This window comes from Diadema antillarum, unplaced genomic scaffold (assembly GCF_040938485.1).
Source record: "Diadema antillarum isolate AM-2024a unplaced genomic scaffold, OU_Dant_1.0 seq00000329_RagTag, whole genome shotgun sequence".
Classification (NCBI taxonomy): Eukaryota; Metazoa; Echinodermata; class Echinoidea; order Diadematoida; family Diadematidae; genus Diadema; species Diadema antillarum.
The window spans coordinates 1479848-1606723 of record NW_027271346.1 but is presented as its reverse complement, the minus strand read 5'-3'; the positions used below and the strand labels follow the sequence as shown (position 1 = coordinate 1606723).

At 38.2% G+C, this 126876-nt stretch overlaps 4 protein-coding genes and 2 pseudogenes across 4 annotated transcripts; 3 read left to right on the top strand and 3 right to left on the bottom strand.

Moving 5' to 3' along the window:
• Positions 1-77: 77 nt before the first annotated feature.
• On the top strand, positions 78-7854 carry LOC139730706 (uncharacterized). Its single transcript, XM_071641571.1, has 8 exons — positions 78-134; positions 1542-1807; positions 2585-2761; positions 3681-3863; positions 4193-4369; positions 5466-5564; positions 6519-6623; positions 7123-7854. Exons 2-8 carry the CDS (start codon positions 1556-1558, stop codon positions 7363-7365), a joined length of 1236 nt encoding a protein of 411 aa, XP_071497672.1. The 5' UTR covers positions 78-134; positions 1542-1555; the 3' UTR covers positions 7366-7854.
• A 7000-nt stretch (positions 7855-14854) lies between these two features.
• Positions 14855-17790, bottom strand: LOC139730698 (uncharacterized; annotated as a pseudogene).
• A 218-nt stretch (positions 17791-18008) lies between these two features.
• Positions 18009-19080, bottom strand: LOC139730697 (uncharacterized; annotated as a pseudogene).
• A 6054-nt stretch (positions 19081-25134) lies between these two features.
• Positions 25135-29459, top strand: LOC139730720 (partner of Y14 and mago-like). The gene is made up of 3 exons (XM_071641587.1): positions 25135-25168; positions 27473-27566; positions 28847-29459. The coding sequence occupies exons 1-3, from the start codon at positions 25135-25137 to the stop codon at positions 29298-29300; spliced, it is 582 nt and encodes a 193-aa protein (XP_071497688.1). The 3' UTR covers positions 29301-29459.
• A 7218-nt stretch (positions 29460-36677) lies between these two features.
• LOC139730712 (biogenesis of lysosome-related organelles complex 1 subunit 1-like) lies at positions 36678-47552 on the bottom strand. Its single transcript, XM_071641579.1, has 5 exons — positions 47343-47552; positions 45637-45709; positions 42237-42369; positions 41368-41452; positions 36678-36734 (listed from the first exon to the last, which is right to left on the bottom strand). The coding sequence occupies exons 1-5, from the start codon at positions 47401-47403 to the stop codon at positions 36724-36726; spliced, it is 363 nt and encodes a 120-aa protein (XP_071497680.1). The 5' UTR covers positions 47404-47552; the 3' UTR covers positions 36678-36723.
• Positions 47553-57839: 10287 nt separating this feature from the next.
• Positions 57840-126314, top strand: LOC139730719 (integrin alpha-7-like). The gene is given in 28 exon segments (XM_071641586.1): positions 57840-58200; positions 85174-85307; positions 85792-85871; positions 88825-89031; positions 89811-89896; positions 90987-91063; positions 92184-92394; positions 93222-93324; positions 94739-94841; positions 96935-97190; positions 98171-98272; positions 102839-102900; positions 103851-103969; positions 103972-104019; positions 104546-104638; positions 104640-104706; positions 105465-105546; positions 106526-106673; positions 107671-107766; positions 110066-110145; positions 110824-110910; positions 111732-111831; positions 112741-112914; positions 114278-114409; positions 114915-115037; positions 116085-116189; positions 117274-117402; positions 125163-126314. Coding segments are annotated over 28 exon segments (3312 nt in total). The 5' UTR covers positions 57840-58006; the 3' UTR covers positions 125277-126314.
• Positions 126315-126876: the final 562 nt, after the last annotated feature.

Genomic DNA, 126876 nt, shown 5'->3' with positions numbered 1-126876 from the left:
GACGGGATGGCAGGAGATGTACACGCTCAATCACTTTTCATGATGACATGAGCAAGTTTTGTTCTGGGACTCCGTGCCGTGTGGCTACTGCTGCAGTGCTGGTTATATGGAGTAGTCTAAGTGTTTCACAAGAAGTAAGTAAGGCTTCTCAACAGAATAACCTTATTAGTTCACTTCCAAATATTACACCATCTTTTCTGTTGTCAAATCATTATAGAATTCACTGTGATACAGCTAGATTGTGGAAATGCAAAGAAATTTTGCTGGGTATACCTAGATTCTGTGTGATTAGTCCCGCTCGCTAAAAACGGTGTGTGTAATTTACAGATGAGGATGAACCGCACCTCATGATCTAAGCAGACACGTTTACTATCACTCTTCTATACCAGTCTCACCTCCCTGTCTATACTAATCACTCAGATAGATCATGGATCATCCGACGAACATTGATTTGATAATGAAAGTACATGATAACGTCTTTATACGGGGAGGCCGGAGGGTGGGGGTACAGTACTTGCCCCCCCCCCCCCCCGGCCTTTTTTTTTTTTGGGCAAAATACGTAGACATATATCTAGGGAAATCTACCATTATGAATTCTAGGATTAGGAATACATCATACTGTGTAGCGTGTAACCACTTTGGATGGCCCCACACATTTTTAAGCTGAAAGTGGCACCAGGAAAAAAAATGGTTTTGCCAATTGCAAGTTGTACCAGAGGGATTTTTTTTTTTTTTTTTTTGGCCTTTTCTTTTCCAGCTGATGAAAGTGGGAGCACAGGTAGGCCTTTTTTTTCTTTTCATTTCTTTTCTTCTTCTTTTTTGCATGTCAGCTGTGAAGAAACCCAGAAGTGGAATCAGAAATATAAACTGTCTCCCTCCCACTTTTAAAAATGTGGTGCCAGCCATGGAAATGGTTGATTGATACGGTACTCTTTTTTTTTTTTTATAAGTGAGATTCAAGCATTTGGACAACACAAACTTTACTCAAAGTCAAATCTCTTCATCAACTCGACAGCATAATTCAGCTTAATAATATTCAATTGGCAACCTGTTCCTTGATACATGCATCAGATGTCAGAGTCTCATTAAAATATGAGAAATACCTTGCGAGTGTTTAATTTAGGTTTATTTAACACTGTTTTCTTTTTCCTGCACATCTTGTGAACTTGATTTATTCAAGGGCTTTAGGGAATAAATACATTCCAATCACTCCTTGCCTATCAGCTGTTATGTGACATCCACAAATGTTTTATATTTTCATATTCTTGATACCCTGCCTTACCACAATTTGTAGTCACATTTTGACCGAACTTTTACACCTTACAAGTACATGTGCATTACCTCAACACAGTGGTACCTTTTAAATCTCATTTGTAGTAAACATTTATCATATATAGATATTCATATTCAATTTTATACTTTTCATTAATGACGGCAAATTTCTGCAAGGGCAAAAGATCTAATGAATAAACATAGTTTAGCAAGGTTGAAGAGTTATCTGTGCAATGAGCATGTGTGTATTTGCCATTGATATACTGCAGCTTCATGGCAATAAATGATGGCTCACATCGATAGAAGATGGAGAACAGCCATTGCCAAGGAGACAGCATCAGTCCCTGTGGATTTGACTGTGGCATCATACAACATTCTGGCCTCCATCCACATCAAGCCCAGGGGTTATCCCTTCTGTCCAACAGGATACCGAGAGATGATGGAGCGACATCCGCAGTTGATGGTGGAACTTCATCACCATGGTGATGCAGATATTTTCTGTCTTCAGGAGGTGAGATTAGAATATTTTTATGCAGTTACAAAGTCTCCACTGACTTCCTGTTTCCATATGGGTGTAAAACACACTCTATAGATTCCTTTTACATGTTCATTCATAACTTGGCAGGTCCATATATTTTCTGATCTATTTACTTTGCACACTCTTGTGTCACATCATTTACTTCCTCCCTCAATCATCCATGGGTTGACCAGTCATAGATCCAACTTTTCAGTGATGATAAGTGATTTGGCATCGTTGCTGCGGATGTCTGGAACTCTATCTCTGTAGAATTATGACAAGTAGCTTCATTAGTCACATTCAAGAAGTTTCTTAGACCTTACTCATGTTTGTACCCATAATGATGGATATCAGTTAATACTTTGGTGAAGGCATACACGAATACTTTGTGGTATCATGTGTTAATATTTATCAATCTTGACAAGACTAATGTGTCTCATGATTTTAAACCTGCTCTCTTGTTTTTGGTTTAAAATGGCTTACCTATTCTAGAGTAAAAGTGCATCATCCCATGTAGTGTAGACATCATTTAGTTACCATTTGTGTGAAATGATTTTTAGGAATACCAAAATAATCTGGTTGAATGAAAGGATGAAGCCATCATGCAGAGACAAAAGTTATTCCAAGAAATACAAGTCATAAAACTTAATTTAGATTTTAAAAGACTTAAAATCACAATAGATAGAAAAGGTGCTAGTCATGTCATAACAAGGGAGCCTTCTAACAATAACTAAACTCTATAGCTGCTGAAGTGAACTTATTTGCATAGCAGGTGCCTCCCTCTTTTTCTGACAGGTTGAGACCAGCTATTACCAAGCAGCTTTACAACCAGCAATGGAACGTCTGGGCTACAGTGGCAACCACTTTGAAAAGGCTCTTGGGATCCGGGAGGGACTAGCTACCTTCTACAAGAGGGAGAGGTTTTCTCTGGTCAAACAGGAGGTGGCTCACTTCAAGGACCTGATTGCCCAGGTACTAGTGATATTGAAGTTCAAGCATTTCTCCATCGTCATGACAATGATGATGATAATAATAATGATAATTTTAATAATATTAATAGTAGTAATAATAATAATGATGATGATGATGATGATGATAATAATAATGATAATAATAATAATAATAATAATAATAATAATAATAATAATAATAATAATAATAATAATAATAATTATATAGTAATAATGTCTTCTTTATCCAGGGTAGCCTCTTCCCTGTTGCTACTGATCTACCAGAGGGCCCTGCCATTTAAATTACCCTAGTGTTGCCAGGTACCCATTTATACACCTGGGTCGAGAGGGACATGGTGGGTGAAAACATCTCAACCAAGCAAATATGCACTGGGTGGGAATGGAGCTCGCGTCCTATGATTGGGAATCAGGAGTCTTATCCACTTGCCAAAGCGCCACCATTGAAGTGAAGTGTACAGCTGAAATGCAGAGCTTAACCATGTTCCTGTTGTTCAAATGCATTGCCCCATTCTGGCTGTAATACAGCAACAGTACGCCAGCACCAGTACTATAACTCAACTGAATTGAATGAACCAGAACAAGGTGAACAAATATCAGTAATACTACTGGTATATGAGTATACACAATGTTCCTTTACACCAAATATGGGTTGGTGATGTTGACAAGTTCTATACCTTACTCTTGGTTGTCCAGTGTCTGAACCAATCAATGACACAAAACATTATATAGAACTTGATCACTTATTTCAGTTTTAATACAGCATTAATTGCCTAATATTCAGCACTACTGACAATATTATTGATGGTTAAGGAGCATGAAATTGCTGAGTTAGTGTGATTGAGCACTGCGCAGAATTTCAAGAGGGTTTACTACACCAAATTATACTTATTTAATCTAATAATCACTTATTTTTTGTACAGAAATTGCAGGAAGAGACAAATCTCGATGACCGCCTGAAGGATGCAATTATTAAGCGAGCAGAATATGAAACACCTGTCATGCTGACAACCTTTCACTGCCGGCAGACAGGGCGCCATCTTGTGATGGCAAATGTTCACCTTGTATGGCAGACTCACCTCGTCCCAGACCTCAACACTGTGCAGGCAAGGACTACCGGTACACCATGCATTGTGTGCTGCTGACTTGTATTGTATTTTATACCTACAGCTAATGAATGCTGTGTTGTTTCTTAAGCAGAAATCAAGTGATTGTAGCAAGGAATAATGTCCCACAAGTGAAATATGTGACATGAAAACTTCAAAGTCTTGTGGCTTTAAATGTACACTTTGTACAAACATCAAACCAAGATCAGCCAAGATTTTATACATAATTATACATTGTTTTCTTCAGTCATGATGGACATCATCCTATGCAAAGACAAACCTTTGTCTATACTTGGCAAGCAATGCTTTTCATTTTCACCAATCTGTAGGCAGCTATTGCAGTTCAGAAGTTGAAAGAGCTCTCGCCACCTAGTGCCTGTCAAATTATCTGTGGGGATTTCAATCACAGGCCAAGCATGCCTGGATACCAGCTTCTTCAAGATGGTTGTCTTGACAACAAAAGCCACCAGCATCTCCAGAAGTTTCCGCTCGAGGTGGAAGGGTTGGTAAGTGTCAGGTAACAAGAAAAATTGAATGTCGTGGATGATCTCAGTTTTTGTGCAGTCTCTTAAAATCCTCCTTAAGATGTATTTAAAACATCACTTTTTACTTAACAATGTTATTGCTATATCATGCATTGCCACTCATGTTCTTGTGGATTGGATTTTAATTTATTATGTAACATCATAGAATTTATGAGTGCATCACTCCGACCATCAGCTTGATTGCTACTACATTGTATCATCAAGACTACTTACATTATGGACATAGCCATTATCATTATCATCACCGTCACCAGTGCTGTTCTGTCACTGTCCTGTTTTTGTTATGTACTGGTAACCTGGAATGTTGTCATTTTACATGAGGTTGATCCTCCAACACTAGATGAAGCCTCGTACACAGGAATGATCAGTTTCTGTCACAGTAGTGTGTAACCTCCATAGCAGGAACTGATATGATGTAAAGACAGCATTTTTCTTCATCAGCATTAGAAGCGCAATTTTACTTTTTATTTTGTTATCTGTGAATTTTATGTAAAAAGTCAGTCAAATTAATGATACCCATTATATTCATGAATAGGATGAGTAGTTGGTGGTGACAGGATTCGGATGCTGTTTAAGACAATGCATTCAGCTGTAATGAGACTAGAGACCCCAGTAAACAGCACAATAGTAGCAACTTGTTCTCCTCATACAACTGAGTGATGGGTCTCTGACATCTATGGGTTGTGTAATTTCCTGAAGGGGAATTTCAAAGCCAACCACAAGCAGATGACTGCCAAAGAGGGGTGACCTATAGACACAGGAGGCTACTTATACTAGTTTGACTGCCTTTCTTTCCGGGAGACACTCGAACCATGCAGGCATTTTAAGAGAACTTAACTTTGTAATTGCTTGTAGGTGCCGCTTGTAGGTGCCGCTGAAATATTCTATTTGATGATAAAATTCAATTTATTTTCATAGCAATTTTGAGATTAGTTGCGTTCAAATGCCCCCCCACTTCTTCTGTTGCATTCATACTGGATTTATTTTCTTAATGGACATTAATTGTGTCTTGTCAAAAATGCACACTGACAATAATGTTTGTGTTTTGTTTCATTAGGATGAGTCCAGCTCCAAGACTCATTTCATGATAGATGCTGTACCTCACTGGTTTCACCATGATCTTGGTTCCATGAAGAGCTCCTATGCAGCTGTAAGAGTAAGTGAGCCAAGTCTAGCAAGGGAGAAGCCAAGGAAAATTGCTGCTGAGTGTTATTGCACTTCAGCAATCCATATTGCATGTTAGATTACTTAATTGTTGTGTCTGAGGTAAAATTTCTCTAACATGGCCAGATATGTGTTGATTGTTTTTAGTCTGTGCCTTGTATACCAGGTGACAGCCTAGGTATTACATGTTACATTGTTCATATATTAACAAAAGAAAGAATGTTAAACAACACACATGCACAAAAACAAACAAACATACATGCAGGTGTTGTTAGCTGGTGTATTTACTCAGAAGACAATGTAAGAAATAAGCTAATTCCATCATGTAAAGCTCCATTAAATTGCATCAAGTACTTGAAACTTTGTATTAAAAAAAAAACATTTTTTTTCTAGGTTCATGTTAGCTTGCTCTTTCAGATAATATTCTCTCTCATGATAATGAAAACTTAAAACTATCTACAATGAATTATGTAAATTCAGAAATTACATCATGTGATGCTTATGTACCTTCCAAGTGGTATTTATTCTCTGGGAATGGCCATGATAAATATGCTAAGAGAACCAGTGTATTGCTAGTGGGCATCACCAGCCAGACAAGAAATGTCAGCATGGATTGCCCTGTGATGAAGTGAGGAATGTTTTGTGATTTTAGTTTAAATCAGATGTGCCTTACCGTTTGTTTGTTTGTTTGATTTTTGAAAATGATGAGACTTCACTTCTGCTCCCTGATTATGTGAACAAGCTGTACCTGAACACCAGTGGTACAAAGAGTTTTCACTCTCACAAATACATTTTGTACATACTAGTTTGGCCTAAACTTCCCCAAATAGAGCACAGTTGTATAGAAACTATATAACAAACAACAAAACAACAAATAATCCAGAGTATTTGCTCTCATCTGTACTCATACTCTGTCTCAATGCTGTTACCTCTTTCTGTTTATCAGGGAGAGGAACCAGAGTTCACCAGCTACACATGTGACTATGGTCCAGTATGGCTAGAGGCTTACATGAAACACAGCAAAGTGGAAAAGGAGGAGTCAACACAACAGGTACAGGGAAGCCAAAGTGTAATTCTGCATTGGTTTTTACAGTGGCCTTCATAAGTTGAGTAGGATCAATAAACCAAATTGTTGGATTTTAATGAATATAGTGCAAAAGTAGTTGTATAACTTCAAAAATTCACATTATTTGTGAAGTGGTGTTACTGATAATAACCACATATGCAAATCAAAGTGTCCCATTTACCAGGTGCACAAATATCTCCACTGAATTTACTTTTATTGACATTAAATCAAAAAAGGATTTTTTTTTTTTTGGGGGGGGGGTTGTTGCTCTGCTGCAATTTATTGTTGTGTTGAAATAACCTAATAATGACTTGCGGTGAAGGGGTTATAGCTGCTGACCAGAAATACAATTTTTGAAGTATTATTATGTGACAACCGATGGGAGAGTTGTGAGGAGCACCTTTGTGGAATTTTCATGTTTTATATGCAATGATAACTGACACTGAAATTTTAGCAATTCTTCTTTGCATCTGATCACAATCAGTCCTCCAACGTGACACCACGACATTTTCCTGCCGAAATCATGGACACCGCCCTCAATGCCTCTCTGGATCAGCCGTCGTCAGTCCGGACACTGGATTACATCTGGTATTCCTCAGATACGCTCTGCTGCCTCGGTGTCCAGGAGGTTGTGGACCAAGAACTGATCAAGCCATTCTGGGCTTGTCCCAATCAAGTCTTTCCTTCCGACCACTTGCTGATGAAGGCATCCTTTTCCTTCAAGTGATAATAGAAATAGTTATCTTATGGGAGGAACTGCCTCGACAGCTGGATGGGACAAAGTTGGAACTTCATCACAACTTTGTGGACGTAGTGCATAATAAGTGGAGTACATGTATGGTATATGATCCATACACCCTCTTACAGGCAACTCGGGCCCCAATGAAAGGAATTCCAGGGTATAGTATCATTTCAAATTGCCAGATTGGATTCAGGTTTTAAAGTCATAGTGAGTGTGTAATTTTTTTTCTGCATATAGTTACAAAATTTGTGAAAATTTGAGAAGATTAATAAGAAAAGGCTAATTCCTGTTTTGATTGTGTCAATGAAAGAGCATGGTATATATTTAGTGAAAATGTAAATGCTGTCACAGTTACATGCCAATGATGGTTATGGTCACTTTGGGGGATATTTTGTTAACTTTCAGGTCAGTATCATTTAAAGACATAATTTGACTTGGGAAAGGAGAAGAGGGGTACGGTAACTTTTGATGCCAATGCTGCAGTAAAAAAAGAATAAATGATATATATATATATATACATATATATATATGTTTACATAACACCTAAGTGGATCCTTGTCATTTGGTTTATTGTTTGACATTGATAATTTGGCCCATTTCACTATGACGTCATCCGTGCAATTGTGGCTCCATTTACCGTGCAATTTTGGATCTATACGATTTGTTCCATTCCACGCTTGCTTAGAGCCAGGCACACTATGCGTGTTAAACGCTTGTGTTTATGTTTGCAGTGTGTGTATGCACAGCACGGTAGTGTAAAGCGCTCAGTGAGCACTCTCGTGATCTCAGATTCTCTCTTGTTTCTAAATTTATAAAACATCAAAGGACAAGGATCTATTTTAGGCATTGTATAAAACAAATAATAGATGTTTTTCATTTCGTGCAATGGACAGAATATTTCATTCGGTGAAGATGAAATGTTTGATTCATTCAACTCGGCTGTGCCTCATTGAATGGATCATTTCATCTTTCACCTCATGAAATATTCTGTCCATTGCACTCATAACATTCATTATTTGTATAATATATAACTGAGAACATGCCTATAACAACCAAACAATGTATAGTTATTTTGATTAGATAAGCTATTAGTGGCAGCTGATGTGAAGGACAAGGTATATCATCTAAGAAGCTGAAATCATGCACTTCCATGTAATGATGACTTGAGAGCAACACAGTGAATCACTTGAGTCACTTATTCTCAGAAGTTTCCTGTCTGAGAGAAAAAAAGTGTAATTCTATTAAAATAATATTTTTTACTTGTGCAATTCTAAGTCACCGAGGACTCTTTTAGCTAATCATACATTTGTCATGTATATAATCAGTGCAATCAAGGTTATGTAGTATTGTAACGTAACCGTAATCCTCCAGTTACTCTCTCTGGATTTGTTTATTGGCTTAGCTTATGTATTTTTTGTACGGTCAAGGCCATTTCAGTCAGAATCACATCGTATCACACCAACACATCACGCCACATTCTCGCACAATCGACCACACTAAATCACGCGCATCATAATTCAGCGAGTTCGTGAAGAAGAACTTTATTACCGTACAACGATCCATATCCTTGGAAACAAGTGGGTGTGCCGTATCGAAGGAGCGAAACACAACGTAACCTCCTAATAATACGAGACGCCTAGCACCTACAGCTACACACACTATCAGGTCACTAGGTGACAGAGAGAACGAAGACAACACGTCCATCCGCGGTGAGAGCCCAGTCACCAACCAACCAAAATATATATGTGAACGCGCTTGCAGATATACCGTACTGTTACCATAACCTAGGAGCGCTGAGCATGTCCGCCCTTTATACACATAACTTGCTAGTTGCCGAGCGCTGAGCGCGCCCGCCCTTCCTATACATGCAAGATACAGCATACTTAGAGACCAAGCACTGTCATTTCATTACTTTGCCCCTCCCTAAGAATAGTCAATCACTGGACTATCTATCATATGGCTTGCTTGAATAATAAAATGACCAACCCCGAACAGCAATTTTTTTATGCCTCCGCCACGAAGTGGTGCCGGAGGCATTATGTTTTCGGGTTGTCGATCCATCCGTACGTCCGTCCGCATTCGTTTACGCGATAACTTGAGTAATATTGACTGAAATTTTACCAAACATGGTCCAAGTATAAAGTATGATAGGGCAATTACTTGGTTAGATTTTGGGTGCAATCAGCCAAAGGTCAAAGGTCAAGGTCAAATCATGAAATTGTGTCTGTTTGCGCGATAACTCTAGACTGGATCAAGGAAATTTCACCAAACTTTGTCCAAGGATGATGTATGGTGGGACAATTATGTGATTAATTTTTGAGTTAAATCGGACAGAGGTCAAAGGTCAAAGATCAAGGTCAAATCCTAAAATTTATCTTTTTACATGATAACTCAAAACTGGATGAAGCAGCTTTCACCAAACTTAGTCCAAGGATGATGTATGATACGGCAATTAGTTGAGTAGATTTTAGTGACATTGGTAAGAGGTTAAAGGTCAAAAGGTCAAGGTCAAATGCTAAAAATGTTGCTATTTCCCCATATCCATGCAATGCCCAAAGGTATTTTGTTGAAACTTAGTGTAGACATGTACTACTGCATAAAGATTCTCCAGAGAGAGTTTCATGTCATAAAGTCAAAGGTCAAAAGGTCAAAGATGAAGTGAAAATGTTACAATTTCACTTTTCTCACAAATGGTTCAATGTATCTTCATGGAACTTGGTACATACACATGTACTGTCTAGCAGGGATTATCTAGGGAATTTAGGGGTCATGGGTCAATAGTCAGGGGTCAAAGGTCAAGGTCAACTCGTCAAAATTTTACTATTTCCCCCATATACTAGTATATACAATGCTTGCATTATTATTTTTAAAACTGGATATACGTGTATTACCTAATAGAGATTCTCTTGGAAATTTCCTGCCAGAAGGTCAAAGGTCAAAGGTTAAGGGTCAAGGCCAGGTTTAAATGCAAAAAAAAAAACCTATTTTATACTGTAATTACACTCTTTCTTTATAACTTGAAAATTACTCAAGGCATAAACTTATGAAAGGGTCAGTCAGAAGTCAAGTAAAAATCCTCAATTCCCCAAATACATGTACCTGCACTCTTTAATAGACAATTATAGCAAACGTAGTTCAAGGAAAGTGAACATTCAAGATATTTCTGACAAACCTGTCATTTCAATATTTTGCCAGTTATGTGAAACTGTTATCTCACATTGTGAAGACATTATACTGTACACCTATTGGGAGAATTATGCATTATGGCGGAGGCATCAGTCACCATAGCGACATTTGTAGTTTTGTCATGTTTTCTCCCACACAATTAGCTAGCAGCCTCATCATTTATTCTTGTAGTCATGCCAGACAACTATGTACACATATATATTACATGAAAACAAATTCTCTCCTTAAGAGGCATTACACATATTTACACAAGTGTTTCAACTTTTCCAAAACGTTACAGAACTCCTCTGCTAGCGAGGCATTCAGCACGTATCGGGTTTCAGCCCCTCAAGAAGCAAAATTGATGAGGTATTAAAGTGTTACACTGTTCCCTACAAGTCCTCTGAATATGCATTATTTTTAGAATGCTATATTGCAACAGTTCAACAATCTTTTTCACCTTGAAAACTAGTGTCATGCAGTGGGTCGACTTCAAGGGGTATATGGACGGTTAAGGTTCATGGGGTTCACACCAGTAAAGATGTCGGGAGACTTCAGTGTCAGGGACTTGGGCCTTTATTGTTTCTGAATTACTAAAGCAAAGCAAAAAAAAAACAAAAAAAACAAAAACGAATCCAACACAGGAATCTCTGTTGTGTAACGAGTTCCCACTTTTCAGAATACGTCATACAACCCGGATTTTCCCCAAAATCGGGATGATTGTCCAAAACTTTGACTTTTCTTTCGACGCATAACGTGTCCTCTTCCCCTGGCCGTTCTTAAAGTGAATGAAACTCACGTGGCCTCTCCAAGCTGACCAGAGGAAGATTTCTGACCCGATTACTCTTTTCTTTCAAATTATTATTCTTACTCTAAAATAGCCTTAGTTTTCCACAAAGTGAAATAAACACAAATATACCTTTCGGGAATCACAATACCAGGAACTACTTATATCGGAAAATATTGTAGCTGATGCTTTTATTCTATAATTTTCTCCAGGAGAGTTGCTTGCTTGCCTGCCGATGACCACATGATGTAATCGCAAGTCAAGCAATTTTCTATGAAATACACCCTCATTAAAGCTATTCTCCTGCCTTTCTGAGGCAAAAACAGCAATACAATTGAATTAAACTGTGTGCAAACCCTTTTTAATCCTGTTCATGCGCTGTAGGGAAGTGTTCTATTCCAAGCATGTTAATCAGCCATGATAATTACAATGTTAGTGAAATTCCTTTCATCAACTATAAAATTAATCTTGTCAATTTTCCATTTCCCGACACCTTCCCCGCTTATGGTTGTTTACGCCACGAAAACAACTCATGATAACCAATTCTTTGTTAACGCCCGCGTATTAACTGGGGAGGCCTGTGATCACGTTACTCCATTCCTCGCACCCACCTCTCGTCCCACGCCAAGACACCCACCTACTTCGCGTATTGGCGCTTTGGTGTCTTCTGTTGTCATATCCTGGGTTACGAGTTGCGGTTCAACTTTGACTCTGCTGTCCTCCGGTCGCCTACTCGGAGCATCTGCACATGCAATAGGGTGCATCTTCCCATCATCATCAGCCTGGAGAAGGCATGCCTCTAGACCGCCATAGGACGCATCCCCCTTTATAACAAAGGGGCGATCAAATTGCGGATAGGCCAGAACAGTGCCTCAAAAGCCTCCTGTTGCTGCGTACCCCACTGAAACTTCTTCCCCGCTGCACCTGTCTTACCTCCAGCAACCTTATGCTTTCGAAGTAGTGCTCCTGCAGCCTCCCTCTCTGCCATATCGAGTCCCTCTAGAATCATCCCAGTCGGAAGTGAATCTCCATCTCTTTCTCCTTCCTGAGTGATATCCTTCGAGGATACCTTGGTCTTCTCCTCCTGATACACGGGAGAGTCTCCCGTGTCTGTTATAACCTCCTAAACGGACACTGCAATACCTTGGCTTTCCTTCAGGGACAGCATCACTTCCTCCCTAGGGTGGACTGGAATGGCCTTTGCTACTAGAGTTTTAGGGCAGATCACCTGTGACATCTCTGTTCGGTACGCCCCATACAGGTTCAGCTTTCCTTCCCCTGTATGGTGACATCCATCGTATGCTGCCACTGCCTGCTCTCCTCCTGTATGGATAGGAAATGCTGTGACCAATAAGGTCTTCCCAATAGGTGTTGTATGGCAGGTGATGTGACGTACCGTAAATGGTGGGATCACTTCCTCCTGCTCCGGCGTGACTGAAATTGGCCGCCTAGCTTACTATTCACCTCACTATCACCTCTCTGTAGAGTGCTTAACACCAGGTCAAGCTCTCCTCCTGCTTCGCCAAGTGGGAGAAGTTACTCAAGAAGTGGGTGCAGGATGTTGCATCCCAGAAGTATCGGAAACTCCCCCTGCCGGGTACTCTTCCATGCCGGCTTGTCATCCATCAATAGGAAGGCTGCTTGGATAGTGGCTGACCCTAAGCTAAGTGGGGCTTCTACGCAACCCTTGATAGGTAGCTCCAACCCGCTTGTTCCAACTACACTGAGGAATGTTCCAACCTCGCCCACTTCTCCAATGTTAGTGCGGAGCTTACCTTCATACACGGAGGCTGGGATGAGGGAGGTTTCCGCACCAGTGTCCAAGACACAACCTATCTCCACTCCTGCCAACTTGACGATCGCCATCGAACTCTTTGATAGCAACCTGTTCCTCCAGCTCCCAAGGGCATCCCCATGCACTGCACCACTGGCGCTCTGTACCTTTGCACCAGGTCCTCCTTGCATCCCTGTTGGTGCCCTGGTGCTCTCCAGTTGAGGAGTGGATTGTGAAGAGGTTGCCTGTCGTTCAAGGTTTTGGGGACAGTCCCGTGTGAGATGACCTTCTTCCTTGCACATAATGCAACGACGTTCCCTTTGGCACGATGGGGCCAGGTGACCCTTCTCTCTGCAGTTGTAGCAAGACATTTCCTTGGGCCCACGCCTTCCATCTTTGGTCGACTGCTGACCAGTCAGTCCCTGCAGACAGCTGCGCAGTGCTGCAAATTCTTTACGCAGCTCGCTCACCTCAGACCGCAGCCCTTGAACCTCTTTATCTCCAGCCTGTAGAGCCTGGCCTGAGCCGTGCATCTCGCTCACCTCATTCACTCCTGCTCTGCTGCGGTGTGAGGCATACTCCTGGTCCTTGAAGAACTGGAGGACTTCTTCCCTTATGTCCAAAAAGCTTTTGGACTTGTTTGCCATCTCGATCCTCCGAAGTCCTCTTTGCACCCATTTCTCTGTGCCATGAAGTGGTCTTTCAGGGTCTCCTTAAGCTCCCCAAACGCCTTATCATCGCCATTGTAGCTCGTCGTGGATTTTTGCTCACTTACATTGAGCAGTTGGCCGGGAGTCATCTTGTAGGCGCTCAGCTCCTTTAGTGGACAGCCACCTTGAATCTCTATCAATATTGACGCATTTCCATTCCCATTGCTCTCAGCCCCTTCCTCTCCCTCTGACGAATCTGTGGATACTGCCCCAGCCTGAATGAGGGCCGTCATTCCCCTTGGCTGTCCACTTGAGGGGGGACGAACAACTGCGGATGATGGACAAGCTGGCTCTGCCTGGACCTGATGCAGCTTGATCAGCCTCTTTACCGACAGGCTCGGCTTCATCTAGGTGAACTGCATGTTCCTCAGGAATCTTTGGGCCGTTTGCTGCCTCCTTTGATGGCAGTGCTCCTGACGGCTCCTCGTCCACAGCCTTCCTAGTCGCTGGCGACACAAGAACTTCAATTTCCGACTCTTCCTTCTTGTTCGCCACAGGCTCAGCCCGTCCCTGCCTGGCTGATGGGCGCTCTGGAGACATGCCTCACTCACTCCTGCTCCCCTCACCATAATGATCTCTTCCCTGGTGACAGTGCCTTATGTGGGCCTGAAGCTTATCCCTTTGATTGAAAGCGTACTCCCATTCTTTGCATTGGTAGGACCTTGGTCTTCGATGCTCCATGTCTATGTGCCGCATTAAACTCTGTCGATGACGAAAGAATCGAGGTGGACCTTCATCCTGTACTCGACCGGCTTCTTTGTCTCATTGCCATCTTCAGACCGGAAGAAGCGAAGAAGATCTCTGTCTTCTTCTCTGACAACGAATTGGTGAAACATACTCTTTATGTCTGTCGTGAATGCGACTTCTTCTTTGCGGAACCGGCACAGAACTCCTAGCAGTCCATTCATCAGATCAGGTCCTTGAAGCAGGTGACCGTTCAAAGACACACCTTGGTATGTTGCGGAACAGTCAAATATGACTCTGATCTTATCTGGTTGTCTGGGGTGGTAGACACCCGTGTGGGGATACTTCACTCTTCTATCCTGGATGCTCCAGTATCCTTAGGACTTTGTCTGGCGAGAAAACCTCTTTTGCTCTAGTGTCGTATGTGAAGTTTGGATAACTCTCACTCACTTGCAGCTTGTAGCATGTGGCACCATGTTCTTCCTGGATGAGTGTTTGGCATACTCTGCCGACTACTCCCCATCCAAGAACGGTCCTCAGTGCATAGGGGTCATCATCTCCGCCGGCTAAGACTTCTCTTGGTCTGATGGCTCTCGTGCAGTTATTTCAGACAAGCAGTGACACCTCGATGGACTTGTTGTCAATGAGGCCACTTCCGCAGAACCTCTGCCTTTGGTATTTGATGTCTACTTGCAGGCACTTCTTTCCTAGAGAAACACGCAGGTAAATCGATTATTTGCTCCCTGTTGAAGTCCATCACCTGTAGACCCGTCACCTTCTTGCTCTTCACACGTGCACTCTGGTGTATGGTAGTTAACTGAAGCTCCATCTCCTGGCCTTGTAGCTGCAACTTAGCACACAAACCTTCCGATATGCGAATCCCACATTTGATTGGTCATCGAGAATGGTGTACTGTAGATACTCTTGGGAAGGGTTATCACTGACCCATTCAATTCGTTTATTTCCATTTTAAATCACAAAGGACAACATTAAGCATTCATTGTTACAGATTAAACATATAAACAATCACACATTAAAACAATTAAGAACAATGACATTAGAATTACAGTCATAAATTATTCCAGATTACAACAGGCAAAAAGTAAAATGTAAAATGATGTACACATAAAAAGCCAATAAGGCCTGTAGGCGCGCATACACCATTGTTAAAAATTATGTAGAATTGGAATCTAAGTTATTTCCAAAAATCATAAATCAGTTTTATACAGAAGATACACAAAATAAAATAAAACAAAAACATAAAAAGATGGGTAGATACATCTATGTAATTTTATAAAAAGACTGAAGATGTCTTTTATACTGCTTCTTAAAATGAATTATTATTTTGCTTGTTATAATTATCTGGGTTTATTGCATTCCAAAAAACTGGTCCTGTATGACGAAGAGTTTGTTTTAATTTCGTACTAGGGCATTTCCATTGATGAACTTTATTGCAGCTCCGTGTATTATGAGTGTGTATATTTGAGTGTAATGTGAACATATTCATGATGTAAGGAGAGAGTGTATCTGTGTGGAAACGTTGCATCAAGGAAGTTATTTTAAGTTTATTTATATCATACAACTTAAGTGTTTTCAATCGTTTAAATAACTGAGAGGTGTGAGCTAAATGTGGAGATTTTGTAACATGACGAATTGCTTTCTTTTGTAATTTAAATAACTTAACAAGTCTGGAATTAAAAGTGTTTCCCCATATAACATTACAGTACAACAAAATGAGGTAAAATAAAAGAATTGTAAAGAGAAAATAAAACAAAGGATGGTAATTCAAACTTCAAATGATTTAAAACACCTACAAACTGTGCAACTTTTCTACATACATTTTCTATGTGTTCATGCCAGTCAATATTTTCACCCAATATAATTCCTAAAAACTGAACTGATTTACATTGAGTTATGGGCTTTCCATATATTTTTATGTCATTTAGGAATTGCACATTTCCCTTCTTCTTTTGAAATGACATATAATTATACCCCCGCCAAACGTAGTTTGAAGGGGGTATATAGGAATCAGCGGACGGTCGGTCGGGCGGTCGGTCGGGCGGTCGGGCGGTCGGTCCGTTGCAAATCTTACGTCGCGAACTACTTCCTCAGTTTTCAACCGATTCCCATAAAACTTGGCACAGATGTGTGCCTTGGGTTGTAGATGTGCAAGACATATTTTTTGACAGTACCCAAAAGTACGTTGCCATGGTAACGGCATATTATGGGCAAAAATGGGTACAAATCTTGCGTCGCAAACTCCTCCCACAGTTTTTGATCAATTTTTATGAAATTAGGTACAGATGTTAATCTGAATATGTTAATGTGCAAGACATATTTCCGCAGTGGCAAAAAGTGCATTGCCATGGTAACGGCATGTTATTGGTAAAATATAGGGCAAAATGCTTCATGGCAAAACTGCTTCATCAGTGTTCTTCCAATTCTCATGGAATTCATATTGAATGTTTGTCTTAGGATATAGGTCAGCATGACACATTTCTTGACAGTGACAAAAAGTATGTTGCCATGGTAACAGCTCACATATTATGAGCCAAAATGATGGAAAATTTTGTGTTGCAAACTACTTCCTCAGTTTTTGCCCAATTTCCATGAAATTTGGTACAGATGTGTGCCTTTGGTTGTAGATGTGCAAGACGCATTTTTCGACAGTACCCGAAAGTACGTTGCCATGGTAACGGCATATTAATGGCAGAAGATCAAGGAAAGATCTTGCGGATTTAACTACTTCCTCAGTTTTTTTACCAAAGCTTATGAAATGTTGTTTGGCGGGGGTATAACCAGTCGCTGTAGCGACATTTCTAGTTAGTTTTATCTACATTTAAGGACAGTTTATTGCACTGAAACCAATTCACAATTTTAAACACATTTTTATTTGCAATATCATATAAAGTATCTATATTACTATGTGAAGCAAGAATGGTAGTGTCATCAGCATACAAAATGAAATCAAAATCAGGGCAAGAATTAACAACATCATTGATAAAAAGCAAAAAAAGCAAAGGACCTAACCCAAACCGGTACTATCATGCAGTGCTCGCGGCCGTCCTGGTCTGGTAGTGAGCAGACATTAAGGTGCACTTTGAAGAAACTTCTTCAGATGGCAGAGGATTGGATGTCTGAGGGCTCTCAGTTTTTGTAGACAGATGAAGACATGTCAGATGACTGCCCTTGCACTCTTTGCTGTTCTGCCTCTGTGTGCACTCTTTCACCACGTGGTTACATGCATCCCATGCACATTCTTTTCTGAAAGAAGAAGGATTTCTTTGCATGATGGGATCTCTTCTTGAATTCACTACAGTCGTCTAAGTGACGAGGACCATGATAGCATGGCCACAATGAATACACTCCGTGTGACTTAGGAGATGCATTTGTTGTGAGAGATCTTCCTCCTTGCAAATGCTGATTGGTTCCCTTGCCATGGTATCGTGACAGCTGTGTCTTGGGCTCACCTCTTTGAATACCTGTTAATTCCGGTAGGTTTGCCTTGTCAGACGCTCATTTTACAAAATCTGCAAACGTTGCAAAGGGAGGGGGGGTAATCACCATACCCGCAGGTCTGCCATCTGTCAACTTCATCCCGCCATTGCCCTCCTATGTGGAAGGGCAGCTTCTCCAACATTTTTATGTTCTCTTGGGGGTAGTCCAAAATCCCCAAGGAGCCCATGGTTGCCTTTGCTGCTACCACTTGCTGTAAGAAGTCAACAAATGTGCGAAGTCCTGCAGGATCCCTGTCAGAAATATGGGGCCAAGCTTTCAGCTTCCTTAAAAATGCCGAACTTACAACACTTCCACTGCCGTATCTCCTTGCCAGCAACTCTCTAGCACGATGATAGGCCTCATCTGTGGCTAAAAGGAGATAATGCTCAGCTATCTTCCTAGATTCTCCTGTGACGTAGCTGTTCAGGTGGTTGAGTTTCATAGCAGCGTCTAGTGGCTTTGAGTCAACCAAACTTGAAAAAGCATTGTTCCATAGCGGATAACGCAAGGGGTCATATTGGTACTTCCAACTTAGGAAGCTGACTTGAAACAACGATACTCTGCGAAGTCATGTTTTGTTGCATAATTACGTTTGCCATCTGTGCCATGGAATCTGCCATCTTCTCAATTCCCGTCAGGTTGCTTTCTTCACAAAGATCAGCAGGCTGTCGAATAGGAGTCTTTACTCCTTCCTTGGAGTCAAAGAATTTCTTGACGGAATCTTGCTTGCTTTCTTCAGGCAGCTTGATATCAACACCTCTTTCTGAATCAAGACCATCACTCTCCTCATCTTCCACTTCTGAAACCTGTACTGCAAGCTTCTTCAACTTTAACTGCTCCAATTTGAGCTGGGCCTCCTGCATTTTCATGGCATGTTCATGCTCGGCCTGCATCCTTGTCAGCCAATCCTCCTGATCCATGACTTCGAGTTCTGCTTGAAAAGCCTCTACAAATTTCTGACTTTTCTTAGATCTCCTTGAGCTGATATCACTGTCAGCTGTAACTTTTGTCTTGTCTGGTATTTTTACTGCTTCCTCCTTGTTATCACCGGGTGCACTTGCAGCCTTGACTTCAGAAGCCATTTTCTGTGATCCTTTATTCCTTAGTGCTGGCAAAGACATGACTTCAAGTCTTCAGATATCTAGGTCTCGTATGAGTTGATGGCGTAACAGTTCTGCGTATAATTCGAACACCACTCGGCCTCGATGGTTATCGGGGCTACAGTCCTTTGATTGTTATTATGGCTGCCTCTGTACTACATGTACACTGAGGAGTTTCGGATGAGACTACTGTCCAAACTGTTGTTATTCACAAGAATTTCAAGAAACAAAGATGAACACGACGTATGAAGCGCTTGCTAAACGGTACCTTGAACTACATTGAGGTACCATGAGCTATCCTGAGTTATCTTGAGCTGTCTTGAGATAACAATCAAATTGGGCCTTTGTAGTTGATCCACAACTGAAACTTTCTGCTACAACTTTGTAACTATGACCTTTCTGCATCACTTCTGCACACAAAATCACTATGGCATGTTTTCTACAAAGAAAGTGTGCTCGCTAGAACAAAGAAACTCCTGTCCGTAGGCTTATCAAAACATAACCGGTAACCTTGCAGTGAAAATCTCTTCTGCAAGGGGATGACAAGCTAGTCTTTTATATCAGACCCACAGCACGGATGCTAAATGAAAATAATGCATCACTACACACAGCTGTAGTTACACTAGGAGTGCTGAGCGCGTCCGCCTTTTATACACATAACTTACTAGTTGCCGAGCGCTGAGCGCGCCCACCCTTCCTATACACGTAAGCTACAGCGTACTTATATAGAGACCAAGCATCGTCATTTCATTACAGTATACTGTACAATGTATTTATGTGTATATAATGCATATTCATTATATATGTTTTATATTCAACAACTTATTTTAGATGTGAATTTATGAAAGTCCCACTAAAATGTTCACCTGGTTGTACTCTATTAATATAAATGTCAACTTGTACACAATGTAAGTCGAGAGGACCTTTATTACCTTTGTTAAATGTTTTATGTTGCAAACGCACCATCCATGTGTATGGCTCCTGCGTATGACTTGTGTGGATCACTGAATACAGAAACACAGAGAAGAAACAATATCGTAATAATCTGTTGAAGATCGCCGAGTCTGGAGTATACTTGGGTAGATATGGGAAATGCGTTTTGTAGCAAACCTCAATGAGTTAATTACACATATTGTATCAAACACATACAAAAGTCAATCAGACTGATATACAGTATATGTAACATAATTATACTACTGCTTAAGTAATAAATTCCAAGCCTGTCAATTGCTTAATGTGGCTTGGATATACAACATCTATATATTTCACTTCAGTGAACTCAAACTGCTTTAAATGTTTGTATAAATTATTTGTGGCAATAATAGCAGCTTCAATATCACTTTAACCACAATGTGAGACCAGAGAAGATGCATTGTTATGTTAATGAGAGTTAACTTACCAAACTTGGTTAAGACACTTTACATTGCGATGCAACCATTTTCTTCCATGTATGTTACCTCCCAATCAAGGCAATCCATATCACTGCATTGGAAGTTTTGTTCAATATATTTATGTTTGCATGGGCTGAATATGTTAAATGAACAAAGAGATTTACTCTTTGTCAATATTAATTCTTGCAACTGATTTCCTTTACCCTAAAGTAATGTTAATTAATCTACACACTAGCCAGAGAAAGATAGAAATTATGAATTTGACTCAACCAACTGTGTATGATGTGTCGATATATAACTCAACATGGCTCTTGGAAGACACTGCTTGTCTCTCTCACGTGTCAAGTCACTCTGCTCACAAATGTATGCACTCCCCTGTAATGAGGGTGCTCTATGTAAATTAGGCTACTGTATGGACAAAAGTAGCATTGTTTGGAGACTCTGGGTTGGTCCAAATATTTGGGGGTACATACATATACATGCTGCTGTATCTATCCTGTTGATGGGTACAGTGTTGTCAGTTATTCGTCTTGTGCTCCTACACACTGTGTGAAATAAAATCTAATTTTCCATGCTATGTATGTTGTGTATTGTGTCAATTGAAAGTACACTGTATGTATAGAATGGTAGGTTCTGTATGATATATCAAGGAACGTGATAAAAATTTGCCTGAAATTCAATATAAGGCCTATCATCAAAAATATGTCTTTATAAAATATTCATTAATTTTCATTCAAATTATTTCACACGAGTGGATCATTTTAAACATCACTCGGAAATCTTTCATTGTGGGTTCCTATTTCTTCCTTTTCCTCTGATTGTATTCTTTAATCCATTGTATGAGGACGAGTCCCGAGTATACTCGGGCAAGCGTCTGTGGGAAATGTGTGTTGTAGCAAAATCAAAACATTCTCAAAAGGTTTAACATGACTCTGGACAATCATTTACCAATGTGTAACCTCATGGGTACACACCTGTGACTGAAAGTTGACCAACCTGAGTCCCATCACTTTTTATTATCAGTGATACAGCCTGTACTAAAATAAATCAAAAATAGAAAAAAGCAAAACAAATGGAAAACCTTACAAGCCACTTATTCAAAAGAAAGATTAGGTGTGGTTGAAGAGGGGAATACCTTTAGGGTGCCTATTGTATAGAACAGAAGCACAACACATTTCTAATTAAGGTTTTGGTGTTGATTCAGGAAATATGACTTTTTTTATATTAAAGGGATGGTACAGTATTAGCGGAGATGAAGATTGGGCTTTCAAGTTTTTGCGAAATACCAAGAAACCACTTATGAAATAGTATAGAGCATACCATTCTAAGAGGAACTCAAAGTTTATTCAATGAAAATTGGAGTTGGAATACAGTGGAAACTCGATATAACGAGATGGTCGGGACCGAGTCATTTTCCTCGTTATAGCCGATATCTCGTTATATCAGTAGGCATAAAAGAAGGCATAACATAAAGACATTAATTTGCACATGTGGGATTACCCATCATATTTCAATCAATACTAATAACTTGATATTGTGTGTGAGGGAATTACTCACCTTTATGGGTAAGAAGATGTTTTTCGCCAAGGAAATCCAATATCAAGAATGTGTTTGTTATTAATTGTAGATGTTTGAATTTGTAAATTTATATAGCTTGCGATTGTATCAAGATCGTCTGTGGATTGGTATGTGGTTATCGTATGGGTGTGTGTTGTGTGGAAAGCTTGAATATGGTCTGCGCAATGCTGTATGTGTATGTGACACATTCTGTATGTACATTATGACTGCATGTGTGTGAAGACGGGGAATTCCCAAAGTAGAAAGCCAATCACAGCATCCGATTGCCTCACACCTGCTGAACGTCATGATGATGTCATGTATACCGTCCCACCACATTTTCTGCATGTATCAGTGTGCGTGCACACACATACTTCACACGTACAAAATGCAGTGCTAGCTGGAGTGCACTGAAGAAAATGATTATGTGTGTATAAGACAGTTTTTGGCGCATCAAGCTTTACAATCTCGGAAGATGATAGCACAGGCGAATAAAGCTTTACCGAAGGCATTTTGCTTTACCTCGCTATAGCAGATTTGATTTACTATGTTTTTCTTTGTTTGGAAGTCACAAAATTTATCTCGTTATAGCAGTTATTTCGTTATAGCCGATCTCGCTCTAAGAGTAGCATTTTACATAGACTTGTGTAGAAGGAAATTTGGGACCGAGAAAATTTCCTCGTTATAACCGATATCTCGTTATAGCAGTGTTCGTTATACCGAGTTTCCCCTGTAGCTGCGACATTCAAAAACAAAGTAAAACAAAGCGATCCTAATAAAAGGTGGGTCCCACCTTTCATTATAATTGCTCTATGGCTGTTTTGGATATCTCAGCCATTTCAAAACCAATTTTCATCAAATAAACGTTGAGTCTCTCTTGGAATTACATGTTCTTTCATATTTCATAAGAAGTTTGTCATTATCTCACCTAAAAATATAGAAACCTGAAGTTAGCTCTCAACCAAAACTATACGATCCCTTTAAGCATGTAAAGTGTATGATTACGTAAAACTGTATTTTTTTTTCCTCTGGACCTTTGAGAGGAGTTTGAGCAGAAAAAAAAAAATCCGTGCAAATTTCAGAACATGGGTCCACAAAGAGGACACAAAGATCGAGCACTGAATTTTTATGTATTTTAATTTTTTTCTGAAGCTGAAGCAATGCGTGGTTGCTTTCGTGACAACAGCTGGCGCTATAGCTTTCCCAAGCTAGAGAAATGGCGTCCGCTGCGCGAAATGGAGTGGTGAAGAATGATGGTGGAGGTATGGTAGAATATAATTTGCTGTTAACTTTTGTGTACGTTAGTTTTAAAGTTTGAAAGCTTATTTGTCGTAAAGTCATGATTGAAATTATGGATCTGGCCGAGCATGTGAGGAAGTATCTTAATCATAGAGTACCCATGAACGACAGTAGACGTGTTAAAATGGTCCGCGCAGACATCAACAAGTCCGACATATTGAAAATTACGTGTGTTGGCTGGTTATGTACGCGTGCTGTCGCTCGTTGTGACATACGGACACTGTCAAAATGACAGTGTCGGTGATCATGGTGATGAGCCTACCATTCACCTGTTCACCTGTATTCACCTGTCTTGTCGGGCTTCTGGAAAGACAGTAGTCTTGTAATGCCCTCCCACTTTCAGCAAGTTTCCACTGTATGTCAAACTTAAATGCCTCGTCTTTTTATTGCAGTAATGACTGCTACTACTGACAGTGTTAGTGTTACTAGATCTAGTCTAGTCTAGCATCTAGATCCTATTTAACTTAAGATGATTACTCTGCGGAGTAAATTATGTGAACTTGTTGTATTTCTTTGACAGGAAAGTGTCTACTTCTGACTTGAATCTGTTGACTGTAGTTGCTTCCACAGCTGACATTGATTGGTAGCATGTTCCAGTGAGATACTACCCTGCTGGCCCTGTGAGTGAAGTTGCTTTTCCTGATGTTCAGACGTGCATGTTGTTTCTGGATCTTGAAGTTGTGGCCCCGAAGATAAACTTTCTCATCTTTTGCTTTGAAAAGCTTGGAACAGTTGGTGTCAGTGAAGCCATTCATGATTTTTAAGACTTGGATCATGTCACCTCTGAGTCTTCTGTAGGCAAGAGTAGGCAGTTTCAATTTCTCTAATCTTTCAGCATATGGCAGATTATGTAGATGAGGCATTATTTTTGTTGCTCTTCTTTGAACTTTTTCTATGGTGTTTATGTCACGCTTGAGTTTTGGGCTCCAAACACAATTGCCATATTCAAGGTGTGGTCTCACTAATGCTTTGAAGAGGAGGGAGAACATATCTTCATCAATGTGGTCGCAAGTCCTTCTGATAAGGCCCACAATCCTATTAGCATTGTTTGCCACTCTTCCTACATGTCTACTGAACTTAAGTGTAGGATCAAATTTTACTCCAAGATCCTTCTCTTCCTCTCTTGTCTCGATTTTGGTTTGTTTTACTCCATCTTTCATATCGTATGTGTTAGGGGAGTGTTGTTTCCCATAATGCATGATACCGCATTTCCCAACATTGAATTTCAATTCTAATTGCCATTTCTCTGCCCAGTCACTCAAGCTATTCGCATCCTCTTGTAATGTATCGGTATCCTGAGTGTCCTTGATGTGAGCAAATATTTTAGTGTCGTCTGCAAACATCTCTGCATCACCCTTCAGATTGTCAGGAAGGTCATTTATGTACATCACAAACAAACATGGCCCTAATATGCTTCCTTGTGGGATTCCGCTTGTGACTCTTGCCCACGACGACTCTTTCCCACTCACCACCACACGTTGTGTACGATCAGGCAGGAAATTTCTGATCCAGCTCAGTATATTCCCACGGATACCCATGGCTCCCACTTTCTTTAGTAGCCGCAGATGTGGGACTGAGTCGAAGGCCTTGCTAAAGTCTAGGTAGGCCACGTCTACTCCTCCGCCTTCATCAAGCATCCTAGTCCATGTATCCAGTACCTCAATAAGCTGTGTCACACATGATCTCCCTGGACGAAAACCGTGCTGGTGCTCACTTAAGAGCTTATTATCTTCCAAGAATCTCATTTCATGATCCCTTATGATAGATTCCATTATTTTACTAACCACCGATGTCAAACCTACTGGTCGGTAATTTCCAGGATCGTAAGATTTGCCCTTCTTGAAAATGGCAGTAACATGTGCTTCTTTCCATCCATCTGGGACTATAGTATAATACTATACTATACTATAATATGTAGTGACTTCTGAATCCTGGTCTTGATCGACGATGTCGGTCACTACTTTCTCAATTCTAGCATCAATCGTATCACCAGTGACTGTCTCTCCTTTCCTGTTGTGTGTCATAACCTCTGAATCTTGTTCCTGGTCAATGGTATCAACTCTTACATTGTCCTTCCGAGTGTCGTAAGATTTCCCATTTACAGATTCTCTTTTCTTGTGACATGTTGTAACGACTGAATCCTGGTCCTGGTCGATGATGTCCACTCTTACATCGTCAGTATGAGCATTATCCGCACCAGAGTGACAGTCACTCTATTCTTTATGACATGTAACTTCTGAATCCTGCTTATTACATGTATGTTGTGACCTCTGAGGCCTGATCAACGATGTCGACTGCTACATTCTCATCTCGATCATCATCCATATCACCAGTATTCATCTCTCCTTTCCTGTCACATATCGTAACCTCTGAATAATGTTCCATGGTCGGTAATAGTGACTAATACGGTCAGCCGCCGAATAAGTTGCAGATTTATCCCTCTAAGCCTCCCCATACCATATATAGGCTACTATGTCCTATAATATGCATGGATCCCATGCATGCATTTCATGCTCTACTGACCACTGTGACTTTATTTTAAATAGAGTCACACTGCCACTCACACTTAATAGTACAGGGGAAACTCGGTATAACGAACACTGCTATAACGAGATATCGGTTATAACGAGGAAATTCTCTCGGTCCCAAATTTCCTTCCACACAAGTCTATGTAAAATGCTACTCTTATAGCGAGATCGGCTATAACGAAATAACTGCTATAACGAGATAAATTTTGTGACTTTCAAACAAAGAAAAACATAGTAAATCAAACCTGCTATAGCGAGGTAAAGCAAAATGCCTTCGGTAAAGCTTTACTTCGCCTGTGCTATCATCTTCCGAGATTGTAAAGCTTGATGCGCCAAAAACTGTCTTGTACACACATAATCATTTTCTTCAGTGCACTCCAGCTAGCACTGCATGTTGTGCGTGTGAAGTGTGTGTGTGCACGCACACTGATACATGCAGAAAATGTGGTGGGACGGCCACATGTATACATGACATCATCATGACGTTTAGCAGGTGTGAGGCAATCTGATGCTGTGATTGGCCTTCTACTTAGGGAATTCCCCGTCTTCATACACACACACACACGCAGTCATAATGTACATACAGAATGTGTCACATACACACACAGCATTGTGCAGACCGTATTCAAGCTTTCCACACAACACACACCCATACGATAACCACATACCAATCCACAGACGATCTTGATACAATCGCAAGCTATATAAATTTACAAATTCAAACATCTACAATTAATAAGAAACACATTCTTGATATTGGATTTCCTTGGCGAAAAACATCTTCTTACCCATAAAGGTGAGTAATTCCCTCACACACAATATCAAGTTATCAGTATATATTGATTGAAATATGATGGGTAGTCCCACATGTGCAAATTAATGTCTTTATTTTATGCCTTCTTTTATGCCTACTGATATAACGAGATATCGGCTATAACGAGGAAAATGATTCGGTCCCGACCATCTCGTTATATCGAGTTTCCACTGTATTATGCTATAGTGTGAGTGGCAGTGCTGTCGTGCAGTGACCCACCACAGCATGCGCAGCACAAGCAGCTCACACTCACAGTTTCTTTATGTGATTGGGGAATGCCTGTATGAGTGATTTCATATATATTTTTTTTTTCAGAATATTGTCAGATCCAGGTAACGGCATACAATATTTACAAATCTCAGCTTTACTCCACAGTTATTATCAAAGGCAATTACTTGTAAAATAAAAAATAGTGTCTGCATTTTTTAATTTTTTAAATTCTTTTTAACCTGTGAAAAGGCATAGTGATTAACCCCGGCGCAGGGCACTGTAACTTTACTGGTTGGGGTTGTTGGTGCGGTTACGTAGTGATATTCTCTTCCCTTTCCTCCCATGTCATTCTCCTCCCCACTTCTGTTTCAATTTGTGCAAGGCTTGCCTACCCTCTGATACTACTGTATACACATTCTTTATCCTGCCTCTTTATGTATGTTTGTATGTGAGTGTGTGTGTGTGGGGGGGGGGGGGGGGAGGGGTGTCTTCCTTTCCCGCCCTCTGTTTAAGTGTCATAGAGACTGTAGCAAGGTAATCTAACTCAAATGACAGTACAATATTTCTGTTTTCAGACTCCTACATCCCAGCAACACAGAGGCCAGATGGAAGCTGGAGGAAACCGAGGCGTGTGAAACCAGGATATATTCCCCAAGAGGAGGTCCCATTGTAAGATGACACAAACTTATTAAAACTGTTAACAGTAAAACTTCCAGTATTTTCTCTCATCATTACACTTCATTTAGTGGTCAACTTGACTTAAATTGAAGTTGCTTTTAACTCATTTTTTTTTTCAAGTCAAAATAGAACCAGGCACCAAAATGAAAAATGCGTGTGGTAAATACATCATGTAAGTTGTCACAGCAAATCTCTCTAATTCATAAGAAATGACATTTGCTCCTGAACCTTAGCATTCGATGGCTCTGCAAATGGGGTTGTTTCTTTTTGGTGTTACTTTCAGGATGTAAGGTCTATAAAAAAATGTTTTACTCGTATCCCTCGAAGTGGCCCTGTTCTGTATACCAACAACCAACCACTTAACTACTAGAATACATTAGCTCCTCTCATCATAGTGTTTTGTCATTGCTAAGAACCTCTTGTCGTTATAGCTTTGGGTCACTGAGTAATTTAGATTTCCAATTGTGCTTGCCATCATTCAACAGCTGCCAGGTCCATAGTGACTTGTAACAATACCTTATCAACTTATTGACCTGTAGTGAAAATGTGTGTTTGTACATTATACCGTATTCCATGTCATGGTTCTGCTGGGTTGATTGTGTTCCAGTGTTGTAGTCAAATGATAAGTCATACAGCCTTTCCCACAAGAATTAATATTCCAGGACATGGTAGTGACAGATCTTAAATTTGATCATGCAGTGTTCTGCTGGTGATCTGAAAATCCCCAGAAAATGAATAGTAGTTTGGTATCTCAACTTATCTTTTATTTACTTTTAGCTTTTCACAAGAGCATGATCTTTATTGACTGTTTATAGATCATGATGAAGTGAAATCTTGAGATATTTTGAAGAAATCATTGCACAGAAATCCCTTCTATCCTTGTTCCATGTAGTGATGCAAGACTCCCATGTGGGGATGTCAAATAAGAAAGTGTCTCTTTTGAAGGCAAGTTTCTGTATTTGTTTCTTTAACATGTGACCTCTACATATAGTCACTCACAGCATACTGTAGAAAATGTTTGGTTAGTTTGCATTATCCCTTAGCAGTGTTTTACGTGATAAAAAGTGTAATAACGCACACTTTCATGGAGAATGACTTGCCAATGCTTGTGCTGAATGCATTTATTCTTTCTTATTTTACATGTCTTGCATGGTATTCTGTAAACTATAACCATATCTTGTGTTTTCATATCACATGATAGGGATGAATCAAGAAAGTTAGGAGTTTGAAATCAATCAATGAACTAATATTGTATCCATTATGTGATGCAGGTACGAGAGCAAAGGCAAACAATGGGTGAACAGCAAACCCAGGCTTCCCCCTGGTGTCCACGAAGACCCTGCCCCAGTGCAGCAATCGCAACAGGCACAGCCACAGGCACCTCTCTCCAAGTCCGCCAAGAAGAACGAGAAGCGCAAGCAGAAGCGGAAGGAAAAGGCCCAGGCCCAGGAAGAGACTGGTATAGATGATGGAAAGGTTGATGCTCTTGCCAGTGACATCGGTGATGTCAGTCTGAGTGACAGTGCTCAGTTGCCCATGGCAACGGGCCCGTCAGATCCACAGAAGCGCATGAAGAATGTGAAAAAGAAGTTACGACAAATCGAGGACCTTCAGGTGAAAATTTCAAGTGGTGAGATTACGACACCGTCCAAGGAGCAGCTGGACAAGATTGCTAGGAAAGGGGAGCTAGAGGAGGAGTTACGGACTCTGGAGGAGGGCTTGTAGTGTGCTTCAGAGACACCATTGGAGGAGAATTTCTAATTTACATTTGAACCATAACATAAAGCATGTCATGTACAGAAAGATTCTCTTGAAGAGCGAGTGATGTGATTTGAAAATGCCTCTGGAGGAAACCGGTATGTGATAAGATTCATTACACCATGAGAAGGCTGATGATATGACACTGACATCTTGGGAAAGTCTTTGATGACTTTAAGGTTACCTGGTTCCTATGAATGACTCGTGATATGCTTGGATAATTTCTTGGTGGACAAATAGCCAGGAAGGTTAAGTGTTCGCTTCTCATGTAGTACCATGTATACATGTTTGTTTGTTTTTCTACAGGTAATAAGTACACATATTATTTAGCATTATAAGTGTAATATTCTTTACCAATTTCTTTTGACAAAACAGTGGATACAAGATGAACACACGTTGTGAAACTCATCTTTCATGCCTACAACTGTACCTTGTCTCTGTTCATGTAGGCATATCAGTGATGGGCAACGACGTCATGGACAGTGTGCCAGACAAGTGAAGCAAATGTAGTTGATATTCGCCAAATCTTGACGTATTGTCCAGCATCACATGACTTTACCAGCCCATGACCTCATGACATAAGAGATTACTCATCACTATATGTTACAATTAAACAATTCTGGCCCAATGATTCCTGTCATAAGCGGTTTCTAGCTGTATATGACCTCGGGTTGCGAGAAATTTTCTGGATATTTTTTAATCCCAAAGTTACCCATGTATTTATATATTTATTTATTCTGTATTCTTTTTAGCAGGGTAGCCCTTTCAGCTCACTCGGAACTGCACTGCCAAGGGACCCTGCAACACACACAAAATATAATTTGAGTTTTAAAAAAACCCCAAAAAAACCCACACAAACTTACAGACATGGTAACAAAAGGGAAACACAAACACAAAATTATACAATGCTTTTTATACAAAAACCGTACTTGAGAATTAAACAATTGTTAGGACTGTAATTTTTTTTTTTTTCAAGCACACAATAGTATGCCTAATGGAGAAAGGAAATTTCAATATCTCATAAGCACATGAAGGTTGATGTAGAAGTGGCAATCTTTTTGATGTTTCCTTTCCCTCTTTTAATACCACAGAATCCTTGATATTAGCATAATGGGATCTAGCCTGCTCTCCTTTTCTCTCAAGAGAGATGGTAAATCCTCCATGTTGTTCACTGCTAACTTACTGTTCAAGGCCCTGTTTCATAAGACTTGTTATCAGAGGCAAGTTGTCATAGTTGTTATAAGCTACTGAAATCCTTGCATCTGATTGGCCATGAGCAAATTTGTCACAGAAATGTGGCAGTTGTCAGTGATAACAAGTTTTATGAAACCGGACCCAGGTCAGCATGATTCAGTTACTAAAGCACAGAAGAGAGAGTTGATGAAAACTGAGGAATATATCCTCACCTTCCAACACTAACAAATTGAGAAATGACAAACTTAAAAGAAAGCAGGGCATTTGTGCTTACCTGTTACTCATTAAAATCTGTATGTCATTCAGGCGAGTCACAGGCATTAGCTGTGCCGTGTGACCATTCCAATTGTTCGCATTACGATTGTATAACAAAATCTTGTTATCTTATAGGCAGACATTTTTGTCATGTTTAAGTTTAGTGTTGTTGTGTTGTTGTTTTTTGCCCAAAATTTGTCTCCTACAGAAACTTCTTAATATTTTAGTGATAGTAGTACATTGTATAGTCTGCTGGTACAGACATCATGATTGACAAATGAAAAATCAGATTTCTATGTGTATGCTTTCAGGAGAGTAAACACTAAAGTCTGATTGTTTTATTTTTTATTTTTTTAATGCCAGGCTTTTACATTCAGAGAACATGGTCATTTCTCCTCCCCCAAAAAGTTGCACATAAATCATATTTTTTAATAAAAGGAAAAGAAAAATCCTGAGGACATTGTGTGGATTAAGGCAGTTTAGGGCAGAAGACCCTGTACATGTAGAAGGAACTGTACAATCATTTGATTTTTGGTATACATTGTATTGTATTTCATTGTATACAACATGTATGCACCTTTTACCAAGGAACATTGATATCCAGGATTATTCCAGATCCAATTGCTGCATCAGTTGTCTATGAGCCCCTCCCAATTTCATCATGAGCATGCAAGATACATGTTTGGATGATGATAATTGTGTTTCACATATGCTTTGGTTTGTATGTAATGTTTAAAGATGATATAAAGTTTTGGTACCTGAAAAGTTTCCCTGAGTTTCCTTGTCTTAATTTGTGTTTCATGTTAAAGTACCTTTCATATAACTAACACTGTGAGACTTACTCGCCCCAAAGTGCTCTCATGTCTTAGTAATCATGCAATAATGGTTTTGTACCAGAGCAGAGCGGGCTCTGAAAAATTCGAACGAGCCGTTAGTTTGACTCGACGCGGTACCGCGACAATCAATATACACATATTGTACCAAAACTTTATATTATCTTTAATTGTCGTTAACTATTACATCAAAATGAAGAGAGATGACAAATCAGACCAGGAAGTACAATCCATCTTATCTGTGCCTTGTGGCAGGAAGTCTCTGTAATAATAATAATTTGCAATAACATGAGCCAGAATAAGCGTGAACCATAGAAAGCCAACAGATGACACAGCAGTCCCCATAGAAATTGTGTTCAGTTAAATGGGGCTTGTTTGTCTCAAGATATTGTAAAGATTGAATAGGAGTCATGAGACACAAAGAATGTGCAGGCAAGTGAAGTAAGTTTTAGTTTTGCAATGAGGTATAGTACTGTATTAATTGTAGAAAGTTTGTCCAAGTGTCAAATACAATGTATCTGGTACTTTATTTTGTCTTTGTTGAATATTATTTTTTTGTTGTTGAGTATCAATGTTGAACACCAATATACCATGTTCAGAAGCATGTATTACAATCAGTGGGATTGCCTTTGCTGTCAAAATTTGGTACATGTAGTGACATGTGTATCTGATACATGTAATCACTAAAGATGGATTTGACTGCCAATTAGTCTCAACAGAGTCACATCTGGCCAAATACAGTGGAACCTTGTTATAACGAAGTTGGATCTAAAGAGATACCAGAAATAATGTGGATATCTCAGTAGTCCCAAGCAGCTTGTTATACAGTGTAATGAGGTCCCTATATACAGTTTATTTGATTACGTGTACCTCCATCCTTTTTCATCCCAATTACTCTTTGTTTTGCAACTTGATATCAGGAGTACATGTATCTTGAAGTCATTTGCAAGTTTGATGAAGGTCAAATGACAACTGTGTACTGAGGTACAGCTGAGTGGACTCCCATTTTAACAGTCTTTGGGACTTGCAGTTTTCTTTCGTTATATCGAAATTTTGTTATAACTGAACAAATAAATGATAGAAAATATAGAGCGGATAATGTGGCCTGAATTTTTATTTCGTTGTAACCGGTATTTCGTTATAACCTTGTTCATTATAACAGGAGTGCACTGTATTGAAAACTTTCAGCAAGCTCAATTCACTGCATAGGTTGTGCAAGAGAAGGGAATGATGGTACAAATGTATACACTGTATGAATTTGTTGTTCCATAATTGTTGATGGACACACAAGTGTCTGTGTATTAAAGGACAAGTTCACCTTCATAAACATAAGGATTGAGAAAATGCAACAATATTAGTAGAACACATCAGTGAAAGTTTGAGGAAAATTGGACAATCGATGCAAAAGTTATGAATTTTTTAAATTTTTGTGTTGGAACCGCTGGATGAGGAGACTACTACAGCTTGTGAGTCATATGCGTACAACAGTATAAAGAAAATATAAAAGAAAATTCAACATATTTTCATTTTTTTCGCATAATAAAAGAGCAATTGACTTGCCTCTTTCTAAGGGCAGGGGGAATAATATTACCCATAACATGTATCGGTAACGAGTCAGGGGAATGTGTACTTTTTTCAAAAGATGGAATTTTGTGAAATTCTCTTTATATTTTCCTTATATTGTTGTACGCATGTGACATCTAAGTTATTCATACGCTGCAGTAGTCTTCTCATCCAGCGGGTACTGCACAAAAACTTCAAAAAATCATAACTTTTGAACGGATTGTCTGATTTTCCTCAAACTTTCAATGATGTGTTCTACTAATATTGCTACATTCTCTCAATCCTTATGTTTATGAAGGTGAACTTGTCCTTTAAGTTAACAGAATAATTGAATGTACATGTAATATACAGTAATATCAAATTTTGAAACATTTTTGTAATGATTGTGAGTATGTATGTACTGTAATGCATGAATGGATGCCACATAAATGCTTCCAAACAGGAACAGTGTCTCATTATTTGCCTCTGCTTTCATTGCAGGATTTTGATAAGTGGAGTAAAATGTATGTGTGTGTGTGTGTGTGTGCATGCATGTGTGTGTGTGTGTGTGTGATACAGAGAGTATTCTTTTGTCAGTACAGGAACATTGTACAATGTATCCAATTAGAATTAGCACCAGCCTGGGCTTACCCCTCACCAAATCACTAAACCACCGACAGCTGCCTTTGTACATATGTGTGCATTACTGGTGCAGGTGTGTATCTTTCTTTGCCCAGATAATTTTCCACATTGTCCCACTCTGCAGATCAATTTCCACAAATGGACACTTAAATTTGTCAAAAATCATGCAAAAATTACCATTTACATGTATTTCAGGGAGTAGAAATCGGCATTGCAAGAAACCTCTAGGTGCTAAAGGATTACAAGCAAAATTTGTAGACCAACATTACTGTACTAATTAGGTTATCCATAATAACTAATGGCTATATATGCTAATTAGGTTACATAAAAAAATATAGTGTATGCATACAGGTGTATACGGTAAATTGAATTGACAACTTGAAGTCCTATTCAGAGATGTTGGAAGGCTGACTGCCTTAGCCAGACTGCTGTGAAATTAGTGTTGAATAAGGCCATCATTTTGACCAATTAACTAGACTTAGAAAAAATTACAATTATTGCTTAAGAGTACTAGGCAATTTTCATGGGCATATGTGGTAACTGCATATGGAAACAAAGAAGACTTCTTCATACACAACTCGTGTGGTTTATGTGGTTCATCTACTACAGGTCATGAAATAAAAGAAAACATGTCAGTTGTTCACTTTAATAGATTGCTGTGTGGGATTGTGTACTGTATACGCCATATATTTCGCGAGTCTAAATTTTCGCGAATCGGGAATTCCCAACAATTTCGCAAGTGGTTAAATTAGCGATCGTGGAGTCCTGTACTGAACAAAGAAATATATACATGTATGCATACTTCACATCCACATCGGGATCAGAGTCAATATTTTTGCGTGTCTTTAATTTCGCGAATAGCACATGACTCTCGAAATTCGCGAAAATAAAAACCTCACGAAATATTTGGCATATACAGTATTATACATTCTAAAATGATTACCCCAAAAGAAAGAAAGATTAGATTTGTAACAGCAGAAAGGAAAGGAAACAAACAAATACTTGGTCATCCAACTTGAGACTGTAAAGTACACAAACAACATAACGGGATGATCTGCAATACTGTATTTCTGTTTAATATACATGCATACGTAATATTACTGCCAATGTGCAGTGTAGACATAAACATTTACCTTCAAATTCATCTGCAACAGGCACACATGAATTACACAAATCAAAACATTTGTGGAGTACACAATTGCACAATACTTTTCACCCCCCCCCCAAAAAAAAACAACAAACAAACAAACAAACAAACAAACAAACTTTTGACCTTTTTAAGGACACAAAAGATTTTGAATAAGCCTAAAGAGTAAACATTCTTTAACTTTGCATTCACTATCATTAGTTTTCTACATCAAATTGCCACAAAATTACGCTGGTTTGTCATCACTTTCTTTGAACAGCACAGACAATGTAGTTTCTATGTAGATCTTTCTGTTCTTTCTCATTTTCTTGATCTCCAGCTTATGTCTGTGAAAAGAAAAAAGTAGATAAGGGATGGAAATAGAGAAACATATCTAACATATTTTCCATAACTGAGAAAAAAAAAAAGAAAGAAGAAAAGTATATAAATGTGAATTTCACCAAGAACCTCCAAATTTGCATTCCTGAATTCCACAAAATACTTGAAGCAATTTTCACAGACTTTTCTATACATTCCCAGAATTATCAAGACACAAATAAAAGTCAAGGACTTACGAGTACAAAGAAAAATTCAAGCATTTCAAAGGGCTGCACATATCACTAACAATGAGGGCAATACTGCTGAAGGCATAGTTTAAATCTAATCAGTCAAGACGTGATGGAGCTGGAGGGGAAAATGGACATACTTTAAACATGGTAAACTTTATACAAGGCATTGCATGTAATGTCCCAGTCCACGTGCATACACCTCTAAAGTCTTCTAATGTATGCACACTACTTCATGATTTCACACATTTGATGAGTTACAGTGATTTCCATATACAATGTGTATATCTCCCATCCTGCTTCATAAGGAGTTGCAATTGCTTGAAAGTTGTGTCACGTAAATCTTGAACATGGATTATTAAACTATCTAAGTCCATTTCCTCATTTATATGAGTGAATGCAAAAATCAATTCTCTGTCAATAGTGTTCCCAAATCCATTACATTGACATTTCATTTATCTGTGAAAAAAAAAAAACCAAAACAAACTGGCAAACATACATGGACCATGTTCATTAATCATTATTGAAATACATGAAAACATTATACACTTTTTAAGAGAAGTTATAAGAACAATGTACAGAGACATACTAAAGAATATGCTATTGTTCTATGCCTGAGACTGCATTCACAGGTACAGGTTTTGTTTTGCTTTCTCACTCTGATGCATGCCATTAAATTCTTTGGAAGGTTATACTGCACAAAGTTTTGGGATTCTTTATTCTTTAACATGAAGTAGGTCCTCAAACATGCTGTATGTAATTCACAATCCCTTTTAGGATTAAGATCTTTATTTACAAGTGAATCCAAGGATATGACCGTAAAGTAACAAAGTTTGATGTCATAGCCATTTACCAGCATGGTAAGTGGTTCTAAATAACCTCTCCTGGCCAGAGCGTTTATGCTCACACCTGGTTCCAACCCAAGCTACAACAGACTGTAACATCAACACTTTGGTACTCTATTCATGAAATGTATAGGTATATGATGTGTATATATGTGGTTGTTCCACTTCATTACAATTAAATCTTTGCCTTTCATGACCTTCAGCTCCTTTTTGCACAGGTGGTAAATAGGGACAATCCCTCTTAATATTTGCTCTCTATTCCTGGTGTTTACATCCTAAACATGGAGATCCATTCACAGCAGAATCAGTTTGAAGGACATCACAGCTTTCAAACCAGACACCTCGAGTCAGGACCAACGCTATCCAACAAATGTCCTTGGGCTGCTGCTAGCTGGAATCTGCAGAATAAGATATAGCATGAGAATGACACAAAAAAATGAAAGGATAAGCCACTTCAATAAGAATTCACTCAGAAATTCAACTTTCACATATCGAAACTACAGTAATCATACAAATCTGAAGGCAAATAAGTAATCTTATGCAGTGTGCTACATACTAAAAACATTTTCGTTATAGCAATGCACAAAATCATCTAAAAGACACAATATTCTCCCACATTCACTTCAGCAAAAGTAACCTGATACCTTCAAAATATAAATGGAAAGTCTTTCTATGTGGACAGCATTATGTGTACACATGTATTTATATACATGGGAGCAAAAAACAAACTAAAAAATAAAACACATTGCAAATCATAACACAAGCCCATGCTATAAGACTGCTGCAAAAATTAGTTTTACCCATCTTTCACAATCAGGGACATCTGATATTTGCATTCAAAGTTTACAAGCAAGGTTGGCAGACACAGCAATGTCACACAAATACACAAGCACAACCACAAACAAGCTGATAGATGTTTGGAGAGGCATTCAAACATTTACCTGTTCAATGTCATCAAAGGAACATTGACCTAAAGGCCAGACAATCAACAACAAAAAAAAAAAAAAAAAAAAAAAACAGGAACGCCATGCACTTGGACCAATAGTGACCCTGCATCACTAAACCACCAAAAAGTCACCAGACATTTTTTGTTACTGTATAAACTGTTATTTTGGAGAGGGTTTAATTTTCACGAATTTTGTGAATCACACTTGGAATGCGAATCTAAAAACACGCGTGAAAATGTTGCTATGCACAAGGGTAACAGGGCATTTACGACAGCCTCAATGTCAAATCACGAAAACGACATCTCGCGAAAATGTCTGTGCCCTAATTCGCGAAAATAACAGCTTATAATACAGTAATAACAGATGCTGGAAGAGCAGACGCTAAGTTGTAAAATGATACAAAACTCAATACAAACAGACTTTCCTAACCAGTCTACATAATGGAAAGCAAGGACACACTCTGGAAAGCGTTTGCTGAGAAAACGGGCTTTGAAGTTTAAGGTCTATGCAAATACTTAATCTCATCCAGCTGTGCTATGTGCTATAAATGGGAGAAAACAGGATGTAAAACTCTAAAGCAACCACAATGAGGGATAACAAGATTAAGCTGAAAATTTGCACACTCCATTAGCTAGCACATTCTCTTCATGACTACTACTAACTTTCAGAGCAGCAGCATCACCTTTTCAAAGGTTATTAGAGTTGAAAGTGATGAACATGTAAAGGGTTTTAAAAAAATGAAAAGGGGCCTCTATAACATACCTAATCATACTATTCTACAAAAAAAAGTGTTCTAGAAAAGCTACAAAAGAACACAATTTCCCATTCATTTCATGATCTGAAGGGCAATGCCGTGGTTAGTAATGTTACATTCAAACAAATTTAGATATTGAAATATCTATTTCTACTTCTAAATCACCATTTATTCATTTCAAGTCAAAATCATGTCAATAACATGTTCATACTTCCCAGGTTTATGATATAGAAAAGAATGAACACAATTCAATAAATATTAGAATTGCTATGGCAACTAAAAGGGCTGGTTAGTAACGTTATGAAAAAAGGACATGACAAAAGAATCAATGTCTTGTAACAAAAATTGTGCAAAAATTCAAGTTACTTCAAACAAAGTGTTGCATTAATTTCAATTATAAAATGGGTTCAAGAATGTAGCCAATAGGAAGCGCTGAAATGAGACACACCTCCTCCTTTACTTCAGTACAACTGCACTGCCTGTAATCCTATGGTAGATTGCCGATCGTCTGTGCGCGCGGCGGCTCCTTTGATGAATTGCATGCATACGCGTACGCGCTGTCAATCCTGTAAACAACTTCTAGTTCGGGCTGCCGGCCGGCCGGCCTGTCTTCCCTTGTGCATAACATATGTGGCGTACGTACGTATACTGTACTATACGTACACTTTGTACAGTACAGTAGACCAAGCGTTATGGGACCGGACGCGTACATGGAGTCACTTTGAAGAGCAAATCCAACGATTTAGCAGGTTAATTCTCACGCCGTTTTCAGAGTATGTTGTCTAGTAGGCCTATATGAGGAGTCTATATCAAGTCTTTAAGGTAAAGGGTGCATATTCTATGTAAAATAAGTAAGTATTCATGCGGGTGTCCGGAAACCCAACCCCCCATATACTGTATGTGCGGGACTTCCGCGAGTGCGACGTGTGTAAAAGTTTGGGACGAACATCTTCGGACGTCTTGACCCACAAAGGTACGTGAAAAACGCTGAAAAATGATGTTAGTTTTTGAATTTTCGACCCATTCTATAAAACAAATGATGCACAGGATTATTTTGTGGCATATACACTAACGCACTCTATCCTGTGCATCATTTGTATATTATTGCATCATGACAAATGTTCACACAAATATTTTTAGCACTTCGACTGATACTTTATTAGCTAGACCCCCAAAAGAATGGTTAGTAATGTTACAGTTAGTAACGTTACATTTGTCCGGAGTAATGCCGCAGGTCATTTCACCCTTTTGTAATTGACAAAATGTCACATGACTTCTGGAGTATTGAAATGTATTCATCTTTTACCCTTTAGGGCAATTCCACGGTAACAGAAGGACATTCAGACAGAATTTTCACAGTTTAAAAAAGTACTCTAAGAAAAGTTTGATGGATACAGCATTTCAAATTATAGAGATGTATTACTAGAGCCAAAGACTATAATTTTCACCAACATTTTTGTCATACCTGCTAAAGAGTAATGAAATATGCATATTAATGAGGTCGGTAACGGAAGGACATCAAAACGGACATGGGTTTTCAGGTAAATTAGTTTTTATCAAAACTCTGTGAAGTTTATGGAGCTATTTTAATTTGTTGGTATACAGTTTAATTGCCATAGTTTTAGCTATCATGGAATATATTTGACTTTCAAATATGTTTACTTATTTTTTAATTAGACCACATAATGTCCATGTGTGTTTGGTAACGGAAGGACGGTAACGGAAGGACATGCAGATTGTCTGTGTAAAGTGTATGGGGATGATGGGTTATGGTTAGTTTTTATTAAACCTCTCTAAGGTTAATAATTTTTTTCATATGTGGCAGGTATACAGTTTGATCCAAATAGTTTTAGCTTTACTTTTATGTATTCAACTTTGAAACATGTCACCTGGTTTTTTAATTACAGCACATTGTTTTCATTAATGTGTGGTAACGGAAGGACAAAGAGCTGTGTGTGCATACAGTGAAGGATGTTATTTCCAACTTTAATGTTAATCCTTGTAGTCCAATGTGATATTTTTTCTTTCTTTTGCTTAATCCCCCAAATAGCCAAATCTTATGGACCCATTTCACAGTGTGTGAGTGTGTGTGTGTGTGTGTGTGTGTGTGGGTGTCTTGGGGGCATATCCCCAGCCCCCCCCCCCCCCCCCCCCAGGGCAATGCCGTGGTTAGTAATGTTACATTTAAACAAATTCAGATATCTATTTCTACTTCTAAATCACCATTTATTCATTTCAAGTCAAAATCATGTCAATAACATGTTCATACTTCCCAGGTTTATGATATAGAAAAGAATGAACACAATTCAATAAATATTAGAATTGCTATGGCAACTAAAAGGGCTGGTTAGTAATGTTATGAAAAAAGGACATGACAAAAGAATCAATGTCTTGTAACAAAAATTGTGCAAAAATTCAAGTTACTTCAAACAAAGTGTTGCATTAATTTCAATTATTGCATCATGACAAATGTTCACACAAATATTTTTAGCACTTCGACTGATACTTTATTAGCTAGACCCCCAAAAGAATGGTTAGTAATGTTACAGTTAGTAACGTTACATTTGTCCGGAGTAATGCCGCAGGTCATTTCACCCTTTTGTAATTGACAAAATGTCACATGACTTCTGGAGTATTGAAATGTATTCATCTTTTACCCTTTATAGCAAAACTTTGGGGAAAAATTTTCAAAGGAACTAAATTATGGCAAACCCACTGTAATTTGCATTTAAGTGAATTTCAGCATCCCCAGTCCCACATGCACATTTTAAATGATGTTTTCAGATCTTGCAAAACCAATAAATACAAAAAATAATATCTACTGAATTTGAAAAACCTTAATGATTGGGGAACATCCATGGCATTAGTTGATACCTAAATTAAAGAGTAAGATAAAGAGGCACATTTCTTTTATCCATGTCATGTCCACCTAACTGCGGAATTGCCCTTAAACATTTGAATTACATAGAAGAATTACTCTTTCAAAAAATATTGACCCATTTCACCTATTTGGGGTTTTCACATGAAATTGGGTGGTGAGACTGTTGGTTTTGTAATGCACTGTCACAAACAGTGTATGTTTTCACAATCACCCTAATATTCCTACCAAATAATTCAAATTCACCTAATGTCAAGTTCATTGGACAGGAATTTGAAGCCATTGACATCCAATGTATGGTGATTCAGCCAGCAATGACAATTGTTGGAAGGAATGCTTTGTGTGACCATGGTCAGTTAGAATTGTTTTGTTCTTATATCTAAAGTCATTCATGAAAGGCCCACAGAAAGAAATACGAGAACAATACAGACACACAAGATCATAGTCAGTACCTTTATATGCATATTCCAAAGCACTTGCTATTGTCTGCATGTCGGTCTCTATGCTGCGCGCCCAGTTTTCCACATGTCCAAGTTCCTGTGAGTGAAAGTTATCAATTAATCAATGTTATCAATTAATTCTGTGACTCATAGTTCCCCATCTTTTTGCCTTAACTATGTATCCATGAAGGATGATTACAATTACCTGGTACTTAATCCGATGAAGGACATAATGGTAGGGACACGCAGAATTGTGATGTATATCATTCTTCTCATTCATTACTTTCATGACAGAATTGATAAAACAAGCAGTAAGCAAAAATTTTGAGAATTCTTGATATCACCATCAACCTTGATTTATGCAGCAGCATTTCTATCTTTATTTTTTTTTTCCATTACATGTTTGCCATGTAACACAGACAGGGGAACTTTTGTACTTGTATTTTTTTTTTCAACTGATTCCTAACACAAGCATTCAAAGGAATACCTGTCAATGTTCTTTTACATCATTAGTGACTTATGATGTTTGACATAAGCAAGTTTTATGTGGACTATTGCTGCCTAGAAGAGGCAGCATTTTCACCAGTTATCTTACATTACAGCTCTTTCTTTTGAATCTAATGACTACTATTGACATATCACTTCAGTTGAACCCAAGACAATTTTTGGTCAACAAGGACAATCTTGAGAGGGAGTCACCTCACCAAAATACAGAGAGGGGGAAAGAGAATATGTATTAACCCGTTGAGGACGGACTGATTTTGCTACAACACGCATTTCCCATAGACCTCTGCCCGAGTATACTTGGGACTCGTCCTCAACAGGTTAAGGGGGAGGGGGAAAGGGGAATATATATGAATGAAGTCCTAAAGGAAACATACCTTCAGGGCTTGATTAAAGTTCTCTACAAGGGAAAGCCACTGTTGACTCTGTTTGGCAAACTGGGCTGCATTCGCCTGAAGCTGCTTTGTCTCGGCATCTAGCTTCTTCTCATTCTTATATGCCACTGCAACTCTGAAAGAGGCACAACGATTTCATGAATTGTAAGCAAACACAGACAAGAAATCCATTGATTTGCATTACTTAAAGTAATTTCATTACCAGATACATATTTGTAATTATACATGCACTGAGAAAGATTAGTAACAGTGAAAACTACACTTTCACCACTTTCACAGGTATGACCTCTTATCACAATTACCAAGGAGATGGCACCTGTAAGAGTCATGCAAAGCGATCACATTATTAAATTGCACATCCAAATACATGTATTTCATGAATATATGGGGTATATTATTTCCTCCTACTTCCTTTTTTTGTGAATCTTTTGATTATTTAAAAGGAAATTAACTTTGGTAAAAAACAAGGCATTAGCAACATTGTGTCTCGCCCACTTGCGAAAATAACCAGAAATATATCTTTTATATGATATATGACCTAAAATGACCTTTGACCTTACCATGTCACCCCTGATGGCAATAAAATATGCAGGTCCCCCAAGTGCATCTACAACCCAAGTTTGGTTGAAAAGGGAGTGATGGTTGCAAAGCTATCTATCATAGGGGAGTCTTGCAGGTAAACTTTAACGTATGACCTCAAATGACCTTTGACCTTATCATGTGACCTCCTACGGCACCATAATATGAAGGTACCCCCAGTGCATCCATCACCCAAGTTTGATTGCCATTGTAGCAACATGTGTTGAGTTACGTGTGATAAGAGAGTCTTGCACTTTAACGTACGACCTCAAATGACCTTTGACCTTATCATGTGACCTCCAACAGCACCATGACATGAAGGTACCCCCAGTGCATCTGTGACCCAAGTTAGGTTGTAATCCAAGCAACTTATGTGAAGTTATTTGTCAAAAGAGAGTCTTGCAGGTAAACTTTAGCATAGAAAAGAGAGTCTTGCACATACATTGTACTCTTTAATATAAGACCACAAATGACCTTTGACATCATCACATGACCTCCGACAACACCATAACATGAAGATACCCCTAGTGCTTCTGTCACCCAAGTGTGGCTGCCATTGCTGTAACAGTTGCCAAGTTATGCATCATAAGAGAGTCTTGCAGGTAAACTTTAACATTTGTGACGGACGACGGACAGACGGCGGACGGACGACAGACGGATGACAGACGGACGACGGACGGACGACGGACGGACGCCATTTGGATCCCTTATGGGGTGTTGCAAGAAAGTTGCAATCAATTGCAACTTGCAACTGATTGTCACTGGCCAATCAAAATCATTGTTGCATGCATGTCTTCTCAATAGGGCAGACCCTAAGCCAATCAGAATGATTGTTTCAAAATTAGCAATTATTTGCAATTGATCGCAACTTTCTTGCAAAACCCCATAAGTCTCGCCTTCACCTTCGGTGGGCGAGACAAAAACAACAACAGACAACAAACTGCATGAAACTGTGTTTGGTGAAAGCAACATTTTGTGCTTGATATATGTACAAAGGCAAGCATGTTTACCCTGGCCATTGAGATCATTCTAAACAAAGCAATCCATTCCTTACCCTGTCTATTCTACAGATAATTCTAAAAATGCAATCAATACACTATGGGAATGCATTGCATTGTTAGAATGATCTCTATGGACAGAATACATGTGCTGACCATTTTTTTTTTTTTTTTGGTAAACTCTGAACAAAAATATATGATAACAAATGAATTAAAATGTTCAAAAAAGAAATAGACATGATTTTTCATTGACATGCCCTCAATACCATATGTTTGCAAATACATGGACAAATACAGTTTAGATTATTTACCATTTGCAAAGGAAACAAAAACCCAGCTTTAGTGTTTAAAAATAGTTCTTAAATGTGAGTTGGGATAGAAACCACCGATGTAAAAATGTTATTCAGTATAATCAATGTTAAGGATAACACAAAATGTGAACAATAATTGTTTCTGGACTAATCCGTTTAGTTATGGTTCATTGAGAAATATAGTGACATCTCCTTTGTTTTAGGCTTTACAGTGAAATTTTTCTATGGTAGGATGTTTTGTGATATCTAACCTACACATATGCATCAAATGTGATGTTGTGAACATTTATAAATCACTGCTCCCAATGGTAAACAGTACCTTAAAATAAACTTGACAATGACAAAAGGTATCTCATTATGATTGTATCTCACTGATTTTCCCACTGAACAAAATGATTACAGCTACATTAATTATATACATTTACTGGCTATCAACACAGCAACACCATCAAAACATAAACATTTGTAGCTGTTATGCAATTTGACAAAATTACCAAGGTGAGCTCACCACCTGCAGGGTTTGAGTTCTGAGGTACACATTGACACCCTAATGTTTTTCTATCAATAGAAACTTGAAATATCTCACAATTTGCCCAAAATTTTACTCGCATGTCAAGAAAATACTCTGAATTCACAAGCACCCATTAAAAATGCGATTTGCGGTACATGCTCTGAGATAACTGCTTTGAACACGTGGGGTGTTATTTTGATGCACTCAGTTGCACCATAATTTTGAAACCAACACCCCCATCCTCCATTGACAATATGTGTGAAATGCACATAAGGCTGCGTTCACATAGAAGTATTCGGTATTCGGTATTCGGGCACCGAATACACCATCAACCGCACCGTCAACTCACCATCCCATGCAGTGAGGATTTCTTCCTCCTACATCCCAGCAAATCTTATTAACAATTTCTAAACTGCATCAGAATGTCAGTCTACATGCTTATTTTTGCTAAAGGGCAAATCCAGACCAAAAGTGTCATTATTTCATAAACGAGAGACAGTATACGCTGCAAGAAAATCGAACAAGCTCGATTCCCACTTTGCTATACTTTTCGCAGCTATTCGGTACTTTCGAATAGTGCCCTCTTATGTGAACCAGTGTGAGGAAATCCTATCGTTCGATTCAAGCTATTCGCGTGCCCTCGAAAAACAAGCCCGAATACCCAAATAGTATACTTCTATGTGAACGCAGCATTATGCTATTCCAATATGCATTTATAATCTATGGTATCATTGTTTTGCTGTTGATCTTGTTTATTATCGGGTTTTTCAGTAATATTTGGGCATCTTCACATCCCCAAGAAGAATGCAAAACCACTGCGCGTAGTCTCATGCGTGGAATGTTCGTCCTGTACGTGCAATGCAGCAAATAGAGCCTAACGTTAGAGCCTGAGGGGGTGTCGGTTTCAATGTACAGTGTTGATGTGTTGGACACCTACATTATACAGCTGTACTATACTGGTTTCATTGTGGTTTTACACTCACCTACTGTTCAGATTTTCAACCAGCGAGCGAGTCACTGCTGTTGCAGCTGCTGCAGCTTCCTTCTTGCGTTTTTCTGGAGAGATGAGAAAGGGGACAGACTAACGTTTGGTTTGTTTCGTATCAACATGCATGATATGAGCTGCATTAACAACTTTTATTGCTTTCTAGATCTAGATCTACTATATAGGTCATGCATTGCTAAATACTTCATAAATTATACCACTTTTGACTCAATGACTGTCAGGTGGATATGCTGGCAAGCACCACTTTAATAGGATTCAAGTAAACTTGAATGTTGTTGATCGTACTTTCATAGATCTAACTATTAACGTTTCATGTCATCATTCCATTTCCACATGCACATGAATGCTTATCTCAGACTAACATCAGACTAACACACTAACACAGACATCTTATCCAGTCAATGGATTTGAAATTTGTGCGCATGTGATGTGTGCGCATGCGCTGGCCGTCAATTCAGTGTAGCTGTCCCAGGTTCCTCTCGACTGAGTCACATTAAGTCATCAATTCGAACAGAAAGGGACTAGATCTATTGGCAGAACGAAACGTTGCATGTTACCTGTTGTCAACACTTCAACTTCACCTGTAAGTCTTCAAATTGAAGAAATTTTTCAATTTTAAGTTGATATTTATCCGCGATATTACCCCTGTCATGATCCTGAATGACAGTCCGCAGCCCCATTACGCTACGCGTTTGGGGCTGCTGATTGCAGTTAATCTCAGACATCATCAGTGAATTTTAAACTAACATTAACAAAGCTATGAATATGATTGTACAAATGACCTTTCGATTCGCTTTCCGCTCACGTTCATGCGTGAATAAAAAGTGGAACTAAACACTGGTGTCGGCCTCGCTTATCGTTCTCAGCTTACATCAAAATTTGCAAAGTCTCAATTGAATTTAACCAGCTTTATTATAACTAACTGTTAGAAGGGTCACGGTATACACTGTATACCACCCGAAAATACACAGCCCTGTCGCTATTGTATAGTATGGTAGCCCTACTACATATCGACCACCTTCTTTTAAACCGACCGCATATAGTTCGCGCACTGAACACTTAGTACAACTTGTACGCACTTCTCTGCGCGCAAAGCACATAAAAATGGATTGGCTTTGAATGTTGTAGATGAGGATGGTGTGGGAAAACGTGATAATTCACTGTTCATTAAAGGTTTTAATCAAGGACAAAATTTCGAATTAATATTTTCACCGAATCGTAATGACAGCACAATGTAATGTCTATGGAAGTTTCTAAAAGGCTTCTAAAAAGCTTCGTACAACACGGTGTTCAATACAACTCGGTTTGCGTGCATTGTCAATGCAAAAAACAGCGGTCGATTCTAATAACGTGATTTACCGCGGGGAGCTGAAACGAGGCCACGCAAGTTCGTCGGCGATATTTTTGCACTGAAACTTCGAATCGAAAAGGGAACAACGGCATTTGATAGAGCTGGATTTTCTCAATCACGTAGGTCATGTTTTTTACGTGAATTTCAGTGTTAAATATTCTTATCAAGCAAATAAACATTAGGCGGTCGATGAGTAGACCTAGTAGGTCCAACCGCAACCCTACAGGCACGGCCGGCCCGGTGCGGGTTGGAGGCGGAGGGCTACTACCGTGTTAGAGTCTACACAGTTCAGTGTCTCACTACCAGTGGCAGTGATGTTTGTGATATCGCACCTTGAATCTCTCGTCTTGCCAGATGCTTGGCCTGATGTTCCTTGAGCATTGATGACAACATAACTGCAGATAGTGTAGATGAAGCAGACAAACCCTTCACGTACTCGGTAAACAGACTTCACCTCAGAGAAGGTCCAAGTCCCAAGACCAAATTCTGACCATCATTTGTACGCTTTCGACAACAGCAATTCGGCATTGATGCACGGTCCGGATCCGCGCCGCATAAAAAGCAGAAGCCGGTTTAGTTGCGGTCCGATCCGACATGCATGCATGGGATCCGGATTCGAGCGGGGACCGAGTGTACAAAGATACACGGTACTTTTTTTTCTTCTTCTTCTCCTTCTCCTCCTTCTTCTTCTTCTTCTTCTTCTTCTTCTTCTTCTTCTTCTTTTCTTCTTCTTCTTCTTCTTCTTCTTCTTCTTCTTCTTCTTCTTCTTCTTCTTCTTCTTCTTCTTCTTCTTCTTCTTCTTTTTTGATAATTCTTTATTCGAATTTCGTTCAATTTCATATCACAGAAACAGAAACGTTCACAAAAACAAAACAAAACATCATACAAAGAAAAAAAACTGCATTATGCACAAACATTGTACAAAATAATAATAATAGTGAGACTCTTATAAAGCGCACATTTCTACCTAAAAGAGATAAGATACCCTCCCTGACGGTGCCTCTCCATAACGTCATACTTACATTGTAACTCTTTTACCAAGGAAACAAAATCCGCTTTTTTTTTTAAACACATATTCTCGCAAAAAGCCCGCAAAACGGGAACATAATAGATAAATTGCTTAAAACACAAAACGGGGCATATTTCACTGCTTTTCGAAAGAAAAAAAAAGAGAGAGAGAGAAAAAAAACACGAGGCCAATTGCGAGAAAACATATACACACATGCAAACACACATACCCACACAAAACGCCAACATGCACCCCCCCCCCCCCCCCCACCCATCCCCCGTGCCTTCAGCCCTTAGGTTTCAGGTTTTATTCACATTTGAATGTCATGCCGTGTACAAAATTGCCATTTTGTTTCTCATACAATAAAATACTTCCAATCATATTGTGGAAATGTGGAAATGGTAGAAGCAATAGAGAGGGAAAAAAAGCGACAACGATGTGACATTAACTCGCAGATACGGCAAAATCAAGACAGAAAAAGAAAATCACATATCACCCTCGTTATGCATATTTCCACTTTAACAAATGCATTCCAACTGTTCCTCTTTTAATCGCTATCTTATTTTCTTCTTCTTTACACATCTTAAAATACTTCATAACATCATTAAAACTTTGATACATCCCCTTCTGATTTCGCTAAATATAAAATATATTTAATCATCAATATAATTGTATGCCATCCTTTGACTTTTAACGAGTTTCCGGATATACCTCTATAAACAACTTCCCAATTCATATTTCCTAGTTCTTCTAAATTAAATTTCTGAATAATAATTTGCCACAATCCTGCACTTTAGTACACTCCCAAAATAAATGTGAATATATCTCAGTGCTCTTTTTGCATAAAGAACAGAGATCATCCGAAACAAACCAAAATCTCAACAGATTAACTTTTGTATAAAGTGCACCATGAAGTTTAAACTGAAATTCCTATATAAGCTTTGGGATAAGAGTTGTAACTCTGGGTCGGAGAAAAATATCTTAGAATACTTCTGGGGAGAAGACAAAATTACTCTGTTGATCTCGTACAAATGTATATAACTGCTGTATAAATCAGTTTAAAAGATGCGTGTAAATCTTTCTCGAAGGTATGTCACCAATCCTAATTTCTTTTCCATGTATAAATTCTAAAAAACATACACTTGAAAAGGTTTGTACGAACGATAAACTACAAACCGTCCACTTTTCAAAATTGCATCACAAATCCTCCAAACATATTCAATTTCCTCACTACATAACCCTGCTTTTTGAAAATAAATGTTTGGCCGTATACCTTTTCCATCAAAATAATGACATAATCTGTAAACATTTTTCCTAAAAAGATTTTCATTATATATCATTTTACTTTAAAAAAAAATATATATATATATAATTATATATATATATATATATAATCAAGTACTACTAGTATTTGATTCATATGCCCCTCTTCTAAATTTCTCAAACTTCCCAAATCTTGCCACGCTTGTAAAATCTCTTTGTAAAATTTCGGAACTTCAAAGAAAGTTTATTTGTTTCAGAATTACACTGAAAAATTAAAATGCCACCAACTGACCTAAAAGCATATTGAAAATACTTTTTCCAGCTCATATTCTTTTGTCCACAAAAAGTCTTTTCACCCACATAGTTTATACTCTTTGAGCTTTAACAAACAACTCAAAATAATCATTTTAAGTCCCCCTTCTCCATAATCTTGATACAAAATAACCCTTTTAATGCGGTCTTTTCCTTATCATAAAAATCCAAAACAGATCTTTTTAACCAGAGCTGCAAAATATACCTGGTTATACGAAGGAACAATTGACGATGATATATAATTCAATCTAGATAATGCGTATGTTTTAAGTAAATGAATCTTACCCATCAAAGATAAATCTCTTTGTTTCCAAATAACTTAATAATCTTTTTATTTTACTAAGTATCTCTTTATAATTAATTTCTTCTCTCAATTTAAGATCTGTCGACCAAGGTTTCACGATCTGTACACCAAGGTTTCACGGACACAGCGCGCACTCTTATGAATCGTGTGTGTGTGTGTGTGTGTGTGTGTGTGTGTGTGTAGTCAGGTAGTGTACGACCGGTAGTGTGCTGTCTAATAGCATGTATACGCATAAACCAAAGAAATTACCTAAAATCTCTAAAAAGTTATATACATTTGTATATCAAAAAAATCACAATCAGGGATTAAAATGAAACAAGTTCAAATGCAAACAAGTCAACACACAATCCTATTCCCGTCGTCATCGTTGTTGTTTATGTAACCCTATAAAACGCAAGCTATTTTGATCCTTCCCAAGCACAAGGGGGGCATATTGTGTCTCTAAATAACTTCTTTATTATTTGATGAATCACCATATTTGGCACATGCGTAGAGCAACTCAAATTCTACATGACCCTACATTTGAACTTTTTCAAGAACCCCCATTGAGGGCGCTGTTTACCAAAATATTAAGAAATACATATGAAATAATTATGCTGAAAACATGGTTTTTCTTTATGATTTTTTTTTTTTTATCCCGAGTCCATATGTCTTTATGTTGGACCAATCATTTTCATAATATTTGCCACAAACCTAAAGCAAGTCAAACTTCATTGTTTGTCATGGTTAAAATTCTCATGGGCCCCGAATGGGGGTGCTATTCATTACAGTATAATAGTGAAGAAATATGTGGCCTATGATGCATTGTGTGGGAGAGGTATAGCAGTTATCACATTTCATACTTCTATAATGTTAACATTTTTAGTTTGCAGATTGATGATATGATAAACAAATGATACTAAACAATAAGAAAAAAAAATCAAAATGACACAAAATACAAGCATTTTTTTTCTTTTGCCTCGTCCGAGGATTTATTCAGGATTCCATTCAAAGTACACAATCAACATAATGATAACGATGTTACATGAAAGCGATACAAACACAATTAGAGGTTCAACATTTCGTTTGGTAATAATTGTTCATTTTCCCCTAGTGTTCCTCTATGTTTCATACAACATTGTATTTCTATTCTCATTCTAATTTCTCTCACAAACACATGTTTTAAAGAACAGCTTCTTTTATCATTACTGGTTTCATTCCGTTTCAAAATAAGCTTATGAATACTCCAAAATGCTATTGTCAAAAACAAACTATACTGACTCCTGCACTTTTATATGTTCAACAAATGTGAAACGTTAATATTTGTTACTGGTGCATGGTATACATCTTGTAACAAACTCTTTACTTATTAAAAAAAAAATCCGTTCACTTTGCATACAATGAAGGCATGAATGATGTCCTCTCTTACGTTGCAATTCGGGCACAAATCATCATAATATATGTTAAACCCCATTGAATAGATTGCTTCTCATTGGCAATAAATCATACAACAATTTCAAATAAATTCTCGTAATTTGTTTTATTTCATGTATTCAATACCGCTTGAATTTTTGAAGATATTGGAAAATATGATGTTCAAGTTCATTTGGAAAGAAAAAAAAATAAAGCGAAGCATTATTACAGAGGATTTCGGTAAAGGTGGAATAAAAATGATGGATATACAAAAACAAATGTTAAGTTTTCGGTTGAAATGGCTGGGTCTTTTTCTCAATGACTCTGGAGATATACGGAAAATAATGTGTTCTTATTGCTTTGATTTACTGGGGGTATTATTTTGCTGCTGAATTGTAACTACTGCATAACATGAGTATTACTAATGATATTGATAAAAACGTTTCATAAGTTTTATAAGACATTTTACAGGCATGAGAACAAATACGATATTGTACCACAGTGAAAGATATCAACACTGGAAACAGTGGGTCAACTGATGTTTTTAAACCAGATTGTTTGGCATATCAAACTCATATTGTATGATAAGCATTCGCTGTTTTATAAAGATTGGTATGAAAATGGCATACTCTACTTTGGAGATTTAGAAACAATAAATGGTTTCCGGTCTTTGGAATACATTATGTCAGAAATTAATTTCAAGAGAAGAAAATGTACGGCAATTTTTTATTATGCAATTTTAGAAGAAAAAAAATACCATTAGTGTGGATCAACATGATAAATAAGGAAATATTAGATAATCATAATCAAAAGAAAATGTATTGTGTATTCCAAATTCACGTGTTCCAAAAAAAAGCAGCAAGGCATTGTATAATTTGATTCCTTCCAAAAATTTGTTAACTGATATATGTTCTTTATATTGGGAGAACAAGTTTCATGTCCAAGCTGACTGGGCCTGTGTATTCAGATATAAGTTAAAATACAAGCATGTTACTTCCAACAGAGATGTTGCGTCTTTACAGAAAGATCTTGCTCATTTCCTGGCCAAATAAGTGGCTTCTCAGGTTCCATCCGGAAAAGTGCTGTGTCCTTACAATAATCAAGACAATCTATATGACTATACTATTAAAATTGGAAATGTTGTATGTAACATTTCACATGTAGACTTATGTATGGACTTCGGAGTGGTGGTTGATTCTAAATTTAACTTCAATCAACATTTCCAGGCACAAATTAAAGCCAATAGATTTTGTGGTGAGTTTGACATTTGTAGGCCCTATATTTGATAAGATACAATGGCTATTATATTTTGGATCCAAAATTAATCCTCTTTATATTTTGGATCAAAATTTTGTCTTCCATTGATTGGTTAAAAGAGCTTCATGTGATTATAGGTATTTTGAACTATTTTAGAGTGTTGGTGTGTTTGACACTCCATGAAGTACTATTTGCAAAATGACGTCACTTTTGGTGACGACATTTTGCAAATAGTATATACTATTTGCAAAATGATGTCACAATCACCCTTCTTTACAATCAAGTGTACGTGGTCCGTCCACGTCCGGTCCCGAATTCTAGTGTTCAGATTTGCAGCGGCCATACGAGCGCTTGGATACATGCGACGGGCAACTCTGGCGGTGCCACGGCTGCTACGTTTTTCAATTTCCGGTCTCTCGCACTGTTGCGTATTGCAGGCGCTGCGCTGCCGCCGCAGTGCGGCTAAGCCTAACTGCGACCAGCCCCAACACGCAGTGTTGCAGTGTAACTGTGTACACGGAGCGTCCCGGGGTTAGGCTAAGCCTATAATGATTTTCACTTTTTATTCAAATTTTTGATCCAAAATATAAAACAAATATACTTTGCCTAGTTTCGAGTTTCTTGTTAAAACTATGGGCAGAGGTGACTCCAAACTAGTACTATTCACTGAGGGGCGCAGCCCCGAAGTGAATAGTACTAGTTTGGAGTCACCTCTGCCCATAGTTTTAACAAGAAACTCTCAAGGCCAAGTATATTTGTATACTATATAGTGATTGGTTGAAAAAGCTTCACGTGATTATAGGTATTTTCAGCTAATACTATTTGCAAAATGACGTCACAAAGCAATTCTGAAATTGTGCGCAGCTTTGTACCTGTCGCTCTGTGTAATGTAACATTTTTAACAAACAATTGTGACATCACAAAGTAGTTCTGACATCGTGCATTGCGCCGTACTGTCACTCTGTAAAATGTATTATAAAATGGGTTCAAGAATGTAGCCAATTGGAAGCGCTGAAATGAGTCACGTGTGCGTGCATTATTTTCTTCAGGTAAGCACTAAGAAGAGTCTCTCTTCCACCTCCCTGGCCTGACGTACGTCACAATGTTTTACACTAGCAGTGCGCACTCAATCAGTTGTTACAAGTGCGTCACGCGCTACTATACGCGCTGTCAATCCTGTAAACAACTTCTAGTTCGGGCCGCGGGCTGCCACAACAGCCGGCGGCCTTTCTTGTGCATAACAGTACGTGGCGTACGTATACTCTTATGCGTACGTACAGTACTTATCAGTGTGCGGGATTTCCGAGTGCGACGCGACGTGCGTAAATGTTTGGGACGAACATCTTCGGACATCTTGACTTTTGAGCGAGTGCTACATGTAGCTGACTGGTATTGACCCACAAAGGTACGTGAATAATGCTGTTAGTTTTCGACCCATTTTATAAAACTAATGATGCACAGGATTATTTCGTGGCGTTAGTGAAGGTGCGGCTCACTCTCGAGTATTGACAACGGTTGCAAACATGCACTCGGCTGCGCCTCGTGCATGTCGCACCATTGTCAATACTCTCGAGCGCGCCGCACCTTCACTAACACACTCTATCCTGTGCATCATTAGTATAACAATTTCTAAAAAAATAATTGTGACGCCACAAAGCAATTTTGACATTGCGCACTGCTCATACCGTCACTCTGTGAAATGTATCAATTTCTAACAAAACAATTGTGACGTCATGAAACAATTCTATTGCGCACTGCTTTGCACGTACAGTACTGTGCGTCGCGCTTGTCAAATGTACTAGCTAGTACACTGTAGTAACATTTCTAAAACAAAACATCACAAGTTATCCACAACGCAGTTCTGACATCGTGCGCTGCTACCCAATACATGCTTCTTATGGTCAATGTAGGATCCCTTCACAACATCGCATCCACCATACGACTTCTTGCTTTCCATTTCCCCCATTTCCACTTCTTTTGTTTAAATTGTTGATACAAGATATGAAACAAAAATACATTTCCTAATTTTGAGTTTCTTGTTCAAACTATAGGCCTCGGTGCTTCCAAAAGAACTATTCACTCAGGGAATAGTTCTTTTGGAGTCACCGCTGCCCATAGTTACCTCCGCCAACGGAGGAGGTTTTATGTTTTCTTTGGCGTTGGTTTGTTTGTTTTTTTGTCCGTGTGCAAAATAACTCAAAAAGTTGTGCACGGATTTGGATCTTGCAGGAAAGATTGAAAATGACACAAGGAACAAATGGTTAAATTTTGGTAGTGATCCGGAAATTTTTATGGACTTTATGAAGGATTTTCGATGTTTCGGCAGGTAGGATCAATGAATTTGAAAGTTCAAGCTGCGCATTATTTAGGTTTTCATACGCGCACTAAAGTGCGTGCTCTAGTTTCTGCTATGTACTTTATCAAGGCGAGGCGCGCCACGCAGCTGAGGGTTTGTGACGTAACAAAGGCTCCTATACTGGGAAATCGGGCGATTTTTTTCAACATGCATACGTATGGGTGAAAATCACTGATCTCTGTGAAAGAGCAATAATAATAATAATAATAATAATAATACATGTAGTGGCGATTTGTCATAGCGCACAGGTCCACTTTCAAGTGCTCATGGCGCTTCAAAAATGAAAAGATATATATACATGCGTATATACATGTTCAAACATGTCAACAAAGAAGAAAATGCAAAAAAAAAAAAACAAATATAGAAACCAAATAAAGAATACAACATATACCAATTAAAAATACAATATTGTTAATGACATACAGCAATTACAGTCCTCAGTATGAGAGGAACAGATAAGTTTTAAGTTTGGATTTGAATGACTCTGTAGATGACAGTTCCCTTAACTGAATAGGTAACTGATTCCACAATTTTGGTCCCATAATGGAGAAAGCACGATCACCCCATCCATGTTTTACTCTTGGAGTTTGGAGTAACAATGTATCTGATGATGAACGTAGCCTTCGAAAAGCAGCGCTCTACTTGGCGGAGGTCTGCGCACTCAAAGTGCTTTTATAGTTTTAGTTAACAAGAAACTCTCAAGGCAAAGTAAATTTGTATGCTAGGAACAGGGCCGGCGGAACCCCCCTCCAAACTTTTTAAGCATCATACAAAGGAATACATAAGGTGTAACCACTTTGGCCCCCCCCCCCCCCCACTTTTTTTTTTTTTTTTTTTTTTTTTTTTTTTTTTTTTTTTTTTTTACCTGAGTGCGTAAGTGGCACTAGGAAGAAATAGATAGAAACCTTGAAGTCAGCGTGGTAAGGCATTTGTTTTTGCTCTGGAGATCATTTTTACCTTCCCCAAGGGAGGACGTTATGTTTTCATTACCATTTGTTTGTTTGTTCTTCTTCTTCTTCTGATTAAGTCTGCCTCCTTCAATAGACTGAAGATTCTTGCAGACTGGTGCTATTTACATTATAATACAATTTATTTACAGATATTTACAAGCACATAGAAAATTTGACGAAAATACTAGCCACTGTGATCAACCGTTAGACGGTTTCGAAATGATCCCACAGATGGCGCTGAAACAATTTCTGACGACAGGGAATTCCAGTTCCTTACAGTTCTTGGGAAGAACGAATGGCGATGCGATTCAGTTCTCGAATATGGTACCTGATAGGAGTGTGGTTGCGAGGCTCTCGTTAACTGAGTAGCCTGTTTGGTGATATAGTCCTGTGCTGAAAGAGGAGTGAGATTATTGTGTATTTTGTACATCATAATTAGCCTGTCATTTTCTCTGCGCTGTTCCAGAGTGGTCCAATTAAGTTCTTGTAGCATTTTGGTGACACTCGAGATGTTATGGTAGCGATTTAAACTGAATCGCGCAGCTCTTCTCTGGACCATTTCCACTTGGTGGATTAGGTTCTTGGTAGATGGGTCCCAAACTGTGGAAGCATACTCAACAATTGGTCGAACCAACGTTTTGTAAGCTGTGGCTTTAACATCAGAAGATTTTATGCGAAGATTGCGTTTTAGAAATGCAAGCACGTTATTGGCTTTATTGACAGTGTTTGTCCGTGTGAAAAATAACTCAGAAAGTTGTGCACAGATTTTGATGAAACTTTGCAGGAAAGGTTAAGAATGACACAAGAAATAGATGATTAAAATTTGGTAGTCATCCGGAAATTTTTATGGATTTTATGAAGGATTTTCGATATTTTGACAGGTAGGGTCAATGAACTTGGGAGTTCAAGCTGCGCATTTTTGAGATTTTCATACGCGCACTAAAGTGCGTACTCTAGTCGCCGCGCAGCTGAGGGTTTATGACGTAACAAAAGCTTCTATAATATAGAAGCTTTTGTTACGTCATAAACCCTCAGAATCGCCCGATTTCCCAATAACATTTGGAAATCCGGCAATTTCTCAGCATGCACACGTATGGGTGGAAATCACTGATCTCTACTGAAGAGCAAGATCATCGGTGGAAGTGTAGCTGCTTGGCGGAGGTCTGCGCTCTCAGAGTGCTTTTCTAGTTTGTTTTGTTTTGTTTTGTTTTGTTTTGTTTTGTTTTTTTTGCTTATCAACTGAAGAAACCCGGGGGCATATCATGGAACAATTTGGTCGGATATTTTTCTGACAAACTGTTACAAGCTACTGAAATCCTTGCATCTGATTGGCTGAGAGCAAATTTTGTCCGACAACTTTGTTGGACAAAATGCTTCATGAAATGCCCCCCCTTCCCCCCCCCTCCCCCCCCCCCCCCCCCGGAGTGGCACCCTACAGAACTTGCGCTGTTTTTGTTTTGTTTTGTTTTGTTTTTTGTTTGTTGGTTTGTGTTTTGTTTTGTTTTGTGTTGTTTCTTGCTTGTCAGTTGAAGAAACCCGGAAATGGCACCCTACAGAACTACAAAAGTTGCCTGAAGACTTTTTTTTTCTTTTTTGCTCGTTAGCTGATGAAACCCGGAAGTGGTACCAGAAGTCTGAAGTGGCCCCCTTCCCCCTACTTTTGAAAACGTGGCGCCGGCCATGAGGAAATGAGTAATGTGAAAGCTATCCAGTGTCGGTCTCGCTTGTGCCAAAGAGATTTTTCTCCTCACTCATGAGTCATAATACTGTAATCTCTTTGGCTAGCGCTGATCGCATCAATCGAGGCTCACGGAGTTCTGTGGGTACAGTATTCTTTTCAAGTCCCTCGCCTCGCAAACAGTACCAGCGCCCCCTCGAGCCTGCGCCTTCCTGCTTTGCATAGGTACGTATGGGTGTGTGATACTACCGCAAAACAACAGCGAGACTGGGACGAAATCACAGCTCCGTATCGCATCGGATCTCGCATCGAATATCGCCGACCGAACTGTACCCGTTCAGTTCTTACAGTGTACTTGTGATCTGCATGCCAGTAGCTCATCCCACAACATCTATTCAGCCCGTCACCACCCGGTTTAGTGAGCGGTCTAGTCTGCATCTGTTGTGCGTAGCGGTGCTGACAGATAGATGAAAAAATGGCGAGGGTTTTGGTCGTCTTCGCAACGTTCCTGTGCATATTCCAAGCAGTTGTAGAAAGGACATTTTCTTTTAACTATGAACCACAATTGCCTGTCATCAAAGAAGGGCCGCGGGACAGTTATTTCGGATTTTCTGTGGCCGAACATAGAATTACAGATGCCGAACCAGTCGCACCTTATGACGAGAGTGTGTAAGTATTATCATGGCACCTTCGGCTAGACAAAAAAAAAAAAAAGAAAAAGAAAAAGAAAAAGAAAAAAAAAAACCGTCTGGAGGAGTTTTATATAATTTTGTGGACTTTTCATAGGAGGGGATTCCGTGCAGCCAGAAGTAGCCTCCGCGGAAAATATAATATCATAATGTCCCTGACAAGATCAAGATACAGACTGATCTTTACGTTCAGTCAACTTGTCGTCATCAGTCAAATTGTTCCAAAGACCTGGCTCACATGTGGCTGTTGATGTTGCATTGGCCTTGGCAGTGTTGCTATCTGGCGGCTCCTGGAACCATGGCATAATGTCTAATGATAGTCAGCAACATCACCTATCCAGTGAACAATTTTGACACAGATTCAACAGATTAATTCATATATTCTAGAAAGAATTGTCTATAATTTCTGAAGCCAGTAGGCCTGGATCCTATTGCCGTTAGTAAACATGCAGTCTATGAGTATTAAATCTGGAGTGATATTGATCAATTCAAAAGTCAATGGTCATCATGGTCTGCATGATTCATTTTATTGATTTGTTTCATCTATCTCATCATGGTAACCCCGGCCACATACATTCCTCAGTTATATCATTACATGAATTGGATAATTAACGTCAATTACCATATCTAGTAGTCGCCACTTGCGTGTATTTCCTATGCACTCCCGGGTTGGCGAACTAATGATAGGCACTGAATTAGTTCGCCGCCCATAGCGCGCCACGTATTATTTAATAGCGCGTGTGTTTATATACACACACTTCAATGTAGGATGGAATTGTGCATCATCGCATTTGAAAAACTTTGTTAATCTGCCACCTGAAATCCATTCGAAACATTCTTGCATTAAAAATGGTTTTGTCACCTGTTTACATACATTTGGATTACAATTCTGATTTTATGGAGGAAAAAGGTTAATTAGGAATGTCTTTTGAGGGCAATGAAAATCCGTCGCCCCGGCTGATCTTTGATCGCGGCGCGCGTTACAGTGTACATGCCATGTGAATGTCTGGCGACTTTAGGTGGTGGCGACTTAATGGTAATCGACGTTAGAAGTCGATCATTATGAACTCTTTTTTTTGGCCTTTGCTTTACTTTGGGATTACTTGAGATGTCATGTATAATCTTTCTTGTTTCTAAACCACTTTACCATCTCCTCGGTCAAATGCTGTAAAATCTATTGTTGCTCAAGTGTTGAGTCAGTGATGTGAACACCAACCAAGCAAGGTCTGCAAAGAGTGTGCAGGGTGGTCCACAACTTGAAATTTTAGCATGTTGCAAGCTCAGAATCTGAGAATATTGCAGAAATTGAATATGCGCGGAGCGCACACGATAGTACGCAATATTTTGCTACTTATCTCTCTTTGTGCTGCTTACATTCAATGTTCTCTCTCATGTTTTGCACACAAATATCTAAAGTACCTGGTAGTTTGATGTTTCTTATGTTATGCACATGTTTTGCACATTTTTGAATACTTTTACTTTGAGCTTGTTGCAAATTCTTGAGGATGTTGCATAGCATGTTGCTGGCTATTTAGGATGTTGCACAAGAATTTTAGCATGTAGCAGCGACATGCTAAAACCCCTCATGGACCACCCTGAGTGTGTACTTCTAACATTTTGTATTTTATCAACTATTTTGTAGTAATCACCATAAAGAAATCAAAGATTTAATCAGTACATATTACAATATATTGCCCTGCAAGAAAGTAAAAAAATCAGTAGCCAGTCTAATTCTCTAAAATGTGGTATTATACTGCCCATATTGGTACAGTTGACAAGTATATAAAAAGCATCATCTAATTTATTCCTACATGTACATGTATTTTTATTATGACAGTAAGTTAAGCACGTGTTTGGAATGTAAAATGAATGAGTTTTGAAGCTTTTTACAAGGGCATCATGCTGGCTTCAATGACATTGAAAATACCATCATTGATCTCACAAAACAATATTTAAATTAGTATTAAGTGCACTTATATCATTAATGTAGGCCTACATTGTCCTTTCCTAATAAATTCCCAATCAATATGTTGACTCAGGGGAACACAGTGTACAATTCATGGACAAAATGCATGATGAGTTAATAGCAATTATACAACAGGAACATGCCTAAACAACTTTTGATGCAAACATGTTAATACAGGCTGAATAAGTCTATCAAATATTGTCAAGAAGAGACAGTAAAAATTGAATTTCATTTGACTTACAGTAAAACAGTTTTTCCAGCTCTGAGCGAGGACTCTCACTCGTGCAATGATTCTCATTTTACTTTTTCTACAAGGGTTATCCATGGGAACCTCCTGTACTGAACTTCAAGCTTACTACATTGATCATTTACTTGTAGTGCCATACATATCCAGTATGGTATTTAGTTTTACTGGTCCTAACTGATCTGCAAGGAGACAGCATGGTTTAGAATTCAAGCATACAGTTGTAGCTGTCAATAGGAGTGATGATTTAGATTTTGTAATAAAATCATACATGTAGTTACAACAACCATCATACCCTCCTCAACATGCGTAGAATGTAACACTGAAGCCATGCATTGGAAGGCAATGTTGCGTATGAACCACTGATCCATTTCCAATTTTGTGAGGTTTCCTAACACATGTAAGGTGGCTTATCACCACTTCTTTCCTTCTATAGTTGAGTAAGTGCTTTGTCTTTTGGAGACCACAGTTATTGTTTTCCTAGCTGTTGTTGTCACAAGCTCATATGCAGTAGACAAGATTTATTCCACTAGCAAGTGTCAGGGAGATCTGCATATATGTGGAACTTACACTAAACTGCATTTCATTGAGTTGATTTACTGGAGAAAAGAGCAATTTCCTTCTGCTTCACCTGAAACCACATCCTGTCAGCAAGGCATTTATACCAAAGATTTTTCCCACTAATCCACATCATGGGCATTTGGGTGAGGGCCCAAATAGCGCATTATCCTTGCAGGTTCTCATTCATTGTTTGTTTGCCCATCAGCAAAGTTTTAGTTGAGGGGGGGGGGGGGATGAGTTTTGCAGCTCCCTGTTAATGTTTTTTCTAAAACAACCAAATATTACACATGCCACAGAAGTACACCGATTTGTATCGTCTGAGGGCAGTAGTTGTAGTAATGTGTTAGGATATTCAAACCTCTAGTCTTGTACACTCTGTTCAAAATCAATAGACAGTATACCTCTACATCTCATTAAAAACATAACGACAGATACGTACAGCATTGGATTATTGTTTCAACTTACGTGTACAGTATACGCATCAACATAATATTGCACTTTACAACACTGTCAGTACTTTTGTATATGGTAATATAACATACCTTGCATATAGAAGCAGTACCTCTCGCGATTTGTCAGTGTGCATTCTTTGTATTGTCATTGAGGGATTTACATGAATGATTATGACTCAGCTGCCACACAGTCTGTGAATTTCTTATGTGCAAGATTGAGTATCATGTTAAAGCACATGTCCAGGAACTGAACATTTACAAACTGTATGGATAACAAAGTGAGTTCCTGTGCAGTACCGTACTGAGAAATTTATGAGCCAGTGCTTGTCACTTACATTGTAGTGTTGCTTTGGGGGCAAAATTCGTGCCTAATTGTTTTAGCTTATGGACAGTAATAATTTGTATTTATCATGAATGTTTCAATTAATACCCACAGAAACATGGAAGTTGAGATATCAACAATTTCAGAGATTGAGTGACAGAAAAAGATAGTTTGAACCAAACAAGTAACAAGTGATATCACATGTCTTCACTTGCCAACCTTACTGTCATTAGTGGACATGACTTACAATGTAGAACATCATAGTTTCAATGTGCTGGGTAGTTCTCTTTAATCTTTGATATTATTTAGTGCAGGAGGCTGGGCATAAAGTTGTGTATGTACATGTATCTCATGCTTAACAGCATGAGAGGCAGATTGATAGCAACGTATGTAAGCATCACATCCTGGAAAGAAATGACCATTAGAGCCTTGTTTACAAGTATTTAACTGATCAGCAATGTTTACTCTGATTGATGACGCGTGGGTGTCAAGACAGCAAGCTCAAGGTTTGTACATCTGCACAGTCTGTGGGTCTGAAAAGCAAAATATTTCTAACACACCTGCTAAATCAGGTGTGAAAAAGAAAGTTGTACAAAGCCATACAATCGGAGCTACAGTGTAGTGTGCTACGATGGTTAAATGGTGCATTACACTGTGCATAGATATACAGCTTCCTTCATGCTCTGGCACTCACCATCCTTCCTAGAACCTCAAGAACTACATAGTCCAGTACATGCACACATTTACTTCACTACACGCTAAAAGGCTGCCATCATGCCAATTGGCTGAAAATAACCTTTACTGTGGAAAAGTCTAGCCTTTTGAAGGAGGTGCAATCATGTAACATGTACCTTATGCTGTACGGTATGTGTACACATGTAATATTGTGGGATGCATCACCTTTCCCCCATGCTAGCCTATTACAAGTACATTGTATCATAAGATGGTGTTGATCCAGTTGTAGTTCCAGTGTGTGATGTTCCATTTGTCCATCTGCCAAAATAGTGAGTTTTGCTAATAATGCATTGTATATATTTGCTACACATTTTGTAGGTAAAAGGTTTTGTACAATAGCAACATAAAGGATGCATTCTGTAAATGAAAATGGACAGATATGCACAAAACAAAGCCAAGCAAAATTTATCTGATGAGGAAGAATGAATTATAAAATAGAATGTTGATCAATGTCCAATTGCCTTGACTTTAATCTTGTACAAATAGTTTTGTCAACTGATTCACAAGCAGTACCAGAACTGCATTGTTTGTTTGTTTGTTTGGTCTTTTTGTGATAAAAGTGAGAAAAAAAAAGTGACAAAGCTCTGTCTTTGGACAAATTAACATAGTCAAGCTGTAATTGTTTGTATGATACTTTTTTTTTTTTTTTACTGTACACTATGTGCTACATACATGTATATGTGCATGTATCATGATAAACTCCCTGTAATACTACATACATTGTATTGTACATCCCATGATTATGTGGCTTTGCATGCAGGTTTTCTGAGAAGTAAATAATTCGTTGAGGAAATGTCTTTTACCCATGGGTTAGCTCTGTTGCACAATCATCCATAATTCTATTCAGGATCAGCTCTGTAATTGATGAATGTAAGGAATTAAACAACGACAAGATGTTGCTGCGTAGGCCCTTGCTCTAGTTCTGTATGCCTGAGTCCTGTGACTAACCAACTGCCTCATCTAGGAACTATTCTAATGTCACCAGTCGTATCCCGCAGAGCTGTGACCCAAGGAATACCTCTTACAGTGCGTGGCGTTTGTCAGTATGAGAGTATCTGTTTGAAGCCTTTGTTCCAGATTCCATATTCACTTCCAGTCTTTCTCTTCAAACAGTTTCTCTGATGAAATGCAAGCACTATTAAAATTCTGCAACATGCAGTATGTGTGTGTCTGAAGGCAACATATGGTTTGAGAGCATTGTGGCCCAAAAGGAACTTCTTTAAAATAAGGAGTGAGATTGTTACTAAAGTCATGCATCATATGCAGAACTTTGTCCCAAGATATGTCTGTAGATATTTTGTAGATTAATTTAGAATATGTAATGTAGTGACCCCTTACAGAAGGCCTGCCAATTTGAGGTATCCAAATCTTCAAATACTTAACAATTACTTTTACTTTCTATCGCAAGACCAGGAAAGACTTAAAGGACAAGTTCACCTTCATAAACATAAGGATTGAGAGAATGTAGCAATATTAGTAGAACACATCATTGAAAGTTTGAGGAGAATCAGACAATTCGTTCAAATGTTATGAATTTTTGACGTTTTTGTGCAGTACCCGCTGGATGAGAAGACTACTGCAGTGTATGAATAACTTAGATGTCACATGCGTACAACAATATAAGGAAAATATAAAGAGAATTTCACAAAATTCCATCTTTTGAAAAAAGTACACGTTCCCCTGACTCGTTACCGATAAATGTTATGGGTAATATTATTCCCCCTGCCTTTAGAAAGAGGCAAGTCAATTGCTCTTTTATTATGCGAAAAAAATGAAAATATGTTAAATTTTCTTTTATATTTTCTTTATACTGTTGTACGCATATGACTCACAAGCTGTAGTAGTCTCCTCATCCAGCGGTTCCAACACAAAAATTTAAAAAATGCATAACTTTTGCATCGATTGTCCAATTTTCCTCAAACTTTCACTGATGTGTTCTACTAATATTGTTGCATTTTCTCAATCCTTATGTTTATGAAGGTGAACTTGTCCTTTAACTGAGGCACTTCATTTTTACAGGTGAAACCACAAGAAAATTTGTCATAGAGAACCCACTGCACCCCAATGTCTCTACCATGGATGTTATTTTTAAAAGTCTACAGTTTTGCTTTCACCAGTACATACTAATACTCTGGCATTGTGTTTGACAGATTGCTGGGTATCCTCATGCCATGGGAGCCTGATAAAATGTACTGTTTTGATGGGATTCTAGTAAAGGGGGTCACACACAGGTACAAACAAACACACACACAGAGGCACACATTCACATCTGTCTTAGTTTGTCTTAGAAGTAAACTACAAGGACATTTAAAGTCATCCAAATATTGGACATGAGCTTACAGTGTCCTTATTGATGTGGCACCTGTCAGTCCTGTCAAAAATATTGGAAACATCTGTTTACAAAGGAGACAGGACAAGGTGTCTTTCTACCTGTAGGTCCATCAGATTATGATGTCAAGAGTGATCATGTTTGTCACTGGTCTTCTTTAGCACTTTATGTAATTTTCACTTTATGATAAACATAAGATCATTAAACTTTGAGTTTTTCCCCCATCTCTTCAAGGGGAGGATTAAGTTTGTCAGAATAAAATACACTAATTGTGTGCAGTTCATTCTGGCAGGAAGATGTGCATTTCCATGAAGAGCAAATCTATACTTCATGGAATATTTTGGGGTGTGATAACATAGCTATCTGCTCTGTGATACCAGCATGAATAGATTACACCAAGATAACGTTCACTGATCATCGCAGGCAAATTGTTGACAGCAAAACCAGAAAGATGCATTTATTTCTGTTAGACTACGTTGAATGTGCAAAGATTTACGATAATCATTCAAAAAGATATACTTCTTCAGTACATACAATGATGTACATCAAGTACAAGTATTCCTCTCTACATCTGTTCTAAATGTGTGGCCAAAGACTCCAATGTATACTCCTTCACAATTACAACACAGCTGACTTTACTCAAGTTCAAAGCCTGCTGAAGTTTATCAAGGGATTACATTTTTTCTCTCTTTCAATGTGGAGAATACTGGAAATTCAATATACTCTCATGTGGCAATGTCAGTGCACCCATCAGATTGACGTTTTTCTTCAAATTCAGTAATGCCTTGTAAAAAGTGTGAGAAAATTTTTAGGATCAGTGTCGGCATAACATTGCCACAGAAGCCTGGGGTCCATTTCATGAAACTCTTATGAGAGACTTTTTGCTAATATGACACGTATGAGAGACTTTATGAAATGGATACGATATGAAACGAGCTACATATGTACAAGCGACTTTGGCCATCCTGAGATTTATGTAAAGACTTTAACTACTGTATATGCCATATATTTCGCGAGTCTAAATTTTCGCGAATCAGGAATCCCCGACGATTTCGCGAGTGGTTAAATTCGCAGCCATGGAGCCTTGTACTGAATGGAGAAGTGCACACGCATATCACATTCACATCGGGATAGGAGTCAATATTTTCGCATGTCTTTAATTTCGTGAATAGCACCGGACTCGCGAAATTCGTGAAAATAAAAACCTCGCGAAATATTCGGCATATACAGTACTGTATGTGAATGATGACTTTATATGTAAGCCTTCATGAAACAGACTTCTGGAGTATTGGTAAATGTTGTTTCTGATTTGACCAAAAACAGTACTTTGTCTGCTTGTTGTGGTTGTATTTTATGTTAAGTTGCAGTAACACTTTGTAAATTTCATTTGTAGATGGTAGACTCGTGTGTGTGTGTGTGTTTGTGTGTATGTGCAGTGTACATATGCTGTGTATGTGTGTTTGTGGGGGGGGGGGGATAGATTAAAATGTACCTGAGTGAGGAAGGTGTAGGGTTAGCCTTGATTCCATTGAATTTTCTGGTATGCATCAAGATGACTTTAGTTCGTCAAAAGATTTGGTTGTTTACTTTTTTCTGAGTCAAGATCGAGCAAATATTCTGCACATCAGAAGGGTATTGGACACCACAATGTAAATAGCTTCTTTCTTTTCTTTCTCTCCCTCTCATCCCCCCCCCCCCCCTCTTCCTTCCATGGGAAGAGGGAGAACGAGTACTACTGCAGTACCTTATCTGCCAAGCATTATTCTCCCGAGATGATGATTTAAATGTCAAAAATTTCTCTCTGATTAACTGTCTGGAGTCAAGGCAAGCATGACACTTGGCTGTCTCGAGCTTGGGCAACTGCACAGTAATAGTGAGAGGCAGATTACCCTAGATAACGATGAGACCAGATGAGAGGAATGTTGGCCAAATGACAGCATCTCATTCCGCATATACTTCCCCTGAGTGTGTAAATCTTTTCCCCACATCACTGGCCGTTCTCTCAATCTCCTATTAGTATCTATATTCACCAACTCTTTCTGCGATGCTGGCATGTCTTAAAAGTGAAAGAACCATGTCTCACTCAGTTTCGCAATCTCTTCTTGGAAAGGATGCCCCGAGATGCTAGTTTCCTGCTCTTCATGATAATGAATCAGTCTTTGGCTGTATCATTTCAGTGTATGTGAAATATGGGGATTATTTTATCTTATTTTATTTCTTTTTTATGGGGGGGGGGGGATATGTATGGTCATGGTTACCCAATGTTGAGCTGATTTGACACCTTGCAAATGACCTATACATGTCGCATATCATTTCCCTGTTTTCTGTCATCATGTTCCTTCTTCTTTGTTCAGTAATGCAAGATATCTATATATTTTGAGCCAAATCCAGTGCTTCAGATTCTGCTAAAATCATACCACCTTTTGGAGTACTTGTACATTGTACATGGTCTTTGCAGGACTCCCTAAAGATTATGAAACTACATGTATGCCGCTGTTGCATGTACTGTAAAATGAGTGGCATTGATTTAGTGAAGTTAATATAAAGAGTTTTACTACAGCAGTAGCTTCAAATCAAAATGCATCAATTACTCTTCTAGGAGATATGAATTGTTGTTTTTCTTCTTTTTTTTAAACCCTTTTTCTGCAACCAGAATCAAGCAACACTCAATTTGAAAACACCTTTTGGCCATAGTGGGCCAAACATGACTTGAGGAATGTCATTTAGGACTTGCAATTTCAGATAAAATTGCATTCATTTACAAGCAAGTTCTTCATAGGTGTGAAATCTTTCATAGACTACATCATACATATGTAATTCTGATGTAAGATTTTTTTTTTTTTTTTTTTTTAATCAACACGTACTGGGTATACAAAGTGAAACCCAGTCATATCCCATAGTTGTGGTCGCAGTGGTTTGTTTGTGAACATACAGGCGTACTCAGATGAACTTTGACATTTGTACTCTATTATTCTGTGTGCTGTAAGATACATCAGTGAGCATTGACAAATCTAATGAATGAATAGTACAACGTATATCTGCATGTGGGCTTGGCCCATATGAATATCCTTCAATGAGCAGTTTTATGTCAGCATTTCATTGTTCAACTTTTACTTTAAGGTGGGATATGAGATAATTGGTGGTGGTGAATGGAATTACATTGTACAAGACCTACAGATAGTTGATGTACTACATAATATGTAGTTCACTGTGAAAAATTATGTATTTTGATGGGAATGAAGTTTATAGTATTAGGATAAGGGGACTATTCAGCATCTTTTTCAAACAAGCATTATAAAGCTAGAGGCAAAGGCAACATGGGATTTTCTTGATAGCAATGTTGGCATTTAGTATTACAAAGGTAGCAAGCTGGGGCTGATGACATAAATCATATAGATATCAGGATTTTTTTTTTTTTAATATGGGGCTGATGACAGCACAACTTATTCATCTCATACACACTGTGACTACTCAAGGCCTCTACATGAACCATACATATGAGTATGATGGGTAAAGATATACAGGATAATTTTTTTTTATTATTCAGAGGCACAGTCTATTATTTCATTACTGTAATTCGTATTTAGTAATCCATATGATTTTCTAGCAGAAAGGAAATTTGGCAATTTTATTTCTTTTAAAATCTATTTTATTGTCCCTCCAAACTGAGCCTTGGCTTTAATGTTATTGACGAAGGGGATAAACATGTACATCACCTGCCCATCCCTGCATCCCAGGCTGTATCTGATGTCACTGCATGGTGCACTGCTTAGGGAGCAGCAGGCACTGTCAATGACATGCCATTGTCCATATTAGGTGACCTCGGTCGACCTCTCATCAACTGCCCATAGTCTAGGTGCATGCAGACCCCAGATTTCCTTGGTTTGACTTCATTAGCTGCAACTCATCAGTACGCTGGATGATTTTATATTGTTCTCCGTTACCGCTATGAATAATTGATGACTTTTATTAATAAGTTGTCTATGGCAACCCTAAAAGCAATTTCCAGGTCTCTCTTTAATAAATCTAATCCTACCTTGCAACAAGTCAGTATTCACCATAGATCAAATGAGAAGTAGGTATGTGTTTTTAAATACATTGTAGGTAATGGGTCAGGTGAATGTTGCTGTAATGGGTTCACATTCACTAGACACCTCTTAACCCATTGGCCGGAATTCACGAAGGTGGTACAAATTAAACCATGGTTTAAACCATGGACAAAAACCATGGAGCGCCAAGTGTCGCATGGAGTATGTCTTTACGAAATCAGTCATTTCGTCGATGAAATTATTATTTTGTAACGAAATGACAACATTTTGTAACTAAATGAACATTTTGTCCATGAAATGATGATTTTGTTAATGAAATGGTCATTTTGTCAACGAAATGACCAATTTTGTAACGAAATATTCCTTGCAACACTTGGCGCTCCATGGTTTCATATGTACCACCTTCGTGAATTCGGGCCATTGAGGACGAGTCCTGAGTATACTCAGGCAGGTGTCTATGGAAAATGCATGTTGTAGCAAAATCAGCCTGTCCTCAGTGGGTTAATAGATGATTGTGCACAGATTATTACATGTATGCTAAAAAGGAATGGGTGTTGAGTGTTGTTTCCTGTCTTTCATTACTTCTCCTGGAGTGTCCACTGTACTTAACCTCATTTATCAACCACATTGGAGGGTAGTTTTTAAGTGATGATGGCCATTTCATCTGGATAGGAAAATTCAACTCAACATTTGCTGTGATGAAGTGGAGTTCTCAAGAGAAACAGTTGAATCCATGCGCACTATTAAAGTCTAATAGCCAAAACTGTTAGTGTGAAAGTAGACAGTAGTTATGTTGTTTTAATCTGTAAAATGTTGGTGCTGAAATAGAACTGATAAAGATGTTTGGAATATACATTGTATATACACTAGGCCTATATGAAAACATCCTATGAGAAACTTTATGAAGTGCACTCTCAAATGGTCAGAATTTTCCCTAAATTGAGTACATTCTAAAAAATCAGAACTACCGCGAAAAATAATTGCTTTTTGGTGTAAAAATTATTGACTGTCCTTTATAACATGAAATGAAATCATTTATCATTTGCAACAGATGATAATGTTTCATTTGTCAGTCATGGCTATTAAACATTATTGTGCACTGATTGAAAGTGTCATATAGTTGTCATATTGATATGGCTATTAAACATAATCCTGTTTTATTTATAGATGTCTTGGATTGCAGTGATGAACATGTGTTGTGTGTGTGTGTGTGTGTGTGTGTGTGTGTGTGTATGCAGGTACTTGTGTGCAAACTATATGTGCTTTTCTGCTGGTAGTGGTAGACTGTCAAGCTTTTTCAGGCAATGTGATGAATGATGTCCATACAGTACACTGCAGAATGTCAATCTAGAAGTGTTGATTTACCAGCCCCTCCTAGTCCCCCCTCCCCCCACCCCATCTGATACCTTCAATGAACAGATTTATGATGATCAATATAGAGATTTGCTGTGTTTAGTAGGGGAGAAAAATTGTTCTCTTTTAATTAATATTTTTTAAAATGTATTGTAGAGCATTGTCAGTCAAAAAGCAAAAGGACATTGGCTGCACAAACTACAAACCTGTCAAAGTATTAAATGTACAAGATATAGCCTACACCTTACAGTGTAAAATTGATGATATATGTTTCAGTGAATGTATGATGTCATTTCACTCAGTGTTGTCAGTATTTGACAATAACACCCCTACCCATGAAGTGCTTCTTATAGTATTGATTCCACTGCCTCCTTGGTTGACTCTTCCTTCTATGCACTATTTCCTGCCATTGATGGAAGAAAATGTCACCTGAAAACTTGATTGACCATGCAAGAAGAGTAGAGTGTGGCTTCTACACTTCTTGGAAGATACGTACACGTAATATTTTTTGCATTATGATGAATTATATGCCAGCACAATTTGCAGTGCAATAAAGTGGGGAGTGAAATTGTCTGGAAGTAGATATATACATGTAATGCCGGGCCATTCAGATGAGATATGGAGCTGTAGAGAGGTCATTTCTGTCAGATAGTGCACTGTCCTGCAAGATGCAGTGACCTGTTTCTTTTCAATTTGAATTAACTTGAGGAAATGTCCAGTGAAGGACTATAGGAAGTCATTTCAGCCTTTTGTTACCAATATGTGTGTGTGTGTGTGTGTGCATGTGTGCATGGGAGATGGTATTATGAGATGCCAGTGTACAGGTCTAAAATATTCTCACTTATTGGCAGAGTACATAAACATTCCAAACTGTTATGACATTGGTTTCTACATGATTACACCAGAATGTGTACCGTCTTGCATAATATTAAAAAAAATGATATTCACTCTATGAATATGTCATCAAATGACATTCTTCATGATAAATCATATCAGTTCACTTGATATTTCCTTGATACAGCAGCATATTTGTTCCAGTAAAATCAGACATGGAAGAATTACTTAGAAATGTAAGATGGTGAGGGAAATTGATCATGTATTGATTCAGGTCCAATACTTTTGAATAAATTACCATTATACACTGTAGGAGTCTCCCAATATTGATGTATACAGAGTTAAACGAAAATCACATCTTTTCAATTATGCATACAAGTGGTTTGTTTACACTGTAGTTTTATATTGTTTGTTTTTATGCATCATTCCCTATTTGTATTGTCCATTTTCATTTCTTTGAAAGGTTTTAGGCTCCGTGGCTACTACTATTGAAAACACTGAAGAATTCAGTGCTGATTTATGTCGATGTAGGGCACTTTGTCAATCAGTGGTGGATAACGTGCTATACAAAGGTAGATAACCATCATTATCATCATTTAGGTTGATACTGGAAAGCCTATTGTTTTTGCAACTTTGGTGTAATTTTCGTGAATTTTGCAAAATCATTATTGGTCACAAATTCAACAACACAAGAAAGTAATGCCACATGCTAGGGAATTAATGCACTTACGATGGCCTCAGCTTTAAATCGGGGAAAATGTCAGTGACCTCATACATGGACATTTCTTTTCACAAAAGTAACAGCTTTTATGTTATATGTTAGGAAGACAGTCTTGTTTTGCATAACAGGAAGCGTTTCCTTCCAAAATGGGCTAGCCAACATGCATGGGTGTGGGAAAGTGTAAATTGTTTGTGTAAAAGGTCTGTGGTGTGATGTTCGTTTACACAGAAACCACAGACAGTACCCATGTGTGCTCTTCAGGAGCCTGGAGTGAAAAGTGAGTGATACACTTTTAACTGTGTCATTACCACTGGTATTCAGCCTATACACACATCCTGTCCATGGTATATTGAGATGGTGGTTCTGTGAGGGAAGATAGTGCATACCTAGCTTGACTTGACAGCATGTATACGTTCCACACCTTACCATCTGATTGTCAAAGAACACAAATAGCAATCTGTCATATGAGAAATCCCTGTCAAGGTCAAAATTCTCATGCTGCCACCAGCACTAGTGTTATGATTACACATCCTGTATCCTGGGATCTGTCAATCATGTTTTTCCTGGAGTGGCATGGATAACACTATCAAAAGTACAACTCAGTTCTTAGAAAGTCAGAGAAATGAAGGAAAAACATGACACTGTCTTATAATACAACTATAGGCCTACATCCTTGGATGTAAGCCATGAATTTTAAGTTCATAATCACACAATTGAAAGTACAAATGTAGTTCGAATTTCCATCTCCACATGGGTGTGTTTAAAAGTGTTACCCATCATCTCAACTATCCTACTACCTAGAATGCATTGATCTAACTCGAGAGAGAGAGGATCAAGTTTCAAAACACATTTGGAATGGCGTTAATGAACATGGTTTGAAATGCGATTCTTGGGGTGTCGCATTATCTGCGTTTATCTATCTCAAGAAAGATTCATGTTTTAAAATGCATTTCGAATGGTATTTATGCACGTGGTTTGAAATATGATTATCAGGGTGCCGTGTTTTTATATTCAAACATCAGTCATATAATCAGGATTCAAGTGTTATCACTGCGAAGCTGCTTTGCGCCATTCAACCCAGAAAGTACAGTACAACTGAGGTGCACATGTTTTTGTAACCAATGACGTGTATTCTGGAAGATGACCTTGGCAGCTGGGAGATATGAATGCTATGCAAAACGATATTGCATTTATTTACTCGCAGAAGGGTGATCGTGGTCTCACATACATTTCAAATTGCAGTTTGAATGGCGTTTGAAAACACACCCCGCCTTCACATTGGTCCCTGCAACGCGGGGACAGCCACAAGAGATCTTATCTTTTTTACGACTGACCGTTCACATTGGTATCTCATCTGTCCCCGAGCTGTGGGGGCACTTTGGGGCTGGGAGCGAGCTCTGCCACTTGAATCCAGGCATAGCGCATGCGCACATTTGATGACCACAGCTGGACCCTATCAATTGCGCCCCAAGGTCACTCTCCCCTCCAAATCTTGTCCCCGTACCCGACTTGATTCGCGGGGACGAGGGGACAAGTCCCAGCGAGCGTTCACATTATGGTTTTGGAGGAGAAAGTCCCACAGCTCGGGACTTTCCCCGCGTCGCGGGGACCAATGTGAATGCGGGGACTGTTGCATTTTTTTCTATTGCCCAAAAATGCCTCAAATGCCTTTAGGATCGTGATTCTGCCTCAGAAAATTTGTAGATAAACATACCCTATGTCATGAATACCGGTCCTTTTAATCTCCGTGCTTTCATACAATAATTAAAATGTTGCAGTAAAGGTGAAGAAAATTACGAGTATGTCAAATTCATTTATAACAGCCCCGATGGCTTTAGCTCTTATCAGACATACATGGTGTTCTCAGAAATGTAAATATGAACAGCAGCGTGCAAGTTGATAGTGCATTGAACACATTGACTGATCAGGGGAAGCATCACTGGTTTCATGGAAATAGAGAAAAAGTCACACTGAAGCAATTATCAGTTCTACATGGAATTGAGACACATTGAATACCATAAATATGTGCAAAGTCTCCCTTGTTTTGCAGGATGCTGTCTGAAAATTGACTTTTTCTACATGTACATTGTACATTACACTGTACTTGTGTGTCTTGACCAAAGAGTATTAAACCTTGGTATACAGATCACCTACATATAGATGCATATACAATGTGATATACCACACAGGTATCTCCCTAATAAGCTTTCTGAAACTACCCTGATTTTGCTGTGTGAGTGGTGACATGCCTGAAATTCCATATACATACACACTACTTATTGTGCTGATTTTATCCTCTGTTGAAATTGAATTGAGTCTGAAATACCTACGCTAAGCTGTGCCCTACCTGGGGTAGGCTGGAGCAATTGCCACATTGGCAGTAGGAGTTTCAGATTCTCTCCCCTACGTGGGCTCTGAGGGTATATATCGAGTGACACATGTCATCTATTTCTGGTTGTTGCTGTGATGGGTATCACTGCCCATTTCTCCAACACATTACTCTTCTGGCAGAGCAGAGAATCTAATAATGTCTTATTGAAAGCAGCCTTGTTTCACTTTCTCCCATGGTAGGCTGTGAGCCAGATGTTTCTTCTGTTCACTCTTTGTCACAGACACCTGAGTGTATAGTGGACAACTTTTATATCAGCCTCTGCATCAACTCAGTGTTCAGCTATTCTTACAAATTGTATGTCAATAAGTCTATACCTGTCATCCTCTTCCCATCTTTACAAAAAGGAAAACAAATAAAAACAAAACAAAGTTTCATATGAAACGTCTGTAAAAAAAATAATGATAACCAAAAGTGATTTTTGTTTGTTAATAGCTGCTAGTGTTTGTGCTTAGTGTGACTATACCAATGTTGACATCATTCTTACATTGAAAGAGGGAAATTGCAAAGTGTGTGTATAGAAGTCTCTCAGTGGAAACAATACCATGCCTAAGTAGCAATTTTGTCAAAAACCAGTGTCACTGTCAGGAAGTTTTTTATACCAATTGTAAACATACAGTACATACATGTGTATATGCATGCAAGACAAATTTGGGTGTGAATGTCTGGAATTTGCATTGTAACAATGCAAACACAGTCTGACAATTTTCATTTCCTTGCCTGAAATTATGTTTAGGTTGAGGATAACAGATTTTAATATTTTCACTCTGTCCAATCCCACATATTCCATTTCATGTAGTTAACCTGTCAAAGGAGCCTGTGGACAAATTGAAATTGAATTTCATATCACAAGAAAAATTGCTCACAGATTTTCACTGTAACAAATTATAAGCTGACTGTGCTCCTATGCTGTACTAAAATGTTCGAAATATAATGGAATGGGGACAAGTTACCTTTAGAGTGGGGGAGAGAAACTGTGCCAATCTGGCTGAATTGTTACTGACTAAACCTTTCGATTGCTTGATTGATTCATGAGAATAGTGCAGTGTTCCCACTTGATGGCTATTTTCAGTTCAGCCTTGCTAAAGTGTCCTGTTGTGGGTCATAACAGCAATCCCAACACATACAGTGTATCCTGACTATCAAGCACAGAACAGTGTTACCCTGTACACACGTACCTGGTACTTGTACTATAATAATGTAGATCTACTGTCCAGTTACATTTTTTTTTTTAAAACCAGAGTATGCAACAGAATGTGCACAAAAGATGTGATTTCTGGAAGGAAAGCAACCACAAAGAAACAAACCCATTGTAATTCTCCATGGGATATTGATATACTTGTTACAATAAAATTTAAACATATCTTGACAAGATAAAAGAGAGAGAGATGATATGATGAGAGAGATTATGTTATGATAGCAATCACAAGTGCACATCTGCTGCATAGTATTGCTTTTAGAAGTGTAATAATGATTGCATATGTTTCATGCATTCCTTTGATGATACTAAGGATGTATCTGAAAGTGGTAATATGAATGCCTTGATTTGCAATGATATTCTCATCTATGTTTGATATGTACTGCTATGGTAATTGTTGACTGATTTATCCATTTATGTATGTACAGTGCATCTCTAAGCACGATGTGTTGACTAGGAATGTCTACATTATGTTAGAGCATATTTTTGATACAATGAAGAAAGAGTAGTGTACTGACAACTGCAGTTAGATGTGCAGCTACATGTATGCCAACATACTGGTCACTGATGATAAAGGCAAGGGTGTTAAAATCAGTTTTCCCCTCTAGAGCACCATGGGCACCAGGCAAATTTCCCCAAAGCATAATGTTTTTAAAAGTACGAGGTAGTAATTTTGTACTCGTGTGGAGCTCCTGTAGGCTGCTACATGTAGAAGTGTATGCATGCATTGATGCAGTATTGCTGTGATAGAAAAAAAAGGTCCTTTGGGTTTTTTTTTCTCAATCTCTGTCTTTATCTCTGTGTGTGTGTGTCTCTCTCTCTCTCTCTGTCAAGAAAGAAAAAACAGACATTCACATTTCTATGTGAATCATCAATGTCATGTGATTTTTGTTTTGTCTTGAGATTTTTTTTGTCGGTGATGCGTGTGTGTGTGTGTGTGTGTTTGTACATGTATATGAGTGCATGTGAGTGTTGGTATGTGTATTCCTTTGTTTAATACAGTACATAATACTCTCCTCATGCATTACTGCATGTCCACAATGTGATCTCTAGAGCAGCCCATGGCATAGGGAAGGCACTTGTTTAGACACGACAAAGAAGCAGAGGCTTTCAACTATGCACAGTAAATGGTATACCTAGATTTTATTGTACCACTCATTCCCTGTGTGTATTTTGGGGGGATCTGTAAGCCAGGAATTTCTTCCACAGCTTTTGCTTGGCAGTGATGTGACTGAAGATCTATGCGTAAAGTTAAAGTTATGGACCAGAGAAGATCTATAAGTACCTGTCATAAGCATCAGATATTTTGGCCAAACATAAAATGAGGAATGTTTCCTCTGCAGTCCCGTGTATAGAACACAAGTTCTGAGAACCATGTTGTTGTATGCACAGTGTAATTGTTTCATTTACCAATAACTGGTTCACTGAATCCTTTCCTGTTAAAGTTTGTATATGTATGGTGCATACCCATGAATGTTACAAGAAGTACCAGTTTATTTCAAAATGCCATTGTTATTACCAAGGAAAACTGGAGCTTTTTAAAGTGAACGCACACATTGCTGTATTTCTACTATACAGTGTAAGTAGTATCCAGAATCTTAACTCATTTGCAACGTCGTCATAACAAGAAGTGGAGGAATACATAGATTAAATCTGGTAGAGAGGTTTATATTTTGAGAAATGTCTTTCAGTTGAATGCAGGGTTTTCTGTGTGGATTACATGGTAAATTGTCTGAAAACTACATGCCAATGGCATTCACAACGGCTGTTGATGCAGCTAGTGAGTAATTACAATCATTGCCTTGCAATGTTTACATGAACAATTGTTGCTAATTTTTAGACAAGACTTAATCTGTTCTGTCACAAAAATTCAAACTTTTGTGAAAGGAAGTACTATTACATTGTAGCTGTCAATTTTCAGCAATTGATATAGAAATAGTGAAGTTATGTACCAGATTAAGTGTTACAGAAAGTAGTATTTTCTTTTCAAATGGTGAACCACTTCATTCAGAGTAGTGTATTCACAACTTCTTTGAATCACCTATGATTATTGTTCATTTAAGAAATTGTCTCCTGTAAGCATTCCTTCTTTAAGTTTCATATTTTGCTAGCAATTGGAATCAGAGAAGCATGCATGAAACTCCAGATGAAAATCACTTTTGTGAGTTATTGCTATATATGTCAGTCATTTTGTCAGCCTTAGGAATATGACAATAATTATGATATACACGTGATTTTATGACCATGAACTCTTTGCTGCCCAAGACTTTTTTTTAATAATTTGTACTACATGACTCATCTATCAAACCCATTTCAGGTTAATAGACTGCAAGAGTGCTTTAAAGGGACATCACTCCTTTTGATGGCATTTTGATATTTTAGTGTAGAGTACCATGTGCTGCAGTCTGCATTTGGAATGCCCACTCTTCCAATTTTTGCATCTAGTCTGTTTCATATTTCAGTCAAGTTGCACATATACAGTACGTATAGTACACTGTACATGTTGTAGGTCCAGTCTATTGTTTGTGTGTACTCAATGTTGCTTTTGAATGTTGATTCACTGAAATTATGTGTAAGGATTTGTTTACCAGAAACATGAGAAATTCCTGTTTTTATATGCTATTTTTTGTAAAACATTTACCAAAGTACTGTAAAACGAGGAATTTTCGCGTGCACTTTAATTTCGCGAATTTTGCGAGCGCCAAGATTCGCGAAATTAAAATGCACGCGAAAGTTCTTGTTTACACTATATGCATTGAACGCCAGTGGCACTTCGCGAAAATTTCATGCCACGAAAAAGGCTGTCAGCTCCAATTCGCGAAAATTTCATGCCGCGAATATATCATGTTTTACAGTATTTCATTATGGCATTGGTCAAGGCAGTGGATTACACCAAGCAGAGAGCACACATTCAAGTTTGATCAATTACAAATTTGCGTGGGCTGTGTGTATGAAAAGATGGCATTTGGATATTTGCATCATAGCCAATATTTCATACAAATTGTATTTGAGAGATGAAGCATATGCAATGCATGCATGCATGTACAGAAAAAGTGGCAAGAACCCTTTTGGTATTGTGGAAAATGCTGTGGACTCCATATACACACATGAAAGATTTAATTTCTGACCAGTGCATACATACCCTCCCCACCATGTCCCACTTGACCTCAGTATAAAAATGAGTGCTTCTCAGTGCTATAATATTGGTCATTGCAGGGCCCCAATAAGAATGGCACTGGTAGCAAAAATTATGTTATCTTGCATGTAGGCCTATACGTAAGACCAGTACCGGTATTATTTTTGTTTACAAGTGTGCATGGTTGCTATATCACAATTCACTGTTTTGTAAAGTGCAGTTTACTTGTTTTTCACATCCTGCTGTTATATGTATGTCTACCTGTATACTGGGAGATAAAATGTTATACCCAGTACATCTATACTGTTCATCCGGGTGGATGCTGACTTGTATTGCATCCTCACGCTGTGAAGTGTGAACCTCCAGTCAGTGAGATGGAATGAGGAAGGGGCAGGGAATGCCGGCTAAGTGATGTGACACTGTGAGAATATTTTTCCTTGTGATGTGAATATCATTCTACTCCCCCTGCTCTCCCCCTGTGCATGATAGCCCCATGACTCACTCATCAAACAAAATGGAAGACTCTAATATCACTCTCACCCAGGGAACGGAGGATGCACTGGTGCTTGCATGGTGTTGAGCTAGTCTACAATGCAGAACTAGTTTGATCCATTCCTACAGACAAAAGAAAGAAATGCATCTGCATATGAACTTGAAAAGAAATTATTAATGGTCATATGATGTATGACCTCATGGATATTGTTATTCCACTGGATACTTGGATTCAGACTACTTTAGAACATGTTATCCTAAATTAATGGTTGATGATTTTTAAACCATGTCCATGGTAGGCTTGAAGGTCTGACTCTTGCAGACTACATGTCTTTTCTGTAGAGATGATGTTGGAGGAAAGCATTTATGACATCTGCCATAGAAATGAAGCATTTGAGATGTACTGGTCACTTTATTCTGAACTGAGTCACATGTACCTTGGACACAGTTTGTCACACAGCTTATCATACTGTGTCTTGGAGGGTAAGCTTGATTGTGTCATTTGTCACTCTCAGTATAGCCCTCAGATGCCGAATAACAAAAACCTACAAAATGTAGTTTTTATATAACAAGCAGGCAGCAAGATACAAAGCCACCCAAAAATACTATATCACAGTCGGGTCAGTGACATTCTAGATTAAAAGGTCATTTCACTTATCCACCACATCAATAAATGCATCAACACTACTGGATACACATTTTTTTTTTCATTCATTTATTAATTAATTTATTTCATTTGTCGTGATCAACTGCCCATATGACCAGAGTTTTCCTCAATTTAATAAACATGTAAAATTGTACCGATGAAAAGAAAGAACTGTGCTTTTCACCACACATCACAAGTGCACAGCCCTTGCAGATGGGGTCTGGTCTAGATGCTCTCTGATGCTATTCAGACCTATTTTTAAACGTAATGTGGTGGAATGGGAATCAAGATTTTAGGAAGTAATTTTGCAAATTCATTTATATTTTTCATTGATGTGCTTTAGTGACTTGCCTTCTTTTTGAGTTGTATAGCAAATTCTGTGTAGCGGTGTGATCTCCCTAAGAAAAGCAAATAAGGATTCTTCCTTACAATCAGAGGGATGGTAGACAGAGTTGGTAAAGTTTTGGTTGAGACTTGGATTGAGGTTTTAACTTTTTATGACATAATTAGAAACCACTTGTATGAAATATTAAAGAAGACACAATTCTAAGAGGGATTCAAAGTTCATTTCATGAAAATCAGTTGGATGAAATGACTGAGATATATCCAAAAACAAAGCAAATCAAAGTGGTCCTGATGAAAGATGGGTCCCACTTTTTAGTAGAAACTCTGGTTTTGGATACATCGACCATTTCAAAACCAATTTTTATCAAATAAACTTTGAATTCCTCTTAGAGTCGTATGCTGTGTGATATTTCATTAAGAGGTTTCTCATTATCTCACACACACGAAAAAAAGTTGGAAACCTGAAGCCCAATCTCAACCAAAACTATACCATCCTTTTAAAGTAGATTTCTTCTAAGAATTCACCTTTCATAAAACATTGACTTAATCCGTCTAACAAGTTACAACCAGTGCCTCTGTCACATTGATACACTTTGATACACATAATCAACAATAGCAAAAGATGGAAGTCTTTGCTGCTATGAGATGAATATGTACACTGAACACAGGAACACTATTGTATCTATGATTTCTTAATAGTCAGTGAAACAAACAGATCATCTTGTAAACTCTCAATCATACAGAGAACGCACACATCCGTAGGTTGTGCATGAAATGTAAATAAGTTTTTATATGTATAATTCCATAAATGGCAACAAGTATAGCTTGGGTTTCTTTTCACAGAAATCATGCCCATGCTAGATATTTCATTGGCATGGGTTTTCAAAGCAAAAGCAGATGACAGAACGAAAAATCTTCCTTAGACAGGAGGTCCATTTCAATGTGTGTGAATGTGTGAGATGCAGTTATATGGGTGTGGGAAAATGTGTTTCCTCATATCATGCTTGTATCACTGTACCTGGTAATTTAATCTCCTATATAAGAGTTTGAAGTATATCCTGCATCCTTTATGAACAGAGTTTGACAGCTGCAAAAAAAAAAAGGGAAAAAAAGGTTAAATCATGTTTGTTTACTGCAGTAGAGGTCAAGTTACAAGAACATGGCATGGTATTTCCTGGTCAGGATGTTGGTATCTCAAAGGCACCAGTGTGACCATGGAAGGAAAAGGGTCTTAATACTGTGGTTTTGATAATTTCTTTAAAGAGATAAGTTTTTTGAAATATTACTGGTGTGAAATAAGGGAAGATGAAACCCCAAACTGTTTAAGGGGTGTGTTCAAGCTCTCTTTCTAAGTGTTCCGCAGTGTACTGTACCCGTGCCAGAGGAGCGCTTATAAATGCTTCTGAAGCGCAGTGAACTGTACTGTAGCAGTCTAAAAGTGGACTTCCTCCTGATGTAGTCCAAAAGCATACCATACCATACCTGTAGTGCGCCAGAGAGTACTTGATTGCAAACTGGTCTAAAAGCATACTGTACTGGAAGTTGACTCGAGATTATTTAATTCTAATAGTGACACTGGTTTATAGTGTAAGTGTTCAAACTGAGTGACTTGCTCCTATGCAACATGTGACCCATTTGAATCAAATTCGGAACATGACTTGAAAAATACACTGTCTCCGCAGAATGCTCAAACAATCCCATTACCAAACAGTCTAGCACAGCACAGTTACAAAACGGTATAGTTCAGTTCACTTTGAGTGCTCAAACACAACCTTAACGTCCCTTGAGTTTAGAGCACACTGCTGGACAAAGCACACTATGTACAAACTGTAAAATGGAGTTCCCTGAACTCCATCGCTTTGTCTTACCAGGTCATAATCATATTCATAAATTAAATAAAGCAAGGATGCCATCACTTCACCACTCCCCCATTGGTTCTTACACAATCGTGTCATAAAATTCATGTTTAGGTTGATAATGTAGCAACTAGAAAGTGATACTTGTACAATCCCTTCCCACCTAAAAGTTACCAGATTTGGTTTAATACAGTAGTGCGGTTGTTAGGAGGAAAAGTGACCAAGTATAGATGTATTGGAGTTTGATTCCCCCCCCCCCCCCCCCGAAATTATGAATGTGATGTACAAAATAGGAATAAAGAGTAGATGATGCGACATTAAATGTCTTTCCAGCTGTGTAAATGATTGTTGTTTTTATGACTGAGATATGATTAAGGCTGTATGTGATGGAGATAAAAGCTTTTATGTTCAGATTGCTAGTTTGACTTGAAATGACATTTTTCTCCCTCTGACAGCAGTAGCCAAGGTGAAGTTGAATTGGAGAGGACTTTATTTTCTGTTTGTTTGTTTGTTTTTTTCTTCTTTTTCTCTGTTGATTTTCATGGAATTTGCATTGGTTTATCTGCCCATCCTTCTTTCTAGCGAGATCAACAAGTAAACCAGATCCTTTTCCTGTTCCTTCTGTTTCTCCTCTCAGCCTGGGAACACATGATGGTTTATGTCACTTGTGAAGATTGTCAATTAATCATGACATATAAAGTAAAGGAAGCATACAATGAATGTGTTAAATTCCTTTTTATTGTGTGTACGACTGAATACAAAACATATTTCTCCTGTATTTTTCAGTATTGTGTATGGTTTTAAGAGTGTCGGTGTACAGACAGACCATATAGCATGAGACAATACTTTTTATTTGATTCATGACTTCACAGCTGAGAACATTCATGACTACATTGTACATTATACGGATCAAATGCAAATTGTCCTAGTATTAGTATATTAGCCTACTGCAAAGCAAATAGTATACGAATAATTTATGAGTTGTGAGTGCATAGGGCACGAATATCGCACGAGGCGCGAGATAAGCCACTGGTCTATTCAACAAGGCGCGTAGCGCCGCGTTGAATAGACCAGTGGCGAATCTCGCGCCGAGTGCGGTATTACGTGCTCCAATGCACGAACAAAATCATAAATTATTCGTTTTATACAACACCTTGTCCACAATCACAGTACTAAATTAGTGACCGCTTACTCAGGAAGGCCCAAAAATAAATGTAACATCAGGCAGAGAATTGTAAACCACCCTGTGTACTGCTTTCAAACACTCGTCATGATTCGACCACGACACAGGAATCACAAACTCCGCAGGGTCTACTAGTATACCTCATTTATTACGCTTACGTTAGATCGAGTTAGGCCTGACTGTTAGGCCGATCTGAGATGTCAGTAGATCTAGTAGTAGGTCTAGACTTTGTCTATTTCCGAAAATGATTTTGTATAAAAACACAGAAAAATAATCAAATTACGGTTTCTCAACTTGAAATGAAGTCTTGATTTTGGGATCACTGTGGTCCACGTAGCAGATCAGAGTCAAAAGTAAAAACACAGCAGGAGGTGTAAAGGTCGCGATACATGCAACTAGCTAGGTAAAGTAGCTGCGCGTTGCAGTACTCCGCCGCGCCTGGTATGGGAGACTTACCGGCAGCGCAGCGCAGCCGGCCAGCACGTACAATGTACACTGTAGTTTGCTGGCGCTTTGCTACGGGTGGGTGTGAGCCACAGAACTCTGTGAGCGGCCATGCATTAGTAGCCCCCCGCGAAGCCGTGCTATAGTACCTTCGAGCCATGCAATAGGCCCATGCCAGGGGCCTATTGTATGGCTGTCACTCTCAATGAGTTTGATAGGTATTTTCTATTGAATGTCATGTGACATGCTCTTGGCCAATCACAATTCGACATCATTCTGAGGTGTTGTATAACTGCTTCTAAAGATGATATGCATATGTAGCATTTATAAACTTAAGAGTATGTCAGTAAAAATATCTATTTTAATTCATACAGTATAGGCAGGTACCTGTATATTGATGGTGTTTCTCTCAATATGTAATATTAAGCACCAGTAACTTTCCCATTAGTACCAGTCTTATCACTTTGTTGTCCAGGTAGTATCTCTTTCACGAATATAACAGGTCACAGTTAGTAAAAACAAACAAACAAACAAGCAAACAAACAACAATTTGTAGTAGAGTTCATGCTGTTTTTGCAGATATGTCTTTCAGAGTTTAACTTTCCAAGTCAAATTAAGTTACATATGATATGCAGAGTTCTTGTTTGAACTACAATAGATGTGGGGCAACTGAATGGAACAACAAAGGTCAAGCTACTCATTATTTCACTATCACAGTGTTAGAAGCACATCACTAGTCATTGAATCTACTATCCATTTTGTGCCTGCCCTGCTGTATGGGTGAAGGTTTTATTTCCTTGCTAGCTGTCTCAGTGGAAATCGTCCAATTTCATGGAGAGATAGCCCTGAAACTGTATTGCCTTCCCTTGTCTGTTGGACGTGGCTGTCAAACTGAAAAATATATGAAAAGTGCAGTATATCATGAACACTTGTTCATTACTATCATGGATTATTGGGTGGGGTGGGGTAGGATGGAGATAAAGGGATAGCGCAAACAGCAATGGGCACATGCTTTTATCCATGAGATCAGATATCTCCTGCAGCCTAGAAACACTGTCGGGTCTCACACCCATAAATGGAATAGACAGTTCCAGCCCCAATCACTTTGATATACTTGATATACCAAAGGTAATGGAATCAGTTGGTGGAAAATTTATGAAAAATCAGCAATATCAGCTTGATCAAAACTCATTGGCTGTGGTTAGTGAGGGGACATTCATTTGTGAATTGCACCTTATTTGGAGGCTAGACTACTAGTAAATTGTTCATGATTCATAGGGACTATGTTTCTCAGAGTACTTTAGATTCAGTGAAACTGTAGTGTTCTTTTGAGGACGTGTGAGTGGATTTTGAGTGGAAAAACCCTCATGCAAGGACATGTTAGTTGGTTTAGAATGAAACTAAGCAATTGCTTTAATGTTACATAAGGCCTATATGTTGATGTGGTTTTTTTTTTCATAATTCCTTTTAAGGGATATTCAGGGAAGGCCAGATGTTGGCCAAGAGAATAATTTTTGGTAGTGATCTAAATAACTATCTGGATCATAAAGTATCTTTTTGAGAATGTGTAATCATTTTGAATAGAGATAGGATGAACATTTGAAGAATTGGTGTGAGCCAAATACAGGACATGTGGAATCTCCTTTGAATATTTTATTCACAATTTTCCTGTCTGTGTCATTTTATGTCCTCTTGCAGAATTATAGTCGGAGCTCCAATTCATCAGACAGACATTAATGCTACAAAACCAGGCGGTGTCTTTCGCTGTCCTTTTTCATCAAACTTTTCTGATTGCACGCTTCTCCCGCTGGATAAAAATGACGAAATCACAAGTAAGTAACAATTGTAGGATGTCCATCACTCGAAATTGAGGAAGTGAATGTAATTCATTGTCAAACATCATTAAATGGATAACTTGGAAATAACGAAAGGCAGTGGGAGTGTTTTGTTTGATGTAGTTTGGTGAGTTTGAGTAGTTATCAAGTTATGATGGATCAATATATTTTTCCAACAATGCAGTGTTTATACCTGGTACATGTTTTCCATGTATTAAAACAGACACACACTACTGAATTGTCTGAATTTAGGATACTTGTCAACTTCCAGGTGTACTTTGAATGGGTAATGTAAGATGTACAATCACACCCACTCACTGGCCCCGAACTTCATGGCGGTAAAGCAATAACAGTAGCATTAGTAAAATAGAGGTCTATAGGTTTAAAATATCAGTCATTTGATGAGTAAACAAGTTTGTTGCATCATGCTTTGTATTGTGTCTTTTATACAATGATTCCTTTATTTCTTCCACCTCTGTAGATGGTGATGGCACACCAATGAAGAGCAACCAGTGGCTAGGGGTGTCTGTGGCCAGCCAGGGACCTGGGGGTGCAGTAGTAGTAAGTTGAATTCACCATGCAGTGCCTTCCCTTGTCAAAAAAAAAAGTCCATAAGAAGAATTTTCTTCAACGTTTTTGTCCCCGCCGAACGAGTTTGAGTAGGGGACTATGAAACGGGCTCCGTACATGTGTGTGTCTGTGTGTCCGTCTGTCTGTCTGTCTGTCCATCCGTCTGTGCGTCCGTGTGTGATCAAAATGTTCAAAATGCTACTCCTTCGCCATTTCTAACCCGATTTTGATTCTGTTTGCTTTATATGATAGCACTACATGGGAGCTTTGAAACTTCTACACAGAATTTCAGTTGTGACCTTTGACCTTGACCTTTGAGCTATATTGTACATTTTGCTTCAAAATGCTACTCCTTCGCCATTTCTAACCCGATTTTGATTCCGTTTGCTTTATGTGATGGCACTAGGTTAGGGCTTCAAAACTTCTACACAGAATTTTGACCTTTGACTTCTTTGACCTTTGACCTTGATTTTTGACCTATATTGTACATTTTGCGACAAAATGCTACTCCTTCGCCATTTGTAACCCGATTTCAATTCCGTTTGCTTTAAGTGATGGCACTAGGTGAGGGCTTCAAAACTTTCTACACAGAATTTTGACCTTTGACTTCTTTGACCTCTGACCTTGATTTTTGACCTGTATTGTACATTTTGCTATCAAATGCTACTCCTTCGCCATTTCTAGCCCGATTTCGATTCCATTTGCTTTATGTGATGGCACTAGGTGAGGGCTTCAAAACTTCTGCACAGAATTTTGACCTTTGACCTTTGACCTTGATTTTTTATGCCTCCGCCACGAAGTGGTGCCGGAGGCATTATGTTTTCGGGTTGTCCGTCCGTCCGTCCTTCCGTCCGTCCGTCTGTCCGTCGTAGCGTCCGTCCGTCCGTCCGTCCGTCCTTCCGTCCGTCCGTAATGAATTTTGTGGACAGGGTAACTACCAAAACCTTTTGAGGTATCCTAATGAAACTTGGCACGTATGTGTATTAGGGGGTGAAGTTGTGCCTATCACATTTTGGGTGCACATGCTCAAGATCAAAGGTCAAAAGGTCAAGGTCAAATGCTTAAAATTTCACTATTTCCCCCATATCTATGCAATGCCTGAAGATATTTTCTTGAAACTTAGTGTACACATGTATTACCCAATTAAGATTCTCTGGTGAATGTTTGGGGTCATGAGGTCAAAAGATCAAAGGTCAAAAGGTCAAGTAAAATGTTAAAATTTTACATTTTTCTCTGTATCTTGGAAATTGTTCAAGGTATCTTCATGGAACATAGTATATATGCATGTACTGACTGGCAGTGGTTATCTAGGGAATTTAGGGTTCATGGGGTCAAAGGTCAGGGGTCAAAGGTCAAGGACAATACTTCAAAATTTTACTATTTTCCTTATATTTATGCAATGCCAGCAGGATTATTTTTTTTTAACTTGATGTATGCATGTATAACCCAATAGAGATTCTCAGGGATTTTTTTTTTTTGCCAAGAAGGTCAAAGGTCAAAAGGTCAAAGATCAAGTGAAAGTGCTGAACTTACTTCTTTCTCCATATCTCGGAAGTGGCTCAAGTTATCTTGAAACTTAGTACATATTTATGTATATTCTGCCTGACAGTGATTCTCTTATAAATCAGAGGCCAGATGAAAATGATAGCAATTTACTGTTCAATACAGAAATTGCACTTTTTCTCCATACCTTGAAAATTACTCAGTGCATAAACTTATGAAAGGGTCAAAGTCAAGTTAAAGTTCTTAAATTCCCAAATACATGCTCTCCTATTCATCCAATTAAACATAGGTCAAGGAAGGTAAACATTCAATACATTTGTGACAAACATGTCATTTTAATATTTTGCCAATTTTGTGAAAATGTAATCACACATTGTCCACATGTACTACATTGTATAGACCTATTAGGAGAATCATGCATTATGGTGGAGGCATACCAGTCGCCATAGCGACATTTCTAGTTTACCTATATTGTACATTGGCTACAAAATGCTACTCCTTTGCTATTTCTAACCCGATTTCGATTCCGTTTGCTTTATGTGATGGCACTAGGTGAGGGTTTCAAAACCTCTACATAGAATTTTGACCTTTTGACTTCTTTGACCTTTGACCTTGATCTTTTTACCTATATTGTACATTTTGCTACTAAATGCTACTTCCGGCGGGGACATATATTACGCACCGCGTAATTTCTACTTTTCCTTGTTATTGTTTACTGTGCCCTTCATGATAATGAGAAAAATGTTAGCCTCACTACCTTTGATAATAAAAGCAACAGGCTCTGACTCTCCTCCCAGTTTTTTTTTTTCTTTTTTTGCAATACCCCCACACCAAGAGTACTAGAAGCAGAGACTCCAACTCTCCCGCTTTCGATGGGAGATCTATCGCCGAAAGCCCATTTTTGCAAAATCTCCCTTTCTCCCGCTTGACATTTAATTTCTCCCTCCCTACTCTGTGTCTCCCGCTTGAAATGATTTCTTACTTAGTGTCGTCGTATGTTAAAAAATAAGCCTTAGATAGCATGAGAGAGCATACCCTATAGCTTCCAGGGCCCTTTTAAGCGGGCCCTGGACCCCGGCCGCATGATATGCGCGAAGCGCACATCAAGTTGGAGTCTCCCGTTTACTAGGGGTTTCAGGTGGGAGAATCTCCAGATCAGAAGGTGCTTGGGGTTGGAGTCTCTGTAGAAGCATCATATTTACTGGTATATTTACTTTTCATTCATCCTTCAGTCCATCCCTCTATCTGTCCATCCATACACCCATCTGTCAGTTTGTCAGTCTGTGAAGAGCTTCCTTGTTTAAATATAATAAATATGAAAGTTCTTATTTGACATTTTTCAGTCAGATTTGACTTAAGCAGGGTCATAGGATTTCAGATATTTGTTTAATTTGCGAGTAGAATTGACATGTTTTTCATCTGTTGTGTTTGGTCAACACAGGCGTGTGCACACAGGTATAAAGTTCAGCCAGCCACTGTCGATGAGGTCCAGGGTTTGGGAAAGTGCTACTTCCTCGACAATGAATTAGAAAAGGACCTCTTTACCATGAACGGGTATGTGCCCTGTGCTGGACAAACCAAGCCCGAAAACTATGATGGCAACCTCTACAAGTACTGCCAAGCAGGGACGGATGTTGCCGTTACCAAGGTAACCAGTATGACAACAGCCTGTGAAACCTGATAACTGCATAATCTTGACATAACAAAAAACCTCAGAATTTAGGACAACTGAAGAAGACATCTGTAGGGGTAAATTTTAAAAGGATGTCAATTTGTAGAAAACAAAAGAAGAGAACAAAGAAGTTATGCAACTGGTTGAGAAATGACCCTTCATCGACAAAGATAAGCACCGATTATTCAGTGTTTTAGTAGTAACCATGATAAAAAGTGTGTGCCCTTTATTTTTTGTTGTTGTCATGGCTACTACACACTGACTAGTCAATGCTTATTTATGTCAATGTAATAGTAGTAGTAGTAGTAGTAGAATTAGTAGTAGTAGTAGTAGTAGTAGTAGAAGTAGTAGTAGTAGTAGTAGTAGTAGCAGTAGTAGTAGTAGTAGTAATAACAATGATAGTAGTAGTAGTAATAATATGAATAATAGTAGTAGTAATAATAATAGTAGCAGTAATGATAATAATAATGATAATAATAATAATAATAATAATAATACATTATTATATACTGCATATCAGCTCTGACAGAGCTCTCAATGTGCTTTACATCCAAGATGATAATGTATGGCAATTTGTCAACCAATTGCACTAGGCACAATGTGATGCAAGAATTTATTAATTTGAATGAAGAAGTTAATATTACTCAAACCTTTGTATATCACAAAAGCAGAAATGTTAACCGTCACTCATGCCATAATTTTCCTCACCAAACATATTATGTGACTTGATGTATTCACTCTGCGTATCTTAACAGATGTCACCAGACATTACTATTCAGGAGTACATCATGGGTATCCCAGGAACAGATAACTGGCTGGGTGGTATTGCCACTGCCAATGTGTGAGTATAGTCTAATTTTCCGCTTCATTCTTGTTTACCCCTTTGAAGTAGCAGAATGTGTGGCACTGAGACCAAGTTCACATGACTAACTGTAAATGAAATGCTGTATTATTCATATTGTATTAGATCAATTGAGCCAAAGACTCAATGCAAATACATATTGGAATCATTTTAATGCCTCCGCCATGAAGTGTCCCCAGAGGTGGTATGTTTTCAGATTGTCCATCCTGATCCATCCATAAAGCATTTTGTGGACAACATAACTTCAGAACCATTTGAAGTATTTAAATAAATCTTGGCATATGCATATATGAGTGAACAAAAGAAGACATGTTAAAAATGAAAGTGAAATGTGTGACTCTGTAATCACAAACATTTCCTTCCCCTCAGTTTTTACATGTGTTGGCTCTTTAAATTTAATTCCAAAATGTAAAACCAGATATTGACAGGAAATGAAATGTCCATTTAGAACGTTCATTATTGCCATTTGGCGATTTGTGTCACAGTGATTTACAGAATATTCAGTACTTTTTTTTTTCTGAATTCTATTCTAATCTTGATGCATATTGTACCCCATGTCATTGGCAAGACTGTAAATAACATGGATGAAATGTATAAACTGTAAACATCCATAATTTCGCATAATAATTTTTTTTGCACTGAGTGGCTCAAAAACATATTCCTGGGTTCTTGAATTTGCACTGCACGATTGTCAACCCGTTTTAAATGTGCAGAGAAAATTGTGAAAATATTTCTGCAGATTTTACAATTTGCGTAGTTAAAATCAAATCACTGAATTTGTACTGTGTCTGACTCTGAAAGATCTTGATTGTGTTTTGTCTTGCTTTATTTCTTGCCCCTTTCTAACTTAGAGTGTAGATGGCATAACACAAAAATATCCATAGTTGGTGGAAGTGACATTCTAGTTTATAATACAGGGCAGATATTTTGAAAATTATCTAATATTATGTGTAATTTTGAGTCATTTTTCTGTGTAATTTTGTAATATATTGTTAATTTCCCAAGTTTTTGAATGAGTTTAGAGTGATGATATTTAATTGTTTTCTTGTATTCTCTTGATGGTGATCAGTCCTGGACAGGCTCTACGAAATTTGGTCAGTCCTCTCGACTACCTGAACAGTGGTGTCAGCTTCAATAGCTACCTTGGTAAGTTCTAGCTTGAGAGTTTGCATTTTTGTCTTGGGGGGGGGGGGGGGGGGGTAGTCCCATTGTCTTATGGGAGCATTTGGCAGCGTGGATGGCTCAAGGTAACTTTTGCCCTAAAAGTGACAAGTAGTTTTGAGCTGTGATTATTTTAGTCAAGCATTCAAGTTCTTTTTTTCTTAAAAGAACATATATTGTTTTATGTGTGTGAAATGTGAAGTAGAGTCTACCCATGACAAATATCAAAATGAAAGCAACAGATCTATGAAACTTTGAGTGAGATCCGATAGCATTGAAGGCCCAAGATATAATACAAATATCTAATTTACATTGTGCGCTGGTGTATGAGTCCCACCCCCTGACTTCTGATATGACTGAGAAAAGGAAAATGGATGGTGTATGTTACATTTTATGAAAAACAGTGGAACATTGATAAGTCATTTTGACATGTGACCCTGCGGGTATCATAAGATTGGTATGATGGTCGTAAAGACTGGAGTCACACTGGTGAAAAACTCATAAGCTCTAGTTTGAAATGTAGTCTGAAATGGTTTTGTAAAGACACATTTTGTCAGTGACTCAAGAATGCTTATAAAGATGTTGTGGTTCTTACTCATCTTTAAGGTAAAGTAAATTCATTAGAATGGGTAGGAAGCAAGGTTTTGCATTTATCTGTCCAAATACAGTACATGGAGAGTATGACTTCTGTAATGTTGCAGCCACCTATACAAGATGCCTGCTGTTAATCACATGACTCATCAGGTGATCTGCTGATCTTTGGGTCATCATTACTTTTTTTTCATGACTTGAACCCTTTGTCCCCAATTTTATTATTACTCTTGGTTGACACATAGCAAACTTTCCCCTTTTGCTGTTGGAATTTTCCACTGATAATGACTTGATACACCCAGTTGAAATGAGACCTCAATGAGGACAGGGTTTATGTCTATTTTGTCCCAGTGAGGTCTACAACTCGTAGATTCGAGAAATATATCAGTACATGGGGCTACAGATTCTGGATTCATTTATTACTTAATTCTGTCATCAAGTGCAGCATGCTAGCTTTGAAGTTTATGGACTCATGATTTATTGGAGTCCGCTCCTTTCTCTTTTTTCGTGGCAGGCTTTTCTGTGGCATCAGCACAGCTGACTGGCGAGTCTGATGTCCAGTACTACATAGCAGGGGCCCCAAGGGCAGATGCTATGGGCGCTGTCCTTGTCCTTAAGAAGGACGAGTCACTACTGCGGCCAAGCTTCTTCTACCGCATCAATGCAGAGAAGCCGTCGTCATCCTTTGGCTATGATGTGGCTGTTGCCGACCTCAACGGAGACGGGTCAGTCTATTTCTTTTCTCAAAATACCTTGCTTATTCTTGTGCTAGCCTGAGGACTTCCATCTCTTCTGCCATGTTTAGAAGGCAATTGAGAGAGAAGATCAGATGAAGTATTAAAAAAAAGGCACACTTGCATTGCATTGGAGTTTCTGAAATTAGATTTACAAAGATTACATTTGCAAATGGTATGGGGTAGGAGACTAATGTAGAATGGTCATACTTTCTTGCATGTACTTCTGCTTTTACTGATGAAAGTTACTTGTGTCAAATGTGATGTGTGATGTGTCAGATATGCTTCCGTGGAAATACTTTAATGAAGACTCTTCTTCAATTGTTTACAGGACTTTCTATGATGTTGTAGCTCAAAAAATATCTATGTTAAGAGCTATAAACCTTCTGAGATTTTGTACTTAGCAGGTGATTATTTAGAATGTAACCTCGATATATGATGGTATCATCTGTCTTTGTTCCTGAATCACTTTCATTATAGAGCATTTAGGAATTACAAATAAAGTATAAAAAGTAATTATGGTCCAACACCTTTGTATCTACATACTCACTTGGTGAAAAGTAACTCATCCTTACACTGTATTTTTATGTCATTGGCTGTATTTTCAGTTGGATAAGTTTATTTTCCTGGCTCCTTACTGATATCTCAAGCTAGAACAATTCAGTTTGTACTCCGGCACTTTGTCTTAAATTTTTAAGAAAATTTTCTGTACCTCTGTTTGTATGTAGACTTTTATGCCTTAATAGACATAGATAGACAAAGTTGATGAAATATCTGGAGAGCCAGCCTTTCTTATTTGTTTGCTCATGCCCATGTAGCTTCGATGACCTGATTGTTGGAGCCCCCCAGTACTTTGATCGTCAGCCCCAGCCTACGGGAGTCGGTGGAAGGGTCTACATATACGAGAACATTGCTCATGACGTAAGGACACTTTTCATCCTGTTTTCTTTTCCTTTTAGAGAGAGAGAGAGAAAGACTGAAGTATGCTTTTGATGTGGTAGTAGTAGGCCTTATTTACCAAACATACAATAGGGCTTCAAGAGCAGCAAATAATCAACTGATTGTAGCTTTAATATGAGGATGAATTGTGGGGTCAGCTTCTCTCAGTATTTCATACCTGGTCACCTACTCTTATTCTACAATTTTGTACTTGCTCTTTCAGTGCTGCATGCCTTCTCTGAAAGCAATGTGTGACAATAGTTTGATGCCTCGAAACAAGTGACTCTTTCTTGTGAAGTATAAATTATAGAATGTGTAACCATTGGCCCTTGTGAATATATGAAGAGATACAAAGAGAGTTGTTATATTTGATGGAGGCTTGACTAAGTCTACCCCTATTAAACAGTCTTTTTATACAGAAATATATTTCTGTAGATGTACAAATTCATATAGCGTTTAGGGTATGTACGAGCTTGTCTCATAAGTGAGAATGACACCCTTAGGATAGATCATCAATATGGATTGGATGCTGTCTTTGTATGCATACTCTTTGGCTCTGCATCTGTATATCCTATGTACACACATTCCCCCTCTCTCTGTCTACATATTCATTGTCTATTTGCACATTTTCATCTATCTATCTACAGACCTCATCTCTCACTCGGTTTCTCATTTATGTCTTGATGCTAAGTTTTGAATTTATTCATGTACTCATCTCAGGTTTTATAAAGACAAGAATACACAGATGCTGCTTTTCCAATGTGCCCCTTATTGAATAAAAGGTAGTTTTGGTATTTTATGTTGGTATTTGGTATGGAATGAATAGCAAAATACATAAATACATGTGTGGGACATTTTACCAGTCACCTAGAGACGCAGAGTGTTTTCTGGCTATTTTCTGATTTTGATATTACCTGTTTCAGAGTCAGCTTTCTGATGATCTGTCATTTGTCCCAATTTGTTTCCACAGAAATAGTCAGAAAGCTAGCCATCAGATAAGTAAAGTTAGAGATCATTAATTTTGAAGTTTCATGGCCGATGGACATACGAGAACTGGAGATGAGGCAATTTAACACAATAGTTTGATGCTAAACTCCAAAGTAAATTACAAGTTTCATTCAAACTAAAACACTGTACACTGTAATTCTAAATCCTTGTTTGGCTCTGAAATTTCGGCTGGAGCTTATATGAAGAAAGCAAACTTGTTGATATTTGAATCAATATTGAATTTCTCATCCTTCAGCCAAATGACTTACTAATCAAGCTATTTTCACAGCTTTATCTAGTGGAACTCTATCAGGATAGTCTAGGAATGGATCAGGTAAAGGCAATGACACACAAATTTAATACTGGTCCAATTTTGCCAAATCTCTATCCCTATCTTATGTTGCTGCAGGGTACATTTGATGTGGAACCAATCAAACTGACAGGAAAGAGGGACTCCTTGTTTGGTCAAGCTGTTGCAAACATCGGGGATATCAACCTGGATGGCATGCAGGGTAGGAAGATGGCATGTTACACACTCTTTTACACCAGTTTCATGTCACAATAAGTCTGATTTATCAGCCAATACTTTTTTTTTCTTAATGCATGAGGTGTACTCTTTTTTTTTTTATGCCTACAACACTAAGTGTTGCCGGAGGCATTATGTTTTCAGGTTGTCCGTCCTTCCGTCCGTCCTTCCATCTGTCTGTCCTTCCATCTGTCCGTAATGAATTTTGTGGACAGCGTAACTAAAAAAAAAAACACGTTTAAGGTATCCTAATGAGACGTGGTGTGTATATGCATGAGTGGACAAAGTTGTGCCTATCAACTTTTGGGCACACATGCTTGAGGTCAAAGGTCAAAAGGTCAAGGTCAAATGCTCAAAATTTCACTATTTCCCCCATATCTATGCAATGCCACGAGGTTTTTTCTTGAAACTGGGTGTGTACATGTAATTCCAAATAAAGATTCTCCAGAGAGAATTTGGAGTCATGAGGTCAAAGGTCAGAGGTCAAGTGAAAATGTTAAAATTTCACTTTTTTCTCCATATCTTGGAAATGGTTCAAGCTGTCTTCATGGAACTTTACTTAGTACATATGCATGAAGTGACTAGCAGTGATTATCTAGGGAATGTGGGTGGTCATGGGTCAAAGGTCAAGGTCAACTCCTCGTAATTTCACTTTTTCCCTCATATTTAAATGCAATACTTTCCAAATTTTTCTTGAAACTTGATATACATGTATAACCCAATAGAGATTCTCAAGAAGTTTCTTGCCCAAAGGTCAGAGGTCAAGTGAAAGTCTTAAATATCATTTTTTCGTCCATATCTCGAAAGTGACTCACGGTATCATCATGAAACTTTGTACGTACAATGTATCTACACAGATGCATGTTCTTCCTGACAGTGATTCTCTTGGGAATTTTAGGTTCATAGGGTCAAAGGTCCAGGGTCAAAGGCCAAGTTAGAATGCAAAAATTTTACTTTTTGATGGTAAAATTACACTTTTTCTCTATACCTTGAAAGTTAACGATGCATAGGCTTATAAAAAAAAAGAGTCAAATGTGAAATAAAAATCCTCAAATCCCCAAATACCTGTGCTCTTAGGCAGTATAGCCATCCATCCAATTAAACCTAATTCAAGGAAAGTGAACATTCAACACATTTATGACAAACCTGTCATTTTAATGTCTTGCCAATTATGTAAAACTCATCACACATTGTCAAGACATTGTAGTATAGACTTATTAGGAGAACCATGCATTATGGCGGAGGCATATCAGTTATCAAGGGATGCATCCTTTATGTATGGTCACCATATATCTTTGAATAAGCAGGATGTGAAGTGGCCTAGTCTCAGTCACAAGTGTGAAACTTACAAGCTGCCAAATTATACAGTAATGTCTTGAGTGCATGCGATTAAGAATGCTTAGAACATCAGCCCTCAGCTGACTTTTGACACAGTAAAGTGTATTGTGAACCATTAATTGTTCTGCAAGAAGTCATTGGCCCGAATTCAAGAAGGTGGTACAATCTTTGTCCATGGTTTAAACCATGGACAAAGACCATAGTTTTGTATGGGGCGCCAAGTGTCGCATAGCCTATTTCGTTACAAAATCAGTCATTTCGTCGAAATGACCATTTTGTTGACGAAATGACTGATTTTGTAACGAAATAGGCTATGCGACACTTAGCGCCCCATACAAAACTACGGTCTTTGTCCATAACATGTGGGGATAGTAACAGTCATGCAAAGTATGATGCATGTGATTATGATGAATGATGAACAGTGAGGGAGTCAAGAGAGTAAGAAGTAAATTTAGGGAGAACAGGGTAAATTTATGCATAACTTGAACAAGTTCTTGCTTTTGCAGCTGGCAAATGGGGTTTTTTTTTCAGGTCAAAAGTTAGGATGTGCCTCATATTCATGGTTGTACAATGTAATAGTGTTTACAGTCATCTCTCTTCCCACAAGACAATTAATTCTACTCTTACATCCTTCACAAATTTCCTCTTTCTTTGTGCCTCACATGAAAATTTGCAACCACTCATAAAAAAAAGGAATGGAGTGCATCCATCTGTAACAATTATATATGTATGTTCTTCCAGACATTGCCATCGGTGCACCATACGAGAATGATGGAGAAGGAGCTGTTTACATCTATCTTGGTAATGCCGATACAGTCATCCTGCAGCCAGAGGCTCAGAAGATCACACCCTCTGACCTTCCAATGGGCCTTAATGGCTACCCCTTCCCCAATGCCACCTTTGGATACTCCATCTCTGGAGGTGTGGATCTAGATGGCAATGGCTTCCCAGAGCTCACTGTTGGTGCCTATGATGTAGAACAGATTGTCATCCTCAGGTACAACTCTTACTCCTTTTATTTCTCTATCTCAGTCTCTCTCATTGTATCTATATCTATATTATATTAATGTTAAGATTAGTAGATGTAGATAGGTACTGCACTTGTACTCTGAGGAGGGTTAAAAGGGGTTATTGCAAATGAAAGCATATAATAGGTCCATATTTAGGAGGGTGGTTCAAATCCAAATCATTGGCTAAATTTAGTTTTTGGACTAAAAATATATTGTGAAACAAGCACAATAAACAAGTATTCATGTGCAGTTATTATATGATATATGTTGGTGTATGCTCTTCACAAGCATTTACGCAGAAGAAATTTGCATCAACTGTGGACTGAATTTAGACCACCTTTGTGATTACTTGACAATGTGTTGTCCTGAAGACATTCCAACATGACCGTTTCCTCATCTTGCTTATGGACTTCAAGTCTAGACATTTTACTACAGGCAAGATTTTACATGATACACTGTGCATGTACACTGTATTCTATGTTTACATACCTGTATCCTATCTAACAAGAATATCTTTATATAATATATATATTTTATATGATTTTAGTAATCAGTGTCAGGTATAATGGGTTACATTGGGTAGTACTGTAATTTTGTCCCACACAAGAAAAACAACCCAATTTATTAGTCCCAGCTCCTTCCAATACAGGACTCTTGTCACAACTTGATGTGTTATTATGTTTACATGCTGAATGTGTACCACATACATTTTATTTCGTGAAGTTTGCTATTGAATTAACATACGCCTGGGCAAATTTACATTCAAACAATGGTCCTGGCTGACAGTTACTCGTAGGATGACAGTCACATTTAGACTTAGGAATCTATGAGCTGCATCAGATGGGACTTGAACCTCTGGCTTTCTGCTTAGGAGGCGGTCACTCTACCACAAGGCCAGGACATCTCCAGATTTTGATGATGGCATGACATTATTTTTAATCTTTTTTATTTTTTGCTTTGTGTTCAGGGCAAAGCCGGTGATTCTCATTGAGGATGAGAATTATATCTCTCACAATGAGCTAGATCCACACACCACCAACTGTGAATACAGCGGCAAGCCAGCTCACTGGTAAGAATACCCATGGTTTCAAGGCAAACAATCCTGTTGTTCTTAAAGGACAAGTCCACCTTCATATAAATATGTGGATTGAGTGAATGCAGCAATATTAGTAGAACACATTAGTGAGAGTTTGAGGAAAATCAAACAACCCCTTCAAAAGTTATGAATTTTTAAAGTTTCTGCTCAGTCACAGCTGGATGAGAAGACTACTGTAACTTGTGATGTCACATGTGTACAACGAGATAAGGAAAGCATGAAGAAAATTCAACATATTTTCACTTTTCTCGCATAACAAAAGAACACTCAACTTCTCTCTTTCAGAAGGCATGGGGGGAATAATATTTCCCCAGCTATACATCAGTAACAAGTCGAAAAAATGTGCACTTTATTAAAAAAGTAAAATTTTGTGAAATTTTCTTTTTATTTTCCTAATATCGTTATACGCATGGTATCATACACTGTAGTAGTCTTTTCATCCAGCAGTGATTGCACAGATACTTAAAAAATTCTCAACTATTTAATGGATTGTCAGATTTTCCCCAAACTTTCGCTGATATGTTCCACTAATATTGTTGCATTCACTCAATTCACATGTACATGAAGGTGGACTTGTCCCTTAAAAGAGACCTCCGGATGATTTTCAGATGTTTACATTTGAACAATGATAGATTACCTAAACTGAGTACGGGTTTTCAGAATTTATAGTGATTGGGATGAGGGATAAGAATGTCAGCCTCACCATAAGAATGCATGAGTTGGGAGTCAGGGAAACAAAACAAAAGAAGAAGGTATGCATGTACATTCTACACAGGTGAACTTGTCAATCAAGCAACTTTGTAATGGAATTACACTGTTACATTTCTGAAATATGTGAGGCTCCAGTGTCATCATCACTGTTCTGTGTAATTTGTTTAAGATTTTTCAGAGTATTGGTTTCTCTGCTCAAAGACCACAATAAAATCCACAAATTTGTACATGGAGATGTCGATTTATGTACTGCATGATGTGAAATTATGAAAATCATCCGAAATGCCCCTTTAAACTTGAAGATATTGATGATGATGATGATGATGATGATGATGATGATGATGATTACAATAACGACCACAGTGAAGATGTTAGTGATGATGACAGTGGAAGCAAATAATTTATTTCTGCACATTGAGTATGGGATAGATTCAAAGAAAACTAGAAAAGTATTCAGAGAGCAGAGACCACCGCCAAGCAGCTCATTTCCACCCATACATGTATGCATTGCTGAAAATTGCTAAATTTCCCAATATCGAAACCTTTTGTTTACGTCACACAACTTCCTGCATGCTGCGCATCGCCGCGCCCAAGCAGAGCATGTGCTGTAGAGCGAGTGAGCAGACCTCAGATATGCGCAGCTTGAACTCCCAAGTTCATTGACCCTATTTGCTAAAAGATTTTGAAAATCCTTCAAAAATCTGTAAAATTTCCTGTTATTACCAAAATTAATTCGTCTTTTCTTAGTGTCATTGTCAACCTTTCCTGCTAGTTTCAGTCGAATCCATTCACAACATTTTGAGTTATTGTGCAAACAAACAAACCAGTGCCAATGAAAACATGACCTCCTTCCTTAGCGGAGGTAATGATGGTGATGTACATATACAGAGACTCCAACCTCAAGCACCTTCTGATCTGGAGATTCTCCCGCTTGAAACCCCTAGCAAACGGGAGACCTCAACTTGATGTGCGCGAAGCGTGAAGTTCCTTGTGGCCGGGGTCCAGCTCTAGGGTTCTAGATGTCATCTCGTGCTATCTAAAGCTTATTTTTCAATATACGATGACACTAGGTTAGAAACCATTTCAAGCGGGAGAATAGGAAATTTTGCAAAAATGGGCTTTCGGCGGGAGATCTCCCGTCGAAAGCGGGAGAGTTGGAGTCTCTGCATATAATCTCATATGCTAAGACAGGAAATCAAGTGTGGAATGGTAATTGAGATTAATATTGTGAAAACTGTGATGATACTGAAAATAGTGACAGCAGCAACCCTAATAGTGTTCAGGGAAAATACTCTTAGTCAAATTATGGAAATATGCATAAAATGGAAAGCAGTTGTCAACAGTCACAGATGATGATGATGATGACTGTTCTTGTAATGAAGATGCGGTTGTCATGTTTACTGTGGCTGTTAACTCGTTGAGGACGGACTGATTTTGCTACAACATGCATTTCCTATAGACACTTGCCCAAGTATACTTGGGACTCGTCCTCAACGGGTTAAAGGGGAAGGCTAGTAACTGATCAGTGGGAATCAGTGGAAATGCTGGGAGATGATTGTTCCAATCCTTATGGGATTCATTCAAGAGTTCATTGTATATCTATTGTTGTGTGAAAATGATTTGCTTCAGAACGGTCTCATATTCAAGTAATGTGCAGATTAATGCCCCGTCACTGACCAGGGACGCTAACCTGGAAGCATTAAACTGCACATTACTTGAATATGAGACCGTTCTGAAGCAAATCATTTTCACACAACAATAGATATACAATGAACTCTTGAATGAATCCCATAAGGATTGGAACAATTATCTCCCAGCATTTCCACTGATTCCCACTGATCAGTTACTAGCCTTCCCCTTTAAAAGTGATGAAACAAGTTGAGGCAGTGATGATGAATGATGTGACGGTGATATTCCTATGAAAGTCAAGGGCTGTTTTGCATTGAGTTTGAAATCAAACAAGAATCAGAAAATCAAACATATGTCTCAGAATACTCAACACTGATTGGCAGATAATATTAAAACATAATAATAATATGGGGTACTGTTATCCATACAGAGGATTTTTAGAGCCCAAATACAAGTATTATTTTGTCGACGCACCTCATAACCTCCAACCCACTTAAAAAGTTTGTTGAACTCGACCAATATTTTTTGCCGAGGCGACCAATATTTAAAACATTGGACGGCAAGAGGGGGATTCCCCAAAGTTTTTATAAACTGCACCATGATTGGTTGAGATATATACGAGATGACCTGAAATATGAAGTAAAAACGTCTGTGATTGGTCAATCACGAATTAACTAGAATATCGTTTCTTCTAAAATTCTGTGTTTATACAAACAAATTTCATATATCAATTAGTTGAAATTGTTTTTCATACAATTTTTCAAAATATCACTTTCATAACAGGAAATTAAATTTAGGTTTGATGAAAACAAGTTGCATTTTTTTTTTTTGAGCATGCAGATTGATCAGCTCTGCTCAGCGCTACTGCTAGATTGCCCGCGCGCGATATACAAATACATGTAGCCGGGCCTCCGCTTGCATTTCCATGCGCGATATGCGATTAGTTACTGTACATGTACTGTACGTTCAAGTATATGTACGTTATGTAAGTACAGTAGGACTACAGTACTAACAGTCGGTTGTGGTATTAGCCTAATTCGATCTTTCACGATCTACGGTAGATGTGACGTGAATTGTTTTTCAGATCTCGGATACAAATACATCTAATTCTGGTCTAAATTAGCTAGATCTCGGTCTAACAGTAACATGACGGCTACCTTGGATACATAGATCACTGTTTTATCAGAGACTGAAGTGGATTAACTTGCACTGAAGAGTGTACATTTACCATGTATGTCAGGATCAAGTACAGTAGGAGACCATACAGCACTCGGAGACAGAAAGGGTAGGCCTAAGTAAAAACATTCTTTGCTAAAATCCTCTGTAGGATAATATTGATAATATTGAATGTCCTATTTTCGGTTAATACAAGGAAATATTGGACTCGCTAAGCAAAATATTGGACTCGTCTTCGACTCGTCCAATACTTGTGCATAGCTCGTCCAATATTTCCTTGTATTAATCTCAAGGCCATCCAATATTATATAATTAATAATGCATCACTTCCACATGACTAATGCGCTCAAGGTGCAGTTACAAAAAATGAATTCTAAAATACAAAAATCATTTCACACTCAAATACATGAATGTAAGTGGAACAGTGATAACGAAAAAAAAAACACATAATGTACACACACAAAAAAAAAATCTGCTGGAAAGCAGTTATAAACAAATAAGTCTTGAGGGCAACTTTAAAGCAGCCAATATTCAAAATGTAGCTTTCATTGATTTTCTGATGTACATGTATGTTTGATTGCATCTTTATATGCAACAAAACCAAGGAGTGATAAGCCATTATAAGAGCTGTGTAGGCAGCTGCATGTATTTAACATTGAGTCTCCCACATCCAGCCAAATCCCTTATCCAGATGAGCGTCAGTCCCATCGTGTCCAGATAGGAGAGGTTGGACTGTATTTGTTGTTAAATGTAGAGTGTGGAAAGTAAACCTGTACTTTCACAAACATAACTTCCTGAAGATTATTGTGGTGTTGATGAAAGGGATGATGATGGTGTGTGGCGGTAGAAAAGTCTTGGCAAAAATTAATCCCATATCGTATTTGGAACTATGTGGCAAGTATCATTATCAAAATATGTGACTGTTCTTAAGGTATATGAAATTGTGTAAAGCAGTATTTTATATTGTACTTATATAACAGGTTACAATGATCACATTAACTTTTGTTTCCATTAAACTTGCAGCTTCACCCTGGAAATCTGCATGAGGTATTACAGCAGTTCAGAGGCCTTGAATGATGAAATCAGTGAGTATTAGATCTACTCAATTTAAAAAACAAGAACAAAAACAAACAAACAAACAAAGAATGCATTTGTTGCCAGGAATTACACAACTCTTATGTATATCCCTCTGTGTAGTAGTGTATGGTCTAGTAGGTATATGTACTTGTTCTGAAGGTAACATGGTAAAAGCCCCCGAAAATGTTGTCAGTAGCCAAACGAATGAACGGATGAACCAACACAGCGACATACACTCTGAAGGACAAAAATTAATTGCAGTGTCCTAAATCTGGTAAAGAAGAAGAAGGAAGAAAAATAAGAAATGACTCTCCCAAGTGGTCTTTGGATAACCAAAATGTGTAACATGACATACTTGGCATCAAACCAGCATACTGACTGAAGATTTCACTTCATTGGACTGCACTGGATATCCATGATGACAAACACTTGGAATTATCTTTTTCAGCCTTAGAGATTTCACACATGTGAGTTGTATTTGAACCAAAATAATTATACATTGTTTTGTATATTTATATATTTGTGTTGTGGTTTTAGAATCCCAATCACTTTAATGAAAAATTAGAATAATGAAGATATTGAAAGAACTTCACCCTCTTTCTGTCGTTTTGCAGGAAAGCTTTGCTCCCATAGTTATGATGAAAATGTTCTTTTAAACACATCTCTTGTCTCCAGAATTGACGAGGCATTAAAAAATACAGTATTTCTCCTCATATCCCAATAGGCAATTCAGACATGTGTCTAACACCATAAACAGGCAATACCCATTCAATTTACTTACCCAATAGATAGTTTACTTGCCCCAGGCTAATGGCTGTAAATGAAAAGAATAGAATTTCCTCATGTGATATTACCAGCTCAGCTAGATCATGCAATCTTTCTGTACTGCAGAAATATACTGTGAAGGTTATCCACAGTAATTCATCTACACTGTATGTATTTGTTTGTTATCATCTAGCTGTGGAGTACGATGTTGAAGCTGAGCTGGCTCGGCGTGATATAGGACTAAACTCTCGCGTGGTGTTTGAGGAGAGCAGCTCAGCCAGACTCATGGATCAAATCCTTGTCTTCCACCACAGCTTACCGAAGATGTCGAGTGTTCTCCAGAGATCAGTATAATCGTCAAGGTAACATTATCAGAACTATGCCATGAGATCATATCAATTCATATGGATGTAAATAACAGAGATGGGAACAGCATACTTCAGCTAAAAAAAAAAAATGAATAAATGAATAAATAAACAAATAAATGAATGAATGAATGAATGAATGAATGAATAAATAAACAAATGAATGTGTCTGTTGAATTGATGGAGAATAAACAGTTGTGATTTAAAGTATAGGCAGAATGATGCCCACCACTGATTATGAAAGGTACAATGTTTGATCTATGATCCATGACAGGATTCTTCAATTTCATTTTTTTATTTTCATTTTTCTTATCGCAATGGTATCTCAAACAAGAAAGAAATAGTTGCAGCTAATTTTATTGTACAACATCTTCAAAAAGTGATGGAATCAGAGAGTGGTTTATACACTGTGTCAACCCAAGAGAAATCCTTGTTTTCTTGAGAGAAGATTTTCTTGTCAAAAGTCTGTGCTTCTCATCCCCCCCCCCAAAAAAAAAAAAAAAAAAAACTAACTTATTCACAGAATGGCTTCCAAGACATCTTCCGGCCCATCCCAATTAAAGTTACATACCGCATCCAAGAAACGAGCCCAGTCTTGCCAGAACCTGGAGACCCTCGTCCCCTCCATGTCTCCCTTCGCCATGCTTGATGTCAGTGTTACCCCGGAGTTCAACTTTGAGGTGAGTTCACTGCTACCTGTATGTTGTGAACTATCATAATACTGTAAAGCAATATATTTTCGCGTCATGAAATTTTCACGAATTTTCGGGAAATGTCTCTGATATTCAATGCATATGTAGTGTAGAAAGGAAACTTTCACATGCATTTATTTTCGCGAATCTTGACTCTCCAAAATTTACGAAGTTAGAATTCAAGCAAAGATTCCTTGTTTTACAGTATTTATCTGCTCATAGTACAAGAGGAAGTCTTAGTTTGTGTGTGTGTGTGTGTGTGTGTGTTGTTTTTTTTGTTGTTGTTGTTGATATGTCTGTCCTTACACATGCATTTGTTTTCTTGAATCTTTGAAACTTGGGATAGGCTTGTAATATCTTTGCAGTGCTAGATATATATGTATGTAAGGCTGTGACAATAATATGTAATGAGATTTTTGGTCCATTTATTGATGGTCACAGGTCAAGAAAAGAAAGCATAAATCACAAAACAGGATATGGTTCTATTGGAAGAGCACAATACGAGAAACAACCTTAATTGTTTACATTTCTAGAGCTCAACCATGTTAGATTGTTTGTTTGAAGAAAAAGTAATGAGAGGCCACATTGTATTTGCCACATTCTTTTGTGTGTGTGTGTATGTGTTTTATATGTATTTTTGGGGTGGAGGGGGTAATAGGAAAGTAGGAGATATGTGTTTTTGTGTCTGAAGAAAGTAGTGCTATTTCTCCAAGCTTGAAAGCCAATTCATTTAACCATCGTATTTTGTAGGTGTCTTCACAAAGGAGTGTGCTCAAGATGATGGTGTGTGCATCACAGACCTGGTAGTCAAGGCTTCAGTTAGCCTCCAGGGGTAAGTGAGGAGCAAAATGTGTTGGTTTTGCTGTTGTGTTGTTGTTACTTATCCTCTAGTACCTAGAGGTGTCTTGAATTGCTATTTTTGTTATTGTTGTTGCTAATCGTATAGTACCTGAAGGTATCTTGTCATGTTACCTTTAACTGAATGAAAAGTTTTGATGCAACAACCAATACATCCATTTTTATCAAACTAACAAATAAGTGAGATATTTGAGATTAGATCAGCAGAAAAACAATAAAAAATGTCTATGGGAAATGTGTGTTGTACCAAAAACCAGCCCACCCTCAACAGGTTTAACTTCACCTCCTTATTCATGTTCTAGGGGGTCAAGGGGGGAAGTATTGAGTTGAATTGAGCAAATCAAGATTTGAACACACCTCCCAACCTCGATTTGCTAATAGAGATTGTAGAATCATGGTTAACAACTGTATTCGTAAAGTGAACTGCACCGTACCATACCCACACCAGAGGAGTGCTCGTATGCTCCCAAATTGTACGTACCATACCTACTGAGCCAATAGTGGACCACTTTTAGATGTGCCCAAATAGGGTACCACAAGCGTACCAAAAGTTCCATGTATAGCATGCACGTATCCTACGCATTCATCATAATGCATTATTCTCTTTGTTTGGAACATCTGTCAATAGCTCAAGCAGGCCAGGTGAATGATCCTCTTGTTACAAAATGCTTCTTCTAAACTCTTCTAATGAACTCTTCTAAAAATAACTCATGAGGTACGTTTTCTTCACAGAGCGCTTGAGCGCTCCAAATCTAGCACAGTACAGTACGGTATGCTTTCGTTCAGTTCGCTTTGGTTCACTGTAGAGTGCTCAAACGCACCCAGTGTTTGTGCTTATGGGAAAAAAATGCAAAGACGTTGAGAGAGGCAGAGGGACCAAAGTTCAGCTCCTTGTACTCTCACGATGTTACCATGTTACCTTCATATTTCTATCTGAATGTTTGACCTCACAGCGACCCACCAACCCTGAAGGTTGGCAAAGTGACAGTGTTCACTCTTGACGTCTCTGTGGAGAACCGCAATGAGGATGCCTACGATGCTCAGCTCATCATCACCTACCCTGTCTTCCTACGGTTTTCTGACTTTGTGCAACAATCTGTGGTAAAGCCCCTGCATTGCCTGTCTCCTGTTCTTTTCCACCATTGAGTTCCCTACAACCAAATAAAATTAACCAATGAAGCAATCAGAAATCATTTCTGCGCTAGTGCCCAGAAGGTGCTGTAGGCTTTGCATGTGCCTATGATGATACAGCTTGCTTCTAGTCCATTTTTTTTTTTTGGGGGGGGGGGGTGGTGGCTTTGCACAAAGAGGCAAAGTAAGAGGCAGCAATCTTGTGCTAGATTTGCCTAATAATTCAAGGGTGGCAGAAAGGGTTAACTAAAATGTAACTGGAATGTTCCCTTTTAAGTTCATGTGTCCCTTTTGCAATCCTGAAAATTAGATTCATTTCACAAGCTGGAATATTGTAGAGGTAGGGTAATTTATACCTTTCCTCTAAATAATAGAACTGGTAACTTCTTTCATGGTGGAGGGGTAAACAATACTACCCCTTAAAAAAGAAAAATACAAGTGTACTCTCCCCCCCCCCCCCCCCCCCCAAAAAAAAAAAAAAAAAAGAAAAGAAAAAAGATACTCCTCCCCCCTGAAAAAAAAGAAAACCAAAATCCAGCCATTATTTTTGGTACAGAAAGGGAGTATATTCTCAAGTGACATGGTGTTGGTTTATCATTTCTTTAAAAAAAACCTCTGAGTTGTATTACCAATAGATTACATGCATGCAACATTTTGTAGCATTTTCAGAAGGGATGTGTGGCCTTGTTAAACTAACACACTTTTAACACACTGTTACCCCCCCCCCCTTTTCATTTAAATTGATGTAATGATAAAGATTTAGGAGTGACCACTCAAACTATGAACCAAGACACTACTTCAGTGATGGCTGCATTTTTCTTTTAGGTATTGATGTTGGTTCAACTGACATAACAATCCCATATACTACAGGCTTATGTATATTTCCTGACATGGTCACCATGATAGTTTTTAAGAGACTTTTCAATGATTTTTTTTTCCTTTTCTTCACCCCTCATTTTTGGAACAGTTTACATCCCGATGTCAGGCAGAAGAATATGAAGAGGGAGCCAATGTGACAAACATGATCTGTTCTCTGGGCAACCCGTATGGCTCAGGTTCTCTGGTGAGTCTTAGGTGGCATCCAGTCCCAATTAAAGTGAAAGCATAGTTCTGGTAAGGGTTTGAGAACCCGTCTCGCACTATTTCTTATTTGCTTACAATATATCGAAAGAGTCTACCAAGAGACTTACCTGGCTGACGCGATTTGCTGGGATGATGAGTTGTTTTGGAGTTTTTTGAGATCAAAAGCGTGGTCCGTATACCGACTGTTTATCCAGAAGGATCCAGAATAATTGGTCTCAGGGAAAACTCGGCCCTATATCAGACAATTTACACGCAGTTCATGATCGCCATATTCTATACATAGGCGCTTGATAGGCGGACATTAATTTTGTATGTGCGCCAAAGAGGTTCTTTGCTGCGCGTGTTGTATCAACTCAGCCCATAACTGTGACTAGCCAGATCGCAAAGTGCTCCTATAGTATAACACTGTACAATCCAGAGGGACAACTCAGCCCGCCGTCAAAGCGAGACTGAGTTGTCCCCAAGTCCCAAGTTAGCCTGATCCCAATTGCGGAATTTCTGAGATTGCAACTCCGGCGAACCTTTTTGGTTTATATTTCTCATTTTCGTTGTTACCCAATCAATATCTTGTTATTACAGCATTATTCCACACATTTCTTAGGTATACATGTACATTTGGGAGCGAAATTTGACAATTTTTGCAGGCGTACCAGAAGTTTGTTTTGGCTTTAAAGCATACCATGCAGGAGCAAACTAGAGCAATTCACACCACATCATGTTGGCATGGTCTGGCAGGGTTCAGGGAGTGTTCATATATCTCATTTTTATGCCTCCGCAACGAAGTGGCCGGAGGCATTATGTTTTCGGGTCGTCCGTCCGTCCGTCCGTCCGTCCGTCCGTCCGTCCGTACGTCCGTACGTCCGTACGTCCGTCCGTCCCGTTTTGTTTTTGTCGATATCTCAAGAACCGTGTGGTGGTTTTACATCAAACTTGGTATGAGGGTATATCCTTGGGGGATAATACTTTGTGTGGATTTTAGGGTCACAGGGTCAAAGGTCAAAGGTCACAGGTTATATTGTGAATTTTTTTTTTGAAATTTCATGTTTTTCTCCATATCTCGCAAATGGTTCAAGGTATCTTCATGGAACTTAGTATTCATGCTTGTACCGATGGGCAGTGATTATCTAGGGAAGTTGGGGGTCATGGGTCAAAGGTCATGGGTCAAAGGTCATGGGTCAAAGGTCAAGGTCAACTCCTCAAAATATCACTACTTTCCTTAAAATGCAATATGCCTGAAGGTTGTTTTTTTTAAACTTGATGTATGGCATGTATTACCCAATATATATTTTTGGGGAAGTTTCTTGCCAAAAGGTCAAAGGTCAAAAGGTAAAAAGTCAAGTGAAAGTGCTAAATTGCACTTTTTCCTCCATATCTCGAAAGTAACTCAAGGTATCATCATGAAACTTACATATTTATGCATGTTCAACCTAACAGTGATTCTCTTTGGAACTGTGAGGTCAAAGGTCAAAGGCCAGGTTTAGATAATGCTATTTTCCCGTTTGATACTGAAATTATACTTTTTCTCAATACCTTGAAAATTACTCAATGCATAAACTTATAAAAGGGTCAAAAGTCAAGTAAAAATCATCAGTTCCCCAAATACCTGCACTCTGACATTTTAATCATTCATCCAATTGAATCTAGTTCTAGGAAAGTGAACATTCAGCACATTTGTGTCAAACCTGTCATTTTAATATTTTGCCAATTGTGTGAAACTGTCATCACACATTGTCAAGACATTGTACTATATACCTATTAGGAGAACCATGCATTATGGCGGAGGCATATCAGTAGCCGTAGCGATATATCTAGTTTGAGGCATGCCACTTAATTACATCCAAGGATCACATACCTCCTGAGTACAGCTTTGTGAAAGCTTATAAGCACATATTATGTGGTATTCCATTTACTCCCACACAGTCGAGGGGTATTTCATATTGAGGAAATGTAGGTTACCTTGCCCATGCTTTACACATTGTGGTATGTTCTATGTGTTTTAGGGCTCATAGATATTGTAATAGTCTCAATCATAAATCAGTCTGAATTGTGAAGTCATGTAATGCAAGTGTTCATAATAGTGCCTTTGAAGTAGAACATCCTCATTATCTTCAAATGGGTTTCTTGAACAGGAAATGTAGATATGTAATGTAATTACCAGAAACATAGTACACTGTATTCTCTTTAATCTGTATGTTTGTGTTTGTGGAAATATCCACACACTGCGATTTTCTACCTGATATTGGACATGTTGTGTGTCAACATCATTCGCTTTGTGACAGGATGCATTTGCGATCATATTTGACGCCGAGAGCGTTCCTGCAGATGCGGAGGAATTCAATATCACACTGATCGTTTCCTCGTGAGTACACTGTAAAACTTCGTTTTGTTGACATTTGGTAGATTCCTGACATAATTCCAATTGAGAACCTGTGTTTTTAGATAAACTCTGAATTTATTTTTCTGGGTGATTGCATGATAAACAACTTCAACATAGCATCCACCAAACACATTTCACCTTCTTGAATCACCTCACCCAGGATGAACAACCTCTTCCAGAGTGAATTGGATTTCAAACTTGGTGGATACTGGTGACCGGCAGTAATATTACAAATTTTCCTACATGGATGAGAGTATATGGGAGGGTACTTAGTGAGTGAGAATACTCGCCAAAGTGTAACAAAGTGTAGAAAGTTTTACTTTTAGTTCTGTGGCCAGAATCCAAGTGTGTGCCATGTTTAGCAGTTTTGTCCCAATATTACAACTTTTCAAAAGGTATACACATCTTATTCATAATTTTTTATCCTAATTACTATTGTTCTCCTTCTGATTGTCAGTATGATGACGATGATGATGATGATGATGATAGTGGTGGTGGTGTTAGTGGTGGTGATGGTAATGATGATAATGACAATGAAGATGAGGACTATGTCTACCAATAGTATTGCTAAAGACCAGATGTCAAAGTTATCATTTTCCTCCTGTTTGTGTCATCTTCAACCTGTCACTCTGTTTGTTTGTTTGTTTGTTTGTTTTTCAGGACTACTGACATGGAAGAGAACCCAGCTGACAATGTCCAAGTGATAAAGATTGAAGTAGAGAGTATCACAGATATTATTATCAGTGGGTAGGTCAAAGGTCATCTCCTTTTTCTTTCTTTTTGTGACATGGTCAGTCTGAAGAATAGGTTAAATTTCCATGTTTGACATGAAAAGCTGAAAGGTAAACTTGCATTCTTTCCATTAAAGTTGCATACAGTTGCACAATTGACAAATAAGCATTCATTGATTTTAAGAAGGAAAGGGTTGTTATTGCTTGTCATACATCATGTTTTGTTTGTTTTTTACCTCATCCAAGTTTGATGAAATTTGTAATGTTCTGTTCATTTGGTTTTGCTTTGTTTTATTTGTCCAAGAAGAATGATATTTTAGGACAATCATAGTTTGGTGGGAACTGAAAATTAACCTGCCATTTTAAGACTCTTCATTTTGAGATAGCCTGTGATATATCACATACTACTGAACATGCTTCAGAACACTACCCTTTGCACTTTTACTTTGGTACTACCAAACCATGTTATAGGTTACTCTCCATGAGGCACAGAGATATAAATTGTTCTGTTTATTTGATACCCATGACATCTCATTTATGGACAGCAAGATTTGGGTTCATTAAAAACAGATGTGGTAGTCCCATAATACTGAGTGAGATGCTCAAAATTGTTTTGTTGTTGTTGTTTGGCTTTTGCATTTACTACTGAAATGACACTATGTATCCTGGGTTAGAATAGTTACACTGTAAGTATGTATACTTGAGTGAATAAGGATCTGATGTACATATTATTTCTTTGTGTGTGTCTGTCTCTCTTTCTCTTGGTATGGAGAGTCTAGAGTCACTGTCTATACATGTACATGTGATTTTCTTCTGTGTTCATTGCTCTTTACTCAGGGATGGTCCCGAGCAGATGTATTTCAGTGGTAAGGTCAAGGGTGAGAGCGCCATGGTCTACTTCGGAGACATTGGTTTACCGGTCAACCAGGAGTGGACTGTGAGTAGTCATATGTCTATCTTTTCCATTTTTGAAGCCCCATGAGCACCGAAAGGTGGACCTGTGTGCTATGAAAGTAGCCACTATTATTATCATTTTCATTATTATTATGATTATCATCATCATCATCATTATTATCATTAGTTTTATTATTGTTGTTGTTGTTATTATTATTATCATTATTATTATTATTATTATTATTATTATTATTATTATTATTATTATTATTATTATTATTATCATCATCATCATCATCATCATCATTATTGTTATTATTGTTATTATTATTATCATCATCATCATCATTATTGTTATTATTATTATTATTGTTATCATCATTATCATTATTGTTATTATTATTATTATTATTATTATTATTATTATTAGTATTGTTATTATTATTATTATTATTATTATTGTTATTGTTATTATTATTATATTGAAATGAATACTGAGACCTCCATTTCTCCTCCCCTCCCAAGTATTCTTCCTCTTTATTATACCCCTTTTTATTTCTTTTCTCTGTTTAGGGGATGGGATGTGTACTTGCCATCAAGCCAATATTGCATAGCTGGGTAAAAGAGTAGCTATAAAAATGCACAAATGGACTGATACTAAGAAATACAGATGGATAGATAGATGTATAGATGGATGGATGGATAGGTAGATAAATAGATAGATGGAAAGATAAATAGAGAGATATATGTGTGATATTTGCTGGCTGTGAAAGTGTTCTTTCATATGAGCAAATTGCAGCATTCTGACATTAGTAAAAGTTTGTCAGTCTAGCATCAAATGTGTGGACAATCTTACATTTCATGTATTACAGTATACTGGGTACTGCTGAGAAATTGAAAATGCTCTCTGAATGTTAATGCTTGGTGTTCGCTTACTTTCAATGGTAACCAGATATTCAACAAGGGACCCGGAGCAGTCAACACAGCTCTGGTCACCATCCACTATCCTGTGGAAGTGGAGAATGGCAAATGGCTGCTCTATCTCACTGAGATGCCGTATGTGGAAAACGACAGAGGAGTGTGTAATGTGACCCCAGCTTACTATGTCAACGAACTGGGTCTGAAGGTGAGACTAAGAAGGCTTGTTGAGCCACTGCCACCATTTTGCCCTCTTTGCACAAACATACCCAGCTACAAATGTGAATCTGTTTACTAGTTTATGGCCGTTCAGATACTGTAAAAATGAAAATGTTTGCATACATTTCAATTTTGTGAATTTTGTGAGAGCCAAATTTTGGAAGTTCTTGTCTACACTATACACATTGAATGCCAGTGGCAATTTGCGAAAATTTTATGCCGCAAAGAGGGACATTGGCTCCAGTTTGCAAAAATTTCATGCTGCAAACATTTCTTGCCATACAGTACTCACCCCACACTGAACTTGGCTGTTTCTCAACTCTTATATGGCCGTACGGTTGCTTAAATCAGTGTCTTCATGAAAACACCCCAAGTTGAGGTTGCACTGCATATGTTTGCTGAGACCTAAGCCCTACTAGCCAGATTTAAAGCATGTTAAGTTTTACTAAATGATAGTGACAGTAAAATAGATTCAGAATACCTCCAGGTGTACCTCCTCTATGGAGAAATGGGTTTGCTTTGATAGAATCAACTTCTCCATTTAATGATAAGTTTTTTATCAAATTGAAAAAGAGATGTCTTCTGGTCATAAATTCCTAGCAGAGAAAATGTACATTTTAGTAATTCCAGTGATGAAAGATTGTGAGAGATTCCCCACTGTATATGCATATGTTTGACAGTGCAATGTGAGTAATTCTTGACAGGAATTAACATAAACTTGCACGCTCATCTTCCCTCTTTTATGATTTTGACATGTATGCCTGGTACACGTAAAACGTTTTATTCTTCTGTTGTAATCTTCATTTACCAAGTGTAAATGTGTCCATCCCATTTGTGTTATTTATCATACACATACTCATTCATCAGGCAGGGTGGTCCATGAGGGGTTTCAGCATGTCGCTGCAACATGCTCAAATTCTTGTGCAACATCCTCAAAAACCAGCAATATATTGTGCAACATCCTCAAGAATTTGCAACAAGCTCAAAATGAAATATATTCACACATATGAAAAACATGTGCAAAACATAAGAAACATTAAACTACCTGGTACTGAGATATTTGTGTGCAAAGCATGAGAGAGAACATTGAATGTAAGCAGCAAAAAGAGAGATAAGCTGCAAAATCTTGCATACTACGTGCTCATGATGTGCACTCCGCACACATACAATTTCTGCAATATTCTTTAATAGATTCTGAGCTTGCAACATGCTCAAATTTCAAGTTGTGGACCACTCTGCACCCAGTTTATTCAATTATCTGATTAATCATCTTTACCATCATGGTTTTATTAAACAGAATGCAGATTTAATTCAACACTGACTTCCCCTTCCTCATTTATTGCCATGTGCAGTCCAAAGACAGTGGAGTGGCATACAGTCCAGTGCCTGGGACTCAGTCAGCATTGTCCAGGAAACGAAGAGAGGTAGCCCCAGAGGCAGCCAAGTCTACCCAGGAGCTGACCAGTGGCAAAGACATCACATTGGTATTAGCCTTCCCTCTCTCTCTCTCTCTCTCTCTCTCTCTCTCTCTCTCATCACTTCTCTTCTTCACCCTTCTTGTTTTCCCTGCATTGTTTGTTTTTCTTCTAGCATACAATGATCAACATCTATTCATTCAGGCTGATCTTCTCTAACATATTCAGGTTTTTTTTTTCTGTAAATGATAAAAGAGTAAGCAAAAATATTTTAGTGTAAATTTGCATATGATTTAGATAGTAAACATACAATCACCCAGTTAAAAGGTGTTTCCCATAAAAGAAATGTAGGTTAATGGAAAAGTTGTGTTGTTGTTGTTGTTGTTAAGAATGTGTCCACATTCAATCGAGAAAGCACTGAAGGATATTGTGGGGATCATGATGCTAATGATACTAGTATTAGGGGAGTTTTTGTTTTGTTTTGTTTTTTAAATGAGTTGTATGTATTCCTGTCTTACCATTAACAATGCAAAGAGGTTTAAACTCTTTCCAAACTTCATTGATCATTGTCCAGGACTGTGCGTCGGGGACAGCAAAATGTATTCCCATCACGTGTGACCTGAAACCCCTGACCAAGGAACAGGGAGAGGCCAGAATAATTATCAGGGCACGACTCTGGAATGCCACCTTCCTTGAGGTAATTGTCTTATTACTCGGAAGCAGTTGGTAATGCTTGTGGTCAGTCTTAGGCACTAAGGGATTTACTTTTGTGAGTTTCATCCATATCACGAAAAAAAAAAAAAAAGAGTAGGCAGTTTTCACTAGGACAGATTTTAAAAAAAAAATGGATAACCTTCTAAACCACTCTATCTCTAAATGCCAGAGACACCAAAGTCCATACAGACAGATTACAAATTGTCGTGTTTGACTTACCCAGAGATTACAGCCATTTTGACTTGTGGGCTATGCAGTGTGATGATAGTTACTTTTGTATGTCACAAGTTGTATCCTTTGCTTTTCTTGCTGTGTGTAGGCCGATGGATGTTAGTGACTGTATTTCTAATTGTTTGTAATTTGAGATGACGTCTTCATTTTGTCGTATGACCAAATATTTAGTCTCAATTATAGTCTCATAGTTATTTAGTTCTGTCTGCATCATACTTGGGACCATAGCAGTGTTAGCCTCTCGTTAGGTGCAAAACAATTTACCACATCTTGTTCATTCCTGTAGATGACAGTTAAAGCAGTGTATGCATGTTGAATATTTAAAGGGGATGAGAAAATGTGAAAATATGCTGTAGTGGACTCACCATGACAGTGTATGTTCACAAAATTATTTTGCCATGACATTCATAAAGAATCAGGCCTGAGAATGAGCAAGAATTCAGACAGGACCACAGATTCAAAGATTAAAGCCTGTGCATGTGATTTACAACAGAGATGAGATTATGCTAGACTTGCAGATCTGTTTGCCAGTTCACGCATGATTGTTTATTTTTTGACCATTTCTAAACTAGTGTTGTTTCTCATGTGTGAAAACATTTCAAATTATGTAAAGGGTACATGGTAGAGTTTGAAAGTAAATAATTTTTGCTAAATCATCATTCTGAGTTCCTACCAATTATCTCATTATGTTGTGTACCTACGATTGGACAGTTATTAAAGTGATTCCTTTTTTTCTGTGATTTTCATGTGAGATGGTTTGTAGATATGTTTTAACATCTGCTTTGACTTTACTCTGTAGGACTACATCAGTGCAAGAAGTGTGAGGGTAGTCACGAATGGATCTGTAGTGATTGAGAGTGCACCATACATTACACAGACAAACACAGACAATGATAAAGCCAAGGTGAGATATCTGTGTATAAAAATGCCATCTACCAGCATAAGAATAAATATGTGGGACTAAAGCCCACTTCTGCTGTGAAATTGTAGATTCATGGTTAACTATTTGTGTATGAAAACACAATCTACCTGTAAAGAGGTAGATACCTGGAACTAATGCCTATCAGTTAGGCCTACATCATCGTAGTAACACTAACAGTAGTAACATTAGATGAGTGAGTGTATTATAGGACACTTCAAGACTGTCAGGCCCGAATTCACAAAGTGGTACAATCTTTGTCCATGGTTTAAACCATGGACAAAGACCATAGTTTTGTATAGAACGCCAAGTGTCGCATGGCCTATTTCGTTATGAAATTAGTCATTTCGTCTGACGAAATTACTGATTTCATAACGAAATAGACCATGGGACACTTGGCGCCCCATACAAAACTATGGTCTTTGTCCATGGTTTAAACCATGGACAAAGATTGTACCACCTTCTTGAATTTGGGCCTCAGTGTTTAGTAGAAAATGATAGGGGCATATAGAGAAAATACTTCTGTAGGTACATGTGTTGAGTAGATTTTTCTACCAGCAATGATAAAGCTCATTTCATGATAGATGTACAGTATGTCAATATATATTAAGATTAGAGGACAAATGTACTATTATTAATTGTAGTTTTAAATACAATTTCAGCAGCTGCAGCTCAAAGTAATACTTGCCAAATTCATATACCAGGTATCTAAGTAAAAACTGGAATGTTACGTTCATGTCTACTACTTAGCATTACACAACACCCCTTATTGGTGTAGTCATGATTTTCATATTGTAATCATGTGCCATGTACCTAGAAACCAAAGATCTAAAAGTCTAAGTGAAGAATTGTATGAACGCTACAGTGTAATATTTCCCTGGCACTCATATGACTCAGATATGCTGGTACAATGCAGGTGGAAAACACATTTCCACACAAAGTGGACAGTGCAATCAACTGTCCACTGTCAATTTTTCTTGCTTGAATTGCAGTAGACATCTAGTTATCTTCATTTGTCAATCTTCTCTCGCTCATCTTCCTGCATTCTTTGCTCTCTACTCCTTACCAGCAAGTAACCACGGTCATACCAGACATCAAGACCATCCCTCCATCCCAGCCACTGTCCTGGTGGGTCATCGCTCTGGCGGTCATCGGTGGTCTTCTCCTCCTCATCCTCCTCATCCTCCTGCTGTGGAAGGTAAGACGTCCGCATCCCCCTACTCAGCTACATCTCATACTGGTCTCACTCCTTCCTCGAGGCCTCCAATGTAGCATTCTAATGCTACATTTACACCATGTTCTCAGCAGCCACGGCAGCCCCGTTTGCCTAAAATGTAGTGTGCCGTTGGTAGATGTGACATTCTCTTGTTTTTCCCCTCCATATTCTAGTCTTGTTCATTCCAGTCCTCGCTCCGGTGAACATGTAGCTATCAGATGCCGTTCTCTCGGCGTCTGGTCAGGTTAGATTACACAATATTTTCCACTGCGCCCCTCTCCGGACCGCCCCCAAGTTTTGTTGCGGCCTGTTATATGCAGTCTTGTTACCTGTTTTATTCACCCAGTGTTTTATTATGGCATACAAGGTCTCTCATTAGCACCAGGAATGCTGTTGAAACTTTTTTGACAGTTTAGAAATCTGACAGTGCATCCAAGGCAATTGTGGCCTGTCGTGTCTGTCTGTGTCATCCCAACACGTTCTCTCACATCCATCCGTTTTGTCCAAGGAGTCCTGAAACGGGACTTCCGTGGCTGCTGGGAACATGGTGTAAATGGAGCATTACACATGCCATGAGACCGTCTTTCATGACCTCTTTAGGACTGTGTGCTGCGAAGAGTTATTAATTTTACATGAATACTACAAAGTGACAAAGGCAACCAATCAGTAAACTTATAAGATTATTGTAAAATCAGATGAATATGAAAAGGCAATTCCACTCTGTTTTCCTGTAATACTTTATTTAACAAGTAACAAAGTTAAACAGAATAGTGTAGAAATTTCATTTAGATAAGATAGGAAAAACTGGGGCTTAAGAGTATGGCATCTGCAATACACTATACGAAATAGAAGTGTTTGTTATAGTCATATCCACACATGCAAATTACATAAGTTCTGATGTCACTGGCTGACTTGAAAAGTAGGAGGACACGATAAACTAGGTAACTTGAAGTTGCTGTGAGAGTGGATTTTTCAAGGTAACTATGCTCGTGATATGTATTTAGCATCATTCTTTTTGATTTTGTGAGATTTATGTCTTTATATTTTTTCATTTTTCAGCATTCCATGCCACTTTTGGTCCCCTGAGAACTATCAGTGCTAAAATCCTTTACAGTTCTCTGTAGATAAAAAGCCTCTTGCAATTCTATCAGGACCCTCTAATTCATCCCAGCACATTATTGCTTAGAGAACTATGTACAACATAGTATCTTTTGTGACAGTTGGTCATCTTGATGTAAATATTCAGTGAATCACCATACCCAAGATCTCATGACCCCTGAGCCCCCCCCCCCCCCCCCCCCCCCAAAAAAAAAAAAAAAGACAGAACAAAAATATATATATATATAACACCAGAAAGTCTGGTTTGCTGGTAGTGGTAATTTCAAGTAGCTAGAGCCAGTTTTATATACAGAAATTGGTGCTTTGTCAGGCTCTGAAGGTACTGGTATGTGTATCTTCTCCATTACTCCCCTCCCCTGAAAGCATGATGTGGCGGGGTATGAAAACGTGGCTCTTGATTTATGAGCCTGTCATGAATGTATGGCTTGGAGTATCTCTGTTATGATTTGTAGAGGTTTTGTACAAGTGGCAAAGGAAAGTCCGTTGGATTCACAAACCTGTGTGTAAATGCCAGAAGTGTGGATGGAAATTTTTTCTACCCTATTTGTGTAGTGTGATCAGCATACTGCCTTGTCAGTAAGGACATATTCTGTCAGTGGCATTCTCTGTTACCAAATGTCCCTGCATGAGATATAATTTTTTTTTTTTTTTGAGACAGCATTGTCAGATGCAGTTTCCCAGAAGGATGTGCCACATATTTACGTTTAAGAACAAGGCAGTTTTGCACACAATAGTATATGACAGAAGTGTGCTCATTCTCAAAGAAATCTCTCTTATTCATATCTTGGTTACTTGTGTTTATTTCATAGAAATTTGCATTTTTAAAAAAGTTGGTGAGACCATAGTGTTTTGAGGAGAAGGAAATTTGAAATGTAACATTTCAGTTTCTCAAAGCTGTTCAAAATCACCTGGTGCAGCTCTCTGCAAGCATAGTACTGAATTTTGAATCTATTACTAGGAGGAATGCTGTATACCACACACTTGATTGTACCAATTTTATGTCAGTGAGAGAATATGTGACTGTGTGTATGATGTGCATGCATTTTGAATTTCATTATCTCAAGACACACTGATAAATCAAGTTTCAGCACCATTCAATGTCATCATCTTACCCATGAGATCGGGAAGCACATAGCATGTTACACCATGCACAAAGTCTTTGTAATATTACTCATGAAAACAAGCCTCATTTTCCCCTGCATCTATGTCAGCTCACATCAATATTTCACTCACACATATTGCAATGCAATGTAGCCTCTTGCATCATTTCGTTAACACCAAGTGCTCTGATACTGCATAGTTTGTATTTCATATGTTATTTGCACAATGTCAGATTTGCCTCTGAAAGGTATGGTGACATGCACAAAAGTTCAATAGTTCAAACACCAGCAGTAGACCTAACTATTTTTTTTTTTCTGTTTTGTTTGTTTGTTTTCTTACTATGAGACGACTCATGCAAATTCCGAAATAGATTCCAGTCTTTCTGACTTGCTGGTTATCTCATATTTCATTCTACCTGCCAGACAGTTATTTTGTGCCACATCAAAAGAAATTAACGTGTCCTTTCACTGTATGACTTGTAGACTTTGATATTTCGAGTCAACACAGAACATTTTGTGTCAGTGACAGGTTGCTGTTGGATCTTTAAAAGATAAGAACAGGTAGATCTGTGAGCTATGTATACCTCTCTTTGCACCAACTTTATTGCCTGTACCTTTAAAGGGTGTTGATGACCTCATTTGGAATAAACATGAATGACACATGGCTCCAAATACTGTATACGCTGTATATTTCGCGGGAGTTGTATTTTCGCGAATTTCGCGAGTCGGGAGCTATTCGCGAAATCAACAACACACGAAAATATTACCTTCCAAAATGAATCCCTCGCCTTGATGATACGAACATTTCAGTACTAGTATACCATGTCACAGCTTATCGAACAGACCATACTGGCTAAGCTTGTTTACGCACGTCCACGTCTACTTATGAATACTGTAGAGAGCCAATCCATTATCGCAAGGGGACCACTCGTCAGAAATCTAGCGCGATGGACTTAATAACCACTTCAGAAATGTTGAATTCTAAGTTACTAGTTCGCAGAGTTTGGCAAGTCTTTTTCATGCAGTGTATAACTAGTATCATTCTTATTTGCTAGTAAGTTGAAAATTCACACTTTCTTTGCCACTTCATATTTTCTCTGGTCCCCCAATCGCGAATTTAACCACTCGCGAAAATGTGTGACAGCGGCAATTCGCGAAAATGTATGTACGCGAAAATTATAGCGTATACAGTAGCTTTACAGATATTGAAATAGATTTCATACTTGCAGTCTGAATCATTCTTGTGCTGCTTATGAGAGCAAGTCATCAAAGATTCTAGGGAAATAAGAAAATAGATTGATCACAATTTGGAGAATGGTAATAAACGTGATGTAACTACTTTTTGATGCCAGGTATCAAACAGTGGCTAATGGTAATAACTATGGAATATCAATAAAAGATTTGCAGATATTGAAAATGATTACCAGAATTGTATGTCAGTGGCATCAAAGAAATTTTAGGAAGTTGATTCAGATAAAACAAACATCCTTGGAAAAGTGTTCTCCTGTATCATAAAATCTGGACAAAGAATTATTCATTCTTGATGCTTTTGCCTTCATTATATGTCAAATCCTTTATTTTTTCCTTTCCTGTCTCCAAGTTAAATCCTCTATGTCACTGCACATCGGGATGTTTTCCTACCATTGGTCACTCACCTTTGGAGTTATCATTGATTGTGTATCACTATCTTTCATCTATCACCATGGTAACACCTCTTGTCATCATCTATTCTGGCATGTATGCACTCTGGCATCATCCTCATCCAGGTTGGCTTTTTCTATCGGCCCGGAACCAGTGGAGGTGGACCAGTGCGTAACCATTAACCTTTAACCTCAGTAACCGCCACTCGCTATGCTATTAACCACAAACGCTCAATGCTGAGTGCTGTTTGGTGGATGTGTCGTGTCAGTGTGTGACTGGTTTCGTGGACTTTTGATCTTTGACACTGCTTAGTGGAGATGTGCGTTGCTTTCTGTTTTTCATGTTCGTGCTCCTGTTGTTCTGGGGTCCCTGTCATTGATTCGATTCTCCAGAGTCTATACTGTATGTGTTAATGTGTGTTCTGGACGGGATGTGTCATTCCGTCAGAATGTTCTGTACGTCTTGTGTGTATGGAGGACTTTCTCTGTATCCTGGGGTGGTTTCCTGTCTCTCTTGCATAAACTGGCATTCTCTCTGGCATTAATACATTGTGCTCTGATCTTGTAGATGTCACTTTCTCGTACTGAGTATCTTCATCTCTCTATGTGATCTCTGAGCCTCCTTCTCAGCCAATTGGTTCAACTGCTATAGGTTGAAGTGCATATGTAGTGTGTGCCACTACAGTGCTGAACTTTGCCTGCTGCAAACTTTTACTCTTCTTTGCTGAATCAGAAAGAGCTCTAACTTCCAAATATGATTAATTGATTGTACTGCAGCTTTCGACTTTGATCTTCAAACTTGGTGATGTGCTATGCATGACCTTGCAACCTGTAGGCTGCTCAATGCACAAAGCATTGCATGGCAACATGTGTCAGTTTTTTCCTAGCAATTGATTGAATGAAATCTTAAATGATAGGAAGATGTAGCTGGCCTTTTCATTTTAAAACGGACACTCATTGGAGTGTATTTGAGCTTCACTTTCCTGTGAGTAGTGGTGATGTTTGATCTTGGAAATCATGTGGTACATAACTGGTATATTCTGTGTTCTTTAAGTGAATTACCGGTGCTACTTTGTGAGGAGAAAGTGGTTTTGATACACAGTCAACCTTGCCTTAGTCAAATCTATTTGGACTGAAAAAATAGCTTTGACTTAGAGAAAATTTGATTTATGAGGGATTAAACTCAAAGAATATACAGAGAAGAGGACATAAAAAGACCTTCGACTTAAGCGATTATTCGACTTATGCGAGGTCAACTTAAGCAAGGTTGACTGTATATGAATGTAGTAACAAAGTGTAAGGAGCAGGTACAAGGTGTATAAAGTAACAGTGTTTGCGAACACCGTGTAAGTCAAGTATTTATTTGCATGCTTGTTTTGTTATTTTATGTATGTTATATAAGCAGGCCTTTGTGTTTCTCTTTTTTTCTGACATTATTTTGCATTCTTTGGTATTATTTCTTTACAGTTTTAACAGTGTAGGGGGAGCTTATTGCAAGCTCACAATGAGGGGACGTTTTGATTGCATCACAAGTGTCTAACAGATACATCTCAACTTAAGATTCGGACTTCAATATTGTGGAACAGCCACTTGACTGATGATACCACACCCTTTTTTTTTGTGCCTTGCAAGCCTTGGTATATAATACTAAAGACAAGCACAACATTTCTTGCAATGTTGTCTTTACATATCTTTTTAGACTGTGAACAGGCTAACTGTTTGGTCATTAATAATTTACTGCAGACATCCCTTTGGATAGCTAAATTTTCCTTTTGTTTTGGGTTAGGTTTTTTTTTCTTCTTTTTTTTTAGTATGTTGTTATGTATATCTCTTGTTTACATACATCTTTACATATATTTGGTTATTCTTGTGCATGCTGCAGCTGCTGTTTATTGGTTACTTTGTGCTTTTGTTTGTTTTGTTTGACTCAAGGTATAGTAAGGTCATTCATTTTCTCTGTACCAGGTATTCATTCAAATGATGTAGGTCTTCTGGAGTCTTTATAAGCTGAAAAATGTTGTATTTTACACAAACACCACCTGTTTGAAGCAGTAAATACTTTAAGTTTTGTATCATCAATCTAAGGATTGTGACCAAGGTCTGAAGAATCATTTGTGTGAATTTTTGTACTAAATGTCTTTATTTGGTGAGTGAATCATCATAAGGGTTTGGTCTTGATATCCATGATGGAACCTCTCTGTGAACCCCTTTGTCTTGTCTCTGACAGAAGTTTGCCAGCTCAGTCATGTCAGATACGATGGACTTTGTGATTTGGTTGTCTCACTGTTGTTGACTGTAGTCTTCATTACTGTATAAGCTGTTATTTTCACGAGGGTTTAATTTTCGGGAATTTCGCAAATCACTGTTGGACCGCAAATTTAACAACACGCGAAAATGTCGCCCATGTGTTGGTGTAATAGTGCCCTTACGACAGCTTCTTGCCAATTTGCAAAAACAACATCTCGCAGAAATGTCTATGATCTCCTCATTCGCAAAAATATCTGTGCATGTAAACATCTGTACGCGAAAATAACAGCTTATACAGTAATTTGTTTTATTTCTTTATTTCTTCAGTGAAATATCATCGAATCTAGTCCTGTACAGACGATGTTGCATGAAGACTCGCTGTACATGTAATATCATGTTTTATGTCGAGTAGTCTCACGTTACTTAATATAATACACTACTGCAGCTTGGAGTGTTGTGATTTTGAATATCTCTTTTGAGTAATATAACAGTGAAGTCTCCTTGCGAAGGTCAATGTCATCTGCGCAAGGTTGCTAGTTCAGAATTTCTCTCTCGCAAAGGAGCGCTATAGTACACAGTTTTGACCTCTGATTATAGATGCAGAATATATCAAAGCAAAGAACTTTTAAGTATTGAGGAGGGCTTCCAACAGATGGGATATACATTGGAAAGACTTTGTCACTTTGAATAAAAGGGAAAACAAATTGGCATGATTTGCATGATCAAAAATTGTTATCTTAGTGATGCAGGCTGATATCTGTTCACCCTAATCATGGAATTGTTTGTTGTTATTATTTTTTTAATATATTGACCTGAGGAGCAAAGTGTGGTGAGGGAACACAGTTTTTCAAAACAGAAAAGAGCAATTACAGCCACATTTAAAAGAATGCGTGGAGAAATTTCTCTAGATCACTCTCAAGTACACATGCAGAGTGTGGTATACTTAGCCAGAGTCTGGCAACACACTGACTTATTATAGCAGAGTATGTATTTCCTGTTACATGTGAGCAACACCTCATTAAGCTTTCTCACTGATGCGTCAAAATTACTATAGCTGCCACAGAGAAATCTTACGTAACAGAGTGTTTTTCAATGCTTGTGTATTACCTTCAATTAGTGATAATAGCAAACCAATAGTGGTGACTATGTGATCTTTCTACAGTAGTAAAAGGCAGGAATCAACATTTTGTAGTGTCTTAAGCCTTCAGGTTTTGGTCACACTTTGGACTAATGACTGTTGTCATAGCATTTCTGCAAATTTTGACGTAACGTAGATGGATACAATTCTGTGTCACGAACTGTAATAAGTCAGCCAGTGCTGCATTTCACCTGAATGTATGTATGTTGAAATACAAGCTTTGAAGGCTGATGTTTGATCAAATGCAGAGTTTATTGTGTGTTGCCTTGTTAACTTTGAGTATAAACTGATCAATTTTCTTCTTTAGGTGTGTTACAGTAGTGACCAGACTTAACGGTTGAAGAATGTGTCTGACCGTATTTCATGACATGTGCTTTTTGTTTGGTCAGTAACCTGCATGCATACCAGATTCTCAGTGTTCTTGCTTGTCTTTATAATCATGTGACCAGCTGTATCAAAAAGTCCTCATGTGTTTTATTCTGCTTCTTGTTCTTGTAGTGTGGCTTCTTCAAGCGGAAGACAGGCTACAAGTATGCTACGGTCACTCAGCAGCAGACAACTGTCAAGGCAAAGAAGGACAAAGCCGGTTACTATGACGACTCGTACTACTGATAGGTTTGTGGTTCTTGGGTGACGTGCCTGCTCGGGCATGATATGCAAATTAATTTATTGTTGCAATCTCACGGCACACCTCCACTGATGTGGGAGGAGTGTGGGACCATAGAGAATGCAGCCTACGGCGAGACTGAAATTTGACCTGTAAATGGCAGGATTTTATCACAACATTTACTTCTGAGATGGGAAATTGAGTTGTAGTTCTTTTTTTTTTTAATTGATACCAGAAATCAAATCACAGAGCACTGGATTCTGACTTACAGTTATGTTTCATCAACAGACTGAACACTGTGAATTTGATTGTTATTTTCAGTGGGAATAGTAGATGAAGTAATGATGTTATTCTTTGAGTACTATTGTGTATCATGACACAGGATTGACACAGGTGCTACACACAGAGAAAGCTGCAAATGATAAATGAAAAAAATTTGCTTGTGTCAAAAAGAAAAACAACTTGTGTGTGTTAAGAAGTCACTGTTATGTATTATGTTTCTAATATGATTTTAAATGTGGCATACTATCTAATTGAGGTATAAACTGAATTTCATCTCGATATTTCACCTTGTATTTTTAAAAAACAAAAGATGGAATTTTGGCCTATTTTTAAAAAAAAGGAATGAATGGATGAGGAATGCAGTGGGAAACTTTTGACCACAGTATGAGGGTGAAGCTGGTCAACTAATATGAAAGCACTAGTGTGCAGACTTGTCCACTAATACCATGCATAAGGCAGGGCAGTGCACAGAATGCAGCCAAACTAGAATGAAGGATTGTGAGGTGCACAGTATGTCAAGGTATTTTCATTGGGAATCGAGAAGTCAAGTCTTGTTTTTTTTCTTGGGTAGACAGGCATAAAGCTCATATTTTGCAATTTGTCACATTTTGAAATTCCCATCTCTCTATTCCCAAGGTGAATTGGCTGTAGCCACAGCAATATGCCTATCCCAGGAATCTGGGACTTCAGTGATATTCCTGCTCCCTTGTAGTACTGTCTGTGGTACAGTCAAGACAAAATATGGGCTGAAAAGCACAAATGTGGGGTGGGGGTGGGGGTGTGGTCGGGGGTTGGTCTGTTGCAAATGTTGAGGATCAAACTACTTCTCCAGTTTTCAAGCGCTTCAAAAAAAAAGTTGGCACACATGTTTTGCGAAGTGTAAATTGTGTAAATTTGTACAAGACATATTTTTCATCAGTAGTGAAAAGTGCGTTGCCATATGCTAACAGCACATTATAATTCCAAAATCTTGTAGTAGTCTTGCAGATCAAATTGCCAATACTTCTCTAGTTTTTCAGCAATTTACAAGAAAATTGGCACACATGAAAAACTTGATGAAAGTTGTGCAAGAGACATTTTCAAGAGAACTGGAAAGTAAGATTTCATGGTAACAGCACATCATGGTCCCCCAAATCAGGAAAAAGCCTTGAATAGTGAAAATTTTCTCCAGTTTGTAAGCAATTCAATAAAATTTGGTAATGTGGTGATTGTGATGTAAAGTTGTACAAGACATATTTTTCAAGAGTAGCAGAAAGTGTGTTGCCATGACAACAGTACAGAAGTGTAAGCTGAGGTATTGATCACTTCAGTAGTAGTTTGTTT

Bases quoted from the DNA above. Each gene is read 5' to 3' on its own strand.
- LOC139730720 (XM_071641587.1), top strand. From the start codon at position 25,135: ATGTCAAACCTACTGGTCGGTAATTTCCAGGATC. The intron at 25,169-27,472 runs GTAAGATTTGCC...TTCTGTTTTCAG, and splicing joins GGTCGGTAATTTCCAGGATC to ACTCCTACATCCCAGCAACA. The intron at 27,567-28,846 runs GTAAGATGACAC...TATGTGATGCAG, and splicing joins CCCCAAGAGGAGGTCCCATT to GTACGAGAGCAAAGGCAAAC.
- LOC139730712 (XM_071641579.1), bottom strand. From the start codon at position 47,403: ATGTTGTCATCAATGCTCAAGGAACATCAGGCCAAGCATCTGGCAAGA. The intron at 45,710-47,342 runs GTGCGATATCAC...TCATCTCTCCAG, and splicing joins GGCAAGACGAGAGATTCAAG to AAAAACGCAAGAAGGAAGCT. The intron at 41,453-42,236 runs GTATGTTTCCTT...TTTCACTCACAG, and splicing joins ACTTTAATCAAGCCCTGAAG to GAACTTGGACATGTGGAAAA.
- LOC139730706 (XM_071641571.1), top strand. From the start codon at position 1,556: ATGATGGCTCACATCGATAGAAGATGGAGAACAGCCATTGCCAAGGAG. The intron at 1,808-2,584 runs GTTACAAAGTCT...TTTTTCTGACAG, and splicing joins GATTAGAATATTTTTATGCA to GTTGAGACCAGCTATTACCA. The intron at 5,565-6,518 runs GTAAGTGAGCCA...TCTGTTTATCAG, and splicing joins GCTCCTATGCAGCTGTAAGA to GGAGAGGAACCAGAGTTCAC.